The sequence below is a fragment of the Amphiura filiformis genome, chromosome 2 (genome assembly GCF_039555335.1).
Source record: "Amphiura filiformis chromosome 2, Afil_fr2py, whole genome shotgun sequence".
Classification (NCBI taxonomy): domain Eukaryota; kingdom Metazoa; phylum Echinodermata; class Ophiuroidea; order Amphilepidida; family Amphiuridae; genus Amphiura; species Amphiura filiformis.
Genome location: NC_092629.1, coordinates 62,782,109 through 62,926,287, shown reverse-complemented (window position 1 = coordinate 62,926,287; position 144,179 = coordinate 62,782,109). Strand labels below are relative to the sequence as shown.

Below are 144,179 nucleotides of genomic sequence, written 5' to 3'. Positions count from 1 at the left end.
CTTTGATTTACTGCATAAATGGGAACGCACCTGCAACCATGGTTGCCGAAGTCAGTATACAGAACAGCGTGTAATTCGCCATAATCCAACGTTGGGTGGAATGGGAGGGGTCTACACTCGCGACTCGGGCAATAATTAAACTTGTCAGTTGAACTGAGAATTTAATGTTAGTATTTGATATCGGGTTAAGAGTATAGTGTTTCTTACATACATCTTTTCTTTACGTTTGTCATTTGTTAGGTTCATTGTCATGTGGAGAAAGCTATTACCGGAAGGAAAACTAGAGATTTACTCCGATATCTGGAACAACCCAGGACCGCCCGATGAACTTGACTCGGAATAGAAATTCTTACGATACTCCCTCCATGCCCTCCTTCGGCTTCCTTCGTCTCTGTTGCTCTATTTGTCTCAGTCTTGCCTCACCCCCTTCTCTCTCTCTATCTATCTCTCTCCTCCTCCTCCCCTCTCTCTAAGTCCTCCTCTTCTCTCGCCCTCCTGAGTCACCCTTCCTCCCTGTACGTTCCACTTCTTGACTTTCTCCATCTCTATTTCTCTTAATAGCCCTATCTAAATGCACCACTCGTAAACCGTATCTGCGTATTTTAAAATATTATAGCATATCACATTATATAAATAATTATGAAGTTTTGTAGCATTTAGATGTCCAAAATAATGTAAACTCTTGGAAACATTAAAAAATACATAACATTGCTAATAACCAGTGATATTATAATATTATAGGGTAACTTTAGGGTAGTATTATTATACCTGCTGCGTGATCTGGAAGTAGATAAAATAAATAGAGGCCTTAATATTATGAAGCCGACGGTGAAATACAATGCGCGTTGGGTGAAATTTGACCCTTTTAATTCAATGTTTTATTCAAATCGCTTTTTGCTGAAAAGAGTAAAACTACTCGTCGCTAAATCTTTTCTCTTTCAATACAAAAACGAAATACAAAAAAAAGAGTCTAAGTTGTGTTACTACAACTTAACAACGAGTGTACATAAAGGGTACAAGTTGTGTTTAAAACTGGATTGAATATGTTAATAGCCTATACCCAACATTCATTGCGTTCTGAATAAGATTAATCGCTGTTACACTATTAATCGCCGCGCCGTTTATATGGGGCGCTTTCAAGACATGTGCGAACACCAGTTCGAAACTAGGCCAAAAAAATGACCAAAAAATCACCAGTGAGACTGGTGAAAAATTACCAAAAAAAAAAAATCTTTCGTGAGACTGGAAAAACAATTGGGTCCAAATGCAAGTTGGCTATTTTTGAAAAAAAAATAATGAAAATTTGAAATCCCGGTTTGAAATATTTTGACAAATAATGAAATTTTGTGAATAAAAAAAAAAAAAAAAAACGGGTTTTAAACTCACGAAAACCTGGTTTCTGTAACCTAGTTCCTCATTTGAAAGCCCTGTTTATAAACCTAGTTTCTAAATTTGTTAAGGGATGGGGTATGAACGTTTGGACAGTATTTTATTGTGTAATGTGGGAATACGAAGAATGTCCTTCCAATATCAAATAATTTTGATTTTTTGAAATTCGCAATGTAATACACAATTTATGGCAAATGATTAAAAATTTATATTTTTGATATTTAACAGTACTCGAAGTAAACTCCAAAAAAATTAGGTCTTTTGGGGAAAAAAATCCATATCTTCAATATAAAAGGTCAAAATTTTCAATTGATCGTCGGCTTTTCCTCCCAGCAACATACACTTTAAGAATATATCATTAGATGATAAAATTTACTTCGAGGACTGTTATATATCAAAAATGTGAAAAATATCAAATTTTTAATAATTTGTCATAAAATTTGTATTATATCGTGAATTTCAAAAAATTAAAATTATTTGATATCAGAAAGACATTATTCGTATTCAGAATGCAATTCGATATGTCTGATGTGCTCTCATGTCCCACAAAAAATACTGTCAAAACGCTCATTCCTGATCCCTTAAAGCTCGGGTCGTATTTATGACACGCGCTTTTGCCGCTTCATTTATTTCAAAACAGCAACTAAAAATCCCGCTAAAAGCCCACCTTCAAGTGAATTCCAACATCAGACTCACAATGCATTGTGGGATTAAGTTAAGTGGACGTTTTATCATGTTCATGCATGAAATACAATTATAACTTTTAAAATAGAAAAAAAAACCAGTTCAGAAGTAATTCGAATATTTTAAGGTCACCTTACAATATTTTAGACTTAAATACTTTACGGATTTTTTTTTCAATCAAGCCTTCTGTTTACCGTTTGATTAATATTTGACAAAATCATTGAGATCTGGTTATCGTTAGTAATACTATTTTGTATTGTGCACTGCTATCCATTACTTGTGTCAAAATGGATTAAGATTTAGTCAACCATGAAAAATGGCCTGGTAATTCAAAGTAGATTGAGTGTTGCCAACGTCTCCAAATGGCGCCGAATTGGACTTCTCTTTATTTACGATTTTTGAGTTGCGTTGGAAATTCTGTTTTTCGTCACACTGGAAATCAATGGCGATCCAGTTCGAACAGTTTTGATTAAAATCACATTTAGAAGAAATCCGTGTTGTTTTAGATCAACTTTTGGGCACCGGTGCCTGGACAGTACACGGCGAACTGCGCGCCTTGGTCTATGAAGTCGTAGTCTACTGTAGTAGACCAGTTTAATTTATCATTCCCTAAATTACTAATCTCTCTGACCTGACCATGGAAAACTCATCATTCCTGTTCTGATTCAACAGCTCAGATATCCACGAGAAGGCAGGGCAGTCACTGGAGATGTGATGTGTTTCGTCATAGATTTTAAATGGTTTCATGCATGGAAACGTATGAATTGTTTATCAAAAAAAAAGGAATGCAGCGCAGTCTAATGAAGTCGTTGCGGTTGCTAGTTGGCAACACTGCATATTAGTGATCAAAAGAATGAGAAGTCAAATTGAACAATTTCTTTACATTCCATCACGTCAGGACGCTGATTTTACCATAATGTGTTAAATGAGTCACCCAAGCGCACCTATATAGGCCGATATCACACTAAAATCAAAATGGCTACCAGTCTTGCTACCAATGGCGAAATCACCAGCGAAAACGGTTCCAAAAAAGCTCACGAAAATGGTGATAGTTGCACCGTTGATGTGACTCTATGTGGAATCTGCACCACTGCAAGCACGAACCCAAAAACTCTACCATGTCTGCACACCTACTGCTATAATTGCATTGTAGAATTGGTTGGGAGCAGTAAGCTTACCTGCCCGCAATGCAAGGAAGATTGCGAACTTCCACCAGACGGTGTGTCCGGACTAAAAGGCAACTATTTTGTTGATAGTTTAAGAGAAACTGCTGCTTTACACGAAGAACTAACTCAAGGTCAACCTGACTGTACGTTTTGTGAAGAAACTGATAATGCAGCAGTGTCTAGGTGCTTGGATTGCAAGGATTACCTGTGTCCTGAGTGTGTGGGCATTCACAGGAGAATCAAAAGGCTGAAAGGACATACAATATGTTCTTTTGACGATATCAAGTCCGGGAAGACTGATGTACAGAGAAGCTCTGGCAAGAAATATTGCAGCAAGCACGAAGGGCAGGTTTTGTGGTTTTACTGCGATACATGTGGTGTTCTCATTTGTCGTGATTGTACCATCGTGGATCATCCTGCAGCGAAACATTCGTTGGTAAATGTGGAGGAGATCACTGGAGTTCAAGGAAAGAAGATTGAAAAACTGACTTCAAAATGTCAAGAAGTTGTGGGATATGTGCTGGATGCTCTTAAATCTGCTGATGATATTAAGACACATCTGGACGCTGCTTTGGACAAAGTCCAAGTGGAAGCGGAAGCTGCTGCTACAAAGATCAAAGAACAGTTTTTAGCGAAGCTGGAGAAGAGACGGCACGAAATTTCTCATCAGATAGCGAAGATAAGACTCGAGCATGAATCGCAAATTAAAGTCAAGAAGAGTTTCTTGCAGATGCAAGAATCTCAACTGAAGAGGGCACTGGATATGACGTCAATGGTGACCGAGAGTGGATCACCTTATGACGTAGCAGGAATGTATTCAATCCTCAGTGAATCTTTACAAAGATTGAGCACTATTGAACCTACAAGCGTATCTCAAGAACTGTGTCAGGTGAACTTTGTGGCAACTAACAATATTGATATTGAGGTACCGAGTCTTGGCAGTATCACCATTGGACACGAAGAAGGGACAGAATGGGAGCTGGAACGGGAGTTTGGTGAAATTGCAGGACTTAAGGACAGTATGGGGATCGCGTTGTACCCTAATGGTGATATTGCGATCGCGGATTATTCCAATGCTCATGTCAAAGTCTTCAACCAAAAAGGCCATATCAAACACAACATTGACGTCAAACAGAAGTCCCTTACTTCTCTAGTGGCGTCCAAACCACGAAGTCTTGTCATTACATCGGATGGGACATTATTTGTGACTGATTTGTCTCCCTACGTAAAGGTATTTGACATCAATGCCAAGTTGGTCAACCAATTCCAAACTCTTCCTCCAGGAACAACACAGGAAATCAGGAAATCTTCGCTGTCTGGTCTCGCCAAAATCGATGCCAAGAATCAGATTGCGGTGGGTGATATCAGCAATTATTACATTAGCATTCATGATCAGAATGGGACACATAGTAATAGCTTCATCATAGGTATCAAACCACTATTTATAGAAGCTGCGCCTCATGATGACGTCGTCATCGTCAGTGACGTCAGCAACGATCCTCTGATGGTCGATTTTACCGGACAAACTTTGTGCACCATTAGCCATCCACCGAGTCCTGTTGGAATAACGTGGCGACCTACGGGAGCGTGCTTTCGAAGTGATGCAGAGTTTATCATTGCGAGCCAATCACATTCAGGAAGACCTGGTGGAGTGTACCATTATTCATCAAAGGGGGAGTATTTGGGGTGTGTTACGGAGGAAGTTGTTGAACCGACTAATGTCATGTTGACTGAGGATGGAAAATTGATTGTACTTGAATGGACTCATGTTAAAATGTTTAAAAAACATAAATATCACCGAGATCGTTAGTTTGAACTCTGGTTTTGAGTCGAAACGTGTGCACATTTGGTACAGCTCAACTGATCATATTTTTCCTACATTCGACCTTGGATGATTGTTGAGTTGACACAGTCATGAAACTAACTATATATACTTGCCAGACCATTAGTAGCCCAGTTCTGAACCTTTTCATTGATCATTCATAACAATAGGTATCTGATGGATCAGTGAAGATAAGAAGGGATTATAATATATCCGTAACCTTGATATTATAGTACATCTCGAGGAAAAAAGTGCAATGGACATGTTTTCATTTTATGTTTCAAATATCCCGCGCATGAAAATTGAGTATTTAACCCAAAATGGAAAATGGAACAATTTATTGGAAATCTGTTTTAACAACTTTTTTTGACATCTTTTCTGCACTGTATTATACCTAAATTAAGAAATTTGATAAATATTCAAAGAAAATATAGGTCATCCAAAAAATGTTGATTTTTACACATTTTGGGGCAAAAAAGGAAAAATAAGCAAAAATATCAAAATCTGTTTTAACAACTTTATTCATCAAGTCATAACAAACGGCCTACATGCTTAATTTCTAATAAAATATTGAAATTGTGAAAAATATAGGTATTTATTGATTTTCATGTTTTTTCTTGCAAATATGCTAATAATATGCAAATTATGAAATTGCAAAATAAAGTTTCTACATAGCATACATCTTTCAAGTGTGATGTTCAAAATGACAGACATCAAAAAGAGATTCGATGAAATGTAAAGGTGTACTAACAATTTTGGCATGGACTGTCTGGTTAGGCAAAGTACGGTAAGTTGAGCTGTAGGCCTACGCCCTCTGTTGGTCTGAGATTAAAAAAAATACTGCAGGCGAAAAGACTCTATAATCTATAGAACCTGCATGAAATTATCGATTGGCTCCAAACAAAGGATTTGAGCCGGTGTCCTTCACTGTAGTTATGGCGGAGTGCAGTCCATTCAATCAAATGTTGTCATCAACCTATTTGATCGTAGTCATGGTAGTGCAGGGTTATGTGTGTGAGACGAACTGTCACGGTAGATTGCAATCATGCTTTTGTTGAATGCATTTGAGTAGTCCGCCATATTTACGGGATGATACGTCACATGCAAGGCCTCTGTAAGGAGGATGTTTTCGTCCATGGACAGGAAAACCGCCGATGTGTCTTTGGCCCCAGAACATGCTTAAAACAAAACTCCTCGGCAGAGGCGGGGCTCGAACCAAGGAAGATTTATCTGGAAGCGTCAATAAATAATTTGCATGAGCCGCAGTGTTATTCAAATAGCGTATTGTTATTTAAATTTGCTCCCTGGTCTTATAGAGTGCGGTATTCATGGCATGCAGAGGGAGCATGGCTAGTGTGCAGGTATGGCAATGTTGTTGGATGGGTGGCATGCGTATATCACCTTTCTGCTGTACCGTATAAGCTGGTATATTTCGTATATCATTCCGTTATAAAAAAAATGAGTATTATATTAAATGTTTTAAGTGCATAAACTTTGAAATTTACCTGATTTTGAAGTGCAGAGCTCCGAAATTTAGCTAAGTAGGGTGATGTGAAATTCCAGTGCCGTGTGACCCCCTCTGCGTATTAGAATTTATATTCAAATAATACTGAATTCTAACAGATAAATGTGCACTAACCACAATTTATCAGCATTTAAAAGAGATGTTAATTAACGAAGATAAATACTCGAGAATACAAATGACAATTAACTATATGTAAAAGCTTGTAAACCAACATTGAATCTTAAATGTTGACCATGTGATTTCCCGAACACGTGATATGTCAACATGTGACTAGTCATCAGGCTTTTCAATATTTGAGTCATTGATCCATAACTGCCTCACAGCCGTGAGTCAATTGTGATTTCTTTACCTACTTATAAAATCAATAATTCACGCCGCGAGCCAAATAAGATTATGTCTGATTCACTGCTGAGATTGATTTTATTTTGCACGAGACATGAATTAGAAACACACGATGAATACGGCGCCATGTTGGAAGGTCAGATGTGGTGTCAAATGTTTTCTTGACTTGAAATACTACTTGTATTTCATACCTTACATCTGTCCTGCATTTCCATCGCATTACTGACTGCAAGTCCTAATTTCGACATTACTTTTGTAAAAAGTCATGCCCTTCTCAAACTAGCAGACTTTCTGTAAAAACTAAACACTGGTGCCTGATGGGAAATAGTAGTACGCCGCCGGCGAATTGCTCCTTGGTCTTATGAGGGCGCGCTCTACTCGCATTAAACAGGCAGAGTTCGCAAAACTAACGACGTCGTTACTTGCCAACCTTAATTAACATAATCAAGGGATCGAAATGAATTATTCACAACCGATCGATAACTGGCCTCATTTTCTAGCCAAACCAGCAAGCGAGATTGTCATTCAGCTTGCGTGTTTCATAGAACAACCGTGAATTTAGTGCCACCCCCCTGCTCGAACCCACGCTGCACTGCGCCGCTATCGTGTATACAAAACCGACATATCATATCACCAGCGCCTTAGACCATGTAGACCGCTCAGCCACGAGGACTTATTACAAACCGTTCAAACCCAAGGGAACGTCCTTTATTATTATAATACTAGTTCTTTGTTATTATTTACCTAATCCTCTTACGCCGTCTTGGCATGGATGCCTGGATGTTTATGATGGGTTTTGATCGATTGGCTGTCACTCAATTAATATTTAGTTATATGTTTAGTTATAACAGTTATTTTATAATTTTCAGTGGAGAAATAAGTTTGATAATATTATGAAAAATAACACGATATAAATGAATGGGATGAATGTTTTTGTTTTTGTTTTTTTGTAATCAATATTATTTTTAAACATATTACTGCACTATTTATTATTATTTATTATTAATTTATATTATCTATTATTGTTATTTTTATTTATTACTATTATAATTATTATTAAATTATTATTATAAATATTAATCATTATTTTATTATTATTATTATTTATTATTATTACTAGACTTAATATTATTATTACTATTTATTATTTAATATCATTATCTTGTTTTAAATTTGTAAAAATACAATTAAAAAGTAGGCCTTCACTGAATTCATTTCAGATTTTTTCTTTATCTTTATCTTTTTCTTTTTATAGGCCTTTTCGTTTTTTGTACAGCTAAGTATATATTATTTATATTATTATTTTTGTTAATTTTTTCAGGTAACTTTCATTCATTTATCATTCATGAATTAATTTAAATTTATTTAGATGGTACTGTAGGCTAGCATAGTAGCATAATTTTAATTTTATAAGTTTGTCATGATTTATTAAAATGACGACTTTATTTGTTTATTATTTTACATGATTAATCTCTAATACTAATAATTCCTGTATTTTTTTATTTATTTTTAAATCATATCACGATTCATTTTCATTTATAATAAATGTATTTTTATTTATTTTTAAATCTGCTAAAATAATGTCAGCTGACCGTGGGTGATGGTACTCAAGTACTTGTGGCTTTTGATACCAAGGAATCATCGAAGTCAAGTGGTGACTTCCATATAAGGCTCATATATAATGGACGTTCCCTTGGGTTTGAACGGTTTGTGACTTATTGGTGTCATCGTGAAAATTCAAACATATAATCGCAACTTCATTACTTCAACATACCACGTGACAAGCAAAGACAGAAAACGTACCATATTTTGGAATTTTATCTGCTTAAAACATTAATGTGTATTATAATAGAGCTACCATTATCATGCGCGTATTTTGGGGGGGCTTTGGCGCCAGCCCCGGGTAAAAGCAGGGGCGGCCAAAATGAAGGGCGGCGGAAGAAGAAGGGCGGCAAAAACAGGGGCGGCAAAAACGAAGGGGCGGCAAAAAGCAATAGTAAATAAAAAAGGGCGGTAATTTTGAAAAAAATGGTACTATACATCAAAATATGGTGCTTTTAGGGCGTTTGCGCCCATAACCGTTTTTTTTTTTTTTTTTTGCTCTTCACTTTTTCAAACGACCGAGAAAAAAATTGGGTCAACCTTTTCGGGCTGTTGAGGAAGGGGCGGCAAAATTGGATTTTCTTCAGCCCCCCGGGGTTGGGGCGGCCACGGTACGCCAATGATTATTTATATTGTTGAATTCTCAAGCGCATACAGACAATTAATACGAGGGTACTATGATACACATAAATCGATTTTGATTTCGGCCACGTGCTCTGTACATCGCGTCGGTTGCGATGTATGGAGCCCAGTCAGCCTACCATTTGTGAGTGGACGCGGCGAATCAGCCGTAAACTCGGCAAATTGTATTCTGAGTAAAAGTGTAAAATGTATGTGAAGGTCGTATTCATAGGTGTATCAATTCGTTGCGACAAGTATCTTATCAAACGCTGTTTAAATCAATCAATAATACTACTGCTGAAGTGGATAATAAGCTTCTACCTATTTCTATAGAATAGTTCTTGTCTTTGTTTGCTTTGGCTAAATCCTGTTCAAGTGGTAGATAACAAAGCATTGTATTTTGTCTAGGTATGTGTAATCACAATGAACAATGAGAGGATATTTCTGAACCTCGTTGACTTGGGGATGATTTGAAATGACCGCCAATTATGACTGTTGGATATTTATTACCAGAAATGTAGAAAAAGAGACACATGTATAACCGATAAAAAATACAATTTTGTCGAAGGAACAGAGTTCAACAAATCATAACCCCGCTTTTGGATATCGTTTGAAGTCAAATGATATACCATTTTAAAGCTTATGGTATATATTTTCTAAACACGAAATAAAACAAAATTGACCGGGGCCGACTTTACGGCTGATTCGCCGCGTCCAGTCACATTTTAAGCTTTTTGCTTGTATAAACGTTCGATGTTTTTATCATTTATTTAAAAAATCCACATTAGACCCCAAATTTTTTTTAAGGAAATAAAAGATTAGATTACCATAAAAAGGAAACAGTAATTTTGGTGGGGTCTAATGTAATTTTTACATAGAATTTTCAACGTTTTTTCTATCCTTATTCTTGCTCAATTAAAAAATATTTTGGCCTATATAAAATTGAAATAAAATTCTCTGCCTCTTAAGGGGGTACTACACCCCTTGATAAATTTGTGTCTATTTTTGCATTTTTCTCAAAAACTAATAACACAATGGTAACAAAAGTTATGTATATTATAGGGGCAAGGAATCCAATTACTACACTGGAATTTCAGTGACCTAAGACAAGCGGTTTGTTATTTATGATAAGAAATAAGGTACCGCTAGGATGTACCTCTCGTTTCCTATCATATATACTGAACCGCTTGGCTTGAGTCACTGAACTTTCAGGGTAGTAATTGGATTCCTTGCCCCAATAATATACACAACTTTTATTACCAGTGTGTTATTATTTTTTGAGAAAATGCAAAAATAGTCACAAATTTACCACAGGGTGTAGTACCCCTTAAAGGAAGGGGTATGAACGTTTGGACAGTATTTATTGTGGGACATTAGAGCACATCAGACATATCGAATTGCATTCTGAATACGAAGAATGTCCTTCTGATATCAAATAATTTTGATTTTTGAAATTCGCAATGTAATACACATTTTATGGCAAATCATTAAAATTGATATTTTGATATTTCACAGTACTTGAAGTAAACTTTATAAATCTGATGATTTATACTTAAAGTGTATGTAGGTGGGATGAAAAGCCGACGATCAATTGAAAATTTTGACCTTTCGTTTTGAAGATATGGATTTGTCTTTTTGGGAAAAAAGTCCATATCTTCAATATAAAAGGTCAAAATTTTCAATTGATCGTCGGCGTTACCTCCCAGCTACATACACTTTAAGAATATATCATTAGATTTATAAAATTTATTTCGAGGACTGTTATATATAAAAAATTTGAAAAATATCAAATTTTAATAATTTGTCTAAAATTTGTATTATATTGTGATTTTCAAAAAATGAAAATTATTTGATATCAAAAACACATGCTTCGTATTCAGAATGCAATTCGATACGTCTGAGGTGCTCTCATGTCCCACAAAAAATACTGTCGAAACGCCATCAAATGTGCCACAATTGGGTATCACGAATCGTTATGATATGCAGTAAATATTCATATATTCTTTTATACGTAGGATGCTTCAATTTTGACACAAAAAATATTTCATTGAAAACCCTCTCACTCGGCTATTTAAAAAAAGGTAACCACGCTTCCCTAGAATGTGCAATAAATTAGCATTAAAAGTTTTCTTATTTTAGCAGCATTCTAGAAACTCTTGCCGTTTGGCGAAAAGAGGAGTAGTCCTAAATGAAAATCGTTGCGAGAATGTCTGTATTCTTTCCGAATTTGAGGCCAAGTCAGATAGATCGAACGCTAAACATGTTTTTTTTTTTTAACATCGCCCTATTGTTGGTGCTTGGTGCGCCATCATTCTTGTAATTTCTCATACCTCGATAGGGGTCGCTCTATATAGAGATGAAACACAGGGATAAAACATGCTGGGTCTGAAACATGTCAAAAATCAAAATTTGGTGGTAGGCCTATACTAGGTCCCGGCAGTGGCGTAACTACTTGACCAATTCAGTACCGATTCTGCGTCCCTCCAAGCGACCAAAGTCAAAATTTTCGCGCGCATTTCAGCACAAAATCAATTAAAAGAACATTTTAAGACCGATATTCAACTTCTAGTAACCAACATTAATTAGTGGAAGGCCTTATTTGTCCAAATTTTCGCGCGCTCCGCACGCAATTGTTTCAGGAATAGGGGGGGGGGCAATTTTGTATCTTTAGCTGGGCGCCACAACCCATAGCTACGCCACTGCCCGCGTGTAAGATATTCTCGGGTGGGGGGGTAGGAGCGCCAATTTTGTTTCTTGCCCCGGGCGCTACCAAACCTAGTTACGCCACCGGGGCCCGGTTGGTAGGCGTATATATGCACCATATATCACGAGATAATAAGTAGCACTAGACGTCTTTTTTGTTATTTTGTTAATATCTTCATATAAAATTCTAATTTAGATTCTTGTCATGATTCTTGTATTAGGCCTACATTTTTCATCATCTCGTCAAATTATGATAAGAGCTTTTAATACAGCTGCAACCCAAGGTGTAAATCATGCATAATAGACCCTATGAGCGGCATGCAGGGCAGCAGCTGTCCTGTTTCCTTCTACAAACTCGTGAGCTTCGTGGGACTCTGCCCCTTCATCCACAATCAGTTACAACAATAATTGGCCGCAACACACCCGAGAACACATAGCTAACCTTTATAGGGTCACAGAGGTCGATTAGTAAACCTTTACCAAAAGATCTTAACGTATTATAAATAGCCTACGCGTCCCAGATGGACCCCACCCATGTGAGCTTCACGCTCACAGGTTTTGTGTAATAGAATAAAACCATCAAATTAAAGATTTTAAAAAATTGCCTTATTGTTAGTGCGCCATCATTTTTGTATTCTCCCATACCTCGGTAGGGGTCGCTATATAGATATGCTAATAAAACATGCAGGGTCTTGAAACATGTCCAAAACAAAATTTGGTGGTCATGATCAACGCACTGCAGGGTTTATTGTTCTATTGTGTCCGATTTGAGCACTGACATATTGGAAAATGTTGCCAATCAATGAGAGTGTACATTGTACACGTAAAACATGTGGTTGTGAAACAAGCTCTTCATAATGTATATTAACATAAGATTCAATCAAGGAAAATACATGTGTCATTTAAATAAAGCGTGCGGGGCATCAAAGGATCGTTCCAACCGACGGATTGACACGCATTGGCGACATCAAGAATTCCAATTTTCTTTGCTTTACCTCAGTTGTTCAGCTCAAAATTAAGAACATATCGGACAGTAGAATCTAACATTTTATCTATTTTTTTTATATATATATTTTAGGGCGCACCATTTGATTTCGAGGGGGGGGGGCATGGGAGTCTTTTGAAAAAAAACTGCCTGCTAGTAATAACTTTGCCCATTAGTGTCCTGTGTTGTGAGTCGGTAATTTACATGGTAAAATATGAAACAAAAGGATTGTTTTTATTAAAACTTCTAATAATATTGTTTTTGTTGTTTGTTTTATATTAGATGACAATTTTGTTTGTCATATTTGCACAACTTACTTGGAATAATAATTTTGCAGCTACCTATACATGTACAACTGCCCATACTTTACTATCTGCTATGTAGTGTACAAATTAACTTACGTCGCAAGCCTAGAAAGTTTCAGTGATTGTGCATTCAGCCGATCAGCATGTTCTTGTCACTTGCAAGTAAATTTAACACTCATTTAACTCAAGAAATAAATCAATAACACCTCAAAACTATCACTAATATATCATATCTTATATTAAACCAGGCTAATGAAATTATGAAAGCACTGAAACCAGCAACCTCCCCCTCCCCACAGCCAATTCAGTCCTGACTCCTTTGATCATGGCTGGACTATCTGAGCTTTCTAAACAAAACTAAACAAAACATTAAGGAACTGCGTGTAGCAAACTCAAGGTAAAATTTCCCACATTTTTTTAATGTGAGTGAACTACACACAATGCTATTTGTCTCTGTTTTACCAAAGTGTTCCCTGTGTATTTTGAGTACCGGTACTGAGCTGTAAAACATTGTCAGTTGATTCTCTTTAATGGCATAAAATCTCCCAGATTTTTAGATCCTAATATGAATGGTCGGGATCATTACTATCAATCATGAGATATGGCCTAAGTGTTTCTACCATGAAAATGAAAATAAGTATGTGATTGAATAAAAACTGAATGTAGTTTTCTCAAATGGTATATCTACTTCCTAGCTATCCCAGAAAAATACAGACTGTTTTGGAATTTAAAAAATATTATCTTGTTTTGCCAAATGAAACAGTTTAATCTTAATCCTTAATAGTTCTAACTGGCAATTTTAATATTTAGCCAATTTGAAGGGAAAATGGACAAAAACATGAAATTTTGCATATTTTCTTACAATTGTGGCACAAATTCCGAAGACTTGGCACAAGTCTAAGCATTTAAAATCTTGAGTTAAGGCTAAGAGTTAGCTCATATTTGAATATTTTATGTCATTAAGAAATTAGAAAAACATTAGAATGCATTAACTTGAATTATGCCTTTAGGCTTGGTTGTCACAGCATAAGAAACACCCAGGCCCTTATTTCAAAAATTGACCAAATAGTAAAATTTGACTTTTATTGCCAGTTAGAACTAATGTTTCATTCATTAAAACAAGATAATTAATATTTGTTTAATTCCAATCAATAATTTCACGCAAAACCTCTATACGACTTAAAGCCTTAAAGTACGATCTTTTTTCAGAATATACACGGTACCTTTATTTTTTTCAAAACCGCAAATAATACTTACATGTTCCAACTTGCATCTATGAGCAAACTGTCAAATTCGCCCTATTTGTAGTAAAACGGGATGATTTTCTCTTGGTCCGACATATTTATCATAATTTGTGACCCCTCGGCACAACTGAGCCCTGAAGTCGCCAATCATCATTTTTGAGATATTCAACCAAAATATTCTGCTTGAAATTTATATAGCTTTAAAATATCATGTCTATAGTACTTTACATTTAAGTCGTGAAAAATCAATAAAACAGTCAATAAATCCTTTGTTTCCTATTGTTTATTGTTAAGTTCGATGGAGCATATCTCAATAGTGGCACTGGCGACATCCGGGCTCAGTTGTGCTGAGGGGTCACATTTTTCAGATTATGATTATGTCGGAACGATCGCAAATCTTAGTCTCCTACGAAGCCAGTTTGGTTAAGCTCTCTCCACATGTGAGGGAGCGTAACCCAACTGGCTGCGAAGGACACTAACTCTGAGGCCGCACTCGGTGTCCTAATCCAAAAAGTGCGAGATATTTGGAGTGATAGAGATGAAGTTTATGATGTTGTTTCTTTGCAAATTTCCAATGTTTTTCGCGTCCAAATGCATTGAGAACTTTCATAATGATTGCATAGTAACTATTCTATCATTTTGGAAAATAAGACAAATCTAAAAAGATCGCATCTTCACGATTAAACAGTTCTATCTTTCACATTTCACTATAAGCCCTTGGCAGGTCAAGCCGTGGGCTGCCATAAAAAGAGCCTATTCCCGATCCGTGATAACGGATGAATAGGACATAATAAGGTCAATTAATAATGCAGCAAATGGCAAGATTAAAATGAAATAAGTTTATAAAATCCATGGTGTCACACTTTAAACGGGGGAATACAGTATACGGTTTGACCCTAAAAAATTGCAACAAAAGGTTTTTTAACTGATTTTGGTACTATGGGACGTCCTCAGGAATAACAGAAAAATGTTATAAAAAATCAGGTTACCGGAAAGTGGTTTTTCCAAGATGGCGTCCAAAATGGCCGCCAAAAAATCTTAAAATTACTAGGCCTACAAGTAATTTATTTTTCACCACAGAGTTTCAATTTTGGTGTCTAAACCCATGTTTTGGGGTCAAGAATTCTACTATGATCATCAAAAATATTGTAGAGTAATCAGATAACCTACAAATCCAAGATGGCGTCGAAAATGGCCGCCAAAAATCTTAAAATTACTATAATTAATTTATTTTTCACCACAGAGTTGCAATTTTGGTGTCTAAAACCATGTTTTGGGGTCAAGCATTCTACAATGACCAACAAAAATATTGCAGAGATATCAGATCCCGGGGTTCTTCCTGGTTGAAGGTATACGGGGATGTGCCATGGTTTTGGGGTACCTTTTCAGCGATTTTGGTATATCGATGGGTGGGTTGTCAGTGGAGACCAATGAGCCCAATTGGGCGCATTTTGGCAAAAGTGCCCTTAAAGCGCCCAATTATGGCAAATTTGGGTGCTTTTTCTTGAAAATTGGTATACTGATGGGTGGCAAAAACAGCAAAAAGTAGGTATAGAGAAAGTCAGCATCCGAAAGTCTGCGTGGCACACCCCGTACAAATTTTTTTCAAGAACCCCCCGGTATCAGATCCAAGATGGCGTCCAAAATGGCCCCCACAAACTCTTAAAATACCTATATTTACTCATTTATCACACATGAATTGCAATTTTGGTGTTTTTTGGGTCAAGGATTCCACTTTGACTAACAAAAATATTTCAGATTAATCACATAAGCTACAAATCCAAAACAGCTGCCTAAATCCTAGTATTCAGGTGATAGTTTTCAACTCAATAATGACCTATTGAGTTTAGGGGTCCAAAAGTTCAATATAGCGTTCAACATGGTCTCCAAAATTGTATTACACTGTATACATTACAGGTCGTTTTCAGGTTGGTAGTGATGTGTCTCACTATGATTGGTTGGTAAAATGAGTGAAACATGTGTGCCTGTATTGTTATATACATCATTGCCAACCTGAAAATGACCTGAAATGTATTTGTATTATTTTACATGTACTTCCGTGTTGCAAAAAATACAATGCGATGGATGGTTGGTTGGTTGATATCCCTCCTTTCCTTAGGAGCACTGAGACAAGTCTTGTAGTTAAGCTGAAATAGGTTGCCCAATTTAAGCAATTATAACAGAAAAGTTAATGTTGGCAAAACAAAATTGGCAAGACACAATAGGCAGGACAAATGTTGGCCGACATAAATAATAGGTAGAGGTGTAGTCCCATTGGCTTGTAAAGAGTAAAATTTGGAAAAGAGTTCATACAATGTAGACTTGGACATAACTAGTACAGAGAGTTCATACAATATATGTAGACTGAGACATAATTGGCATAAAGAGTTCATACAGTATTTTGTAGACTCGGACATAATTGGCATAAAGAGTTCATACAATATAATGTATGCTCAGACATAATAACAACAAGTTGAGGAAAGAACTCTCAGATGGCAGCCTCAGTAGCAAGAACTGGTGGAACACTGTTATTAAGTGTGTAAGGATGACCGCCAAGTCAACACTACATCAAAAGACAAAGCTGAAAAATTCTGCCAAACCTTTGCCGTTAAATGTCAGCTTGCCAGCGTAGAAGAATCTACTCCTAAAGTTCAGTATTCAACAATGTCCTCAATGGAAAAGATAGTCTTCAAGGTCAAAGATGTTAGGAAGCTTCTCAGGAATCTGCAACCAGATAAAGCTACTGGTCTTGACGAAATCCCTGCAAGAGTCCTGAAGGAGTGCAATGCAGAACTTGCAAGACCACTCAGCCTGCTGTTTGAGCTTTGCTTATCCAAGGGAGTTTTCCAATGGAAGACTGCATCTGTCATTCCTGGTTAATAAAGTTCTTTGTATCTGATCCAGAATGTTCACTTACTTGTGTACATTTCAACAACACCCGTTGTCTTTAAGTGAAAATTATGGATCCGCTACAAAGAACTTTGTTAACCAGTTTACTATACCGATCCTGATGAATCTGTTCAATCATCTGTCATTCCTGTTCACAAGAGATATTCGAAGTCTAATCCATCTATGTACCGCCCAATCTTTCTGCTCTGCATCATCAGCAAGGTCATGGAGGCTGTTGTACAGAACCAACTTCAGAAGCACCTCCTTTGAAACCAACTGATTTCAGATAAAAAAAATGTTTTAGGATTTATGTGGCAACACAGCACGGCTGACATCCTCACCATTCTGACTCGAGGGTGGTCCAACTCCATGGACAGAGGCAACAAAGTGCACCTGATTGCCCTGGATATCAAAGGAGCATTTGACAAGGTATGGCATAATGGCCTTTGCTCAAAACTCATGGCAAAAGGAGTATCCGGCAAGTTGCTCACCTGGATTAGAAGCTAGTCCAAGCTACCTGACAGATCGTTCCAACAAAGTTGTCCTATCTGGCCAGTCATCAAGTACTTCCTCCATCAATGCATCAGTTCCCCAGGGGTCAATATTGGGCCCACTTTTGTTCTCTGTTTTCATTGATGACCTGGGTGATGAGTGTGAAAACCAGCTATACCTCTATGCAGATGATTCCACCTTGTTTTGCGAGATTACATCTAGATACAACCCGGAAGCTGTTACTGCTAGCCTGAACAGAGACCTGGAGAAAATGAGGATCTGGGCAGACAGATAGAAGGTGACCTTCGAGCCATCAAAATGTAAGGCAATGACAAGAGGAAAAGAAAGGAATCCAAGAAAGAGGAATCCAACCAAGCTATATTTTCTGTTTGGTACCACCAAACTGGCTGAGAAGGAGTCCTGAGAGCCACAGTTGACAGCAAGCTGACCTGGACAAACTACATCCCCAACGACTCATCCAGAGCAGGACAGAAGCTGAGCGCTCTGAGGAGAGTTGCAAACAAACTTGATGTGAGAGGCAGAGCAACTGTTTACAAGGCCCAAGTTCGCAGTGTGACGGAATACGCCTCACTGTCTTGGATGAGTGCCAGCGCCACCAATCTAGGATTATTAGTCTCTATCCCAAGGAAGGCCCTTTGAATCATAGGTGTGAGCGAAGAGGAAGCGATTACAGAGCTGAACATCACATCTCTCCATCAATGACGTCAGTCAAGTTGCCGCAGCAACAGTCCTCTACAAAATACACACCAGTTTGTGCCCACCAGATCTGAAGGCACTGCTACCAAAGCCATTTGGAGCTACCCGCTCCAGCTTGTCCATGCCTTGCCATGCTCTCACAGTACCAGTTTCTAGAACTGGCAGGACCTTCATCCACACTGCAGTTCACGTTTGGAATAGCCTACCAGATGGAGTAGTCGGAAACGTAACTGATAACGGCGCACCATCCTTCAAGAGCAGAGTGCATATACATTTAATTCCATGTGTCTGATGCATAAGTTACTGTACTCCTTCACTCTTGTTGTACCTAAGCTGCTGTGAACCATTGATTGGCCCATGTGGTTGTCTTTTATAGTGCCAAGGTGCCTATTAAAGTTCTTGACTTGTGTCACTCCTCATGGGCTATTGTTTACTCTAGCATTTTATAAAAAAAATACATGTAGGCACATAATGAAGATGACATTTCGCTACAAGCCTTCATTTCTAATATCATAATGACACACCTAACTCAGGCAGGACTAAAAATCTGATCGTTTGAATTGAGGTAATTAGCTACAGTAGATCATTATTTTCATTCTCCCTCTCATCTTGCATCATTTGATTGCTGTATGGGTTGACACATGAGTCAGTTTGGCAGGATCCACATCCAGCATGACATGCAGACAGCAGCGAGGTGGCAAGTTTATGCAATTACAGTGGATCATTTTGAGTAGGTTATCTGGGGCAGCCCTTATGTCAGACAAGATCGGAACAATCTGGTCGCTGTCTATTTCCACCTCAGTCCATGACATCCATACCATTGTCAGTCCACTCCAGACCATAATCTGGCAGTAAACTCAGAGAATTTGGTGGAGGATGAAGTAGGCGGCAAATGTTCAGGAGTGACAAACCATTTTGCAGATGTTAACTTCTTGACAAATATGTTGTAGTGCAGGGTTGCAAGTGAACTCTACCCCATTGCTGCCAAAAATAACAGCCATAGCTTTGCTACCAAAATCCTCAATGATCAATGAGTGATTTGCATGGAGAATGAAGATATTTGCACCGGCACCCGGTGCGATCTGGCATGATCAGAGCTCTAGCCACCCTGAACATCTTCTTTTGTCAAGTTCCAGTTTTATCTTGCCCAATATATCAGATGTCTCAATATTCTCCAATATTGATTCACCTGCCATCAACGCAGAGTACACATCTTCAGATTCATCCATCAATGTCTCAAATTGAGCAAGTTTTTCAATATATGGATTACTAGTAGCCCCAGGTTCACCACAAGAAATGTTAACTTTAATTAGAAATTATGTCCCAATTGTTTACTACCTATTATTCTACTGTTAATTATGAGGCTGAAATATTTGTATCATATCAACTTCATGATATTCGAAGTGGCTCTTTCCGAGAGCCCGATTTTTTATAACTTTTTCTGTTGTTTTAGAGGTCCAGGACTAATATCCATTGAAAAACCTTTTGTTGCAATTTTTTTTGACGTAACCCCCATTATTTTCATAAATTCCCCGTCTACTTTCATTTAGGATTCGGAATAGACTCCAAAATCAATTTGGGCCTATTGTCAGGCCCGTAACCAGGGGGGTGGGGTGAGGCTGAGGACGGACGCAAAAAAAAATTCCCTTTTTTTGACCCAAAAAGTCCCATTTGCGAGCGTAGCGAGTGAAAAATAGGGTTTGTTATGCCTTTTTGGTTAAAAAAGGTCCATATTTTGAAAAAAAGGTCCACTTTTTCAAAATCAGCTCCCCACCCCTCCCCCCCCCAAATAAATCCTGGTTTATGGGCCTGCCTATGTTTGTCAATATCAGCTTAAACAAACCGGGCTCAAAAAGTTGTTAGTTTATGGAAAAAAATCTGCATTTTGACAAAACTTGAGGGGTCCTCCTTGGCAAATGTATTATGGCTTTAAGGTTATACAAAGAAACGTATAAAAAACGTATAAAAGACGTATAAAGTTGTTCTCTAAAACAGAGTTTTCTCAGTAATCAAATATCGCAGCAAGTGAAATGTTGGTGCATTGGATGTAACTTAACATTTTTCTTGTGTGTTTATACAAATTTTAGAATAAATTTGAAAATCCTTCGTTTAAAGCCGTTTCGCACCATGTTCACAAAAGATCAAAAAGCGCGTTCCATGACGCGTTTTTTCAAATGTGCGCCTCGTATAAAACCACGCCGAGTGATTGTTTTCTTCTTTTTTGCATTGTACTACAAATCGATTAAAGAAATAATGTTGCCATGGGGAAGAACCAAATACAGTACCGATTAAATTTTAAAAGCCCGTTTTGGGGGAACATTTTCGAGAATCTTGCCTGAGAAAAAAGTGTTTTGTGAAATTATCGATATCTTGATTACGGGGCGTTAATTTAGACATCTGAATACCTACATTATTTCTCAACATTCTGCCAATTGCTATCCCATTTGATTTTCACTCCAAATTGAAGCTAGTATGGCAAAAAACAAGGTTTTTCCTCCATCAGTTCGTTCAAAATTTCAGCGCCGACATGCGTGTTTATTCTAAGAGTCATTGTGCGGACGCGATTGTAATCAAGTAATTGCGTCATATTAAAGTTATATATCCGCTTCGAGAACAAGCAATTGCGTAAGCTGATGTATAGCCGAGTGGATAGAGCGTTAGACTGGGAATCTGTTGTGAACCTTTTTGTGGGTTCGAGTCCCGTGAGGCTGAATTTCCTTTTTTTTTTCTCTTTTCTCATTTTACTTCCTTTCTTTCCTCTTTTCTTTCTCCTTACCTTTTTTCATTTTTTTTCATTTCTTTCTTTCTTTCTTTTTAGTTCTTTTTCTTTCTCTCTCTCTTTCTTTCTCTTTTGCACTATTTCTTTTTTCTTTCTTTCTCCTTTCTTTGTAGTTTTATTTGATTGATTCGCTGACTGCAGTGAATCATGATTGATTGTTGTTCACTTTATATAATTCAGAAATTTGTAGGCCTGCTAAAGTCTGTCTCGTTGTTCTTCCCAAATTCGATTTGCAAATAATTGCTTTTTGATATTGTTGTTGATGTTATTGTTGTACCCTATTACATTGTAATCCGGGGAATAGCAGCATTGATTTATTTCATCAAAGATATCAAGGCTATAAATTCAAAATCAACACATTTTCCAGGGCGTAGCTTGACGAAGTGCCCCCAATCAATTTTAAATTTTTTAATATCCTTACGAAAATTGCGAAAGCGGCTTGTGCCCCCCCGCATCAGACCCGCATGCCGTCCCTCATGACCCCCCGCCTCAAGAGCTCCGGGCACGAGCTAAGTTTCATGTCTTGACCGTGGATCGATATTCTATTGTAAGTAGGCCTACATCCCAGTGTACACGCTTGTTCATTTTCTGCATGGCTGTTTCTGTTATGAACTTACACCCCTCTGATATCAAGTGCATGAAAAACTCTCGGCTAACCTTAAAACTATGCTTTTTCAAAGGAGAGCAATTTCCCTTTACTGAACCCAAGGCCGTGTAAAATTAATGTTTTGGTTCTCGTCCAGAGGATTTTCATGAACTGATGAGGGAGGGAGGTTTTTTTTTCAATGTAAAATGTGATGTGTCATGTCAAAAGGAGACACTTTTGGGCAGGTAATCAATTTTGAGGTTTTTACATATCTTAAATAAAGAGATATTTTGCTCCACAACGCTGTTTTCCCCAATGAAATCGGACATTCCTAACAGAAGATATTGAGTTTGTAAGTTATGGTATTATAAAAGTGGAAATTGAGATATGTTTAGGTTAGGAATTACCTTGAAAAATGTCTCAAAAAATAAAAGATGTCAGTTATATTCCGGTCTGAAACTATCAGACAATATTTTTAACATTAATAACATCACAAATTTGCAACAAATCCAAATTGTGAAAAAATCACCCCAGACAGATTTTTGGCTATTTCTCCCTTTATGATCCTGCCCAAAAGTGTCCTTTTGACATGACACATCACAAATGAGCATTGTCAGTAGTTTTCAGTCTTCTTTCCCCACAGTGCTCAAGGAAACATTGAGGCCTTTTTTCAAATGTGAGATTCTGAGGGATAAACCCTCTTAGAGTAACCACAAAAAGACTTGAAAAGTGATCATTGTTCTCTAATAAACTTATTTATATGTATAAAGTTTTCCTAAAATATTCCAAAATTGTGAAAATATCAAAAAAAATCTGACAAATCCCCAAAATTGAGGAGGGAGGGGATGAGAACCAAAACATTAATTTTATACGGCCTTATTGATTTCATTGCATCGCACCCCCACACCCCCCTGGCTACGGGCCTGCAACCATGCAACAAACATTGTTCAAATTTAAATACAAAAGCACAGTTTGTTTCCTACATGCCATGCGCATTTTGTTTTGGGGAACAATTTTTTATCATATTTCAGGGTTTTTTTTATTTAAAAAACAAAAAAAAATGACATTTTCCATCAAAAAATGAACGATTTTTTTTTCAACAGATTTTTTATCAATATAATTTTCCTAAAATATTATTTTCATATCACATTGTATAAGCTGCTCTGCACTGATCCTGACTCTAAAAATAAAGAAATAAACGAATGTATTTTACATTTTGGTTTTAGCACACCTATAGAAACCAATTCTTTTTTGGCCAAATTAAGCCAAGTATCCCATTTGGCTACTTATCTGAAAATTAGCTGAAGAAGTAGATTTCAGTTGAAATTCCATTGTTCCAACCTTTTATCATTCAAATAACTAAAAGTTTGCTCAAAATGATTGCAGCGCAACAAAAGAGGTGTCAAAATGCCCAGAACTACTGCATTAAATGAACATATTAATTTTCAATACATATTTGTTTTGTTTTTAATTGTGAAGTTTTCACAGCTTACAAAACATTGGAACATCTGTGTGGCTAGTCTGGTTGAAATTCATACACCCAGTATGGAAGACATGCCTTTAATCTCCTACACAGGGAGTGTAGATATCAAATGGAGTCACCCATTAAGGTAAGCCCATTTGAAATGCATAATCCTGTGTGGAAGATTAAAGTCCCATCTTCCATAGGGATATGTATTGCAACTGGAATAACACAATAATTACAAAGAGTACTGTGATTGCAGAATTGTGATGTCTGAAGCTGCTAAACTCTCATCTTGCAAGGTCCTTCCATCAGTACGAGTAGGCAAACAGATTCTTATGTTGAATTATAATCAGAATGATGATGTATCGGGTCAGTGAAGTGATTCTCAGGGAGATGCTGCCTGAACTTAGCTACTACTACCATCAAAACTCGCTAGTTAGCATATGTGCTTACTATCAAGCGCTTTTGAGAACATGAAATTGTATCAAAGTCCGGCGCTTTACCAACTGAGCAAATGGGGTTGACACACAACTTTGCAGGTTTACTTGTTCGTATATAACTATGTGTATCGATGATTTGCTCAAAACCCTTTACACTTTTGTGGATGGAGCTCTTCATGCTTGCATGTTTTAAAAGCGCTCGATAGTAAGCACATATGTGTACATCCATATCAAAAGGATGCACTTGTTGGCTGCTACATGTGTCTCATTTCACATAATAGCTAGGAATAAATACCAGACTCATTTCAAGTTCAAGTCACTTCAAATTATCCCCAAGTCACATTGTTTAGGAATATAGAGAACATTCCTTAACCATGTCACTTGGGGATGATTTGAAGTGACCTCCACTTGAGATGAGTCTGGTATTTATTCCTAGCTATAATGTGAAATGAGACACATGTAGCAGCCGACAAGTGCATCGTTTTGATATGGATATATACATATGCTAACCATCGAGTTTTTACGGTAGTACTAGACCGGGGTTCTCAATATTTATAGGCGGCATGCTGGCCAGATTCGGGCCACGGAAAGCTCTGAACTGTACAGTAGACATACGAATATCAAGGTGTATTTGGCCCTCAAACACAGATCTTTGGAAATAAGTTTGGCCTCTGTGGCCGTGTTGTGATTATTAGAATGTTGTCTGAAGCTAATAGACTCTTAGATCTTTATTCTGTAGGCAAACTGATTGTTATGTTGAATTATAATCAGAATGATGTTGTCTGACGCTGGTAGATTCTTGGTCCTTTCTTCAGTAGGTAAACAGATTGTTATGTTGAATTACAATCAGAATGATGTTGTCTGAAGCTGGTACACTCTTGGTCCTTTCTTCAGTAGGTAAACAGATTGTTATGTTGAATTATAATCAGAATGATGTTGTCTGAAGCTGGTACACTCTTGGTCCTTTCTTCAGTAGGTAAACAGATTGTTATGTTGAATTATAATCAGAATGATGTTGTCTGAAGCTGGTACACTCTTGGTCCTTTCTTCAGTAGGCAAACAGATTGTTATGTTGAATTATAATCAGAATGATGTTGTCTGAAGCTGGTACACTCTTGGTCCTTTCTTCAGTAGGTAACTCTGGTTGTTGAGTGAAGCCACAAAACCTTCAAAATCTGGAACTTGTATACCCCCATCCTGTAAAAGAATATGTCGCATAATAATTTCATGAAATTGAGATTAAAGAGACAACATTGGGAAGCATGGCTGGATCCAAGATATTAAAAAGGGAGGGCATCCAAATCACCACCTGTTGACTGTCACTGCTCTGGTAGAACTGCTGCTTTAACCCCATGACCACTACCTGCCGATCTAACATTGCCTGATTGGTCAGAGTTAGGGTTAGAAGTATCTTTGATGTTACGAAATAATTTACTTAAAGGTATGATAAAGCTTCATCATGTTTATTGCTGGACAACCTACACCGGTATAATGTATTTTCTGAGTTCAGTGAGATCTGGTTCTGGAATAGGCTAATTGCATGGGTTATTCATTTGAAATCCAATATATCAATCTGGCATATTTTAGAAAAGTCTTCCACTGAGGGAGTGTGTTTTCAAATGTAATAAGCTCAGAGTTAATTCTTTTGAAACCCATCCCCCTGTATTGGATATGGCTTTACCCATTTCCACAACTGGAGTGAGTAAGATATCCAATTGTCGATATTGTATTTAAATCCCATACTCCCTCTGCGGATGGAAGACTTGAGCTCAATCTTCCACAGGGGAGTGTGAATTTGAAATGGAATAACCCATTTGGTGAGCTACATACCCGTGCAATTTCTCTCATCTGCTGCACAGTGAATATTGAGTTATACGTCCTCTCTGCTACTTGATTGAGTAGAGCTACAAATTTCTTGGCCTGAAAAGAAACAAACAAAATAGATTATTGCAATTCCCTGATTATATTAATGTTCTGAGATAATAATCAAAGTTTGAACAAAACCCCACCTTGTTCCGCAGGCTGACGGACCTTTCATGCTGGGTCAGTTAGTCAGGCATTTTTTTTTGCGAATGACCCAAAATATCTGTAAATATTTTGTAATTTATTAAATTACCCCCAAAGATTTTTGTCTCTGAAATTTTTACAAAATTGTGTTGGTCGGGCCAGTAGGACAGGTTTTTTTTTCTCGTTGCCCAAGCTTAAGAAAAACATGACTACCCTGAACCAAACTTGGTCACAATTCGCCAGCGAAGTGTTACGTGTAATCCAATTATCACCATATCAACTGGATCACGCTTTTGAGTTCTATACCACGATCAAAAAGATCGAAACACAAAGTCTATGGCATGCACTATCAATTCCAAAAGGTGAGTGATCCAGTTACCAGGGAGTTACGTATAACCACTTCGCTGGCGAATAGAAGTTATGGACCGTTCTAATTTTCTATGATTACATCCAATCAAAATCTTATCCCTTTTTCAGATTTGTTACAATTAAAGAAACTACATGTAGTGTAGCTATAGCGGGTGATACGGTAATAAATGAATGCATGTGCCCCACGAACTTCACAATTTGAAAGGTGTTGTGCCCATAGACATAGATGGAGAAGTATCAGGTCTCTCTTTTCTGTGTATAGACAAATCCAACGAGCCAAGTCATGATCAGGATTTGGTCGGCCATTACTGGGTCCCCGCAGCACCAAACTGGTGTTGTGACTGCCCAATTGGGTGGATTCTTTTGTCTACGTGTAACACGGGTGATAGAAAGCAGTTTAAAATACCCTCCAAAGCCGCATCATTTCACATTTTAGGTGAGATGGAGACGACGGGGACCCAGCTATGGCTGCCATTGAGGTGTAGGAATGCGTGAAATTGGATTCGTCTATAGGCTATTCCAGCTGAACATTTTTGCCAGTTTTATGGAAATGTATTACAGTGTAAAATACAGTTGGATTTTACACAATCCCACCTTAAATCTTCAAAACCATTTCCACTTTTTTGGGATGAAAATGGTTCCTATATTGTTACAAATATACACAGAATAAAACACAGCTCATGCGTGGTGTACCAAGGGGCGTAGGCAAGGGAAAGTTGCCTACCCCATCGCCAAAATAGTCCACTTTGCAAGTGTAGCGATTGATAAAAACCTAGGTTTTTATGCTGTCAAAAAAGTCCAAAACTTTGGGGAAAGGTCCACTTTTTTTTTTTTTTTCCCCCTCCCCATCCTGGCTACATCTCTCAGCCTCGGTACACCTTATTGTAATAGGTGATGGATGCCATAACACCTACCTGAGACCGACTACTCATTCCAGAGCCGTGCTGTGATCTCTGGAAGTCAAGAATGCCAAACTCATCAGAATATGTATCGACCATGCTGAAATGGTGTACAAAATTGTCATGTTGTTAGTGTAAAGCCAGGGGGATGGGCAGAGTTTTGATAATGTATCATGATCAATCATGTGTCATGATCAATCACATGCAATTTGATTCAAAGTATACCGAATTCGGCAGGGCAGGGCAGGTCTGCATAACTCCAATATGTTTATCTCCATTTCATGCATAACTTTACAAGACATACCACTATTGCTTTAAAAAGAAAACAACAACATTTTAATTCATCTTACATGCACCTAAAACCCCTTGCAAGCTGCTAGCACATATTGTGTTAATGTAGATCTGTAAAACTAATTTAACTTGTCCCCTTGACCTTGTTGACTATATAGTTCCCCAATCCTACTTGTAGCAATCCAAGGGTTCATTGAATAAATAATTGCACAATACAATTTACTCTGGGTCATGCAGTCACAGGCCCTAGAAAGATGTACAAGGTATTTTAAATATTACAGTATTTTCATAGACCTATAATATTAATATTCATTATTAAAATCATGTGAATAGAAGAAATAAAGGTGAAAATAATTCAAGCTAAATTTTCTTTCCATACTTTACATCTCATTGGGGATATTTCTGCCCATCCATTAGATGGGTTGATGATTTTTCCACTATCTACTTCTGACATTGCCCCATGCAAAAGATGTATGAACGGCTCTCTGGCTAACACCTTGGGGAGGGGTACTCATGTTTGGTTTGGGTAGTTTTTACAACTTTTCCAAAAACAAAAAATTTTGGCACATTTTCGAAAAAAAAAAAAAGGTCCTTCCTTATTTTTAAAGGCATTTGAATATAGGGCCTGCCATATTTCTAGGCCTGATGCCAGAATTTTACAACATCCTCTGCATCTTGCTAAGTGACATTTTCCCTGACTTCTAATTTTGCCCTTGCCTCTAATGAGTGACTCAACCAGTGGCGTAACTAGGGTTAGTAGCGCCCGGGGCAAGAAACAAAATTGGCGCCCCTACACCCCACCCAAGAATATCTTAGACGCGGGCAGTGGCGCAGCTAGGGGTTGTGGCGACCAGGGCTAAGTAAGGATACATAATGCCCCCCCCCCCCAATTTTTGAAACAATTTTGGACAAATAAGGCCTACCACTAATTAATTTTGGTTACTAGAAGTTGAATATCAGTCTTAAAATGTTTTTTCAATTGATTGTGTACTGAAATGCGCGCAAAGCTTGCGAAAATTTTGACTGTCATCGCTTGGAGGGGCACAAAATTGATGCTGAATTGGTCAATCTGGCCCCCCTAAGGGTGGCCCTGGGGCACGTGCCCCCTGCCCCCCCCACTGAATTTTGCAGCCTGACTTACCTGAATTTCATGAGTTCAACAACATCTTCTGCATCTTGTTGAGTAACATTTTCCCTGAGTTCTAATCTTGCCCTTGCCTCACTGAGTCTTATGAGTGACTCAAGCTGGCGAGTTGTGATGGGTGTGCTGTCTAAGCCTTGGTGTTGTTTACGAAGCTCCAAGTAAAAGTTCTGATAAAAAAAGTTAGTTATATTTTATCAATTGAAAGCTTTCTGGTCAGGGCTGGACTTAAACATTTATGCAGTCAGGCTTGCAACTCCTAAAAGTGACAAGCCCGTCAGAAATTTTACATGCCTGACTTTGTACCAGAAATAAATTCTGAACAGAGCTCTCAAAACCAAGACTTTGATCAATTGTCATTCAAAATATTCATTCTCAAACACGTACTGCTATATAATAAATAATCTTAGCAATCTGATTGGCTTATCCAGTGTTAGATCTCGTAATATATAGATATGCGTGCAGTGCACTACGTATGATGACTACATGAAAGAACAAATCATGCAGCAGTGATCACACATGCCAGAGCAGTATTTTATTTTCACACAAGTGAATGAGAACTTGGTGTAATTAGCCAACTTCCTGCATGTGAATGGTCACAAAATTACATCCAAACATAATTTTTAGGCTGATCTGTTTAAGAATGAGAATAAAAGAGACCCCGCCATGTATAGATACCATTATTTTCACATGGAATAACTTCGGATAACAAGGAGGGGAGATTGTTAAGTTTTAAATGGAGAAAATTGGGAAAACAAGAGGGAACACAAAATTTTGAGCTTAACGCGAGGAGGGAACACAAAATTTTTGTCGATATTTTTCCAAATGTGAAGGAGTATCCCATCATGCATTGCATTGTATCTGCTTGCTCCATATCAAATGTATACAGAAAATAAGTCAGAGCTGCTTAAATAATGAGACATATGGATAGTTTCACAAATACTTTAGGGGTCATGATTGTTTCAAACATAAGTCTATTGCTGGGGGTTGATCAACAGCTGCATTAAAGTCTTGCATAGTGGCATCTGCTTTTAGCATATGTTTCTGCAGATAATTTTTTGTAGTCTTTTAGTCTAAACACGTCGCTGCTTTTTGGTAAAGATAAAGCTGTATCTCTAGCATAGCGAACTTCTAGGTAAACCTACCCACTTTTGTTTTGTCATCATTGTCACTCTTAAGGGATGGGGTATGAACGTTTGGACAGTATTTATTGTGGGACATTAGAGCACATTAGACATATCGTATTGCATTCTGAATACGAAGAATGTCCTTCTGATATCAAATAATTTTGATTTTTTGAAATTCGCAATGTAATACACATTTCATGGCAAATGATTAAAAATTGATTATTTTTGATATTTAACAGTGTATGTAGGTGGGATGAAAAGCGAGCGATCAATTGAAAATTTTGACCTTTATTATTGAAGATATGGATTTTTTCCCCAAAACACCAAAAAAATTAGGTCTTTTTGGGAAAAAAAATCCATATCTTCAATATGAAAGGTCAAAATTTTCAATTGATTGTCGGCTTTTCCTCCCAGCTACATACACTTTAAGAATATATCATTAGATTTATAAAATTTACTTCGAGGACTGTTATAATATCAAAAATGTGAAAAATATCAAATTTTAATAATTTGTCATAAAATTTGTATTATATCGTGAATTTCAAAAAATGAAAATTATTTGATATCAGAAAGACATTCTTCATATTCAGAATGCAATTCGATATGTCTGATGTGCTCTCATGTCCCACAAAAAATACTGTCGAAATGCTCAAAACACTCATTCCAGATCCCTTTTCGGCGATGGGAAGGGAAAGAAGGAAGGAATAAAGAGAGAAAAGAAAAGAAGTTGTGTGCTCTGGGTGGGATTCGAACCCGAGACCCCTCGCACACAGTCAGCGACACCTTGCCATGGGTCTTGGGCTTCGCTGGCCAGCGAAACCGTGCCTATATATCACTTAGGGCGATTGCGTCATCACACCACGTGGGATGCATGCACTGAACAGCGCATATATCAAGTAGTATTTTGTAGTACACGGTACGGTTAGGGTTAAGGAAGCATATATTGAGTTTCGATAGTGGTAACCTAACCCTAACGGCCTAAGGGCTTTTTGGCGACGGGAAGGGAAATAAGGAAGGAATAAAGAGAGAAAAGAAAGAAGTTGTTTGCTCTGGGTGGGATTCGAAGCTGAGACCCTTCTTAGGACTGCAAAAAAAGAAATCGCTAATATTGCTGTTGATAAAAGAAGGAACAAGGATTTGGATATACTGAAAGAAATGGTTGGACCATTTACAAGTGCTGTGGAAGTTGAACATACCTTAAGAGTGATGATAATATGACCAAACACTAAAGTTGGGAGGTATTACCATGAAGTTTGCTGTGCTAGATATACAGTTTTATCTTTTCCAAAAACCAGCAACGTGTTTAGACTTCTAAAAGGGGTACACCCCGTCCGTCTGAAACACCGTCAGTCCGAACCACCGTCAGTCCGAATTTTTAGGGTTAGGGTTCGGACTGACAGGGAGACCTAAAAATTATCTGCAGAAACATATAGCTAGATATCGTCAGCCTGCTACGCCGATTGCCTAAGTCATTCTAGGCATAACCTCGCATATTGCTCTGCATAGAATGAACATGGTTTATTGCATTCAATATGCAATCAGGGCACATTATATCAAATAGAGTTCTTTCATGTGATGCCCTATGACAAATCACAGTGCATGATTTCAATAATAGGCCGTGAGGGTAACAGAACTAAAACTAAAGTCAAAATATTTTCAGTGAGCAGCTCGACTATGATAATTAAGTCAACCAATTCTGGTCAAGTTTTTGACAGGGGTATGAGAAGCCACAGACCAAAAAAGAGGAAAATTACTAAAGAAAGCCGAAAAACAGTGTAAAATCAGGGTAAAAATGCCAAATATGGGCAGAAAATAAAATATGTGTACATTTTGGCAAAGAAAACAGAGGAAATCAGTTGTTGCGTAGTCTTGGTGACAATTTTCAAGTTATGCGTGACAACAGTTCAAGTCCTCAAATTGGGCTACAAAATCACAGGTTTGGCAACCCTCACTCACCTGTAATACAATAGCAGCATCTGGGGTCAGACTAGGGTGCACATATTTCCTTGCATAGGCAATGTATTTCCTCAAAAGCTGTGGTGGTATTGGATCAAAGGACTCCCCTCTGCCTATTTTAAGTCGTTCTGACAGTGGTCTGTCCGATTCCCACAGATTACGTGCTTCGTCGTTATTGTCAGCATCATTGTTGGTTCTATTTCTTGATATGCTGGCACTTGACATTCTGTACAAAATAGACATTAAAACTGGAGGGTTAGGTATAACTACAATCTTGGAAAAAATGTTGGCACACTTTGCCTGTCTTTTGGTATACCTGCCCAGCTCCAACAATTCAATGTTGGACCAAGCCGTGTTGTTGGCATGCAATGCCATTCCATGCTCAGATAACATGTGATCCATCTCTTCATCAGATACTTACCCATGCTTGTTGGCATGTAATGCCATTACATGCTCAGATAACATGTGATCCATCTCTTCATCAGGTACTTACCCACACTTGTTGGCATGTAATGCCATTACATGCTCAGATAACATGTGATCCATCTCTTCATCAGATACTTACCCACGCTTGTTGGCATGTAATGTCATTACATGCTCAGATAACATGTGATCCATCTCTTCATCAGATACTTACCCACGCTTTTTGGCATGTAATGACATTACATGTTCAGATAACATGTGATCCATCTCTTCATCAGGTACTTACCCATGCTTGTTGGCATGTAATGCCATTACATGTTCAGATAACATGTGATCCATCTCTTCATCAGATACTTACCCACACTTGTTGGCATGTAATGCCATTACATGCTCAGATAACATGTGATCCATCTCTTCATCAGATACTTACCCATGCTTGTTGGCATGTAATGCCATTACATGTTCAGATAACATGTGATCCATCTCTTCATCAGATACTTACCCACACTTGTTGGCATGTAATGCCATTATATGCTCAGATAACATGTGATCCATCTCTTCATCAGGTACTTACCCACGCTTGTTGGCATGTAATGCCATTATATGCTCAGATAACATGTGATCCATCTCTTCATCAGGTACTTACCCACGCTTGTTGGCATGTAATGCCATTATATGCTCAGATAACATGTGATCCATCTCTTCATCAAATACTTACCCCCGCTTGTTGGCATGTAATGCCATTATATGCTCAGATAACATGTGATCCATCTCTTCATCAGGTACTTACCCACGCTTGTTGGCATGTAATGTCATTACATGTTCAGATAACATGTGATCCATCTCTTCATCAGATACTTACCCACGCTTGTTGGCATGTAATGCCATTATATGCTCAGATAAATTGTGATCCATCTCTTCATCAGGTACTTACCCACGCTTGTTGGCATGTAATGCCATTACATGTTCAGATAACATGTGATCCATCTCTTCATCAGGTACTTACCCCCGCTTGTTGGCATGTAATGCCATTATATGCTCAGATAACATGTGATCCATCTCTTCATCAGAAACTTACCCCCGCTTGTTGGCATGTAATGCCATTACATGCTCAGATAACATGTGATCCATCTCTTCATCAGATACTTACCCACGCTTGTTGGCATGTAATGCCATTATATGCTCAGATAAATTGTGATCCATCTCTTCATCAGGTACTTACCCACGCTTGTTGGCATGTAATGCCATTACATGCGCAGATAACATGTGATCCATCTCTTCATCAGGTACTTACCCCCGCTTGTTGGCATGTAATGCCATTATATGCTCAGATAACATGTGATCCATCTCTTCATCAGATACTTACCCCCGCTTGTTGGCATGTAATGCCATTACATGCTCAGATAACATGTGATCCATCTCTTCATCAGGTACTTACCCATGCTTGTTGGCATGTAATGTCATTACATGTTCAGATAACATGTGATCCATCTCTTCATCAGATACTTACCCACGCTTGTTGGCATGTAATGCCATTACATGCTCAGATAACATGTGATCCATCTCTTCATCAGGTACTTACCCACGCTTGTTGGCGTGTAATGCCATTACATGCTCAGATAACATGTGATCCATCTCTTCATCAGGTACTTACCAACGCTTGTTGGCATGTAATGCCATTACATGTTCAGATAAGATGTGATCCATCTCTTCATCAGATACTTACCCATGCTTTTTGGCATGTAATGACATTACATGTTCAGATAACATGTGATCCATCTCTTCATCAGATACTTACCCCCGCTTGTTGGCATGTAATGCCATTACATGCTCAGATAACATGTGATCCATCTCTTCATCAGATACTTACCCCCGCTTGTTGGCATGTAATGCCATTACATGCTCAGATAACATGTGATCCATCTCTTCATCAGGTACTTACCCACGCTTGTTGGCATGTAATGCCATTACATGTTCAGATAACATGTGATCCATCTCTTCATCAGGTACTTACCCACGCTTGTTGGCATGTAATGCCATTACATGTTCAGATAACATGTGATCCATCTCTTCATCAGATACTTACCCACGCTTTTTGGCATGTAATGCCATTACATGTTCAGATAACATGTGATCCATCTCTTCATCAGATACTTACCCCGCTTGTTGGCATGTAATGCCATTACATGCTCAGATAACATGTGATCCATCTCTTCATCAGGTACTTACCCACGCTTGTTGGCATGTAATGCCATTACATGTTCAGATAACATGTGATCCATCTCTTCATCAGGTTTATCAAGTAGAATGAAAACAAGGTCAAATCTTGATAATAAGGCACTGCCCATCCTGTGAAAAAAAACCAAAAAACAAGCAACACTATTGATAAAGGAGCCAAAGAAACAAAATGGATTGGCACTTTTATATACCCCGATCCCCAGAATAATACCAATCAGACCTGACCCATCCCAAACAATTTGAAGACAATCCAAAAAAAATTCATTTTTTGGAACCAAAAAATTATTTATTTAAAAAAATTAGATACAGGGTGTCCCATAAAAAATTACCAGGCGAATGAATTTGGACGTAAGTCAAGAAATAGACATTAGCATCCAAAAATCTAAAAATCAGTGTGTAGCCCATCTTATTCTGCATCATATACGCTAATTTTACTGGAATCAGTTGACTGATTGAGTGATTACATAACGCATGCATCAATTCACTTCATTCCAAGTTTGAAAGAAAGATCATTCAAGACAAAGCGCACTAGTGGTTAACTGTCAATGGGCTTCATATTTTGTTAGGTGAAATCTTTTTCGTTCTTTTTAAACAATTTTGCAAAACATTTTATTAGGTTTTGTTCAAATTTGAAAACCTACACGATATTCAAAAGTGAAAATGAAAGCTTGCGTGTAAGATGATGATCGGTATTTGTGAATATCTTTTTTCGTTAATGTTGATAATAAATGTTTCATAAAGAATTCCATCTGGCTTTAAAAAATTCTCACATACTTAATGTTTTTAGAATATTTCCAAGAAGTTGTAATGCAAAAGTCAAAACTTCAACATTAATGTTGCATGGTATCAAAAAACACACGTAAAGCTGTAAGCGTTCATTGTCATTCTTGGCTCAAATGTTTTTTGGAAAATTAAAATATAACATGTTTGCACAACCTAAAGAATTGCGAAGCTTCAAATTGCAGAAATCAAAGTTTTCTCGGACAAACTGTTATTCATCTTCAGTGAAAGCATGAATAACATAACACCGTCGGATTATAAAATAGATAATGTGGACTAAATTTAATGAGATTCACAAACTTTAGGAACCGGTGAGCGAGTATGTTGAGCCTGTTGATCAAACTTTGAATGAACTGCATTGATGCACGCCTTATGTAATCGTTAATTTCTTCGCAACCAATCAACTGAATCAAATAAACTTTTCATATGTGATGCACAATAAAATAGGCTATGCGCTACATTTTAAATATTTTGATAATGATGTCTATTTCTAGACTTGCATTCAATTTTGTTCACTCAGTAATTTTTTCTGGGACACCCTGTAGATTTGGAGCGTCAAATTTCAGGATGGTAATTAGAACTAGAATTTCGCGGTTCTCGACTTGCGCGGTTCTCGACGCAAAGCATCGGCCGCGATGCCTCCACCTTGATGCGTATCATTTGAACCAGTGCCCATACAACAGTTTAGTAACTTGACCTTAGATGACCCCTGGGTGACCTTGGATGACCCTGGAATGACCTTCCAAAAATTTGACCCTAAATGTTGAATGTACCCACCAAGTTTCATGCCCATACGACAATTTTTAGTAATTTGACCTCAGATGACCCCTGGGTGACCTTGGCTGACCCTGAAATGACCTTCGAAAAATTGGCTCTAAATGTTGACTGTACTCACCCAGTTTCATGCCCATACGGCAGTTTTTGCTAATTTGACCTCAGATGACCCCTGGATGACCTCAGGTGACCTTGACCCACTGACCAATACAAACTTGTTCTGTCTAGGGTCAAGATGCACCCACCCACCAAGTTTGAGGAACGTGCGACCCCTAGTCTCCGAGAAAATGGTATTTTGCTTGTTACGCATAAATTATGCAAATTAGGTACTTAATTACCATATTTTGCGCTGAAAATCTAATCAGGTCAAGAACCTCTGGCCCCGCTACTCCCCACCAAGTTACGTCACTGTAACCCATACGGATCTGCAGATAATCTGTTCACAAGGTTTTTTTGCTTGATACGCATCAAATACGCATAAATTATGCAAATTAGGTACGTAATTAGCATATTTTGCACTGAAAATCTAATCAGGTCGAGAACATCTGGCCACTCTACTTCCTACCAAATTACGTCACTGTACCCCATACGGATCTCCAGATAATCTGTTCACAAGGTATTTTGCTTATTACGCATAAATTATGCAAATTAGGTACTTAATTACCATATTTTGCATTTAAAACCTCCTATAATTTGAAGTCCCTCAATGACCATCCCTCCACCAACTTGCTTCACTGTACGTCTTACTAGTTCTGAGAAATTGTACTCGCAAGCTCGGACGGACACCGACAGACACCCCTACTCACACACCTGTATACTTGTGTCTGTGAGACTTGTGTGTCTTTTTGACCCGACGGACACGTGACGGACGCCTGACGGACCTCTTGTGTTTTTTTTTTTTCCATCTTGTGTGTCTTTTTGTTGTACAGACTGGTTGTTGTGTGTGCCTTTTTCAATACGTTTAAAAATGACATCTACACCCCCTCTATACCCCCCTGCGAGATCTTTCTTGTGTGCCTAGACACACAAGAAAAAATCGACACACAAGCTAGTTTTGTACTCAAAAAAAGGCACACAAGCATAGCCTTGTGAGAACAGACGGACAGACAGACGGACAGACAGACAGACGGACAACCAGGAAACATAAGACCTCCGGTGGAGGCATAAAAATATGATCCATTATATGATACCAAAAACTCATCAACAATGAGAAAATCAGGGGGGAATGAGGCTGTCGATCGGGTTACGGACCTTTAAACTTCGATTATCATTTCAGCTTCAATTTTGGATGTCTTTATAGAATCAGAATTTTATTAGACATTTTGCGTAGTGATTTGGTATAATTAATTCACCCCTAATAATACCGCCTGACATGTGCATCATGCAATTGTAACTCAAATGTCGGTGAACAATATCATTAGACAGGCAACTTCGCCACTTCATGACAACTCAGTTATATTATGAACATGTATTAAATCGCTTACTATATTCTTCGTCTGATGATATGAATTAAATCGCTTATATTCTGTCTAAATCATTTTGTATTATGTGCTAGAATACAAAATGATTTTGCTTGATTACATCACAATTTTGAAAAAAGGACCCATCCATATATATGGCCTAGAAAGGGGGTCATTGATAAGGCCGAAAATGCTACCCATAGCATATTAGTGAATATTGTCCAGAATGTTTGAACAGAAATTATTTCGAAGTCATGAACATTTGTATATTTTGGGTCAGAATACCAGCTGCACATCCCACCCAACTAAAAATCAACAACCTGGGCATATTTGATTATATTTTTGTTGCACCCACACTGATTTCCTTCCGCCGAGTGAAACAACAAACCAAATTGGTGTGTATGAATAATGCATGAGCTTGCACCAAAGTCGGTGTGACAGAGCCTGCACTGATTGGCTCTTGTTAATATATGGATGTGATGAATTATTTTCATTGGTTAGAATAAAGTAAACGGTTAGTCTTTGATGCTTATCTTCTACTTGCATGCTCGTTTTCGGCTACATTTTGTAAGAGAAAATCTCTCTAACTTATACCTGGCACTGCTGACAGGCAGTGCCTGATTTTTGTAATCTTAGAAAATGCAAATATAAACCACAAACTTGTTCAAAACCGTAAAATATTCAAAAAAATCATTTTGCTGAAAAATACCACTACTATTTCTAGATTTCATTTTTATCAAGATTTTTTTACTGGAATTTAACAAAAAATACAAAAATTTCAATTAGTTTGACCATATAGTTAAACAGGAATTGAGATAGCAGTGGCCTGTGGATTTCAAATGGGAATTACCCTCAGAAACTTGAGATTACTGCCTAATGTACAATGTGTGATATGGTTTTCACTGAAAGGTATTACTATGGTACATTATCTTTTATTTGGTTTGTACTTGTGTTATAATTGTGACACGATCTGGTCCATGGGGGCCAAAGGCGGCAAATTTGAAACTGAGATAAAGGCAAACATATGGAGTAAAAAACAATAAAATACATAAGAAAATAGACATTAAAAAACTTTAGAACCAAGTATACTAGACCTTTGGTGTTTTCAGTAAATGATAGCCTATTATATGTATAATGTAATAATTACAGTAACTCAATTTTCAAAAATGCCTCCTTTTGCCCCCACGGACCAGATCGCGTCACATATGTATAGTGTAACATTGTTATGGAAATAAAATGAAAGTTCAAAGTTGTTTACACAAATTTAATCCATGAGCTACAAGGAAGTTCTGGAATGAATTTCATTTTTTGGGTCATACATCCCTGTTTACACCACTCATTGCTATGGTACCCTTGGGGTGGATCACCCCACATACCACAAGTATGACTCTGTATCATAACAATCAAAGCACCATATGTTTTGACTCAGGAAGGAAGGCAAACTTTATCTCTACTACATATCTACATATTGCAGGCCAATCATAGTAATGATAACTTGTCCACCTACACAAATCGAGCATTTTCTATTTGCTGCACAGTTCATCATAGATCGACTAATCTACTGTAGATTCATTTGCAGTGTCAATTTATATTTTGTGACAGTAAGTCCACATTGATCCGCATAAGAGAAGTCCACATTGATGTGAATCTCGTCTCCCCGTGTGGAGTCACCCCATATCATAAACTGTCCACCTGTACAATTCCATCACTTTCTATTTGCTACACACTTGTTCATCATACTTCCACGAATCCACCTGTCGTTTCATTCATCTGCTGCCAGTATGGACGCATTCATCATGTTTTCTCTGATTTGCCTGCTTGCTACTTTTCCTTTGTTCACCGTGGAATCATCTGGACGATACAAGTATCCAAAAGGGTTACCTTGCAAAATGTATGACACCACTAAGTTAGACTGCGCTGATAGACAACTTAAACTAATTCCACTGCTGAAAGACAGCAACACCACAAGTTTAGATTTAACTAACAATCAACTTGAAACTGTCAACGGAATGAGTTTCACTCATCTCCCTTCACTTCAGGATTTAGACTTGAGCCACAACTCTGTGAGGAATATTAGTTTTAACACAAGCTTGTCTCTGCTAGTGTTGGCCTTGAGCTACAACGACATACGCAATATCACCACCGATACATTCGCAGGATTGAACAAGCTGGAAACTCTTGATCTTAGCAGCAACAACATACGCAATATCACCACCGATACATTCACTGGACTGAAAAAGCTAGAAACTCTAGATCTAAGCCATCAAAACCAACTTACTTTGCATGGAGCCCCATTTCTCTGTATTGCATCATTGAAAATCTTGAATCTTACTGCCATACATACCAGATGGCTACCACCATCAGTATTTAGTGGGTTACACAGGTTGCAGAAGCTTGATATATCCAGCAATCATATTCATTCTTTACCTGATGCTCTGTTTAAAGACCTTAGCCTGGAGTATTTAGATATATCCCGCAACAGAATATCAAGTGTACCAGAGACATTGTTTGTGAATCTCACCAGTCTGGAGTATTTAGATCTATCTTCCAATCACATATCAAGCTTATCAGAGACATTGTTTGTGAATCTCAACAGTCTGAAGTATTTAGATCTTTCCAACAATTATTACATATCAAGCTTACCAGAGACTTTGTTTGTGAATCTTACCAGTCTCAAGGAGTTGCATGCATCTTTGTATTCATATACACTGTTGCATGATATAGACACATGGTTACCATGGCCATTTTTGCCAGCTTCACTATCTACTGTGAACCTTGAAGTTTACCTGCAGCCCTTGGATAATTTATACCACAAATCCTGGAGAGAGAGACATGCTAAAAATAGGACAGCTGGATTAGTACTGAAGCCATCTGTATCATCTTTGCACATTTCATATTGCACTTTAAATGATCACATTGAATTATCATTTGAAGATGCTGCATTTATTTTGTTTCCAAACCTGCACAGCTTGAGTATAAATGGCGGCTGTGGGAGTCAAAATATAATATATTTATCAAATTATTCCTTCCAAGGCTTATCCCACCTAGAGTCACTGGATCTCAGTAATAATGGTATTACAATGCCTGTTTTCTCACTGCCATTGCTACCAAACTCACTAAAAGACTTGGATTTTAGCAATAACGACATATCCACATATGGAAGTTTTTTCAAAAACTACCAATTGGAATCCCTTGATATCTCTCATAATCCTATAAACAGCCTGGACCTATCAAAACTTGTTAAACTAACCAATGTGCAATGCAATGATATTATCACTAAAGATTTTATGGTGAGTATCCGCTTCAATTCACCTCTCAAAAGCATTAACATTTCTCCAACAAATATTGCATCATTAACATTTTTTGATCCACACGGGTCCACTTCGTCATTGTGTGTTTTATCACCGGCGCTTGAGGAAGTTACTTTCATTAAACTTAGATTCAGCCCAGGATATGGATGGGGTAACTGTTCACATGTCAAGACCCTTGTCATATCTGACTGTAGAGGAAATATTTTTGGTGATAAAGAAACATCCCATTTTCCACAACTTGAAAACCTGGAATTAACAAACTGTAGATTGTCAACAATTGGCTATGTTTTTCTTCAGAGTTGTAGCTTGCAATATTTAAATCTGAGTAACAATAACATTGTGAGCATCAATGGAATTATGTTTTCCTCACTAACACACCTGAAACAGATGGATCTCAGTCATAATAAAATAGAAAGCTTACCAGATAATCTATTTCAGAACATGTTAAATCTTACCTACCTTAATTTGGCTGGAAACCAACTTGGTAACTTGAATGATTTGAAAGGTCTGACTGCCCTACAAACACTTATCGTATCTGATAACGTATTGACAAGACTACCAACCTTTATGATGAAATTGCCATACAATTTGCATTATGTGGATATTGGAGACAATGCACTGTCTTGTACCTGTGATATACAACCCTTGCAAGATTGGATACTCTCAGATCAGGGAACATATATTGGTCCACAGCTTTCTTACTTGTGTAAGACTCCTCTAAGCATGGAAAATGTTGGTATTACTGTATTTATTTTAGACTGTAGTCTGCATCTTGAACACTACATTGCTCCTTGCATGTCAGCTCTATTTCTCATCTGTATACTAAGTGTTATTGTGTACAAATATCGAAGGCGCATACATTACAAATTCTGGGTGTTGTTATATCAGAGAAGATATCAACGATATGTGGACAATGACGATGATGCTGATATCATGAATAGTGATGATGAGGATGATGTTGATGCCGATCACAGATATGAAGCACCCATCATGCGGCGTCAATATCACGCATATGTTGCCTACCACAGAGAGAGTGAAGCATGGGTAAATGATCAACTGGTTCGAATCATTGAGGATGGACCAGAACCATTTCGTCTCTGTTTGAAAGAGAGAGGCGACATTCCAGCTGGGCATTACATTCTCAATGCCATATGCCACGGTATCTATAAAAGCCGGAAAACTATCGCAGTTTTATCACAGAATTTCATGGATGATGGATGGTGTCATTATCAGCTACAGATTGCACAGATGCGACTGGTAAGGGACAATGAAGATGTACTTATTCTTGTACAGATTGAAGAAATTCCTGATGACAAAAAGACATTGTTGCTTCGTCAGATATTACTCAACAAAGAAGTCTTGAAGTGGTCTGAAGATCCAATACAACAAGAGTTGTTTTGGAATCAGTTAAAAATGAAACTACGTAAACCAGCACGAGTTGATCGTAGATATGAAATAGTTTAAAACAAAATTTACAAAAAGTTGTTTTGAAACATTTTCTGACTTTGGTTGACACTTTATACCGTTGTTGGTATAACAAAAGAGAGAATTGATCCCCGATGGACATGTATGTATCTCGCTTGGATAATTGCTCTAATTAAATAAGAAAATGCTAAATATTATGAAGTATGAGTATAATTATCAAGGCAAGATTATAGGTCAGTTAAGGGAAGGGGTATGAGCGTTTGGACAGTATTTATTGTGGGACATTAGAGCACATCAGACATATCGAATTGCATTCTGAATACGAAGAATGTCCTTCTGATATCAAATAATTTTGATTTTTGAAATTACGCAATGTAATACACATTTTATGGCAAATCATTAAAATTGATATTTTTGATATTTAACAGTACTTGAAGTAAACTTTATAAATCTGATGATTTATACTTAAAGTGTATGTAGGTGGGATGAAAAGCCGACGATCAATTGAAAATTTTGACCTTTTCGTATTGAAGATATGGATTTTTTTTCCCAAAACACCAAAAAAAAAAAAAAATAGGTCTTTTGGGAAAAAAATCCATATCTTCAATATAAAAGGTCAAAATTTTCAATTGATCGTCGGCTTTTCCTCCCAGCTACATACACTTTAAGAATATATCATTAGATTTATAAAATTTATTTCGAGGACTGTTATATATCAAAAATTTGAAAAATGTCAAATTTTAATAATTTGTCATAAAATTTGTATTATATTGTGAATTTCAAAAAACGAAAATTATTTGATATCAGAAAGACATGCTTCGTATTCAGAATGCAATTCGATACGTCTGAGGTGCCCTCATGTCCCACAAAAAATACTGTTGAAACGCCATAAAAGCCACACCAACATATACATCACCCTCTTTAAGCCTCAAGAAAGGGAGTCTGTAATTCATCCTCTTGAAGCCTGTAACAAGGACATTAAAGCATGGGCCATTAAGGGCAGAGTAATGGGAGACACATTCGTCCACACCCGAATTTGAGATTTCTTGATATTTATCAACATTAAGATGTATTCTTTCACTTGAAACTGATAAAAATACAACTTCCTAATATTTACTAGTATTTTTGCTTGATTTATTTCACTATTTTCAACTCTAAAAAGTCACATGGCTCAAGACAGCTTAGTAAATTGGCGGAAATAATGAGTCAGAAACGCGCTGAATCACGAAATATTGTGATTACGCGCGATTCGCGTCAGCGTGACGCGCGCAACTCTTCAAGTATGTCCAACGCAGTCAAGGCGCATTCGGTATGTTGTTAACGCCAGCAAATGTGATGTAAACAAAACAAAAATTTGCAGTGAAAAAAAGCCACTTAGATTTTTTAATTATTTTGGATTTAGGCGCACTAAAAGCAGACATTATAGATTCATTGGTGCAAAAAGATGCATATTTACACCATGCACCAGATACAGCTTTTACAAGCGTAAAAGTCTTGCCGTTTTAAAATATAAGGACGTTTTGTGCATAATTTTGACATTTTATTACTAAAACGTCGATTTCTCAGAGTTCATTTTTGACAATATTGTACGATTTTTGTGACAAGATAACTCGAAAAATATGCAAGCAAAAGGTAAACTTTTTGCACTATCGTTTAGAGCACATCAGAGTCTAGGGAAGGTTTTCTCATTTTTTAAAAATATTTGTTTTAAACAAAAATATACACCATTATGTGCAATTTTTAGCTTAATAGAGTGACAAAATTGCATTTTTCACATGTTTTTGGCAATATTTCGAAAAATAAGTCGAATTTCAAAAAAATAAAAAAACCTTCCCTAAATTCATGTCTCTTCTCCATGAAAAACTAACTAAATTTTTTTACTCGAGCGGATTTTTTTAAAGTTGTCACAAAAAATTGGGGTAAAAAGTGCATTTTTGTGATTTTTTCAAAAACTCGAAATTTTGGAACAAATCTGACGTCACCATGGGATTCCATGACTCATTTCCTTTCCAAAAATGTATAGTTTTATATACTTTGGACATACAATTCAAAAATAATGATGCTCGAAAAGGTCCGTGTACTCTCCCATTACTCTGCCCTTAAGCTCCAATTCAATGATGAGAAGACAGAGATATTACACTTCAGCTCCTGTTTTATCGGCACTGAAAAACTTTCTATTGAAATTGGTGACTCTCATATCACCTCAAGCCCCATGAAGCTCGCTATTTGGGAGTCATATTGGATACTCATCTTAAACTGAAATCTCACATCAGCGCCAGCTGGGCTTTAATATACAAACTTGGACAATAATACCACAGAACGCGTAATCCATGCCTTCATCACTTCGCGCTTGGACTCTTGCAAAAGTCTCCTTTTTGCTTTGCCGGAATGTGACCTTCAGAAACTCCAAAGACTACGAAACGCTGCTGCTCGCCTGGTCATCTGCATCAAAAACAATGAACATTTAGTTTCCATCCTTAAACAACTGCACTGACTCCCAATTTCCCATCACATTAAGTACAAAGTTCTGTTGCTGGTATACAAAACTCTCATTGGACATGCACCTACTTATTTAGCCGATCTTTTGCATGTTACAAGCCTTCTCCCACGCTCCGGTCTTCATCACTCAATCTTTTCAAATTCCTGTCTCTACCTCCACAAACCACCTTCTATATGGACATAGAGAATTTTCAATGTCCAGCTCAATGCTCTGGAACACTCTACCACTGGAGGTTAGGAGCGCTGCTTCAATTACAGAATTCAAATCTAGACTTAAAGACTTTTCTTTTCAACAATTATAACTACACTACAAGATTCTTGGCGACGGAGTACCTCTGCTGCAATGGTACTTCGCGGCTACTACCGCTGCTACTACCGCTGCTACTACCGAGTACCCAAGCCCTTTGTGGCCGACGTTGGTACTACACCAAAGTACCAGCGTCGGCCAACATACTGTAGATACCCTTGTAGCAATATACTTACATCGATACTCCACCATGCTTCACCTAAGAGTCAACTGCGAATCTGCGATGTACCGAGTAGGTGACTTATAGGCACACCATAGTCGGGGGTACTTCAATGGCTCTTCAGTGGAAGTACCTGCACAGTTACCGCATCCATGGTGTACCCATGTGTTAGCAGTGAAGTAGCGGTGAAGGTACTCACCCGCGAGGTACTCTGTCGCCAAAATCCTTTGATCGTAAAGTTCATTGACTTCAAGGCGCGCCCATGGTACAAATACGTGGCCGACTACGCGTTCAACAAGGCTTGCACACGAACGCGTTGAAGTGAAGTTGTTTTCGTTGAATTATTAATTTGTTATGATGGATGCAATGCAATTGCTTGTTGCACAATGCAGTTTTTCTGTACGCCGGCGACAGTGTTATAGGACTAATCCGGTTGTTTTTCTGTTGTTTTCCGTTTTGTTCTGTTAGGAAAATAACACTTTAATTTGTTAATACCAAATAACCATCATCATTGTTATAATAATAATGTTTTAGCAATAATTAAATGTTACTCAGACCGATATAATATGTGAAGATCTTTCCGTTATAAATTGTCTTGTTCCAAAACCTGAAGATATGTTATTTATTTTATTTTGCTTTGATTTTTTTATAGGCCTAATTGTTTTATGTTTGTTTGATTGTTTACTTGGTTGGTTAGTTAGCTGTTTGCTTGGATGGTTGCTCAGCTTGGTTGTTTTCGTTGTAATTTTTATCTTATTTAATTATTTAGTAAGTCTATTATTTTTCAGAAATGTTTAGAAAAGATTGCATCATGTATTTATTGACATGTTCATATGGTTTTGCTTTAGTTATTTACTGATTTATTTATGACATATTTATTTAGTTGTTTACTTATTTATTTACTTTAATATATGTACTTATAAATTTACTTAGTTATTTAATTATTTCACTATTTATATATTTATTTTATTATCTTCACTTATTTATTTACTTACTCATTTAGATATTTATTTAGTTGCTTATTTATTTACTTGGTTATTTTCTTATTTTCTTGAATATTTACTTACTCATTTAGTTATTATTTATTTATTTATTTATTTGGGTAATTATTTATTTAATAACTTATTTGCTTGTTTACCTATTTCCTTATTTATTTACTTACTCCTTTAGTTAGTTATTTACTTATTTATTTACTCAGTTGCTTACATATGTATTAGTTTATTTACTTATTTATTCACTCATTTACTAATAGGCCTACTTAACTTATCCGCTTAACAAATGCCCAAAGAATAAGTAAGAAACATAACTCAAGAACATATTAATCAATATAAATCAATATGGCAACAGAAACAAATAAGAAATGGCAACCTGCTTGGCTCATTTTTTTTGCCAGAGTACCCACGTCGGTACTCGGCTGCGGAGTACCTGACAGTACCAGTGTCGGTACTCGGAGTACCTTCAAAGTAGCTACGCCACGAGGTATTCGCGAGTTGTAGCCGGCTTGCTGGTGCACAAGGGTCTGGTGGCCGACGTAGGTACTCGAGAGTAGCACCGCTGCTACTCTCATGAGAATCCTGTAGTGTAATTTAATTATATTATTGTTCTGATGTTGTTTGCTATGCCATGTATTGTAGTTTTAAGGCTATATGAATTTGTAATTAAGGTTTGCTGTAAATATTTTACTGTATTATATTTTCTTGATTCTCTCTATCTATGTGCAGCGCTCAGAGGCTTTTGTAATGTGCGCTATATCCCTTATTATTAATAATAATAATAATAATAAAGAGAGATTTAATATAGCGCCCAACGCAAATAGCCTCTCGGCGCTTTACAAAACATAATAACCTAGAGAACAATAATTTAAAAACAATATTTAGCCTAACTTAAACATACTATTTATTACACATACACAATATTGCAAGAAATTGAACGGGTACATTGCACAAGATTGGAAGCATACAGCAACTCATAGGTGGGGAGCCGAGCCGGGAGAAAGAAAACAGAGCAAAAACAAGGAGCCGGCAAAATGCAGACCACAGTCCACCACCCTAAGTCACTATGCAAGTCCAATCAAGTAAAAATAATAATGGCAACAACAATGCATTAACAATATTAAACAAGTTAAAAACAAGAATCAAATCAAAAGCGAAATGATTCCCAAAGTCAGATCATGCAGTGCTCCGCAGCCGGACCTAAACCATGGAGGCACAGAAGAGAACACAAACAAAAGGAAACAGAGAACTGCATAACCCAACCATGAGAAAAATACAGAGCAGCTTAATGGCAAAACCATCAGATTTTATACGAGTTTGATCCAAGGCACAGTTAAAAATATAAACATTATATCAGCTAAGTACAATAAATATTATAATACAGATCTAAAAGCTACACTTGGCATACTAACTTAAACATACTACATCAAAACTATGGAAAATGTCAATGTCAAAATGTCACCCACATTAACCATTCCCCTCTATGGGACATGAAATGATCTACGGTCATAGGGAAAATCAGAACGGGCCAATTGCTCCAAATTCTGAGACAAAATTAAACAAAATTTGTGATGTCTTTATTCAGGTCTGTTTGTCTAGTATTAGCCTGTTTTAAGATTGAAATTGAAAATTTCCTCATGCTTCAAATGCAATTGTAATTCTGGGTGCAGGTTAACAGGACAACTTTGCAATTACCCCCTCCCCTTCCCCACTGGAAATTTTGCCTGGCATGCCCACTGCATAAGCATCTGTCCGCATAGCAACTAAGCAAGTGGGGCATTATGCACAGAGTATTAAGCTCAATTATCTATTTTACCCATTAAGTACTTGTAGAAAAGAATTTATTATGTCGACTGCATATTTGTAAAACATGTATATCCTCTATGCATATTTTGCATGTATATATATTGTGGCTTTGTATTTGAGATCATTTTTCCCTACACTACATTCTGATAATAGTATATTTTCAGAGAATTATTTAATCGTAAATATGGCATTTATTATTCATTGTATCAATGATCATCATTTAAAATTTGTTCTGCTTAAAATTCTTGAGCATGTATTATTATTATTATTATTATGTTGTTTTTGTAATCCAGCTATTGTCAAATTGAGTTGATTCAATTTATACAATACTATGAGCAGCTCATAATAGGCAAGAATTATTATGTTATTGCGCGGGTCAATAAAGTCCCAACTTACGTCTGCTTATATTCACAGAAGCGCACATCAGTCACGCAATACGCAGTTCGCGTAAGTGCTGTACCCAGCTATGTGTACACCATTCTATATCAATCCACGATGCTAGGAGTCCCGCCTATTACTTGAGTCTGCTGATATTGTTCATTGTAATATTATATCAATGATTCTAGATTGTATTTAATGCTCTTGTTTCTTAAATTTCTGATTATTTTGTTGTGCTCTATGTATCACAGGTAATTTGATGATTGATGAATGGGTGAATGTAAATAAATGCACAGTGCACCTAAGTGTTGTACCATGTGGAACAATAAACAAGGCTCTAATGTGACACCAAAGAAAACTAAATTTTCACATTACCATCATCAGTCTCATTCACTTGTCTTGGTAACAATGACTTATACCATTTGAAATCTGCCACACCCCTGTGGAAAATATACGGAAAGTCTCCCACCGAGAGAGCATATTTTGAATTGACTAGGGTTATTTATTTTGCGACCCATACTCCCTCTTCCACAACATGGAGTATTTCATATGAATTGTCCACAATATCTAATTGTCTATTCTATTTGAATCCCTTACTCCCTCTGTGGAACATCTTCTGCAGGAAGTATGAATTTCAAATGGAATAGCCTATTGAGGTAGATCCAAAGAGAACTGAATAGTAAACATCCTCAGAAGTGCGCAGCCATGTACATGTAGCTTAGAGATGCCACTGTTTTATAGTACAGGAAGTACCACTCAAAAAGCCTGAAATCAATTATCCTACTTACTTGAGATTTTCTGATACTGTCTTGGCCTTATTGTAGTGTCCTCCTATAGGGTTAGCTGCAGCCAGAATAGAGGTCCGTGCTGGGAGACTACATACAATTCCTGCCTTAGCAATGCTTATGCTCTGTTGCTCCTGTAGTCAAAAGTTAAAAAAAAAGTGCATATAGTCAGACATCTGGGGCAGATTTTGGGTTAGGTCAAAATGATTGTCCTCCATAACCAAAACTTTTCTGGATAAGGGCATGTAGATTTTTGATCCTCTTACATCCCGTGCAGTATGATTTTACGCCTCTCCCACTGCAATAGATATGCTTCACATTTCCTATTTTTTCTTTGATTACTATGCTAATATTATATTGTTTTAAAGATGCAAATGGGGCTATTTTACTGCCATGGTAAAGCATGATATTTTCACAGTATCAATCTTTTCCCAATTTGAACTGTTTGTAGCAGTTTTGCAGTTCCTTATATTCACAGTTACAAACAGTTACACATTAAATCCTAGGGTCCATGCACAAAGAGTTAGACCCGGTCTGAAGTTAGACATGGTCTAAGTGGAACTTAATACCAGGAGAAAGAACATTTTCCTTTACATTTTCTTTAGTTAATTTGTATTATTTTTTTACTTTGCATTTAAATCTTTAGAATTTGCTAGCTACTCTAGGAAGGAAATAAGAGTAAAGGACCATTCCTGATGGAACTAAATTCCACTTAGACCAGGTCTAACTTTAGACCCGGTCTAACTCTTTTGTGCATACAGACCTATGGGTTAAAAATATTTTTGCAGGCTTTTAAATTCACGGTTTTGAAATAAACTGTGAAAAGTGCCAAACTAAAAACCAGGGGAAATTTCTGCTGTACAGTATCCCTTCAGTTATGTTGTAACCAGTTTAGAAGTGTGACAAAACTAAAGTAGATTATAGGCTCCTCCACTGAAATTCACTACTGAGTTATAGTATTTCAATGTGCATGTCGTCGGTTATCTTCACAGCACCAGTGCACACTAAAAACCACAAAAATTGTCCTGTTATACAGTATTCCTTCAATTATGCTTTAACCAGTTTAGAAGTGTGAACAAACTAATAAGTAGATTGTAGGCTTCTTCATGGAAATTCTTAATAAATATTTCAATGTGTTTGTCGTCGGTTTTCACAGCACCAGTGAAGGTGGTCCTTGTGTGAGTGAGGGTCCTCATGAAGTCAGAGATACATCTGGCAAAAGCTCAACCACTCACACAGGGACAGGCTGCACTGGCACTGTGATAACTGATGGCGTACTCATAAAAAAACTATAATCAACTTTTTTAAATACATTTAAAAATGTGACAATTCTGAAAGAAAAACTAACTTCTTCCTGGAATTCAAAAATCATGTCAGTTTTTAAAATTTGGTGTGAGCAGAATAGTAAGTAGGTTTAGTTCACAGAATTCACAGCCTTTTTTGATGAAAAAATTCACAAAAGGTCCACATTTGAGCCTGCAGCAACCCTATAATAAATCCTGGCTACAGGTCTGTACATACCATGGACAAAAAAAGAACAGACTGTGTTCAAGCAGTCAAAAGTCTCAGCATCATCCAATAATGAGGTCCGATTGTTCCATTAAAAATGCGACAAGCAAAAATGCGACAAGCAAAACTGCTACACACTTACCGCATATTTTTGCTACGCACTTACCGCATATTTTTACGGTCTATCGCGTAATAATCGCGACGGCAAACAAAGCTCTAACGTGTATACATACGCAAAGACACACAACGCTGGCATGATTGTTAGACACGGCACAATCGAACAATCGGCCCTCATGAATATGCGAGAATTCACAGCATACAAACAGGGGGACTTTGAGTGTTGATACATGGTCTGTAGTAGTCTGTGGTACATACCATAGCTTCTAGCAAAGCATTGTGCTGATTCCCCATCTTGTCAAACTCATCAATACAACAACATCCTGTACAAATAGCAAAAATAAAATGCAAATTGATTTTTCCTTCTTTATATAAGCATGAATATGATTTTGGTATATTCTTGTTAAAATGTTATTGTTGTTAGTATTATTATGTAGTGTCAGGTGTTGCACTAGACAGCGAATCAGAAAATTGAAATTGAAATGGGAGAACTGCATTATGGGAAGTGCAAGCTATCTTCTCTGAACAACCACAATCTGCCGATACCTTGTAACCACCACCAGGATACATAGCCTTTGATGTCGCAGTGGCTGAATCCAGCCTGTTATCCTGCTGGTGATGCAGCTGTGTAAATGCACTGCCACTGTGACATCCAACATGGCATTACTTTCAACTTGAGACGAGACACACTTTTAGCACCTTTGTGTGCGGCATGATGTACATGGGGGCATCCATCATTTTTACTGGAATACAGAATAGACTGGCTAAACATGGGCTGATAGATCTGGATGTGTCACTATTGACCCATGTTACAATATAGGGAAATTAAGTCATTCTTGGCTCGAACGTACCTGTTGCGTCCATGTAGCATGTACATGTACGCAACTTAAGGCACATGCATGTTTTCTTCTGTCATGCGCTATGTGCGTATGTGTTTATCGTGGAGCCACTAGCATTCCGATTGTTCCGAGTTTGGCCAAGAATTATCTAATTTACCTGTAGATAGCAAATCGGTACAGAAAATTGAAATGGAAGAAATGCATTGTGGGAAGTATAAGATATCTTCTCTGATAATACTCCATTGGAGGGATACACCATAAAGCAGAATCATAAGCATCAATATGATAATACTCCATTGGAGGGATACACCATAAAGCAGAATCATAAGCATCAATATGATAATACTCCATTGGAGGATACACCATAAAGCAGAATCATAAGCATCAATATGATAATACTCCATTGGAGGGATACACCATAAAGCAGAATCATAAGCATCAATATGATAATACTCCATTGGAGGGATACACCATAAAGCAGAATCATAAGCATCAATATGATAATACTCCATTGGAGGGACACACCATAAAGCAGAATCATAAGCATCAATATGATAATACTCCATTGGAGGGATACACCATAAAGCAGAATCATAAGCATCAATATGATAATACTCCATTGGAGGGATACACCATAAAGCAGAATCATAAGCATCAATATGATAATACTCCATTGGAGGGATACACCATGAAGCAGAATCATAAGCATCAATATGATAATACTCAATTGGAAGGATACACCATAAAGCAGAATCATAAGCATCAATATGATAATACTCCATTGGAGGGATACACCATAAAGCAGAATCATAAGCATCAATATGATAATACTCCATTGGAGGGATACACCATAAAGCAGAATCATAAGCATCAATATGATAATACTCCATTGGAGGGACACACCATAAAGCAGAATCATAAGCATCAATGTGATAATACTCCATTGGAGGGATACACCATAAAGCAGAATCATAAGCATCAATATGATAATACTCCATTGGAGGGATACACCATAAAGCAGAATCATAAGCATCAATATGATAATACTCAATTGGAAGGATACACCATAAAGCAGAATCATAAGCATCAATATGATAATACTCCATTGGAGGGATACACCATAAAGCAGAATCATAAGCATCAATATGATAATACTCCATTGGAGGGATACACCATAAAGCAGAATCATAAGCATCAATATGATAATACTCCATTGGAAGGATACACCATGAAGCAGAATCATAAGCATCAATATGATAATACTCCATTGGAAGGATACACCATAAAGCAGAATCATAAGCATCAATATGATAATACTCCATTGGAAGGATACACCATAAAGCAGAATCATAAGCATCAATATGATAATACTCCATTGGAGGATACACCATCAAAGCAGAATCATAAGCATCAATATGATAATACTCCATTGGAGGGATACACCATAAAGCAGAATCATAAGCATCAATATGATAATACTCCATTGGAGGGATACACCATAAAGCAGAATCATAAGCATCAATATGATAATACTCCATTGGAGGATACACCATAAAGCAGAATCATAAGCATCAATATGATAATACTCCATTGGAGGGATACACCATAAAGCAGAATCATAAGCATCAATATGATAATACTCCATTGGAGGGACACACCATAAAGCAGAATCATAAGCATCAATATGATAATACTCCATCGGAGGGACACACCATAAAGCAGAATCATAAGCATCAATATGAGATAATACTCCATTGGAGGGATACACCATAAAGCAGAATCATAAGCATCAATATGATAATACTCCATTGGAGGGATACACCATGAAGCAGAATCATAAGCATCAATATGATAATACTCCATTGGAAGGATACACCATGAAGCAGAATCATAAGCATCAATATGATAATACTCCATTGGAGGGACACACCATGAAGCAGAATCATAAGCATCAATATGATAATACTCCATTGGAGGGACACACCATAAAGCAGAATCATAAGCATCAATATGATAATACTCCATTGGAGGGATACACCATAAAGCAGAATCATAAGCATCAATATGATAATACTCCATTGGAGGGACACACCATAAAGCAGAATCATAAGCATCAATATGATAATACTCCATTGGAGGGATACACCATGAAGCAGAATCATAAGCATCAATATGATAATACTCCATTGGAAGGATACACCATGAAGCAGAATCATAAGCATCAATATGATAATACTCCATTGGAGGGACACACCATGAAGCAGAATCATAAGCATCAATATGATAATACTCCATTGGAGGGATACACCATGAAGCAGAATCATAAGCATCAATGTGATAATACTCCATTGGAGGGATACACCATAAAGCAGAATCATAAGCATCAATGTGATAATACTCCATTGGAGGGATACACCATAAAGCAGAATCATAAGCATCAATATGATAATACTCCATTGGAGGGATACACCATAAAGCAGAATCATAAGCATCAATATGATAATACTCCATTGGAGGGATACACCATGAAGCAGAATCATAAGCATCAATATGATAATACTCCATTGGAGGGATACACCATAAAGCAGAATCATAAGCATCAATATGATAATACTCCATTGGAGGGACACACCATAAAGCAGAATCATAAGCATCAATATGATAATACTCCATTGGAGGACACACCATAAAGCAGAATCATAAGCATCAATATGATAATACTCCATTGGAGGGACACACCATAAAGCAGAATCATAAGCATCAATATGATAATACTCCATTGGAGGGATACACCATAAAGCAGAATCATAAGCATCAATATGATAATACTCCATTGGAAGGATACACCATAAAGCAGAATCATAAGCATCAATATGATAATACTCCATTGGAAGGATACACCATAAAGCAGAATCATAAGCATCAATATGATAATACTCCATTGGAGGGATACACCATAAAGCAGAATCATAAGCATCAATATGATAATACTCCATTGGAGGGACACACCATAAAGCAGAATCATAAGCATCAGTATGATAATACTCCATTGGAGGGACACACCATAAAGCAGAATCATAAGCATCAAAAGCAGAATCATAAGCATCAATATGATAATACTCCATTGGAGGGACACACCATAAAGCAGAATCATAAGCATCAATATGATAATACTCCATTGGAGGGACACACCATAAAGCAGAATCATAAGCATCAATATGATAATACTCCATTGGAGGGAGACACCATAAAGCAGAATCATAAGCATCAATATGATAATACTCCATTGGAGGGATACACCATAAAGCAGAATCATAAGCATCAATATGATAATACTCCATTGGAAGGATACACCATAAAGCAGAATCATAAGCATCAATATGATAATACTCCATTGGAAGGATACACCATAAAGCAGAATCATAAGCATCAATATGATAATACTCCATTGGAGGACACACCATAAAGCAGAATCATAAGCATCAATATGATAATACTCCATTGGAGGGACACACCATAAAGCAGAATCATAAGCATCAATATGATAATACTCCATTGGAGGGATACACCATAAAGCAGAATCATAAGCATCAATATGATAATACTCCATTGGAGGGACACACCATAAAGCAGAATCATAAGCATCAATATGATAATACTCCATTGGAGGGACACACCATAAAGCAGAATCATAAGCATCAATATGATAATACTCCATTGGAGGGACACACCATAAAGCAGAATCATAAGCATCAATATGATAATACTCCATTGGAGGACACACCATAAAGCAGAATCATAAGCATCAATATGATAATACCCCATTGGAGGACACACCATAAAGCAGAATCATAAGCATCAATATGATAATACTCCATTGGAGGGACACACCATAAAGCAGAATCATAAGCATCAATATGATAATACTCCATTGGAGGGACACACCATAAAGCAGAATCATAAGCATCAATATGATAATACTCCATTGGAGGGACACACCATAAAGCAGAATCATAAGCATCAATATGATAATACTCCATTGGAGGGACACACCATAAAGCAGAATCATAAGCATCAATATGATAATACTCCATTGGAGGATACACCATAAAGCAGAATCATAAGCATCAATATGATAATACTCCATTGGATGCATAATCAATATGATAATACTCCATTGGAAACACCATAAAGCAGAATCATAAGCATCAATATGATAATACTCCATTGGAGGGACACACCATAAAGCAGAATCATAAGCATCAATATGATAATACTCCATTGGAGGGACACACCATAAAGCAGAATCATAAGCATCAAAGCAGCAGAATCATAAGCATCAATATGATAATACTCCATTGGAGGGACACACCATAAAGCAGAATCATAAGCATCAATATGATAATACTCCATTGGAGGACACACCATAAAGCAGAATCATAAGCATCAATATGATAATACTCCATTGGAGGGACACACCATAAAGCAGAATCATAAGCATCAATATGATAATACTCCATTGGAGTATTATCACATTGATGCTTATGATTCTGCTTTAAAGCAGAATCATAAGCATCAATATGATAATACTCCATTGGAGGGACACACCATAAAGCAGAATCATAAGCATCAATATGATAATACTCCATTGGAGGGACACACCATAAAGCAGAATCATAAGCATCAATATGATAATACTCCATTGGAGGGACACACCATAAAGCAGAATCATAAGCATCAATATGATAATACTCCATTGGAGGGACACACCATAAAGCAGAATCATAAGCATCAATATGATAATACTCCATTGGAGGGACACACCATAAAGCAGAATCATAAGCATCAATATATGATAATACTCCATTGGAGGGACACACCATAAAGCAGAATCATAAGCATCAATATGATAATACTCCATTGGAGGGATACACCATAAAGCAGAATCATAAGCATCAATATGATACTACTCCATTGGAGCGACACACCATAAAGCAGAATCATAAGCATCAATATGATAATACTCCATTGGAGGACACACCATAAAGCAGAATCATAAGCATCAATATGATAATACTCCATTGGAGGGATACACCATAAAGCAGAATCATAAGCATCAATATGATAATACTCCATTGGAGGGACACACCATAAAGCAGAATCATAAGCATCAATATGATAATACTCCATTGGAGGGACACACCATAAAGCAGAATCATAAGCATCATGTGATAATACTCCATTGGAAGGATACACCATAAAGCAGAATCATAAGCATCAATATGATAATACTCCATTGGAGGGATACACCATAAAGCAGAATCATAAGCATCAATATGATAATACTCCATTGGAGGGACACACCATAAAGCAGAATCATAAGCATCAATATGATAATACTCCATTGGAGGGACACACCATAAAGCAGAATCATAAGCATCAATATGATAATACTCCATTGGAGGGATACACCATAAAGCAGAATCATAAGCATCAATATGATAATACTCCATTGGAGGGACACACCATAAAGCAGAATCATAAGCATCAATATGATAATACTCCATTGGAGGGACACACCATAAAGCAGAATCATAAGCATCAATATGATAATACTCCATTGGAGGACACACCATAAAGCAGAATCATAAGCATCAATATGATAATACTCCATTGGAGGGACACACCATAAAGCAGAATCATAAGCATCAATATGATAATACTCCATTGGAGGGACACACCATAAAGCAGAATCATAAGCATCAATATGATAATACTCCATTGGAGGGATACACCATAAAGCAGAATCATAAGCATCAATATGATAATACTCCATTGGAGGGACACACCATAAAGCAGAATCATAAGCATCAATATGATAATACTCCATTGGAGGACACACCATAAAGCAGAATCATAAGCATCAATATGATAATACTCCATTGGAGGGATACACCATAAAGCAGAATCATAAGCATCAATATGATAATACTCCATTGGAGGGACACACCATAAAGCAGAATCATAAGCATCAATATGATAATACTCCATTGGAGGGATACACCATAAAGCAGAATCATAAGCATCAATATGATAATACTCCATTGGAGGATACACCATAAAGCAGAATCATAAGCATCAATATGATAATACTCCATTGGAGGGATACACCATAAAGCAGAATCATAAGCATCAATATGATAATACTCCATTGGAGGGATACACCATAAAGCAGAATCATAAGCATCAATATGATAATACTCCATTGGAGGGATACACCATAAAGCAGAATCATAAGCATCAATATGATAATACTCCATTGGAGGGATACACCATAAAGCAGAATCATAAGCATCAATATGATAATACTCCATTGGAGGGATACACCATAAAGCAGAATCATAAGCATCAATATGATAATACTCCATTGGAGGATACACCATAAAGCAGAATCATAAGCATCAATATGATAATACTCCATTGGAGGGATACACCATAAAGCAGAATCATAAGCATCAATATGATAATACTCCATTGGAGGATACACCATAAAGCAGAATCATAAGCATCAATACGATAAGATACACCATAAAGCAGAATCATAAGCATCAATATGATAATACTCCATTGGAGGGATACACCATAAAGCAGAATCATAAGCATCAATATGATAATACTCCATTGAGGATACACCATAAAGCAGAATCATAAGCATCAATATGATAATACTCCATTGGAGGATACACCATAAAGCAGAATCATAAGCATCAATATGATAATACTCCATTGGAGGGACACACCATAAAGCAGAATCATAAGCATCAATATGATAATACTCCATTGGAGGATACACCATAAAGCAGAATCATAAGCATCAATATGATAATACTCCATTGGAGGATACACCATAAAGCAGAATCATAAGCATCAATATGATAATACTCCATTGGAGGGACACACCATAAAGCAGAATCATAAGCATCAATATGATAATACTCCATTGGAGGGATACACCATAAAGCAGAATCATAAGCATCAATATGATAATACTCCATTGGAGGGATACACCATAAAGCAGAATCATAAGCATCAATATGATAATACTCCATTGGAGGGAGACACCATGAAAGCAGAATCATAAGCATCAATATGATAATACTCCATTGGAGGGATACACCATAAAGCAGAATCATAAGCATCAATATGATAATACTCCATTGGAGGGATACACCATAAAGCAGAATCATAAGCATCAATATGATAATACTCCATTGGAGGATACACCATAAAGCAGAATCATAAGCATCAATATGATAATACTCCATTGGAGGGATACACCATAAAGCAGAATCATAAGCATCAATATGATAATACTCCATTGGAGGGATACACCATAAAGCAGAATCATAAGCATCAATATGATAATACTCCATTGGAGGGATACACCATAAAGCAGAATCATAAGCATCAATATGATAATACTCCATTGGAGGGATATACCATAAAGAAGAATCATAAGCATCAATATGATAATACTCCATTGGAGGGATACACCATAAAGCAGAATCATAAGCATCAATATGATAATACTCCATTGGAGGATACACCATAAAGCAGAATCATAAGCATCAATATGATAATACTCCATTGGAGGGACACACCATAAAGCAGAATCATAAGCATCAATATGATAATACTCCATGGAGGGATACACCATAAAGCAGAATCATAAGCATCAATATGATAATACTCCATTGGAGGATACACCATAAAGCAGAATCATAAGCATCAATATGATAATACTCCATTGGAGGGACACACCATAAAGCAGAATCATAAGCATCAATATGATAATACTCCATTGGAGGATACACCATAAAGCAGAATCATAAGCATCAATATGATAATACTCCATTGGAGGATACACCATAAAAGCAGAATCATAAGCATCAATATGATAATACTCCATTGGAGGATACACCATAAAGCAGAATCATAAGCATCAATATGATAATACTCCATAGAGGGAAACACCATAAAGCAGAATCATAAGCATCAATATGATAATACTCCATTGGAGGACACACCATAAAGCAGAATCATAAGCATCAATATGATAATACTCCATTGGAGGGACACACCATAAAGCAGAATCATAAGCATCAATATGATAATACTCCATTGGAGGAACACACCATAAAGCAGAATCATAAGCATCAATATGATAATACTCCATTGGAGGATACACCATAAAGCAGAATCATAAGCATCAATATGATAATACTCCATTGGAGGGATACACCATAAAGCAGAATCATAAGCATCAATATGATAATACTCCATTGGAGATACACACCATAAAGCAGAATCATAAGCATCAATATGATAATACTCCATTGGAGGGACACACCATAAAGCAGAATCATAAGCATCAATATGATAATACTCCATTGGAGGATACACCATAAAGCAGAATCATAAGCATCAATATGATAATACTCCATTGGAGGATACACCATAAAGCAGAATCATAAGCATCAATATGATAATACTCCATTGGAGGGATACACCATAAAGCAGAATCATAAGCATCAATATGATAATACTCCATTGGAGGGATACACCATAAAGCAGAATCATAAGCATCAATATGATAATACTCCATTGGAGGATACACCATAAAGCAGAATCATAAGCATCAATATGATAATACTCCATTGGAGGGATACACCATAAAGCAGAATCATAAGCATCAATATGATAATACTCCATTGGAGGGATACACCATAAAGCAGAATCATAAGCATCAATATGATAATACTCCATTGGAGGGACACACCATAAAGCAGAATCATAAGCATCAATGTGATAATACTCCATTGGAGGGATACACCATAAAGCAGAATCATAAGCATCAATATGATAATACTCCATTGGAGGGATACACCATAAAGCAGAATCATAAGCATCAATATGATAATACTCCATTGGAGGATACACCATAAAGCAGAATCATAAGCATCAATATGATAATACTCCATTGGAGGGATACACCATAAAGCAGAATCATAAGCATCAATATGATAATACTCCATTGGAGGGATACACCATAAAGCAGAATCATAAGCATCAATATGATAATACTCCATTGGAGGGATACACCATAAAGCAGAATCATAAGCATCAATATGATAATACTCCATTGGAGGGATACACCATAAAGCAGAATCATAAGCATCAATATGATAATACTCCATTGGAGGGGACACACACATAAAGCAGAATCATAAGCATCAATATGATAATACTCCATTGGAGGATACACCATAAAGCAGAATCATAAGCATCAATATGATAATACTCCATTGGAGGGATACACCATAAAGCAGAATCATAAGCATCAATATGATAATACTCCATTGGAGGGACACACCATAAAGCAGAATCATAAGCATCAATATGATAATACTCCATTGGAGGGACACACCATAAAGCAGAATCATAAGCATCAATATGATAATACTCCATTGGAGGGATACACCATAAAGCAGAATCATAAGCATCAATATGATAATACTCCATTGGAGGGATACACCATAAAAAGCAGAATCATAAGCATCAATATGATAATACACCATTGGAGGACACACCATAAAGCAGAATCATAAGCATCAATATGATAATACTCCATTGGAGGGACACACCATAATAAGCAGAATCATAAGCATCAATATGATAATACTCCATTGGAGGGACACACCATAAAGCAGAATCATAAGCATCAATATGATAATACTCCATTGGAGGGACACACCATAAAGCAGAATCATAAGCATCAATATGATAATACTCCATTGGAGGGATACACCATAAAGCAGAATCATAAGCATCAATATGATAATACTCCATTGGAGGATACACCATAAAGCAGAATCATATAAGCATCAATATGATAATACTCCATTGGAGGGACACACCATAAAGCAGAATCATAAGCATCAATATGATAATACTCCATTGGAGGGATACACCATAAAGCAGAATCATAAGCATCAATATGATAATACTCCATTGGAGGGATACACCATAAAGCAGAATCATAAGCATCAATATGATAATACTCCATTGGAAGGACACACCATAAAGCAGAATCATAAGCATCAATATGATAATACTCCATTGGAGGGATACACCATAAAGCAGAATCATAAGCATCAATATGATAATACTCCATTGGAGGGATACACCATAAAGCAGAATCATAAGCATCAATATGATAATACTCCATTGGAGGATACACCATAAAGCAGAATCATAAGCATCAATATGATAATACTCCATTGGAGGGATACACCATAAAGCAGAATCATAAGCATCAATATGATAATACTCCATTGGAGGACACACCATAAAGCAGAATCATAAGCATCAATATGATAATACTCCATTGGAGGGATACACCATAAAGCAGAATCATAAGCATCAATATGATAATACTCCATTGGAGGGACACACATAAAGAAGAATCATAAGCATCAATATGATAATACTCCATTGGAGGGATACACCATAAAGCAGAATCATAAGCATCAATATGATAATACTCCATTGGAGGGATACACCATAAAGCAGAATCATAAGCATCAATATGATAATACTCCATTGGAGGGATACACCATAAAGCAGAATCATAAGCATCAATATGATAATACTCCATTGGAGGGATACACCATAAAGCAGAATCATAAGCATCAATATGATAATACTCCATTGGAGGATACACCATAAAGCAGAATCATAAGCATCAATATGATAATACTCCATTGGAGGGATACACCATAAAGCAGAATCATAAGCATCAATATGATAATACTCCATTGGAGGGACACACCATAAAGCAGAATCATAAGCATCAATATGATAATACTCCATTGGAGGGATACACTATAAAGCAGAATCATAAGCATCAAGAGGATAATACTCCATTGGAGGGAGACACCAGAAAGCAGAATCATAAGAATCAATATGATAATACTCCATTGGAGGGATACACCATAAAGCAGAATCATAAGCATCAATATGATAATACTCCATTGGAGGGACACACCATAAAGCAGAATCATAAGCATCAATATGATAATACTCCATTGGAGGGATACACCATAAAGCACTCTGTACACCATAAAGCAGAATCATAAGCATCAATATGATAATACTCCATTGGAGGATACACCATAAAGCAGAATCATAAGCATCAATATGATAATACTCCATTGGAGGGACACACCATAAAGCAGAATCATAAGCATCAATATGATAATACTCCATTGGAGGATACACCATAAAGCAGAATCATAAGCATCAATATGATAATACTCCATTGGAGGGACACACCATAAAGCAGAATCATAAGCATCAATATGATAATACACCCTTGCATAGATACACCATAAAGCAGAATCATAAGCATCAATATGATAATACTCCATTGGAGGGATACACCATAAAGCAGAATCATAAGCATCAATATGATAATACTCCATTGGAGGGATACACCATAAAGCAGAATCATAAGCATCAATATGATAATACTCCATTGGAGGATACACCATAAAGCAGAATCATAAGCATCAATATGATAATACTCCATTGGAGGGATACACCATAAAGCAGAATCATAAGCATCAATATGATAATACTCCATTGGAGGATACACCATAAAGCAGAATCATAAGCATCAATATGATAATACTCCATTGGAGGATACACCATAAAGCAGAATCATAAGCATCAATATGATAATACTCCATTGGAGGATACACCATAAAGCAGAATCATAAGCATCAATATGATAATACTCCATTGGAGGGATACACCATAAAGCAGAATCATAAGCATCAATATGATAATACTCCATTGGAGGGATACACCATAAAGCAGAATCATAAGCATCAATATGATAATACTCCATTGGAGGGATACACCATAAAGCAGAATCATAAGCATCAATATGATAATACTCCATTGGAGGATACACCATAAAGCAGAATCATAAGCATCAATATGATAATACTCCATTGGAGGGATACACCATAAAGCAGAATCATAAGCATCAATATGATAATACTCCATTGGAGGGACACACCATAAAGCAGAATCATAAGCATCAATATGATAATACTCCATTGGAGGGATACACCATAAAGCAGAATCATAAGCATCAATATGATAATACTCCATTGGAGGGATACACCATAAAGCAGAATCATAAGCATCAATATGATAATACTCCATTGGAGGGATACACCATAAAGCAGAATCATAAGCATCAATATGATAATACTCCATTGGAGGGATACACCATAAAGCAGAATCATAAGCATCAATATGATAATACTCCATTGGAGGATACACCATAAAGCAGAATCATAAGCATCAATATGATAATACTCCATTGGAGGGATACACCATAAAGCAGAATCATAAGCATCAATATGATAATACTCCATTGGAGGGATACACCATAAAGCAGAATCATAAGCATCAATATGATAATACTCCATTGGAGGATACATAAAGCAGAATCATAAGCATCAATATGATAATACTCCATTGGAGGGATACACCATAAAGCAGAATCATAAGCATCAATATGATAATACTCCATTGGAGGATACACCATAAAGCAGAATCATAAGCATCAATATGATAATACTCCATTGGAGGGATACACCATAAAGCAGAATCATAAGCATCAATATGATAATACTCCATTGGAGGATACACCATAAAGCAGAATCATAAGCATCAATATGATAATACTCCATTGGAGGGATACACCATAAAGCAGAATCATAAGCATCAATATGATAATACTCCATTGGAGGGATACACCATAAAGCAGAATCATAAGCATCAATATGATAATACTCCATTGGAGGGATACACCATAAAGCAGAATCATAAGCATCAATATGATAATACTCCATTGGAGGACACCCATAAAGCAGAATCATAAGCATCAATATGATAATACTCCATTGGAGGGATACACCATAAAGCAGAATCATAAGCATCAATATGATAATACTCCATTGGAGGGATACACCATAAAAAGCAGAATCATAAGCATCAATATGATAATACTCCATTGGAGGATACACCATAAAGCAGAATCATAAGCATCAATATGATAATACTCCATTGGAGGATACACCATAAAAGCAGAATCATAAGCATCAATATGATAATACTCCATTGGAGGGATACACCATAAAGCAGAATCATAAGCATCAATATGATAATACTCCATTGGAGGGATACACCATAAAGCAGAATCATAAGCATCAATATGATAATACTCCATTGGAGGATACACCATAAAGCAGAATCATAAGCATCAATATGATAATACTCCATTGGAGGGATACACCATAAAGCAGAATCATAAGCATCAATATGATAATACTCCATTGGAGGGATACACCATAAAGCAGAATCATAAGCATCAATATGATAATACTCCATTGGAGGATACACCATAAAGCAGAATCATAAGCATCAATATGATAATACTCCATTGGAGGGATACACCATAAAGCAGAATCATAAGCATCAATATGATAATACTCCATTGGAGGGATACACCATAAAGCAGAATCATAAGCATCAATATGATAATACTCCATTGGAGGATACACCATAAAGCAGAATCATAAGCATCAATATGATAATACTCCATTGGAGGGATACACCATAAAGCAGAATCATAAGCATCAATATGATAATACTCCATTGGAGGGATACACCATAAAGCAGAATCATAAGCATCAATATGATAATACTCCATTGGAGGGATACACCATAAAGCAGAATCATAAGCATCAATATGATAATACTCCATTGGAGGGATACACCATAAAGCAGAATCATAAGCATCAATATGATAATACTCCATTGGAGGGACAAACGAGAAAGCAGAATCATAAGCATCAATATGATAATACTCCATTGGAGGGATACACCATAAAGCAGAATCATAAGCATCAATATGATAATACTCCATTGGAGGGATACACCATAAAGCAGAATCATAAGCATCAATATGATAATACTCCATTGGAGGGATACACCATAAAGCAGAATCATAAGCATCAATATGATAATACTCCATTGGAGGGATACACCATAAAGCAGAATCATAAGCATCAATATGATAATACTCCATTGGAGGGATACACCATAAAGCAGAATCATAAGCATCAATATGATAATACTCCATTGGAGGATACACCATAAAGCAGAATCATAAGCATCAATATGATAATACTCCATTGGAGGATACACCATAAAGCAGAATCATAAGCATCAATATGATAATACTCCATTGGAGGGATACACCATAAAGCAGAATCATAAGCATCAATATGATAATACTCCATTGGAGGGATACACCATAAAGCAGAATCATAAGCATCAATATGATAATACTCCATTGGAGGATACACCATAAAGCAGAATCATAAGCATCAATATGATAATACTCCATTGGAGGGATACACCATAAAGCAGAATCATAAGCATCAATATGATAATACTCCATTGGAGGATACACCATAAAGCAGAATCATAAGCATCAATATGATAATACTCCATTGGAGGATACACCATAAAAGCAGAATCATAAGCATCAATATGATAATACTCCATTGGAGGGATACACCATAAAGCAGAATCATAAGCATCAATATGATAATACTCCATTGGAGGATACACCATAAAAGCAGAATCATAAGCATCAATATGATAATACTCCATTGGAGGGATACACCATAAAGCAGAATCATAAGCATCAATATGATAATACTCCATTGGAGGGATACACCATAAAGCAGAATCATAAGCATCAATATGATAATACTCCATTGGAGGATACACCATAAAAGCAGAATCATAAGCATCAATATGATAATACTACATTGGAGGATACACCATAAAGCAGAATCATAAGCATCAATATGATAATACTCCATTGGAGGGATACACCATAAAGCAGAATCATAAGCATCAATATGATAATACTCCATTGGAGGGATACACCATAAAGCAGAATCATAAGCATCAATATGATAATACTCCATTGGAGGGATACACCATAAAGCAGAATCATAAGCATCAATATGATAATACTCCATTGGAGGATACACCATAAAGCAGAATCATAAGCATCAATATGATAATACTCCATTGGAGGGACACACCATAAGGCAGAATCATAAGCATCAATATGATAATACTCCATTGGAGGGACAAACCATAAGCAGAATCATAAGCATCAATATGATAATACTCCATTGGAGGATACACCATAAAAGCAGAATCATAAGCATCAATATGATAATACTCCATTGGAGGATACACCATAAAGCAGAATCATAAGCATCAATATGATAATACTCCATTGGAGGGATACACCATAAAGCAGAATCATAAGCATCAATATGATAATACTCCATTGGAGGGATACACCATAAAGCAGAATCATAAGCATCAATATGATAATACTCCATTGGAGGGATACACCATAAAGCAGAATCATAAGCATCAATATGATAATACTCCATTGGAGGGGTACACGATAAAGCAGAATCATAAGCATCAATATGATAATACTCCATTGGAATCTCATAAGCATCAATATGATAATACTCCATTGGAGGGATACACCATAAAGCAGAATCATAAGCATCAATATGATAATACTCCATTGGAGGGATACACCATAAAGCAGAATCATAAGCATCAATATGATAATACTCCATTGGAGGGATACACCATAAAGCAGAATCATAAGCATCAATATGATAATACTCCATTGGAGGGATACACGATAAAGCAGAATCATAAGCATCAATATGATAATACTCCATTGGAGGGATACACCATAAAGCAGAATCATAAGCATCAATATGATAATACTCCATTGGAGGGATACACCATAAAGCAGAATCATAAGCATCAATATGATAATACTCCATTGGAGGATACACCATAAAGCAGAATCATAAGCATCAATATGATAATACTCCATTGGAGGGATACACCATAAAGCAGAATCATAAGCATCAATATGATAATACTCCATTGGAGGGATACACCATAAAGCAGAATCATAAGCATCAATATGATAATACTCCATTGGAGGGATACACCATAAAGCAGAATCATAAGCATCAATATGATAATACTCCATTGGAGGGATACACCATAAAGCAGAATCATAAGCATCAATATGATAATACTCCTTGGAGGACACACCATAAAAGCAGAATCATAAGCATCAATATGATAATACTCCATTGGAGGGACACACCATAAAGCAGAATCATAAGCATCAATATGATAATACTCCATTGGAGGGATACACCATAAAGCAGAATCATAAGCATCAATATGATAATACTCCATTGGAGGATACACCATAAAGCAGAATCATAAGCATCAATATGATAATACTCCATTGGAGGGATACACCATAAAGCAGAATCATAAGCATCAATATGATAATACTCCATTGGAGGGATACACCATAAAGCAGAATCATAAGCATCAATATGATAATACTCCATTGGAGGGATACACCATAAAGCAGAATCATAAGCATCAATATGATAATACTCCATTGGAGGATACACCATAAAGCAGAATCATAAGCATCAATATGATAATACTCCATTGGAGGGATACACCATAAAGCAGAATCATAAGCATCAATATGATAATACTCCATTGGAGGGACACAAGCATCAATATGATAATACTCCATTGGAGCAGAATCATAAGCATCAATATGATAATACTCCATTGGAGGGATACACCATAAAGCAGAATCATAAGCATCAATATGATAATACTCCATTGGAGGGATACACCATAAAGCAGAATCATAAGCATCAATATGATAATACTCCATTGGAGGATACACCATAAAGCAGAATCATAAGCATCAATATGATAATACTCCATTGGAGGGATACACCATAAAGCAGAATCATAAGCATCAATATGATAATACTCCATTGGAGGGAGACACCATAAAGCAGAATCATAAGCATCAATATGATAATACTCCATTGGAGGGAGCAGAATCATAAGCATCAATATGATAATACTCCATTGGAGGGATACACCATAAAGCAGAATCATAAGCATCAATATGATAATACTCCATTGGAGGGATACACCATAAAGCAGAATCATAAGCATCAATATGATAATACTCCATTGGAGGGATACACCATAAAGCAGAATCATAAGCATCAATATGATAATACTCCATTGGAGGGATACACCATAAAGCAGAATCATAAGCATCAATATGATAATACTCCATTGGAGGGATACACCATAAAGCAGAATCATAAGCATCAATATGATAATACTCCATTGGAGGATACACCATAAAGCAGAATCATAAGCATCAATATGATAATACTCCATTGGAGGATACACCATAAAGCAGAATCATAAGCATCAATATGATAATACTCCATTGGAGGGATACACCATAAAGCAGAATCATAAGCATCAATATGATAATACTCCATTGGAGGATACACCATAAAAGCAGAATCATAAGCATCAATATGATAATACTCCATTGGAGGATACACCATAAAGCAGAATCATAAGCATCAATATGATAATACTCCATTGGAGGGATACACCATAAAGCAGAATCATAAGCATCAATATGATAATACTCCATTGGAGGGATACACCATAAAGCAGAATCATAAGCATCAATATGATAATACTCCATTGGAGGGATACACCATAAAGCAGAATCATAAGCATCAATATGATAATACTCCATTGGAGGATACACCATAAAGCAGAATCATAAGCATCAATATGATAATACTCCATTGGAGGGATACACCATAAAGCAGAATCATAAGCATCAATATGATAATACTCCATTGGAGGGATACACCATAAAGCAGAATCATAAGCATCAATATGATAATACTCCATTGGAGGGACACACCATAAAGCAGAATCATAAGCATCAATATGATAATACTCCATTGGAGGATACACCATAAAGCAGAATCATAAGCATCAATATGATAATACTCCATTGGAGGGATACACCATAAAGCAGAATCATAAGCATCAATATGATAATACTCCATTGGAGGATACACCATAAAGCAGAATCATAAGCATCAATATGATAATACTCCATTGGAGGGATATACCATAAAGCAGAATCATAAGCATCAATATGATAATACTCCATTGGAGGATACACCATAAAGCAGAATCATAAGCATCAATATGATAATACTCCATTGGAGGGATACACCATAAAGCAGAATCATAAGCATCAATATGATAATACTCCATTGGAGGATACACCATAAAGCAGAATCATAAGCATCAATATGATAATACTCCATTGGAAGGATACACCATAAAGCAGAATCATAAGCATCAATATGATAATACTCCATTGGAGGGATACACCATAAAGCAGAATCATAAGCATCAATATGATAATACTCCATTGGAGGGATACACCATAAAGCAGAATCATAAGCATCAATATGATAATACTCCATTGGAGGATACACCATAAAGCAGAATCATAAGCATCAATATGATAATACTCCATTGAGGATACACCATAAGCAGAATCAAAGCATCAATGATAATACTCCATTGGAGGATACACCATAAAGCAGAATCATAAGCATCAATATGATAATACTCCATTGGAGGGACACACCATAAAGCAGAATCATAAGCATCAATATGATAATACTCCATTGGAGGGACACACCAGAAAGCAGAATCATAAGCATCAATATGATAATACTCCATTGGAGGGATACACCATAAAGCAGAATCATAAGCATCAATATGATAATACTCCATTGGAGGATACACCATAAAGCAGAATCATAAGCATCAATATGATAATACTCCATTGGAGGGATACACCATAAAGCAGAATCATAAGCATCAATATGATAATACTCCATTGGAGGATACACCATAAAGCAGAATCATAAGCATCAATATGATAATACTCCATTGGAGGATACACCATAAAGCAGAATCATAAGCATCAATATGATAATACTCCATTGGAGGGATACACCATAAAGCAGAATCATAAGCATCAATATGATAATACTCCATTGGAGGGATACACCATAAAGCAGAATCATAAGCATCAATATGATAATACTCCATTGGAGGATACACCATAAAGCAGAATCATAAGCATCAATATGATAATACTCCATTGGAGGGATACACCATAAAGCAGAATCATAAGCATCAATATGATAATACTCCATTGGAGGGATACACCATAAAGCAGAATCATAAGCATCAATATGATAATACTCCATTGGAGGGATACACCATAAAGCAGAATCATAAGCATCAATATGATAATACTCCATTGGAGGATACACCATAAAGCAGAATCATAAGCATCAATATGATAATACTCCATTGGAGGGATACACCATAAAGCAGAATCATAAGCATCAATATGATAATACTCCATTGGAGGATACACCATAAAGCAGAATCATAAGCATCAATATGATAATACTCCATTGGAGGGATACACCATAAAGCAGAATCATAAGCATCAATGGATAATACTCCATTGGAGGATACACCATAAAGCAGAATCATAAGCATCAATATGATAATACTCCATTGGAGGGATACACCATAAAGCAGAATCATAAGCATCAATATGATAATACTCCATTGGAGGATACACCATAAAGCAGAATCATAAGCATCAATATGATAATACTCCATTGGAGGATACACCATAAAGCAGAATCATAAGCATCAATATGATAATACTCCATTGGAGGGATACACCATAAAGCAGAATCATAAGCATCAATATGATAATACTCCATTGGAGGATACACCATAAAGCAGAATCATAAGCATCAATATGATAATACTCCATTGGAGGATACACCATAAAGCAGAATCATAAGCATCAATATGATAATACTCCATTGGAGGGATACACCATAAAGCAGAATCATAAGCATCAATATGATAATACTAGATCTGGTGGATACACCATAAAGCAGAATCATAAGCATCAATATGATAATACTCCATTGGAGGGATACACCATAAAGCAGAATCATAAGCATCAATATGATAATACTCCATTGGAGGATACACCATAAAGCAGAATCATAAGCATCAATATGATAATACTCCATTGGAGGATACACCATAAAGCAGAATCATAAGCATCAATATGATAATACTCCATTGGAGGGATACACCATAAAGCAGAATCATAAGCATCAATATGATAATACTCCATTGGAGGGACACACCGTAAAGCAGCATCATAAGCATCAATATGATAATACTCCATTGGAGGGGTACACCATAAAGCAGAATCATAAGCATCAATATGATAATACTCCATTGGAGGATACACCATAAAGCAGAATCATAAGCATCAATATGATAATACTCCATTGGAGGGATACACCATAAAGCAGAATCATAAGCATCAATATGATAATACTCCATTGGAGGGATACACCATAAAGCAGAATCATAAGCATCAATATGATAATACTCCATTGGAGGGATACACCATAAAGCAGAATCATAAGCATCAATATGATAATACTCCATTGGAACCATAAAGCAGAATCATAAGCATCAATATGATAATACTCCATTGGAGGGATACACCATAAAAGCAGAATCATAAGCATCAATATGATAATACCCCAGTGGCGGATACACCATAAAGCAGAATCATAAGCATCAATATGATAATACTCCATTGGAGGGATACACCATAAAGCAGAATCATAAGCATCAATATGATAATACTCCATTGGAGGGATACACCATAAAGCAGAATCATAAGCATCAATATGATAATACTCCATTGGAGGGATACACCATAAAGCAGAATCATAAGCATCAATATGATAATACTCCATTGGAGGATACACCATAAAGCAGAATCATAAGCATCAATATGATAATACTCCATTGGAGGGATACACCATAAAGCAGAATCATAAGCATCAATATGATAATACTCCATTGGAGGGATACACCATAAAGCAGAATCATAAGCATCAATATGATAATACTCCATTGGAGGGATACACCATAAAGCAGAATCATAAGCATCAATATGATAATACTCCATTGGAGGGATACACCATAAAGCAGAATCATAAGCATCAATATGATAATACTCCATTGGAGGGATACACCATAAGCAGAATCATAAGCATCAATATGATAATACTCCATTGGAGGGATACACCATAAAGCAGAATCATAAGCATCAATATGATAATACTCCATTGGAGGGATACACCATAAAGCAGAATCATAAGCATCAATATGATAATACTCCATTGGAGGGATACACCATAAAGCAGAATCATAAGCATCAATATGATAATACTCCATTGGAGGGATACACCATAAAGCAGAATCATAAGCATCAATATGATAATACTCCATTGGAGGGATACACCATAAAGCAGAATCATAAGCATCAATATGATAATACTCCATTGGAGGGATACACCATAAAGCAGAATCATAAGCATCAATATGATAATACTCCATTGGAGGATACACCATAAAGCAGAATCATAAGCATCAATATGATAATACTCCATTGGAGGATACACCATAAAGCAGAATCATAAGCATCAATATGATAATACTCCATTGGAGGGATACACCATAAAGCAGAATCATAAGCATCAATATGATAATACTCCATTGGAGGGACACACCAGAAAAGCAGAATCATAAGCATCAATATGATAATACTCCATTGGAGGGATACACCATAAAGCAGAATCATAAGCATCAATATGATAATACTCCATTGGAGGATACACCATAAAGCAGAATCATAAGCATCAATATGATAATACTCCATTGGAGGTATACACCATAAAGCAGAATCATAAGCATCAATATGATAATACTCCATTGGAGGATACACCATAAAGCAGAATCATAAGCATCAATATGATAATACTCCATTGGAGGATACACCATAAAGCAGAATCATAAGCATCAATATGATAATACTCCATTGGAGGGATACACCATAAAGCAGAATCATAAGCATCAATATGATAATACTCCATTGGAGGATACACCATAAAGCAGAATCATAAGCATCAATATGATAATACTCCATTGGAGGATACACCATAAAGCAGAATCATAAGCATCAATATGATAATACTCCATTGGAGGGATACACCATAAAGCAGAATCATAAGCATCAATATGATAATACTCCATTGGAGGGATACACCATAAAGCAGAATCATAAGCATCAATATGATAATACTCCATTGGAGGATACACCATAAAGCAGAATCATAAGCATCAATATGATAATACTCCATTGGAGGGATACACCATAAAGCAGAATCATAAGCATCAATATGATAATACTCCATTGGAGGGATACACCATAAAGCAGAATCATAAGCATCAATATGATAATACTCCATTGGAGGGATACACCATAAAGCAGAATCATAAGCATCAATATGATAATACTCCATTGGAGGGATACACCATAAAGCAGAATCATAAGCATCAATATGATAATACTCCATTGGAGGGATACACCATAAAGCAGAATCATAAGCATCAATATGATAATACTCCATTGGAGGGATACACCATAAAGCAGAATCATAAGCATCAATATGATAATACTCCATTGGAGGATACACCATAAAGCAGAATCATAAGCATCAATATGATAATACTCCATTGGAGGGATACACCATAAAGCAGAATCATAAGCATCAATATGATAATACTCCATTGGAGGATACACCATAAAGCAGAATCATAAGCATCAATATGATAATACTCCATTGGAGGGATACACCATAAAAGCAGAATCATAAGCATCAATATGATAATACTCCATTGGAGGGACACACCATAAAGCAGAATCATAAGCATCAATATGATAATACTCCATTGGAGGGATACACCATAAAGCAGAATCATAAGCATCAATATGATAATACTCCATTGGAGGATACACCATAAAGCAGAATCATAAGCATCAATATGATAATACTCCATTGGAGGGATACACCATAAAGCAGAATCATAAGCATCAATATGATAATACTCCATTGGAGGGATACACCATAAAGCAGAATCATAAGCATCAATATGATAATACTCCATTGGAGGGATACACCATAAAGCAGAATCATAAGCATCAATATGATAATACTCCATTGGAGGATACACCATAAAGCAGAATCATAAGCATCAATATGATAATACTCCATTGAGGATACACCATAAGCAGAATCATAAGCATCATATGATAATACTCCATTGGAGGGATACACCATAAAGCAGAATCATAAGCATCAATATGATAATACTCCATTGGAGGACACACCATAAAGCAGAATCATAAGCATCAATATGATAATACTCCATTGGAGGGATACACCATAAAGCAGAATCATAAGCATCAATATGATAATACTCCATTGGAGGGATACACCATAAAGCAGAATCATAAGCATCAATATGATAATACTCCATTGGAGGGATACACCATAAAGCAGAATCATAAGCATCAATATGATAATACTCCATTGGAGGGATACACCATAAAGCAGAATCATAAGCATCAATATGATAATACTCCATTGGAGGGATACACCATAAAGCAGAATCATAAGCATCAATATGATAATACTCCATTGGAGGACACACCATAAAGCAGAATCATAAGCATCAATATGATAATACTCCATTGGAGGATACACCATAAAGCAGAATCATAAGCATCAATATGATAATACTCCATTGGAGGGACACACCATAAAGCAGAATCATAAGCATCAATATGATAATACTCCATTGGAGGATACACCATAAAGCAGAATCATAAGCATCAATATGATAATACTCCATTGGAGGGACACACCATAAAGCAGAATCATAAGCATCAATATGATAATACTCCATTGGAGGATACACCATAAAGCAGAATCATAAGCATCAATATGATAATACTCCATTGGAGGGATACACCATAAAGCAGAATCATAAGCATCAATATGATAATACTCCATTGGAGGGATACACCATAAAGCAGAATCATAAGCATCAATATGATAATACTAATCCGAGGGAGAGATACACCATAAAGCAGATACATAAGCATCAATATGATAATACTCCATTGGAGGGATACACCATAAAAGCAGAATCATAAGCATCAATATGATAATACTCCATTGGAGGGATACACCATAAAGCAGAATCATAAGCATCAATATGATAATACTCCATTGGAAGGATACACCATAAAGCAGAATCATAAGCATCAATATGATAATACTCCATTGGAGGGATACACCATAAAGCAGAATCATAAGCATCAATATGATAATACTCCATTGGAGGGATACACCATAAAGCAGAATCATAAGCATCAATATGATAATACTCCATTGGAGGATACACCATAAAGCAGAATCATAAGCATCAATATGATAATACTCCATTGGAGGGATACACCATAAAGCAGAATCATAAGCATCAATATGATAATACTCCATTGGAGGGATACACCATAAAGCAGAATCATAAGCATCAATATGATAATACTCCATTGGAGGGATACACCATAAAGCAGAATCATAAGCATCAATATGATAATACTCCATTGGAGGGATACACCATAAAGCAGAATCATAAGCATCAATATGATAATACTCCATTGGAGGATACACCATAAAGCAGAATCATAAGCATCAATATGATAATACTCCATTGGAGGGATACACCATAAAGCAGAATCATAAGCATCAATATGATAATACTCCATTGGAGGGATACACCATAAAGCAGAATCATAAGCATCAATATGATAATACTCCATTGGAGGATACACCATAAAGCAGAATCATAAGCATCAATATGATAATACTCCATTGGAGGGACACACCATAAAGCAGAATCATAAGCATCAATATGATAATACTCCATTGGAGGGATACACCATAAAGCAGAATCATAAGCATCAATATGATAATACTCCATTGGAGGGATACACCATAAAGCAGAATCATAAGCATCAATATGATAATACTCCATTGGAGGGATACACCATAAAGCAGAATCATAAGCATCAATATGATAATACTCCATTGGAAGGATACACCATAAAGCAGAATCATAAGCATCAATATGATAATACTCCATTGGAAGGATACACCATAAAGCAGAATCATAAGCATCAATATGATAATACTCCATTGGAGGGACACACCATAAAGCAGAATCATAAGCATCAATATGATAATACTCCATTGGAGGGACACACCATAAAGCAGAATCATAAGCATCAATATGATAATACTCCATTGGAGGATACACCATAAAGCAGAATCATAAGCATCAATATGATAATACTCCATTGGAGGGACACACCATAAAGCAGAATCATAAGCATCAATATGATAATACTCCATTGGAAGGACACACCATAAAGCAGAATCATAAGCATCAATATGATAATACTCCATTGGAAGGATACACCATAAAGCAGAATCATAAGCATCAATATGATAATACTCCATTGGAGGACACACCATAAAGCAGAATCATAAGCATCAATATGATAATACTCCATTGGAGGGACACACCATAAAGCAGAATCATAAGCATCAATATGATAATACTCCATTGGAGGGACACACCATAAAGCAGAATCATAAGCATCAATATGATAATACTCCATTGGAGGACACACCATAAAGCAGAATCATAAGCATCAATATGATAATACTCCATTGGAGGGATACACCATAAAGCAGAATCATAAGCATCAATATGATAATACTCCATTGGAGGATACACCATAAAGCAGAATCATAAGCATCAATATGATAATACTCCATTGGAGGGATACACCATAAAGCAGAATCATAAGCATCAATATGATAATACTCCATTGGAGGATACACCATAAAGCAGAATCATAAGCATCAATATGATAATACTCCATTGGAGGGATACACCATAAAGCAGAATCATAAGCATCAATATGATAATACTCCATTGGAGGGATACACCATAAAGCAGAATCATAAGCATCAATATGATAATACTCCATTGGAGGGAAACACCATAAAGCAGAATCATAAGCATCAATATGATAATACTCCATTGGAAGGATACACCATAAAGCAGAATCATAAGCATCAATATGATAATACTCCATTGGAGGGACACACCATAAAGCAGAATCATAAGCATCAATATGATAATACTCCATTGGAGGACACACCATAAAGCAGAATCATAAGCATCAATATGATAATACTCCATTGGAGGGACACACCATAAAGCAGAATCATAAGCATCAATATGATAATACTCCATTGGAGGGATACACCATAAAGCAGAATCATAAGCATCAATATGATAATACTCCATTGGAGGGACACACCATAAAGCAGAATCATAAGCATCAATATGATAATACTCCATTGGAGGATACACCATAAAGCAGAATCATAAGCATCAATATGATAATACTCCATTGGAGGGATACACCATAAAGCAGAATCATAAGCATCAATATGATAATACTCCATTGGAGGGATACACCATAAAGCAGAACCATAAGCATCAATATGATAATACTCCATTGGAGGGATACACCATAAAGCAGAACCATAAGCATCAATATGATAATACTCCATTGGAGGGACACACCATAAAGCAGAATCATAAGCATCAATATGATAATACTCCATTGGAAGGATACACCATAAAGCAGAATCATAAGCATCAATATGATAATACTCCATTGGAAGGATACACCATAAAGCAGAATCATAAGCATCAATATGATAATACTCCATTGGAGGGACACACCATAAAGCAGAATCATAAGCATCAATATGATAATACTCCATTGGAGGGACACACCAAAAAGCAGAATCATAAGCATCAATATGATAATACTCCATTGGAGGGACACACCATAAAGCAGAATCATAAGCATCAATATGATAATACTCCATTGGAGGGACACACCATAAAGCAGAATCATAAGCATCAATATGATAATACTCCATTGGAGGGATACACCATAAAGCAGAACCATAAGCATCAATATGATAATACTCCATTGGAGGGACACACCATAAAGCAGAATCATAAGCATCAATATGATAATACTCCATTGGAGGGACACACCATAAAGCAGAATCATAAGCATCAATATGATAATACTCCATTGGAAGGATACACCATAAAGCAGAATCATAAGCATCAATAGGGTCAGTCCATGTCAAAACAGACTGAGTGTACACCCACCCTCTTGGATTATGCTCTCCTTTGGCTCAGGGGTACCTTTCATGGACCCCTAGGTGAGGTCACAAGAAAAAAATTCAAATTCAATTTCGTTTCGAATGGCGGGCCATCTAAGTTTGGCGACCTTGACCAAAATTGGGAATTTAAGGTGTCCAAATGACAAAGCGCTCTCTTTGAGAGGCATTTTCTTCTTAATTAAATCAGTTGTGACCCTCTTTTTGAATGTGGTCACTCACTGGCTGTGTCTGAAAATGCCTAATGCCAAAAAAGATTGATTTTGGAATTTCGTTGGGATTTCAGAGGGGTCAAAATCAGCACTTCATACTGTTCAATCAAATTATCTTTGATTTTGAAGGACCCATGATAATGCCACAGTGCACTTATAGGTCCTAATTATGTTCAGAATGGATTAACCATGTGCAATGTCTAGGAGCAATGAAAAAAAAAGAGAAATTTCTAGACCCCTACAGAATTTTAGGCCCCCTAAAGTGGTTCAGCCACAAATGGCGCTTAAAAATCAAAGCAAATTTTGACACCTAATAACTTTTAGGTGTACACCAGATATGAATTTCTAGTCTTTTGCATCTGAAAAAGAATGTAGTCTAATGTTACTAGGAACATAAGATTTGTTTTGTATTTTTGTGTTTTGATACTTTCAAAAGGTCGTTGACCTATGAACATTTTTTTCGTCATAGCGCCCTCCGGAAAGGTCTGACACATAACAAACTATACATTTTGGAATCCTCATGACCATACGAGTAATTTGATATATATCTTGACATAATTGGGAGCATTCTGAAAATTTGACCCCCATACCTGTACTTTGCATGTGCATCGTTGCCAGGAAGTGCATTTTGACCCCTTAAAAATCCATACAGAGGATTAGAAAGTAGTTTTTCTTATTACTTGACTCAAGAGCAACTTGAAATATCAGGATAAATAATACAAATGGCTATAAAGTGATCAAAAATATAAAAAATATCATACTAAAATTGGCATTTTGTACCGTATCCTGTATGCATGGTATGTTAGGCAAAAATGACTATTTTTGAAAGCGTCAACTTAATACTAAAACACAAAAAATACAAAACAAATCTTATGTTCCTAGTAACATTAAACTACATTCTTTCAGATGCAAAAGACTAGAAATTCATATCTGGTGTACACCTAAAGTTATTAGGGGTCAAAATTTGCCGACTTTAAGTGCCATTTGTGGCTGAACCACTTTAGGGGTGGCCTAAAATTCTGTAGGGGGTCTAGAAATTTCTCTTTTTTTTTTAATTGCTCATAGACATTGGCATATGGTTAATCCATTCTGAACATAATTAGGACCTATAAGTGCACTGTGACATTATCATGGGTCCTTCAAAATCAAGATAATTTGATTGAACAGTCGAATGTTGATTTTGACCCCTCTGAAATCCCAACGAAATTCAAATCTATCTTTTTGGCATTAGGTATTTCAGACACAGCCAGTGAGTGACCACATTCAAAAAGAGGATCACAACTGATTCATTAAGAAGAAAGTGCCCCTCAAAGAGAGCACTTTGTCATTTGGACCCTAAATTCACAATTTTGGTCGAGGTCACCATAAAGCCAAACTTTGATTGCCCGCCATTCAAAAACTAAAATGGAATTTGAATTTTTTCTTGTGACCTCACCTAGGGGATCCATGAAAGCAGTACCCCTGAGCCAAAGGAGAGCAAAATCCAAGAGGGTGGGTGTACACTCAATCTGTTTCGACATGGACTGACCCAATATGATAATACTCCATTGGAGGGACACACCATAAAGCAGAATCATAAGCATCAATATGATAATACTCCATTGGAGGGACACACCATAAAGCAGAATCATAAGCATCAATATGATAATACTCCATTGGAGGATACACCATAAAGCAGAATCATAAGCATCAATATGATAATACTCCATTGGAGGGATACACCATAAAAAGCAGAATCCATAAGCATCAATATGATAATACTCCATTGGAGGGATACACCATAAAGCAGAATCATAAGCATCAATATGATAATACTCCATTGGAGGGACACACCATAAAGCAGAATCATAAGCATCAATATGATAATACTCCATTGGAGGGACACACCATAAAGCAGAATCATAAGCATCAATATGATAATACTCCATTGGAGGGATACACCATAAAGCAGAATCATAAGCATCAATATGATAATACTCCATTGGAGGGATACACCATAAAGCAGAATCATAAGCATCAATATGATAATACTCCATTGGAGGGACACACCATAAAGCAGAATCATAAGCATCAATATGATAATACTCCATTGGAGGGACACACCATAAAACAGAATCATAAGCATCAATATGATAATACTCCATTGGAGGGATACACCATAAAGCAGAATCATAAGCATCAATATGATAATACTCCATTGGAGGGACACACCATAAAGCAGAATCATAAGCATCAATATGATAATACTCCATTGGAGGGACACACCATAAAGCAGAATCATAAGCATCAATATGATAATACTCCATTGGAGGGACACACCATAAAGCAGAATCATAAGCATCAATATGATAATACTCCATTGGAGGGATACACCATAAAGCAGAATCATAAGCATCAATATGATAATACTCCATTGGAGGGACACCATAAAGCAGAATCATAAGCATCAATATGATAATACTCCATTGGAGGATACACCATAAAGCAAAGCAGAATCATAAGCATCAATATGATAATACTCCATTGGAGGGATACACCATAAAGCAGAATCATAAGCATCAATATGATAATACTCCATTGGAGGGACACACCATAAAGCAGAATCATAAGCATCAATATGATAATACTCCATTGGAGGGACACACCATAAAGCAGAATCATAAGCATCAATATGATAATACTCCATTGGAGGGACACACCATAAAGCAGAATCATAAGCATCAATATGATAATACTCCATTGGAGGGATACACCATAAAGCAGAATCATAAGCATCAATATGATAATACTCCATTGGAGGGATAAAGCAGAATCATAAGCATCAAATGATAATACTCCATTGCACACCATAAAGCAGAATCATAAGCATCAATATGATAATACTCCATTGGAGGGACACACCATAAAGCAGAATCATAAGCATCAATATGATAATACTCCATTGGAGGGATACACCATAAAGCAGAATCATAAGCATCAATATGATAATACTCCATTGGAGGGATACACCATAAAGCAGGAATCATAAGCATCAATATGATAATACTCCATTGGAGGGACACACCATAAAGCAGAATCATAAGCATCAATATGATAATACTCCATTGGAGGGACACACCATAAAGCAGAATCATAAGCATCAATATATGATAATACTCCATTGGAGGGATACACCATAAAGCAGAATCATAAGCATCAATATGATAATACTCCATTGGAGGGACACACCATAAAGCAGAATCATAAGCATCAATATGATAATACTCCATTGGAGGATACACCATAAAGCAGAATCATAAGCATCAATATGATAATACTCCATTGGAGGGACACACCATAAAGCAGAATCATAAGCATCAATATGATAATACTCCATTGGATGGACACACCATAAAGCAGAATCATAAGCATCAATATGATAATACTCCATTGGAGGGACACACCATAAAGCAGAATCATAAGCATCAATATGATAATACTCCATTGGAGGGATACACCATAAAGCAGAATCATAAGCATCAATATGATAATACTCCATTGGAGGGATACACCATAAAGCAGAATCATAAGCATCAATATGATAATACTCCATTGGAGGGATACACCATAAAGCAGCAGAATCATAAGCATCAATATGATAATACTCCATTGGAGGGATACACCATAAAGCAGAATCATAAGCATCAATATGATAATACTCCATTGGAGGGATACACCATAAAGCAGAATCATAAGCATCAATATGATAATACTCCATTGGAGGGATACACCATAAAGCAGAATCATAAGCATCAATATGATAATACTCCATTGGAAGGATACACCATAAAGCAGAATCATAAGCATCAATATGATAATACTCCATTGGAGGGACACACCATAAAGCAGAATCATAAGCATCAATATGATAATACTCCATTGGAGGACACACCATAAAGCAGAATCATAAGCATCAATATGATAATACTCCATTGGAGGACACACCATAAAGCAGAATCATAAGCATCAATATGATAATACTCCATTGGAGGGACACACCATAAAGCAGAATCATAAGCATCAATATGATAATACTCCATTGGAGGGACACACCATAAAGCAGAATCATAAGCATCAATATGATAATACTCCATTGGAGGGACACACCATAACAATATGATAATACTCCATTGGAAAGGACACATAAAGCAGAATCATAAGCATCAATATGATAATACTCCATTGGAGGGATACTCAGAATCATAAGCATCAATATGATAATACTCCATTGGAGGGACACACCATAAAGCAGAATCATAAGCATCAATATGATAATACTCCATTGGAGGGATACACCATAAAGCAGAATCATAAGCATCAATATGATAATACTCCATAGGGATAGCAGAATCATAAGCATCAATATGATAATACTCCATTGGAGGGATACACCATAAAGCAGAATCATAAGCATCAATATGATAATACTCCATTGGAGGGATACACCATATAATGCAGAATCATAAGCATCAATATGATAATACTCCATTGGAGGACACACCATAAAGCAGAATCATAAGCATCAATATGATAATACTCCATTGGAGGGATACACCATAAAGCAGAATCATAAGCATCAATATGATAATACTCCATTGGAGGGACACACCATAAAGCAGAATCATAAGCATCAATATGATAATACTCCATTGGAAGGATACACCATAAAGCAGAATCATAAGCATCAATATGATAATACTCCATTGGAAGGATACACCATAAAGCAGAATCATAAGCATCAATATGATAATACTCCATTGGAGGGACACACCATAAAGCAGAATCATAAGCATCAATATGATAATACTCCATTGGAGGGACACACCATAAAGCAGAATCATAAGCATCAATATGATAATACTCCATTGGAGGGACACACCAGAAAAGCAGAATCATAAGCATCAATATGATAATACTCCATTGGAGGGACACACCATAAAGCAGAATCATAAGCATCAATATGATAATACTCCATTGGAACGGATACACCATAAAGCAGAATCATAAGCATCAATATGATAATACTCCATTGGAGGGACACACCATAAAGCAGAATCATAAGCATCAATATGATAATACTCCATTGGAGGGATACACCATAAAGCAGAATCATAAGCATCAATATGATAATACTCCATTGGAGGGATACACCATAAAGCAGAATCATAAGCATCAATATGATAATACTCCATTGGAGGGATACACCATAAAGCAGAATCATAAGCATCAATATGATAATACTTCATTGGAGGGACACACCATAAAGCAGAATCATAAGCATCAATATGATAATACTCCATTGGAGGGACAGACCATAAAGCAGAATCATAAGCATCAATATGATAATACTCCATTGGAGGGATACACCATAAAGCAGAATCATAAGCATCAATGATAATACTCCATTGGAGGGATACACCATAAAGCAGAATCATAAGCATCAATATGATAATACTCCATTGGAGGGATACACCATAAAGCAGAATCATAAGCATCAATATGATAATACTCCATTGGAGGGATACACCATAAAGCAGAATCATAAGCATCAATGTGATAATACTCCATTGGAAGGACACACCATAAAGCAGAATCATAAGCATCAATATGATAATACTCCATTGGAGGGATACACCATAAAGCAGAATCATAAGCATCAATATGATAATACTCCATTGGAGGGATACACCATAAAGCAGAATCATAAGCATCAATATGATAATACTCCATTGGAGGGATACACCATAAAGCAGAATCATAAGCATCAATGTGATAATACTCCATTGGAAGGACACACCATAAAGCAGAATCATAAGCATCAATATGATAATACTCCATTGGAGGGATACACCATAAAGCAGAATCATAAGCATCAATATGATAATACTCCATTGGAGGGATACACCATAAAACAGAATCATAAGCATCAATATGATAATACTCCATTGGAGGGACACACCATAAAGCAGAATCATAAGCATCAATATGATAATACTCCATTGGAGGGATACACCATAAAGCAGAATCATAAGCATCAATATGATAATACTCCATTGGAGGGATACACCATAAAGCAGAATCATAAGCATCAATATGATAATACTCCATTGGAAGGATACACCATAAAGCAGAATCATAAGCATCAATATGATAATACTCCATTGGAGGGATACACCATAAAGCAGAATCATAAGCATCAATATGATAATACTCCATTGGAGGGATACACCATGAAGCAGAATCATAAGCATCAATATGACCAAGGCAAGAGCTCTCACAACTAGGCCAAAATTTAATAATACACATGCGAACATGCACAATTCCAGAAATTCTTAAGAACAAAACTCCCTTTCCCTTGCAATGGGAATGGCTAAATCGCTAGTTGTAGATGGACGAGTTGTGCTTTGGCGAGTTGTGAGGCAAGTTGTAGAGCGAGTTGTTGATCAGTTTGTGGTTGCTCAGATTAATTATTGCTTTATTTTATCTTCAATTCAATTTATGGGGGACACATTCCACCATGGAAACATTTACAGGGGTCTCAAATCTGTCTTCACAGGAAGGTCTTTCTGTACGACAAAAATTTTTACAGTGAAAAGAGTGAAAGAGTGAGTGGAAGGGGATAGAAGGAGAGAAAAAGAGGGAAAATATTAGGGATAAATATTACAAAGACTAACCTTGGTCTCCAAGAACTAATGCTCCAGCTTCTAAGGAATAATCGCCTGAGTTTCCATCTTTTGAAAGCGTAACGGTTAGACCGGATGTCGTTGTTGTATTTCCGCAAACATAAACACCACGTGGAGCTATATTGGATGCTGCCTGTAGCATCTGTAAATGTAAAGAAAAAATGTCAGTCTCAAGGACAGCCCAAAGCCAGGATTGGTTTGCAGGGGGTCATAAAAATAATCTTTCAGACGTTCACATTAAACTAGAATCACACAGTTCATAATTAATGTGACAAACACAAAGAATATGCAAATAAGGTCATCAATATTCATAAATATATAAATAATCAAACCTAAAACAAAACTATTCAGTATTTGTGTATATTTAGTTTACATATCTATTATATTTATTTATTTAGTTGGTTAGTTATTCATCGGTTTATTTATATCAATTGATCGATTGATTACTTGAATACTTAATAGATTGATAATTGATTGATTAGTTGCTGTGGGACTTTTATATGATTTGGCATCGTACATTCGATACATCATTGACTCATTCCATCAATCAATATCAAAGATTAATATTGCACTTAAAAGCTTATTGGTTCTACACCGTAAAAACTTACGTTAGCATATGTGCTTGCTATCGAGCGCTTTTAAAACATGCAAACATGAAGAGCCTCATCCACAAATGTGTAAAGGGTTTAGAGAAAATCATCTATACACATACTTATATACGAACAAGTAAACCTGCAAATGTGTGTCTCAACCCCATTAGCTCAGTTGGTAAAGCGTCGCACTTTGGTACAATTTCATGTTTTCAAAAGCGCTCGATAGTAAGCACATATGCTAACTATTGAGTTTTTACGGTATGTATTTAACACTCGAGCAGTCCAGGTTTGGTTCCCAGTTCTGCATTTTTCTCCACTAAAGAAGGATATTACATACTTTTCGTTACCTACTTATAAAATTCATGCCGGGAGCCAAGCACCAGTATGTCTGATTAGTGTAGATTGATATTTGTTTATCACACAAGGACACCCACATCCACATGCAAGGGGTTGTCAAAGGGGTGGGAACAGAAGACATGCCCCCCACACACTTTTCAAAACAGAGGGACAAAATAATGTTAACCCCATAAATGGCTTCAATTGGGGCTTTATTTTGAAAAAAATACCTTATGCAAGTCTATTATTAGACTCATTTTGAGTTGTTCTATTGTAAGTAGTAAATAGTAGAAGGAAGAAAGGGCTGTGGTGCACCCTTGCAAATCAAATTCTAATTGACATCTGTAGATCAGAAAAAAAATGCATAGAAAATAATAAGCTATATTAAAAAATTCAAAGTGTCCCTAGGGGTCAACAGGGGTCAAATTTCATACAACAGGGTTAAAATTTCAAAATTGCTCAGATTTTATCCAAAACCACACCAAGGTATTATACTGTTCTTGAGTAAAAAACAGAAAGGTCAAAATTGGGTGGGGGGGTCATATTTTGGCCAAATAGGGGTCAAAAACTAAATCTGATTTCAATGAAAATGGTCTCAAAATTTTTCCTGTTTTTTTGACAAAATCAGAGCAATTTTGAAATTTTAACCCTGCAGTATGAAATTTGACCCCTGTTGACCCTAGGGACATTTTTTGAATTTGTAAACACAGCTTGTTGTTTTCTCCCCATTTCATCTGATCTAGACACATAGATTGGAAGTTGATTTCCAAGCCGGCACGCGATAGGCCCTTCATCCAACTAAACTATTTCTAATGATAATATCTTGGCAAAATTTGATGCTTAATATGGCAATCCTATCAAATATGAGGGTACATATATTATTGACAAAAGGTCACTCCCCTTAAAACCTTTATTGAAACAGGAGTTATTCTAGATTTGATGGAAGTACCTACACTTTGAATCAATCAGTCCTGTTGCCAGTATTCAAATGTTATCGGTATAGAAAAACAGTGCAAAAACAAACAGAAACAATCTTACCTGGCTTTTACCCAAGCCTGGATCTCCTACCACTAAGATATGAGGATCTCCACGAACTGGTATCCGATTCTATAAATAGATGAAATAGTTAGAAAAGCAAAAGATAAATAACAAATACAGCAGGTAACATGGTTTGTGGTTTGTGGTTTAAACAAATGCAAATGCGTTTTTTTTTTTTTTTTTATGCCCGACTTTTTTCATGGTATTTGGAGAAAAAAATCTGATTTTCACGAATTTTTCCGAAAAACTAACAAAAAAAAAAATTTGAAAAAAAAAAAATCTGCATTTCTTTTTTCCAAATCCCACGAATTTACAATGCTTGCGCACGAGCTTTGAGACAAACCTTGTTTTTTTTTTTGGCCTTAAAATATTTATACATAGCACATACCTACATGTACCTACAGATCATTAGTCTCCACAGCGACGCCCCAATGTTGCTTAAACCAAAAATTGAGTGATTTAAATCGCGATTTATATCAGTGATTTAAATCTGCATGATTTAAATCAAACAACCCTGACCCTTCCTGTTAGTTATTACTCGTATTATTTCAACATTTTGTATGAAGAAAAACAAAATTAAAATTTGACGGAAATCGTAAGGCTTTAAAGGAAGGGAGAAAGTTTGCTTTCACTCACGACCCTGCCTGGGTTTTGAACAGGCTCCCCTCCGGTGCCAACAGAACCAGGGGCGTAGCCAGCTTTCTTGGTTGCGGGTGTGGGGGCAAAATAAATATTTTGTGGGCAAAGATGAAAAAATGATCCGGTAACACTATTTTGACCCGATATTATCAGCGAGATATATACATATTTTTACCATTTTAGAGAGAGATAGTGTACAAGTGAAGGATTCAAACTTCCAAAATGCTTCATTGGGACAATGTACATGTGTAGCGTGCAACAATTTTGTATTTTGAACAATTTTGGTCCATGATCGAGGTGAAAAGGGCTTGGGACACAATTTGAATTTTACACTATTTTGGTCCATAATCGGGGTGAATTTCGGCTGGAAAACAGGCTCCTTGCCCCTTTTCCTTTATTCTGCCTTCCCAATTTTCTCTTCCATTTTTGTCAGAGGGATACATTTCTCTTAAATTCAATTCATCCTCTTGGACCAGAACCAAAGTTCTGCAAGCTAAGCTGAAAACTATGTTTTATGAACACACTATAGAAAAAAGGGAAAATTTGGCTTTATCATGTTTATGTCATATTTATATAACATTTTCTCTGATATAACTATGTGGGGCTACTTTCATTCCAGATATCCAAGCACATTTTTCATTGGTTGGATACTGGCCCTGGAACAAGGGTATTTGTTATTAGGGGAAAAACACCATAGAATATGTATATGCATTTATTAACAAGTTATTTTCATTGCCCTGACATAACCCTTCATCAACTAGACACTGTTGAAAATAATTAATTTTTAATGACTCCTCAGGACACAGTTATGTGAGAGGAGCTGCAATTCCCAAAGTAGATTCAAAGGCCTGAGTGACACCCCCTCATATGCATGGCTTATTGCCCGTCTATTTGTTCTCCTTCGCAGCCAGTTTGGTCTCAGAGTGCTACAATAAGAGAAACGCTACATGTACTTCAATCTTAAAAGTGAGGACAGGACCTTGTTTAAGAGCTTTCTCTTTCTTAGAATCTGTTTGTTTGCTATTTTGTCTTTGACTTTCTTAAATGACCAGCCAGGATAGCCAAAGCGCCTGCTTGATCTTTTCTTCTAGTTTTTTGTCCTCGTCTTCCGTTACTACACAGTCCATTCTGTCTAATAGAGTGCGAAAATACACCCAGTTTGTGGTGTATGGGATGGTGGGAGGCAAAAATTAGGTATTGGTCAGTATGGGTGACCTTTCTATAGACTAACAACTTGACTGAGCCATCTGCTTTTTGGACAATTAGAGTGTCCAAAAAAACGGAATAGTGCCTTCATGTTCTTTCTCATAAGTAAATTTAATGCTCTGGTGCTCTAATGCTCTATGGATCGCTCTGGTTTAGGTGACTGGTGAGATTATTGACCTGATCTTCCTTAACTATTTCCAATATGTCATCGACATATCTTTTCCAGAAACTTCAAATATAAATTGGCCACCACCGGGGAAACTGGGCTACCCATAGCAGCACTGAACTGTTGTTTGTAAATTTTCCTGCGAAACAAAAAATACGTAGTGGTGAGGATAAATCGTAGCAATACCATCACATCAGTAATCGAGAGCAGGGTTCTTTCTTTCAAGGTATTATCATTCTCTAACCAAGCTTTGATCACGACAAGGGATTTGTCAATGGGAGTGTTTGTAAACAAAGACACAACATCATGCGAGTTACAACGGAGTGTGAATACTATATGGTTTTATGTCGGGCAATTTTCTTGCCAAATCCTTCCTTGATCCTCTCCTGGCTGTAAATACACCCTCTACAGTCCAGATACGTCCAACCGGAAGTAAGCATCATCCATCAACATTCTGATGATGCCTATCAACCATGATAGGCGAAACCATTAATAGTGAGTAAATTATTCGGTTTTGTTTCAATGAAAATTTTATCTCCATTATGTTTGTTCCATGGACAAAAGAGATAACAGACCTTACGTGTCCCAGCAGTCAACGTCTCAGCATCACACGATAATGGGCCCATTGGTCCATGAAATGTGACAGGCGAAACTGCTACTCACGTATCGTGTATACGCGAAAGGCATGCAACACTGGCGTAATTGTAAGACACGCATGATCGAACAATCGGCCCTCATGAATATGCGGAAATTCACAGCATGCAAAACACAGGGACTTTGAGGTTGCGAATGGTCTGTAGTTATCTGTGGTTTGTTGCATTTGTGTATGGAGAGCCATTGTACTAGAAATACCTTTTAAAAGCATTAAATTTGTATCACCCTGGCTGCCCTGTGCACTGGAAAACCAGAATTTGTTATTTAAAAAGAAACAAAAATCACTCCAGTTGTGGAAGATATAGGTAAAGCCATAATACAGGGGAGTACGGGTTTCAAAGTGATTAACTCTGACCACTTACCTTTGAAAAACATACTCTCCCCATGGAAGATATTTCCGAAATCTTCCACAGGTGTAGTGTGGATTTCAACTGGAATAGCCCATTCTTGCCAAATTTGTAGCCGGGGGTTGGGCAATGTGAAATCTGGGAGGTGACAAAAAGCTGGATATTTTGCAAAATAAGTGGTATTTTTAGTTCTGACTGATTAGACTCAAGTTAGAGGGAGGGAACAGAGAACTGTAAAAGTGGTAATTTTTGTGGGTGTAATTTTTTGTGCTTTGCCTATTTTGACCAACATTGCTTGGTTTTCATTTTAGCAACTGAGTTTTCTTACATAAGGCCTATGAATAAAAAGAACATATTCGCATGTTTTTATTTTCGTGGTAGCTGTGTTGCGTGTTAAAATTAATGTACCACAAAAATGTCCACTTTTACAGTATATCAAATTATCAATACATACCTTGTCATTGACAAACTTGTGGCTGCCTCCAAACAAACCCAGGATAAGTCCAGTTTTGACTAATTCATGCCCATATATGGCAGGACAAAGAGACCTGAATGAAAGAAATCATTGGAAATAGTAAATGGCTAATTAAATTTCTGCAAAAAAGGAAACTTTTGTGCAACATTTAATTTCACACTAACTGGGAGCAGCTGCAGAGACATGCATTATTCCTTTAGTGCATAGTTCAGTGTAAGTAAACTTGGAATCACAAAATTTGTAAAAAGTGACTTCAACACTACTTGTTTATTTTGCTTACCGTGAGCGCTTTGGAGGAACAGCTGATGTTGCTAGCTCTGATATTTTCTTGGAAACGGCTAGAGATGGCTAGTGTTGAAGTCTACTTTTAAATTCTCTTCATTTTATTACCACTATGTATGAACCTGCTATTCTCGCTGTTTCACTTATTTGACCTCTGGTGGCCCCTGATGAGCACACACAAACTAACGCCCTGCAGGACAAAATTCAGACCGATTCAGTTTTTTTGCACACCGGACCGGCAGATCTGAATTACGATCCATTCTAGCTTTTCCAAATCGGATCCGAAGTTTCCAATCGGATCCGATCAATGTTATATGAAAACTAAGAATGACCTACATGTATGCAATCACCCATATTCATAATAATTATGGATTTACTGTGAATGAAGAAATTAGTGAACACAATGATGCTAATTTTTTCCTGATCCTGACTTGAACGGAAAGAAAGAACCCTGGTCCGTTACAACTCGATGAGAACTCACCCCGATTCAGCATAACCTAATATGCCCCAATCCGCTCTGATCCGTAAATTCTGAAAAATTTTCAATCTGATCCGCTTTCGTTCCGGGTATTTCAGATTTTCGGGTTGCCTTGCAGGGCGTTAATACAAACAAACCTTACCCTACAATGAGCTGAAAAAGTTGTTTCTGGGCCTGTATTTCCTGAATGGCGTACAGTTCCTTGATGGTGAAATCCATTGCTACCTCTGATGAAGCGCCTTCCTCATCACGAGATGATTTCTTGCCACGTTTTAGATTTTGAACAGAGTTGGCATGTAGGTATAGAAGAAACATGCACTTGTCCTTGTTGTTGCGTCCTCTTCCTGCAATGAAATATATTAGTATGAATAAAATTTTCGTCATCTTTTCTAAACAAGAGCAGCAATGCGGCAGAATTCTGACCATTTTTAAATACCAATATTTTTAAATTCAATGAATGATCTTGAAAAAGCAGCAGAAAATTATAAAATGATCGAAATTATATAACAGACACACCCTAACCCCCACGATGTTTCACGGATTCACATTGATCTCGGGGTCAGATTTAGGCCCAAATCCATGGATTTTCGCGGATCCACAGAGAAATCTCATGCCTGGGAAAAAAGGAACTTTTAAAGAGATGTATTTCATTCACCTATGTTAGGACATTAAAATTAGAATTCCTGGTATTTCCCAGAATCTCTGTAATTCCCACTGAAGCCAAAATTAATGGCTGTGGTGGTATTTATCGGTAAATACCAGGACTTCCCACCTGGCACCTTTTGCTCTGGTATTTACAGCCCAGCCCAAGCAATCAGGCTTGGAAATAAGCCATATGATAATAGAATATAAAAAAGTCTGGATGCCACACAAATGTTAATTTCTTTTGTTTAGCTGTGTGGATTTTTAAAATAGCCCCTGGCTCAGTGAAAAAAAAAACATGGTGGCAAGGAAAAGCTAGGGAACCAGGGGCCTTCTTGCAAATAAGTAGCCCTGGCTCTCAAAATCCTTATTTCCAAGCCAATGGGTGGATAGACTTACCTTCGTCAATATTTGAGACTTTGACAATGCCACTGATTGTTACAACATCCCCAGGGACACAGCTGTCAACTGGTATAAAAAAAAAAAAGAATTAGGGTCATTTGTACACATGAAAATGTAAGCAAAAAGAAAAAAAATGTGACAGCTCCCCGAATGGTCAGCAGAGCCCATCAGAGCAAGGCTTTAAGCGGCCTTATATCTCCTATTTTACAAAATGTCCTATAATTCCTGTTTTTTTTTCATTTTCAGCAAAGTTGACCACAAATTAACATTGATCTATTATATGAAAAGTTCCTATAGTGTAGAAGCCTTACATAATTGTTGATGGACATTGACACACCCCTACCCACACACACAACAGTGACAGACACAAAACACCCTGACACACACAACTCGTTATGCCATAAAGGTATTTTCTTTTAGACAACCCAACAAGAAAAACTGATGGTGAGACCTCAGGTATGTGGTGATATTTAACAAAATCATCATCCATTGAGAACATTCTTGATGCTGACTACCTTGCCATCACAAGTGTCAGGAACATTGACACTTTAAGAGGCCAATTTGAGTGGTCAGTACATTCAATTACATGCACCACCTGAGTGCACTAAACATGGTCAGAGTACTGACTTGGAAATAGTGGAGTACAGCATAGACTTAGGGATTCAAACATGTTTCACCGTTGTTCATCACCGATTAACAACGATGCGTCCGCGAGGGCAGCGAAGTAAACCACGCAGATGCGCTGGACGCGAAGTTGTTAATCGGTGATGAACAACGGTGAAACATGATTGAATCCTTTTCAACAACGAAAACAAGCTAAAGATCATATAATTCACATGATTATTTCCCCGATTATTTCATGAGGAATGTCAGTTAGTCATTGACAGTCAGCCTTACAAAAAGATCTGTGATTTCTGTTGATATCAGCAATAAAACTGAATAAAACGGCAATCTTTATCCGATACTTTCAAAATACTGAAGCTTACTGAATTCAACTTGTAAGCGTGATACGCACGCAGATTCCAGACATGACGAATTTTACGCGCACACGCGTAACACGGATGTGCGCTGGCGTTCACGTATACGCTTACTGCAAAAGTGTGGATTCATCACGGATTAACAACGGCTGGCTCCTGTACAAAAGTATAGGAAGAGTTGTTGAAAGAGGTATAATGCTCTGCCATGGCCCTGCTAGGTGCTAACACAGGCATGGAATCCTACGTAATATGTATCATGTTCGCTTCCATCTAGCGATCAATAACCTGAATAACCATTGTGTAATTCAATTCAATGTACATGCTCATACACATGTGGTTCTTTGATGTCAATCGCATACAATATAACCTGTGATCAATAATGAACGTTGGTCAAAAGACAAGCTTACTGAAGTGACAAATTATATACATGTAGGTTCATCATTTATGCATATTGCCTTGAAAATCATAGAAAGCAACTGCTTGATCAACCCAAATGATTTTATTAGCGTTATTTCTAAACCAAATTTCAAAACTACAAAGTGTTTTACCTGACTTTTGACCCAGAAATGTATGAATTTGATGAGAAATTGTGCTGAAAAATAATATTTTACAAGTCAGATTCAGAAAGAAAATCTCATTACACACGTTAATTACATCACAGTCCAAACATAGATGGTTATTAAGTTCATGGAGAATGTTACAAACTGTTGTATCTTTTGCCATATTGTTTTTCTATAGGGAATAATGTTTTATCGTTAAAAAAGGACATGAAAACCTATCAAAAATACAACAAAAACATGCATCGCTATTTGTATGCATAAAGCAAATGATAAGAATTGTACAGAAGTGACCTAACACTTATGAAGGCTGTATCTTGAGAAAGCGCATGGTCTGATGCTAGAATCTTGGCAAGGACACTCTGGTGAAATAAAGAAAAATATATGTGATTGATTTTGTGTGACTTTTGAGCGTTAAATGTTTCAAAATTTAAAAATGAACAAAATGTGAGTAACTATGATGTCATCAACATGACAATAATATTCATGATAAATAATTATTGCTCCCTAAAAAAGAAATGGTTAACAAATGGTTTGAATACATCGCATCGACCTTATAGTAACTGTATCTAGAAATTTGTGCAAGTTACTTGTCAATTTTCGCCAGAAACAAGCTTTTTCTACGGTTACTGCCCAGCTCATTAGCGCGATATGGGATATTCTTTACCTCGAGTTTACTGCCCTCTGTTGACGACAGGGCTTCGAACTCTTATCAAGGCGATCTAAGAAGTGCAGGGCCGTGCTGCCTGCTAGCAATAGGCTTCAACATAAAAAGGTTTTGAGATATTTTCTCAAAATATCAAGAGCTATCTCAAGAACTACTGAACCAATTATACTAGGCTTGTTTGTATTCATTTTAATGCATTTTTCATGCTGATTCCAAATATGGTCATACAAATTTACAATTCTGAAATTTTTGAAATTAAAAAATAAATCTTCTGCAGTCGACAGCCACCTGGCGTGTCTACGAAGAGATGTTGTTTGGTTTGAGGAAAGCACAGCAATACATTCAATTCATACAGGTGTTATCCTATTGTGCACATATGATAGGATAGCTAATAGTACAGCAGCGTGCACAAAGGGGGCTATAGCCCCCCACACTTTTGTCAGTCACTTGGGTGAAAAAGCAATCAGTCGGGGGACATGCATCTAGCCAGGGACATTCATGGCTACTACATTTTTGTCATATGTGCATTGCTGATTGGATGAGATGTTGTAATGCAATAGTAATATGGTTAAGAGTATTTGCTTTAAAAAGTTACCTTTTCAGAGTCTTGGTTAGCAGCGACGTAGCTTGTGACACCATCACTTCATTCAGCGTAGTGATGTTTACAATCCTCCGACTTCCCTGACCTTTCAGCCATAGAGATACAGACACTAAAACCTACACTCAACAGGGACATCAGATATGACCTGCCCACCATTTATGATCTGCTGACACTTGAAGACCCATCGGGTGGTCAGGTGACCGGAGGATTATAAACATCACTACGCCGAGTCGAGATGGTTGTCACAAGCTCCGTCACTGCTAACCAAGACTCTGAAAAAGGTAACTTTTTAAGCAAATGTCAAAAATGACAGAGTCCAATATCAGTATCCACACTGCTACTGTTAAAAGTAGTCAATAACAAGAAAAACTTGGAATATTTAGCCTCCCCACTATTTATATTAACTATCAAGTGCCCTGGCATAAAAATTGGGGTCAACAATTCACAATTTTAGTCAGCAAATTGGCAAGAAATATTTCTGTTGGCAAAAAAGCAAGATGAAAATACTTTAACAGTCAGAGGAATCAAGTCCCTCCATTTTGAAAACCTGCACACACCACTGAAATGATGCAAATAGCCCTGGCAGCTGAAAGCACCAACAAACCAATACAACACCACCACCCACCTAAATCAAGGGTCAGTTCACATTCCACTGTCCTAGGTATACGTCCTGCTTCCCTCCGACCATCCGTCATTATCTCCTGTAGTTTAATGGTTTGCCAGTCCACCGTCTCTGTCAGTGGGGAACTCTGTTTGGGAGCAAAAGATCTGCCGCGACACTCTGGGGCTAGACACTGCAAAGAACATGGGGTTCAAATTTACAACTTTGATATAAGTTGAACAGATTGAGCCCATTTATTGGTCGAGCTATGAGTTTTAAAATATTGGACGAGACATAGTTGGACCCACTTGGAACCTTACAAACCAACCGAAATCTTCTGTTCCTATGTTTAATACTCGGACACAACACTGTACATTTGAAAGTAATGAATGTATCTATCAAGTGTGTGATGCTGTCAACACTATTACATGACTGAAAAATTATACCATCAAGCTATGCAATGTTACTATAGGGTCCACAACTTATAAGTTCCCCCCTAAATACTTTTTTAAATAAATCGAAAAATATTTGACGAAATTTGTTTTACACATATGGAGCAAATTAAAGCGTCACACATCACTGCGTTCAGTCACAATGGAAAAGAAATTACCGTTTTAAACAATGTTAGAAGTCAATAGGATTCAACTCTCAAACAATACAGTAGACCAGGCCTATTTAGAGGATGTTTAAAGGCATTCCCATAACCCAATGGGGTTTCTGACCTTGGTATGTCTGGCTTTTGTACACATGTGGCCAGTTGACCATACTTTGCATTGGGATTGTGTGCAAATATCTGGTGTTTTCATCCTTTTATTTAACATTCAAAACATTGAGACTTATGGATAAAATTAATGCAGTGGGACAATATGAATGTTTCCTGTAAGAAATTCAAATATAAGTTGTAAGTCTCGACTATTAGCTTGTTGGCTGCAGTTTTAAAATTACCATTTTGTGTGTGTGTGGCAATGGGGACTTTGCCTTTAAAATTAGGTTATATTGATCAAATTTCCCAATCATAGTGCATTGTAGGAATGCCTTTAAGCCTCCTCTGAGGCCTAAAATCTGACTGCTATGGACTCAGGTTCAACTTTTAAAACAGCCTCTTTTCTTACACAATTAACCATTGTGACTGAATGAATGATGTGTGACGCCATAAACTGGTCCACATGTGTAATACAAATAGGGCTGTACATACCTTTTACATTTCGTAAAATATTTTCCGACTTATTTTAAAAAGTATTAGGGGGACTGTGGATCCTATATAAGTAGCTGGTCGAAAAGATCAGAATTTGTACACCTGTGTTGACTGTAAAAACAATTAATATTGCATCTGACCGGATTTGAACCAGAACCTTCTTATTACTAGCACTATCCTCTAACCAAATGATACACAGGCAGTGCCCGTCGGGCATGTTGGAGAAAAGCAGTTTGGTTAAAACCTATAGGTATTATATTTGAATGTTTATGTGCTCTAGTCACTCTTTAATTTTGTTTGGTACTCACTTTTGTTGGTAATATGAATCTTCCATCAGGCAAAGTCACAACCTGAAAGAGGTCAGAAATGTCAAGTTGAATCTCAAAAAATTAGTGCTGTATTTTTCTGGAATGGGAAGCAGTATTAATGTATTCTGTAGTATAATGCTTCAACATTGGGCATTCTTGTTGTTTCCACATTTACTATTGGTTTATTCTATATTAGTTCGCCTCCAAACAAGGACACATTTAGGACTATGTGTGTATGTATACGAGATGCAATTTTCCCTAGCAACCGCGGACAGTAAATTTAATGCACAATAGAGGATGTATCTCGCAAATGCATTATACATGTAATTGTGGTCGGTTGCAGATCTCCAAAACCGAGGATGGTCCCCCTTTGCAGAGTGGTCCACAGTTTAAATGTGAAATGTTATGTGCATGTCCTCGTTTGTCAGTAAACACATACGCACCCTGTAGCTCAAGTATCGCTAAAATGCATTTAGCATGCATTTGAGGTCTAATGCAGCAGTTTGAAAACAAGGATTGTCCTCGGTTGCAGGTAAGCTTACAGTTTAGAGTGAAAAGCTTGCGTGTGTCCTCATTTGCAGACAAACACCAACGTACCCCACACCCCACCATGTACAACCAACAGCAATAGAGGCTGTCAGCGTGACGTCATATGCTGCCATCTTGTGGGTACACGCTGTGATGGTTGTTCGATCTCCATGCGTGACCAGCAAAATCAATGCGTTAATGCTTGATAACAGGTGCGTGCGAAGCTGCACCCTGCGCGTAGTGTCCAACGCGTGAACACGCAGATCATCTGTACCCACAAAATGGCGAAAGGCTGACGGCCTCTATAGACAACTTTAATCACTATATGCAAGCAGCGCAAATTTGAGTTTTATTGCCTTACTGCAAACAGACACTATTCATTTTTTATCATTTTGCTGCGAATTGTTTTTAACCATCGGTTGAAGACTAACCCGACACCTCTAACAGCACCCTTTACAATGTGTTTTTATATTAGGCCAAAAAAAAAAAGGTTCGTCTCAAAGCTTGCGCACGCGTTTGTAAAATCCCACGATTTGACAAAAAACAAATGGAAAAAAATTGGCGAAAATCAGACTTTTTTCTCAAAATACCATGAAAAAAAGTCGGGAAAAAAAAAAAAAAAAAAATAATCGCATTTCGCATTTGTTTTTAAATTTCTCGTGAGCTTTGAGACAAACCCTTTTTTTTTTTTGGCCTTAGGAGCACCAAGTACAGATGAATGCAGTACCGGTGTCCACGGTTGCACAGCTATTTCTCATGTGTGTCCGCAATTGGCAAAGTTTACAAAAGCACCCCTACACACATGCCCACCCCCATGCATTACAAATACTTCCGAGGACCTGAAAAAAAGTGAAATTTTATAAGCCCAAACGTCTGCATGTCCTTGGTATGTTGTCATGTCAAGTGCTCAAGAAGTCGGTAAAACCGAACAAATTTGATTCCAGTTAACACTGCGAGGACATTAAGCTATAGAGGGGGGTAGTAGGATATAAGACCTAATTTTTCGCAGTTTAAAAAGGTTTCCGTAGCAAGGACGCATGTTTAGGTCCTTGTTAAGCACAAAGTCCTCAGTGTGTCGGTGTGATATGTCTGAGTCCTTTGAAGTAATTGTAATGCACACGCACACAACCCCTCCCCCCCCAACTTGTAATGTGTGCCGACTGGGGACTTTTTTTGACAACTGGGGACTTTTTTATGAGTTGTGTGTCGACTGGGGACTTTTATGTGCCAAACTCCTACCAATCGGGTTGTGTTCTCAAGTTGAGTACAACCGGGGACCTCACCCTGCCCCTAAAAAGTACCCAGTTGGAGTAATGCTCTAGCCCAAGTATGACAACTGGGGATGTCCCCGCTTGGAGCAAAGTCCCCAGTTAGTGGGAAACACACAAAAAAGTCCTTATTCGTAGGGTTTTACAAGCGCCAACAGACACACAACCAAACTTATCACATCTGCTATTACCTGTATATCTCCACAAGTATTGCACTGAAAAGCCATTTTTGTACACATCGGTTTAATGTTGCTAACTCGCACTACAGTCCCTTTAACAGACACAAACTTCCCTGTGGAGAAAAAATAATCACATTAAAAGTGCAAAAACTTAGCAAATAAAAATTGAAATAGAAATACAGTCTCTTTATCCGGACATTGGCTGGATATAGAGCATATCATACTTGGCAATCGCTAGGAGCGTATCATGTATTTTTTGTTTTTTTTTGCAACATAACTTCTGTTGTTTATGAGAAAAGTGATTGCCAATATCTGATTGATAATTAGCATGCCCTAGCATCATGTCACAAGCTTACTGGTTTCACCTGCACCCAGAATACATTGTTACAATGTAACTGTGTTGTTTCAGTTATATTCTAGCTTCTTCCTGTTTGTGTGTGTCCTTAAAAAAAATTATGTCAAAACATATCAACGGCTTTTATCATTGGCACCTACAATGATATTGTTTGGACACAATAAGAAGAAGACATTGCAGTACAAAAGAAAAAGATGCTCTTCCAAAAAACATGGAAATATGTTGTCATGGCATTGAAACACATGGTTTCCTTTGAAGATCATTCAATCGGATAACAGAGAGGTTTGTACAAAAGAGATCAGGATAAGGGAAGAGGTTGTTCTTATAAGACTTTCATTTCATACATGTACACCAGCTTTATTCTTTTCAAATCAATTTTGAAACACTGTCTCTGGCCTCAGTGTGTGCACTACTAGATTACTGCTGCCCGCAGATGTACACTGCTGCTCAGCTACTTCATTGGTACCTATGTGTGTACTCTATAGAGTACACGCACCAGAATCATACGTCAAGTACATGTACATACACCAATACTGGATTGGTACTGCACTGGTACTCTCTAGAGTAGCCACAAAGTAGTTGGGCAGCAGTGTACCTCTGGGGTTGCCAGCAATAGGAATCTGGTCGTGTAGAGGTATGTTCATCATGGATAAGCATAGGCTTATGTCAAGGAAGATGCCAACATCTGCCAAATTACCATAAGGACTTAAAAAAGAAATTGGTTGTTTGGCCTAACCCTGTTGTTGTCCCAAATTATAATTTGAAAGTGTGAGAATGGATTGTGATTTTTGGCCTGAAACAAAAATAGTGATTAGTAAAGGTATTAAACTTACCATAATAATTAGCCTTCAAATTCTTCAGTGGTGTAACAGGTTCAAAGTTGGTGATTCTGTTAAAAGAAAATAAACCAGTGATGGATATGATCAGCAAATGGTCCTTGCAGTATTATGATATCTGCTCTGCATCTACATTGACCTTAACCTTTGCCCTCAATATGACCTTGGTCAAAAAAACAATGCAAGATGGTATTTAAGTGTTGTATGCATCATACATGCCCTCTTCTTCAGAACATGCATTAAGATGTCAAGACATTGTGTTTTCCTATAGAGATAACATATGGAATATATGTTTGATGTGAACTACTGATGCATCTCATCAGCTAAACTACACCAATGGTGGTGCGTCTGAATGAAAAGGCGGAATAATCCTCAACTGAACTGAACTGAACATGGCCTAATATTTTGATAACAAAGAGATCCATATAGAAGTGGTCCGGATAATGAAGGATGGACTGTAATTGTTTATCACATACCGGAGTAGATATCTTACCCTTCCCAGAATCCCTTGCAACATGATACTGTACATCACCTATCAAATGACACTCCAATTTCTTTGCACATTCCACTTGTTTTCATGTTGAGAATAGACTTCCTAATCATGGGTTGATATTCATCAAAAAACACATTTTGCAAGCTCTGGATGTTACTATTGACCCATGTTGCACTAGATTGGTGCAGATTATTAAAATGGAAGAAATGCATTGTGGGAAGTGTAAGATATCATCTGTGATCACATACCTTGCATTTATGAGAGGCAAATTAACACCAAATGAAGGAACTCCCTGTGGCCCCTCAACTGACTGCTGCTGTAAAAGTACAGCTTCTTGCTCCATACATTGGGTCAAAACCTGGAAAAAACATTTACAATCATTTTGAGAGCTTAGAACCACGCCAGGCAAGGTCAGTCTGTCTAAACTCAGTTAAAAAGATTGAATCTTTCCGACTTGTTACTTCTATATTGTTGAGAGGACTTTGTCATTAAAGTGGGCAGGGTGTCATGATATTTAAAGTTGTTCACATTAATCACAAAATGAACTAAATTTACCCCTGTTCATATTTTATCAACTTAAACTAGCAACAAAAAACAGGGATAAATACATGCAGCCACTGACTATTCATATTTGTTAAAACTGGAATTTTAAACTTCAAAAGAACTAGCACTCTGATGAAGGAGTTTTACCTGATGCTGTGCCAATCCCAGGCATTTAACCATGTGTTGAGGCATATCACGTAGGTCTGTTGTGAGAGATGGAACTGCTTGCGTGACACCTTCATCCACTACTAATTCTTTATAGTCAACAACGATGCATCCCTTCCTCTCAATCTCATCCTGCCATCACAAACAAATTGGTTGGCCTATTCCATTGAAAATCCACACTCCCCCTGTGCAAGATTTTGGAAATATCTTCCACAAAGGGACTATGTTTTTCAAATGTAATTGGTCAGGGTTAATTTTGAAACCCATACTCCCCCTGTATTATGTCTTTACCTGTATCTTCCACAACTGGAGTGCGTATTTCAAATGGAAGTTACCCAATTGTCTATTGTGTTCAAAACTTATTCTCCTTCTGTGGAAGACTTTAGCTAAATCTTCCACAGAGGTAGTGTGGATTTTAAATGGAATAGCCCATTAACCACACTTGTCATTTTGTTTTAAAGCATTTACAGCATTACAAACATCTCAGTTGACTGTTGTTTAGTCGGGAACACGGCGTTGGTCTGACATGCCGCTAGTCCGAAATGCCAGTAGTCCGAATCTAAATACACCCTGCCAGTCCGACACGCCGTTAGTCCAAATCTGAACACTTTGTTAATCCAAAACTGAAAACCACTGAACTAGTCTGGAAAGCACTTCTTCAGTCCGACACTGCGCTAGTCCGAATCTAAAAAAACACTGCGCTAGTCTGAAACTGAAAACTACTGCGATAGTCCGAATTTGGGAAACACTGCGCGGTATTTTCTAGATTCGCACTAACGCAGTGTTTTCCTATTCCAGACTAGCGCTGTGGGCTTCAGTTTTGGACTAGCACTATGGTTTTCAGTTTCGGACTAGCGACATCTTTTCAGATTCGGACTAGCGCGGTGTTGGACTGAAGAAGTGTTTTCCAGATTGGCACAGTGTATTTCGGATTCGGACGACGGGACGAGCGGAGTGTCGGACTGAATAAGTGCTTTTCAGATTCGGACTAGCAGCTTGGCGGACTGTTGCAGTGTTATTCATTTTTGGACTGACGCACCAGTAAGTATAGGGAATTTGTGTAGGCGGACTAGCAGCGTATTAAGACTGAGCAGTGCACCCTGTTACTTAGTAGATATCAGAATGGGTTCACTTCCTCTAGAAGTGGTGCTATCCCTCACATCAGGAGGGTGACTAAGGGCAAAGTCAGGCGAGTGGTTACAAACAATGCTTGATTTAAGATTTTTAACACATGCGTGTTCGTCAAATATAGACTAAGGTCCGTTCATACTACACCGCAATTGCATTGTGGTGCGGTGCATTGCCGATATATCAATTATTGTGTGCCTCAAGTCAACTCAACTTGTCGCATTTCCAAGTTTAAAAGTATTTAACTTTATTGCGATACAAGAATGTAATATTTTGCAGTACGATGCAGTGCAGCAACGCACAGCATGACAAAGCAATTGCGGCGTAGTATGAATTCGGAGTATGAATGGACCTTGAGTCTCCTTTGCCTTCGCTGCACGCCAGTTTCATTCCACTCATCATTCCACTTACTCATGTACTGTTACTTCTTGAAAGTGGATTCAAGTAAATGAGCTGGGATACATATTTTTGAATATGTAATTCCACTAACCCTTCCCATATTGCATTAGATTGCCCTGGCTCAACCCAAGGCTATTTTAAGCTAGTGCTCCATGTCATTACCCCTTCGGTTTTCAGACACTGCCAAACCACAGAATCAGAAAAAAAAACAGGGGAACCTCCATAAAAATATATAAATTCAAGGGATGCCCGTCTTCTAGTTATTTATATTATGTTGTCTGTGAGCTCAACCAATCTTTTGAGCTGGGACCCCTTACAAACACATGCATCCACATGCCTGCCCGAGTGTGCTTTGCTATCTTGTTTTGGATGCATTATAGCATATTTTGGGCGCAGTTTATTGCGGAAGTGACATGTTTTCAGAAAAGCATGGAATAGGCCCCCTCTTTTGAAGTCGACTATATCTGATGACCCCCCCCCCCCCTTTTTTTTAAAGTCATACCTGATGACTCCCTTTTTTATTGCGGCTACCCAATGACCCCTTGTTTGGTTGCGGCTACCCAACCACCCTCTTTTTTTCTAGAATAGCATCATCAAAATGCCACAAAATAATGCAGAAACTTTCAAATTCTCATATTTCAACAAATTTGTATTGGAAATGTGGAAAATTTGGAACAAGAACAAGAATTTTGCTCAATATTTTCAAAATTTTCTACCCGATGACCCCTTTTTTGAAATCTTATACCCAATGACCCCCTTTTTTCAAAATATTATACCCAATGACCCCCTTTTTTATTTTGCTTGTACCCAATGACCCCCCCCCCCTTTTCAAAAATAATGTTTTATACCCGATAGGCCTCTATCTGGCTGCAAATGCAATTTCAAAATATTGCATGAGGCAGCCATTGCACTCACGCCATGGGCTAGCCCTACTATAGGGCCTTTTAAACACATACGGTAGTCTACATCCGAGTACCGCTAATACTCAGTGACCCCTCCACATGAAAGTGGGCAAGCAGCACAGGGTTTAGGAGTTCTCTGGATATAGCCAGGTTTTATGATATAGCATGGTTTAGGGTCTAAAGGCCCTAGTAGGACCCCAGGGTATGGGTAGGGCTACCATGGGCTCACCTTATCACATTCTGGAAGCTTTGCAAGAAAGAATTCCTCAAATGCTTTGACTTTGATAACCGTGGGTGACTCATCGTTGTATGCTGTAGATTAATAAGAAGAAATACACAAAGTATTCATTCAGTGAAAGGTGATTTTCCTGTAATTCTTGTTTTTTTATCTTCATGTATTTTTATTGTCAAAACAAAGACATCACAAAAAAAATCACAATAAATCACATGGAAAAAACAAAAAAAGCAGCATAAAAAAATAGATTACATTGGTACAACTAAAACATTATACAAATGAAAAACAAGATCCACAATGTGCGTGGGAAAAGAGAGAGTTACAATTCAAATCTCCATTTTTTTAAATGCACAGATAATTTACCTTTCCTCTTAGCAATATAATATTCGGTAACTTTAAGAACATTCAGAAAAGTTTTAAATGAAACGAAAGAAGGTTTTTTTGTCCTGAAATTTACACAGATATATATGATATTTCAAAGATAAGCAAATGTAAGTGATATATTTATCTAAGGCCACTCCAAATAATTTATCAAATGTTGACAAATCAAAATCAATGTCATGTTTAACTTTGATAACTTGAACAAGCGCCTCCCAAATAGGTTCAACAATATCACAATTGCAAAAAATGTGAGAAGAAGTTTCCGAACTTTATCACAAAAGCACAGTTGGGAGAATTTTTTTTTTGATTTTAAATAAAAAATCATTAAAAGCAATGGCATCATGAAAAAATTTGAAATAAAATGAACGTAATTTGGAACTAATGGAACATTTGAAATTCCTAAGATGAATTTCTTCCCAATCCTCAGAATCCACAGTGAAGCCCGCAAAGGTTTCCCAGGAGGAAATTTGTTTATCTGGAAGGCACTTGTCCAACATCAACGAATAAGCATATTTATTTTTCTTGTAATTCTGACAAACAATGGCGCATCTAACAGGTATGAACTAGGCAACAAATTTAATTGCATAAAGGGCATATTTAATTGCTCCGACAACATCATATCAATGAAAATTACTGCTTTTTTGAGAAAATTAGTTATTTAAAATTGATATTCTGCAAAAACAACTGTAACCGAGTGAGTTTCTTCGAACGAGACAGAGTTGTCCTTGAAACTCCTGTGATGTCATGATATGAACACGTACAGCCAACGTTGTGAGAGTGTACGCAGTAGTAGATGGTTAGTTTGTGGCTAAAATTTTGTGTTCCGTTTGCAACGTTGCAAAATTAATTCTTGCTGCACTTGAAGTCTAATTAATATGATTTATGCCGCATTTTTCATTGCCATTTTTTTAGCGTGTTTGACCTTTTTTTTAAAAAAACCTTAGTGCGAGAATCAATCTTGATTATTGCAGAATAAATTTGCGGGAATCATTTGATTCTCGCAAATCAACTTCTGTGTAAACTACAAACGTTCGCGGGAATCAACTTTGATTCACACACATCTGTTTACGAGAATCTCTGCGAGAATCATTTCTCTGATTCACGCCAAAATTCTGACCCTGATTTGTTTTAAAACTATATAGCATGTAGTTTTTCGTTGTTTGCTTTTATATTTTGTTGTCTGTCCCTGAAGAAGAGTGGTTTATCTGCTCGAAACATCGCTTGTTTTTTTTTTGTATATTTTGTATATTTGTTGCAATTGGTCTGTAAGTTTTGTATAATAATTTGAGCTCAACATTGCTGCATTTTGTTTTGTATCATGTTTGGTTCTTTCATTCTGTATAATATATATTTCTATCTTGTTATTATCATGTTCATGTATATAGAATTATAATCAGGTCTTCCAGGGAGACCAGTACATTTGTATTGATGGAATTTCCTGAATAAATAACGAATAAATAAATATCTGCTCCAGTGTACTTTTGTACTGTTTTGCTAACACTTCTGTGGGCTCTGAAATTGGCAATTTTTGGCCATCAAACTTTGCCTGTTTTTGTGCCTACATCGGTTGTTTGGTTTACCGAGTCTGTTTACGACATGGTCTCAGATTTGAAGCAGGTTTCACTGCCAAAGTGTGTAAAAATTCACTCCAGAGTGAAAATAGCTATGTTTAATTTCTAAGGTGTCTTTTCTAGGGTAAAGTGTTTGTAGAACATGATTTTTTTGTCAAAACGCTGCACATCGTACATCGCTTTGCTACAAAATGTTGATTTGTGGCCGATTTTGCTCGAAAAATGCACTTTTTGGGTGACAACAATTTTCACATGCCAACTTTGTATACTCATAGGGTCTACAATATACATAGATATGGCCCTTTAAAATGTTAACATATCAGCTGAGGGTACTATTTGATGGATTCAGGTATTTGTTTTGTGATTGACTTAATCATTTATGCGTGCCAGAATCATTCAAATATGACATGCCTCGTGACAATTGACATGCCAAAATAAGCTTCATTTATTTGAAAAATCATAACTCTTGATAGGAAGGTGCTACAGTGATGGTTGACCTACCAGTCTATGCAGTATTGAATGGGCTTTCATTTGATACCTAACTTTGTTCATTTTAACTAAGGGAAAAACTTGCAAAATGTAAAAATGTTTCCCTACCCCTTAAAATTTTGATGTGTGTAAAAATTCCCGCCATTTATAAAAATCGGGATTACAAGAAAACTACAAGAGCTATAGGCTTGAAAAACTAATCAGTTATGCACAGTATAAGTTCCTACTTGGGTATAACATTAATATCTTTCCATTCCTTCTCAATTTTCTTTTCTAATTTTTTAACAATTTGTGACATCTGTAAATTACGTAAAATTTGGCATTTCAAAAATCGCCAAAAACAAAATATGAGGGCTTACATGTTTAAAAAACTAATCAGTTATTCCCATGATACAGTACTACAGGGATATAGTACCAAACTTGTGCTAAAATGCATATTTTTTGAGTTCTAATTTTTTAACAAATTGACTTCGCCACCCCATTTTTGAGCAAAATCGGGAACAATTAGTACCTGTAATATTAGCGCAATCATGTGACCTATATTCAATATGTGTGCACCAATCAGATGTCAGACTTGCACTACAACATGATGTGAGCCTTGCAGAGCCTTTATAAGTGTGCCAATAGAGTTCAAATATGTTGTGATGATGTTGTCACTTATGGATCTCATATTTTTATTTCCGTCAAAAGCATATGCCTCTACTGTAATGCTCATATCAGGAAAACAATGACAGATTTTGCATTTCTGACTTCAGAAAAACTAATCAGTCATTCCCATGATACAGTACTACAGGGATATTAGTATCAAACTTGTGCTAAAATGCATATTTTTTAAGTTCTAATTTTTTTATCAAATTGACTCACTCACCACCCCATTTTTGAGCAAAATCAGGAACAATTAGTACCTGTAATATTGCGCAATCATGTGACCTATATTCAATGTGTGTGCACCAATCAGATGTCAGACTTGCACTACAACATGATGTGAGCCTTGCAGAGCCTTTATAAGTGTGCCAATAGAGTTCAAATATGATGTGATGATGTTGTCACTTATGGATCTCATATTTTTATTTCCGTCAAAAGCATATGCCTCTACTGTAATGCTCATATCAGGAAAACAATGACAGATTGTGCATTTCTGACTTCAGAAATGAATTCTGCACAAAATTTCAGTCTAGAAAACATATTTAAAACAATATTTTTGAAACTTTATATTTTGCCATTTTTGGCAGTCAAACCTGCTTCAAATCTGAAACCGTGTCTTATGTGCACAGTGATTTTCATCACTTGTTCTCGTGCACCATTGTATTCCCATTGATCCTTGTTGTTTTTGCAGGTTTAGCACTTTTGTGAGCCTTGGAACTAGTAACTTTTGGCTATCGAACTTTACCTACTTCTAATGCCTACATTTGCTGTTTTTGTCCCCCTGCATTGTCTAGTCTGTTTTTACTTGTTTCCCCACATCAAGTTGTTGTACCTTGCTTGTTTTCTTTCCTTAAATTCAGTACACAATAATAATGACAAAATGGTCCACCAAATGGCTTCAATTGGGTTTTCTTTTTCCCAAAGTTGCTAACTTCTGAGGGGCACATCCTCCCTCAGACCCCCTGTATTTTCTCCAAAAATTTGCCCCCCGACTGCTCTAGATCCGCCACTGATTGATGGCTATTGTTATCAGATTATCTTTTATGACCTTTGATTACTTATATTGCATGACGTTTGATTTATTATACTCATGTTGCCTTTCACAATTTTAACCAAAACATTATCGAAATATTTCAATATTTTCTAAAATTATGTCATACATTATACATTATGTCACACACCAACATCGCCTGGTTAATAATTACTTAGTAGAGCAGAGACACTAAAATCAACACCCGGGAACGATACATGTGAATGTGCTATGCACAAATTGATATTTGTGTATGTGTTGAAAGGATATGATAGTTGTTAGCTTGCGAAAGAACTGTGCGTATTGAGCTCAAAAACTGACAAAAATTCTGATTTTATATGTGCAGCGTAGGCCACTCGTGGAGGCAGTCTAAAAGCAGATGACCTCATGGTGCATACCATGCTCACTCACACACACAGAGGTCAGTCACTGGGCTATTGTCAGTAGCCTTGGATGTTCCTCGCCCGGGGGGAGGGGGGCACTCAGCCCATTATGCATCTCAAAACTATTAAATAGGTCGGAATGGCCATGCGTGGCTGTAGATTCAACTTACCATGGCGATTTCTGCCATGAAGATATCGGGGCGATGAACTGTGTGTCATGTCATGTGTACAATTTTAATGATTTTTCTAACATTATCATCTTGTGTAGCGTTGAGAATCATTTGTACAGAAATACCTGGGCCAATCCATGTGAAAATTTAGAAAATCCCATATGAAACTTGCCAAAAAAGATCTTGTTTCCCCACCCATCCCCATCATGGTCAATGAAAAGTGTGAAGTATCCTTTAGGCGAAAAAAACACCATAGAATTTATATATCTAATTTTATGAAACCACACATTCCATAGATATCCAGCATGAATCTTATGGATTCGATGATTAAGCTTAAATTCAGTTTTTAGAGTTCTTTCTGCATAGGTATCCTATGCAACGCATAGAAAGAGCAATAATACCAAACATAGAAGAACTCCTGGAAGCGGCAGCTTTACTTAGCATGAGGATGCATTGATATGTAAATAGCGTATTTAAATTCGTGCCCAGACGTATTGAGGGCGACAGTCATGTTATCCAGACGGAGAATGGTTGCATATGCCGGGCAATTTTGTATCAAGACTATCTACAAGTACCGTAACCACCCGGGTATAAGCCCACTCTCGGTTATAAGCCCACCCCCTATTTTTCGAAATATTTGAGAAACTAGGGTGCACTCGGGTATAAGCCCAGTACTAATTTTGACCAAATACTACCATCAAATCAATGGTGAATGAATAAATATGACATCTCTTGTACAAATCTTGTTGAATAATTTCATTTTGAGTTTGCTTTTCCTCTTTATTTTGAGGATTTATTTGAGCCAATTTATGCTTAAATTTATAAACAACAGTGAGCTACAGCGAACGCAGTTTACGATAATGATATGTGAGCAGCTAGGGTATTTCCCATCACCCAAACTGGTTTCAGCTTGCTAGACAACACGCACGATGCTCCAGGTATGCCCTTAAGCCCCGCCCAGTAGACACGTCTTTGGACAGTTTATAACATTCTTTAAGCCTCGCCCACTTGGCTCATGTTATGCTTCATTACCATAAATTTTTTTCAAAAGATAATCAGTTCAAAAACAAAACACCAACAAGAACATGTTTGATAAATTGCGCCGATTGCATCACAATAAATTGATAGCATTGTAAGTTGTCCTGTACCGCCTGATAAATTTTTTAATTTTAGTCATTTTTCCATTTTTTGTTTGACCCAAAAAAGCAAAAAGTACACCAAAAAATTTAAGACGGTAGCAGGTCTATTCTTTTTTTTTTACTGAAAAAGAATGTTAGCAAGAAAACAAGAAACAGCCTGTCCGTGTGTTTGTTTACTCTATAAATTAGGGTAGTGGCACTTCCCTGCTCTAATAGCATCCCAATTGAATTTGTTTTAACCAGAGAAGATTACATCTTCTCTGGTTTTAACACCCCCATTCATGCATTTCATAATAAAATATCGTAACATGCCAAAACAAGACCATGAAAGGTCATGCACCTGTATTTGCTTTTATCAATTGGCAATGTTTTGTTATTGCTCCAATGTCACTTCCTGGTTCAATCAAATGTTTTGCATATCAATGACCTATGCTCTAATTGGCTACTGATTTTCCGGACCTGTTTTACAGCTTCATGCTTCTATGCTCCGCCCAGTGACCCTCCCGAGTATTGATTGGCTGAATAGCCGGGCTGCTTGGTATGAGCACGTGAATATCTGTTTACACATGTGCTTCTTGTCAATCACTATGCTGCACTCACTAAAATGTGAGTGTTGATTGGCTGGGCTGCATAAGGCTCTTGGGCTGCATGTGGACATAAGGCCAAATAAAAAAATAAACATGTTTCACGTCCCCTCCCGCTTCCTTTTTGAGGTTTCTTAAATTTTATTTTTATTTTTTGTTATTCAGTTATAACTTTAACAAAAATATGTCTATGAAGTACAGATGCTTTCAACAGCCTTGCAAATATACAAATGTACAAGAAACACTTTTATAAGGTTTTGTGATAGTTAGAGGGATATATCTCTCAGAACAACAAATAAGAAGAGGCCTCCTTTTTCCACGCATTATTGTATACGCTAAAACACCTCTAATTATGGGTATTTACACCGATTTTGCAATAAAAATTAAAAGGCCCCTCTTCCTCCTTTTTTTCAAAAACCTGGATGTGAAACATGTTTTTATTTTACTTGGCCTTGGCTAAACCCTGGGCATTTTACACGGCCTCGTGGTCTGTCTACAGGGGCTTTCTCAGGTCTGGGAAAAAGTTGTCTGGGACATGCATAGCACAAACTTGAGCCGGGTTTTATCTTTGGATACTGGCGTGGTGGTGGTGGTGGGGGGGGGGGGTTGGTTGTGGTCTGTGTATGACTGCTGATACAATGACACTGTGCATGTTTTGCTTGACTTGATAACTTTATTATCACCTTTTTGTATTTTAAAAAAAATCAGGCATAAATTTTATACAAATTTGAAAAAAAATTAAATATTTTCATATACTAGCCCCTCCCGGGTATAAGCCCACCCCATTTTTTGAGTGAAATCGCCCATCTAGGGGGTGGGCTTATACCCGGTGGTTACGTAATATAATTGAATATGGAGTTATTGATCAAACAAGGATCTAATATATAGCTCAATCTTGGTGTTGGTTTGGTAGTCCTTATAGCACTCCAGATACTCTGTAGTCTCTGCACAGCTCCTAGGGCTTTGTCTATTCAAAATTAATGGTTATTAAAATATCTTCTGTACAGGATCCTTTTTGGGTAATCTTTCCTCCCAGGTAGGTAAACTCTCCACCTGTAGAAGCTCGGTATTATCAATTGTGATGTTCAGATGAGTGTCCTCTTTGCTTATAATTATGGCCTGGACTTCTGTTTTAGCGAAATTTATTTTGAGTCCAAAAGCAGAGCTGCTTTTTTGTATGCTGTGACAATTAAGCCGAAAGATACTAGTAGTTATTTTCAATCTTTTTTCATATCTTTTTTATCTTTTTTCAATCTTTTTCATATAAACCAATTATCAAAAAATAACATAAAATATTAAAAATCTGCACTCTTAGCCTATACTCAAGATTTTGAATGCTTAGACAGACTTGTGCCAAGTCTTAAAATTTTACAATTGAATACAATTATAAGAAAACATGCACAATTGCATGTTTTGGGCTCATATTCCCTCAAATTGGGCTTGGCCAAATATTAATATTTGACATTCATTGCCAGTTAGAACTAAATCAGGGACTGCCTTTTGAGAAGAGCAAGAGCAATCACTCTCTGCTGCTCTCCTTAAATCTGATAGGAGAGTGATTTTTAGCTTTCCTTACATTCTATTGTAAATGCTCTAAACAGCTTTCCTTGAAGGCTCCACAAGAGCTATTTTATGCTCTCCTGCAAATTTCAAAAGACAGTCCCTGCTAAATAAAGGATTCCATTTAAGGATTTAGCAATGTTACCTTTGGCAAAACAGGATAATATTTTTTAATTAGTGCTATAATTTTCTGGAATTTAGGGAGTACTTTCAGACCCTATTTCTTCAATATCCAGAGAGGCAAGGCTAACCTTGCACTCCACATTCACCAAGACTCGACTGAAGGTCAGACTCAAGGCTCCCGCTAGCCTTGCTAAACTCTGCGTCCGATCGGACGCACAACTGTAAAACCTGGTCGGGAAATGTGCGCCCCACAAAATTTTTGTGCGTCCGTACATGTTAATGTGTTAGGCAACAGGGAGTACAATTTTACAAAGCCCCTGATTGCCGGTATTGCATCGCATTACATCGCAGTTTGATGCAAATATTTGACTATTTCCTTTCAGATTCCTGATGAGATTTTAAGGATTTATGTAAATGGCTCAAAATATGCTAAGGTGTCATATTATAGCCATATATTTTGACATCTTTTTTTATAAATAATAATTATAGAAATGGAATATTTGCTAGTTTAGTGGCAAGTTTAGGTAGTAAAGACATAGCATACACAATTTAAGTAAAATCCTTTCACTCTAAATAATAAAAATAAAAAAAAATAGCTGTAAAAATGCCTATATACACTTTTATTTGTAACATGCCAAGAGACGCCTTTTTTCAACAGCTTTTAATTTTTTTTATGGATCCTTATAGAAATTCATGTGACCTGTTTCCCAAAATGGTGCAGTAAACCAATCAAAAAACAGAAAGAGGCATTATTGAAATATAAGTTAACAGATCAAAAAAGGATTTAAGTTTGCCTTGCGATGTTACTATTGTCTGTCAAACTTTTGATTGATTTTGAAGTCCATCAGTTTTTTATAAACAAAGACTTGAAGCATAAACTAAAGGGTAAATCTATTGTAAATAACTTCATTTCTCCATATTATAATCAATTTGTAAGTGGCTGCCATCTTTTTTGAACATATAACAATTTTAAAATTTTTCTTGAAATGTCTGTCAAATAGTAACATACGCAAGACGGTGCTGTAATTCCTGCTAAACTAGGGTGATACAGCTAATTATGCTACATGACATAGCATTTAGCTCCACCTAGCTTTGTGGCACTATCACTTTGTGAGGAGAAGCTTTTTTTTGACACAATCCATTGTTAAGTGTTGTCTGTCAAACATTTGTACGCAAGTTTGTACGCTAGATTTGTATGTGTCTGTCAAAAGTAACATACGCAATACGTTTAAAAAAATTAAAAATCACTTGATGTTCACATTATGATGATAGTTTATTTATAAAAGTGTTTTAAAACATGTGATTTATAAACTGCATGTGATCTTTATTCAATTTCCCATCTTGAACTACTGTTTTTGCCAAATTATTATTCTGTATGTTACATTTGACAGACATCTTATGTATGTTATGGCTTGACAGACACACATATTTTATTTATAACAATTTATCCTCCTTATTGTAATATTTGGACACATTTTTTTCCACAATCAGTTGCTGTAGGTCCTACACCTAAATAACCACAAAATACCTTATGTAATACTTTTTTAATATTTATTTGATTGCAGAAAATCATCAAAATTGTGTCTGTCAAATATAACGTTCTTATCTTTCTTTTAGTGTATTATGAACGATATATGTGCATACTATAATTTAAACCTGGTTGGAGACCAAAAGAAAAGAGCTGGAAAAATAATTGTGTGTTACACTTTTATGACACCTTAGCTTATTTTGAGCCAAATATTATTGTCAATAACAAATTATGTGAATGGGTCATTATTTCTCAAATCACCCAAAAAAAATATAATTTTACACCTCACCCCCTTCAAATTTGTTCAAAATTGGTATACAGGGTGATTTTGGCTGGCAAAGCTCAAATTTCAAATTTTAGCTTAATCGGACGTACGGTTTTCACGCTATGCCCCGCCCATTTTTTGCGATTTCGGCGGAAAATGGCGCGCCCGTCAATATTGTCATACTGAGCTGAAATTGGTGTCATTTTTTAGCTAATCTCTCAAAGAATCCAAATCTACTATCATTTAGTGTGTAGGTTGAATTTGACCTTGTTGCCCACGTGACCGCGAGGCGAATTTGCGTTGGAATTACACCTCCATATGTTGTCTACATAATATAAAAAAATTGGAGGGGTAATATGTTTTCTTTTCTTGCTAGGCTTTCATAAAGCAAGCATGTGGTTGAAAAACTGTAAACACCAATTTAGTAAGCTTATAATCACTCATTTTTGGGCTGAATCAACTTGCGTCCGACTGGACCCAACGGGTTGATGAAATTTGTTGAACATTGCGTCCAGCAATACAAAAATGGGTCTGGACGCAAGAATTCGCATCCAGCGGGAGCCTTGGCCAGACTGTTGCTATGGTTGCACAGGAATACCTGGGCACAGTGGTGTGTTTGTTGTACTTGTAATTTGTTGTATAATTTTGTAATTAGGGCATGCTTTGTAAAGCGCTTAGCAACTTATGTTTTGTTGTGCCACTACCCCCACCCCCATCAGGCCTTGCGCCCCCCCATCATGGTCGCCAGTGGCGTAGCATGGGTAATCATATATTTTTGCAATTTTCCTATGGGATTTTCTAAATTTTGCAATCGATTGGGGGCACATACCCCCCCCCTCCCCGTGCCCCTATGCCAGCCACTGATGGTTGCTGTAAAGTGTGAAGTATCCTTTAGGCCAAAAAAACACCATAGAATTTATATCTAATTTTATGATATTGCACAATCTTTCCTTAACAAAGTCTAACTTATTTAATATTATTCACATTTTTTTTGAAGTTCTTTCTGCGTAGGTATCCTACGCAACGTATAGAAAGAGCAATAAAACAAAAGCAGCTGTAGATGCATTTTAAATACGCATAAAACTAACCTTCTCCCATGAAGTACATCCTCCAGCCTCGGTACGGACTCATCATATCCAGTACTCTGTTAGCTTCTACATGTCGACTTGTGCTAGCATTCATTCCACCTGTATAAGGAAGGAAACACAGCACAACTCTGTTTAAGAGTGTAAGTGGAAACTTTCGTGAGATAAATTTTTCATGCATGAAAAGGATGAAAATTTCCACTTTTACAGAACGTGCAGAGAGAAGATAGCTTACGCTTCCCATAATGCATTTCTCCCATTACAATTTTCTGTACTGATTTGCTATCTAGTGCAACATACCATAAAGATTCGCTTAATGGAAATTCCCACCAGCAAATAAGAGCACGGAACCTTAGTTCTTGTTGCTATTTCCGAGGAGGGAGTTCTTCATTTACACATGAAATTGACCCCAAGGCAAAGAAGCCCAAGTGTGCCATTGACTTTCGACCCATGCTTAGCTGGTCTATTCTCAAAATGAAACAAAGAGAACCTATACAAAGAATAAATGGGAGTGGACTGAGGGAATGTATCATGTTGCAAAGGATTCTGGGAAGGGTATGATATCTTCTCTGGTGATTGTTTTTTAATGTTCTTTTCAGGCGATATTTTCTAAACATGGACCCAAGTCTAAGGATTTTCTGTCAAAAACGATCCCACTTTTGCCATTTTTGGAAAAAATTTCAAAATCCATTTTTAAGTATTTTCTGTGAAAACCTACCCTCCCATGTCTAAGGGATTTGTTCGACAGACCCATTTGGGCAGTCCGTCTCCTTGAAATCTACCCCCTGGAGTTTCTTTTTCTATCAGCAAAAAGCTGTTTGTTCCTTCTGCAAAAACATTTTTAAAACGTTTGAATCGGACAATCCGTTGTGAAGAAACAGCGCTCTAAAGATTTACAAAAATTGGCCATTTTTAGGAAAAATCCTGATTTTGTCATAAATTTGCATATTAATGAAGCAATAATCATGTCATCATTGCACTGAAATAATTATTCTCATACCTCCAGTTTCCGTGGTCTATTTACTTTGCACTTCTGAGTTGACAGACTATGTACATGTAGGTTAAGGGTACATTATTGTATACACAGTAGCAAAGCAATGTGGCCGCCCTACTGTTACATGTAATCTCTGTCACCAGCAAGGTCGGATTTGTGTTGGGCTAGTACATGTACATATTCAAGCTAATGCTGGTCTGGCAGTTTCTGGTAGGCCCTATCTCTTGCGTATTTTAATTTTTTGTTGATCTATTGTTAATATTTGTGCATATGCGTCGCAAGTGAATTGTATATGGTGACTGTAATTACTTTTGTGCACTCTCTGGACGGTCACATGAATACCCCATAGACTAATAGTAAAGACATACAGGATTTGCAAACACGCCACAATGGGCAATTTCATGGCAAATTCTTGATGGTCTTGATAAATGCTGCACCCGACACAAATAATATGGAAAATTTATTTATGTGAGCACCAAATCTTAATTTTTCCTATTGGCTAAAAAGAAGACTGAAGACCATTTAAGAAACATGTGACCACATGCAGCATCTTGATTAAAATGGTACAGATATCTCCCGAAACAGGTGATGGAATTTACTTCGATATCAATTTCTTGATTTTCAAGTAGAAAATAATATCATGCAAACTTACCAGGAGTTTTCTCAAGTTCAAAAGCCATAATGTACGATTTCGGTCAAATTTAAATTATTTTATTTGTTGTAAAAATTATGAAAAATATTTGTAACAACTGTCAGGAAGGTTTTCTGATCATTTTAAGCCGAAAAGGTAAAATGAAAGAAAACATACTTGCTGCTGTTCCATTGTGCAAATTTGGCCAATTCAAATTAGACGTAAGCTTGATACTTACAAAATTAATACATTAATATGCCGAAAATTCAAGTTTGAAAAAAAATAACTGTAAAAGTGTATCAAAAAGTCTCGCAAAAAAGATGCTACTAACCTCTTCCCCTTCCACCTCCTCTTCCACTGTTGTAGTTTCCACGTCCCCTCCAGCCACCACCACCTCCACGTCCCCTCCACCCTCCACCTCTCCATCCTTGTCCACCTCCCCCTCTCCATCCTCCTCTACCTCTGTTGCTTCCCCCTCGTCGCTGCCATCCTCCTCCTTGCCTCCCTCCGCCTGATGAGCTGCTGTTCTGACTGGCTCCGTCATCCATGGCTTACTTTGGCTTCATTATCTGACATCTGAAAACAAAATAAGCAATAACGTGTGGTTTGTACATGTATTTAAAAAAGCTCCCCCTCTAATAAATGCCCCCCTCCAATTTAAAATGAAAAAGAGACAAAAATGCTAAAATTTCCAAAACATATCCTGTGAGTAAGCTTAAAACTTGCATATCAGTGACAGCAGCTGCCAATAAGTTTCCATGTATTATACAATGAACCACTTGTCTTGATTCACTGATATTTCAGTGAAGTAATTGGCTTCCTTGCCCCTATAATATATCTTCTGTTAAGGGCTGGGGTATGAACGTTTGGACAGTATTTATTTTGGGACATTAGAGCACATCAGACATATCGAATTGCATTCTGAATACAAAGAATGTCATTCTGATATCAAATAATTTTGAATTTTGAAATTAGCAATTTAATACACATTTTATGGCAAATCATTAAAATTGATATTTTTGATATTTAACAGTACTTGAAGTAAACTTTATAAATCTGATGATTTATACTTAAAGTGTATGTAGGTGGGTTGAAAAGCCGACGATCAATTGAAAATTTTGACCTTTAGTATTGAAGATATGGATTTTTACCCACAAAAAATGTATAGCTTCAATATGAAAGGTCAAAATTTTCAATTGACCGTCGGCTTTTCCTCCCTGCTACATACACTTTAAGAATATATCATTAGATTTATATAATTTACTTCGAGGACTGTTATATATCAAAATTTGAAAAATATCAAATTTTTATAATTTGTCATAAAATTTGTACTATATTGTGATTTTCAAAAAATGAAAATTATTTGATATCAGAAAGACATGCTTCGTATTCAGAATACAATTCGATAGGTCTGATGTGCTCTCATGTGCCACAAAAAATACTGTCGAAACGCAATAAACGCTCATTTTAGATCCCTTAACGTACCAGTGTATAGTTATTTTTTGAGAAAAATGCAAAATTAGTCACAAAATTTATCAGGGGAGGTAGTACCACCTTAAAAAGAAGCAGTATTACCAACCACTACCTCCACTAAAACATTCTTCGCAAGCACACCCACCATCCTACTCGTGTGGCTCTAACTTGGATTTATTCAAAGCCAGAGCATTGGATAGTAAACTACAAGACAAGACAAGATAAACATTGTGCCGCCTAACGTTTATGCCGGCTCTCGCGTTGACCAATCATGCATGCTGTTACATAATGTGTAGTCATTCTGTCGGTCGGCATGACATCACTTCGACAGATCGCTTTCTTCCCATTGCTTGGTTGCTTTTGCCGAGATTTGGCTGTTCCATCTTGCCCCCTCGGACACAGAGGTGACACAACCGGTGCACTCAATAGGGAAATCACAATCATGCCATAAATTATGCCATTAAATAATAGTGTTGATGAAACATGATTCCAGAAGTTACGTGTTCAATTTCTTATCAGGCAGCGCAGGGAAATCAACTAGTCTAAATAATAACATGGCAAATTTAGTCCCAAACAGAAATGTTTGGTAGACTCATAACCGGTGCGATCTTACCTTTCCGATGTTGATTAAGATACTTCTTGCATCGATCCCGAGATGCGGAAAAACCAATAGTCATTTTGTCCCACATAAATGAATAAATAACAAAAAACCCCGATCCCCGGTGGACTCACCCAAAAGGTGACGTCACACCATATGATCGCCCCTTATCCGACTTGGGATCCCCTACTCGGACCAAACTTGTAGGGGTGGCGGGGTCGGATAATCAACATCGGAAAGGTAAGATCGCGACCGTTATGAGTCTACCAAACATTTCTGTTTGGGACTAGACTCAGTACACCGGTCGATCTTACCGCTTCCGATGTTGATTAAGATACTTCTTGCATCAACATCTGAAAGATCGATCTAGCAAGTAACCGACGGATGGAGGTACAAGATTGGTCAGCATCTGATCAGGGATCGGGAGCGGTAACGATGGTTTTCGCGAGGTCAGAAAATATTTTCCCCAACGGTCGGGAAACAAAAAGACCACGCGATCACAGACATAAACCTCCTTACTTAATAAGTTTGGTGGTTAAGAATAGCGACACTGGTTCTTACCATGCTGAGTATTCTGTATAGTCTGAAAACCTGGTACCCGTACACCACCGTATTATGATCGCCCGAACAATGTCCCGGTAAACCTCCCACCCCGTCTCTGATTACTAACGTAAACGGAAGTATCGTAGAGAAGGGCGAAGGTGGCTTCCGGGACACCGCCTGCTAGATCTCCTCAAGGGACAACCGAACGGTATACCCAAGATGATGAGATAGCTCGTTAGTCGAGTGGGTCGTGGGACGCGAAACCTTCGCGATCCCCGGACCCCACCAACACCTGGACCAGCCATTGCGACAGCGGCTGGACCGAAAGGCTCTGTAAGGGTGATGAATGCGGTCGTGAGTCCTCGCAAGGCTTGTGTTCGGAAGAAATAGTGCTGCAGCGCCTTATCGGACACCCCAGCCTATCTTTGGCTTCAGCCGAACCTTGCCCAACCCTGGGGATTGGAGAGGGACGAATGTCGGTATGCACCGCGCCCGTGCGTAGTCACGAGCACAGAGCGCCGGAACAGTGTCGCTCCAGTGTTTGTGAACACGGAAGCTAACCTCGAGACCGTGTGCAACTCAGCACCGCCGTCCCGAAGCCAACGCCAAACCGGAAAGCCATCTTGAGAGCTACGTCTTTAAGCGTCGCTTTTGCCGGAAGGTCAAAAGGGTGACCCTTAAAGTAATCTAAGACTGTGTTGGGATCCCTTAGGAGGATCACTTTCCTTTTTGGTAGACACTGCTGAACATACCGTCGAGGCGTAGACTAATAAAGGTAACCATCGGCTATGATAGTCGACCCGCCTCGAAACCTCGGTGAATGGAGAGGACAGCTGACTTATAGCTGGCCCCAGTGGCCCGCTGAAGTCTTGCTTGGAACTTTACTGTCAGAAACTCCGAACTAGCAGCACAGAGGTTCTAGCGGGAGAGCTATTTGTCTCATTGCACCAAGCGTAGTATGGAGCCAGACTCTGGCTATACGTGCGGAGGGTAGACTTCCGTCTAGCCCCGGCGATGAGAAAAACAGCTTCTGATGAAAAGCATCCCTCCGCTGCGTGTTCCCTGGTAAGGTCCATGCAGCTAACTGCAGGTGCTCTAGTGATAGACTGGGTACCTCCGCTCCGGGCATCCGGAGTAGATCTGGTACTGGGAGTGCCAGCGGCCTTGCCGCTAGCAGAATGACAATGCAGTCTTCCCACCCGATCTTGGCCACCACCCTCATGAGTAGTGAGATCGGAGGGACTGCATAAGCTGTCATCCTCCCCAGTCTATGGACAGAGCGTCCACGGTGAATGCTTGGGGTCCGCGACCCTTGAGCAGTACACCGGCAGTGGATGATTGCGATGAGATGTGAACAGATCTTTCGAGGGGTGGTACATCCCTTGAAGATCGTCTGAGCGACCTCCGCGGAGCAAGGGACCATTCTGCTGGTCCCGACACCCTTCCTCGTGACTGATTTTGCGCGAGGATGCTGGTGACGCCCGCGATGTGTGTCGCTCTCATCGTAATCTGCCTGAACTTGCACCACCCTATCAGGTGTCGTGCATGCAGGCTCAATCGTGGTGGCCCGGAGTCCCCTTGTCTGTTGGGGTAGGCTACCACGGTTGTGTTATCCGTCAGGACAACGGTATGTGATTCCACGATCACCTCCTCGTAAGCGAGGGAGGTTGATGTGAAGCTCTGTCTCTCTGGCCCCCATAGGCCCGAGACGGAGTCTCCGTGGATGTGGACCCCCAGCCCCGCTTTTGACGCTATGGTCGTCACTACGTGACATACCGGGGTGCAGGAAACCTGACACCCTGGGTCAAATTGGGCTGATGGGTCCACCACCAGAGTTCCTCTCGCGCGATCTCCGAAAACGGACCCGCGAGGGATATTGGGTGACGGCTGGGCCTGCAAGCAGGCTAGAAGGTGTAGTTGGGTAAGCCTAACGTAGAAACGGCAGTACAGTACGAGGTCTACCATACTGGCCATTAGGCCTACCACCTTCATTCATGCCACAGCGGGTTTTGCCCGAGACTCGCCAAGAGTCAGGCACACCGCACCATGTTCGCCACCCGCTCGGGTGAGAGCACCGCGAACCCCTCCGTGAGGGTGATCTGGGCCCCTACAAATAGTGGTGTCTGCGTCGGGACCACGCTGGACTTTTTTGAGCTGATCAAAACATCCAGGGTCCCGCACCCTACGGACTATCAACCCCATGAGACCCGTAGTCTTCAGTGGAGTGCGTCCGTGATATGAGCCAAACGTCCAGGTAGCAACTGATGTTGACACCCCTGTGCTTCAGGCACGCCACCGCTCTGACCAAGAGTGTTAAACACCCTGGGAGAGATGGACAGGCGGATGGCCGTATCAAACTGGTAATTTTGATCCTGTACCTAGAAGCGCAGATGCCTCCGATCTTGAGAGGCGATTGGCATATGCAGATAGGCGTCCGAGAGATCTAGCGATGCTGTTCCCATGCCCCTGATGGGGCAGGCTAGCACCGAGGCGAGAGTCCCCATTCTGAACCTCTTGGGCCTGAAGAACGTGTTCAACAGCCTGCGGGTCCGGATGGGGCTCCCGTCGCCGGTCTTCCTTGGAGCCAATGGCTCCAAGATCACCCGTAGAACGGGGTAGACCGGGACAATCGCCCGCTTCGGAGAAGCTGTGTGATCCCTGTCAGTAGTGCCCGACGCTGGGGGCCGTCTGACGGCACTACTGTGGACCTCTGAAATGTGCAGACGAATGTGGGGAGACTGGGTTGCCAGTCTGTAACCCCCACTCACCACTGACCATACCCAGGCGCTCAAAGAGATGGTTTCCCACCTCTGGGTGAAAGCCATAAGCGGTCGTCCACTGGGAGATCCCCTGTGGAAAAACCGCTGAGCCCCCAGGAATGCTCTGCCTAGCTTCCCTTGGAAGAGCGCTTGCTCTTCTTCTTCGGGCTTGCCAGCTGTTCCTGTGCTACCCTTGCGCCTCCCAGAAATGGGTGCTGCAGAGGTCGTGGGCTCGGGTACTGTTGCTGGTGCACGGCCTGCTGAAGTCGGAGCTCCTACCCATGGTAAGGGCAGTTTCCGACCTCTTCAGAGTGCTCCTGTTGATAGCTTCTTTGCACGGTCCTCCACCGTGGCGCAGAAGCATCCAAAGAGAAAAAGGACCCTGCCTTTCCATCGCGTTGAGCGATTGGAGTGGCAGGCCCCTCCCCGGCTGAGTGGACACCCTATGGGCTAGGCCCATGGAGCTCTCGTTGAGGCTAGCTGTTAGCACCGCTAATAGGCTCACCTCGCGGAAGAGCTCAGATGTTGTCTGAGCGTGATACGCTTGACGACATCTGGGTCCCTCTCGGATCCCCTCAGGTAGGTCCCGTGGTCCTCCCGCGTTACACGCAGAGGAAGCGTGCAATCACGCGGCGTCATAGCTCTACTGAGCTCGACAGCCCTCACGATATCTACCCGTGAGGTTTGCCGGAATGAGAGTGCAGGCGTCCCCTGTGAGGAAGCAGCAGCTGAGCATCCTACTGCAAGGATCCCTTGGTCCTCCTCCATGGACTCCCCTTAGGGGGTGTCCGGAGGAAGATCAGTGCTGTTGCTCCCCTCGCGGGGGCAGCGGGGGCAGGCGATTGTCGTGGTGTCGTCAGCCTCACTACCGGACGCAGCTTCCGACTCCTTTCCCTCGCCCACAGTATCCGTATCATGCTCCGATGATGACGGTAACTGAGGACGGGCATCTGAAAGCGGGTAAGAAGGCATAACCACTGTGTGGCTCGCCGACTACCTGCCAGCAGAAGAGGGAGTACTCCCGCAAGACCCTGAGGTATCCGCCATGGCACCACTGGGTCCGCATGCTCTCAGCCGCCGTCCCTAGCGCTTAGCAGCACGGGCCTACCCTGATCAAGATCTGGGTTAGCCCCATGCCGGCTGGCCTGGTCAACAGCTGATGTTGGTACTGCGTGGCCATCGCTAGGCGACACTTGCCACGGTGCTAGGCCGTGGAAGAAACACCCTGCGGCGGGTACCACGGGCATACCCAGCCGGCAGCTGACCCTGAAAGGATCCGCCACCAGGGTAACCCCATGGTACTGCAGTACCAGCACCGCCTCCCCTTGTTGCCACAGAGACTGTGGCGACTAAGGCGGTGCTGCGGTACCGGTGCGCGGTATCAGCGTGGGTACCCGTGAGGGCTCCCAACTGTGGACCGCGGTACGCTCGCCACACTGCGTTCCCTGTTTGGGGGATCAAGCTGTGTGCTGGCGTGGCACCGGCGCGGGACTAGCATGGGTACCCGTGAGGGTTCCCGGTTGTGTACCGCTGTATCGTGGTTCCAGCGTAGGTGCCCGTGAGGGCTCCCGGCTTGTGTACCACTGTACCCATGCCTCACTGCGCCCCCCGCAAGAGATCAAGCCGCAGTGTATGGGTACCCGCTATACCGCTGTCCCTTGGCTAGAGGGAGCTTGCCTAGTACCACGGGTAGCTGAGCGGGCATACCCGCGATCAATCACCTCGCCAGCTGATTATGCAGCGTCAATCAAGGGAGCTATGCCCTGTTGCTTTGACAGTGATCGATCAAGAGAGGGTAATTGACCCATTGACGGTAATGGATCACCCACGCGCCGCTGGCTCTCGAGGACATAAGTGGGTTGTTGATCAGCTAGGCTGTTCAAGCTACTTACTGTACCCTCTAGAGCTTCGCCCAAGGTCGCTGTGTGTGGCGGACCACTCACGGCAGCTATGGGCGGGTGCATAGCGGCTACCACTGAAGTCAAGCCGTAGCTCGCCTTTGTAGCTGCCACCGAATGCACCTGGGTCGCTGTCCCGTGAGAGACTGCATGAGCCCAACCCCTGAATAATCGCCAGCCAGTCCCTGTGGACAGCCAGCAGCTATTCTAGGGCCCAGGGTATCACTCGGCGGTCCCGCCATGGAACGCTGCCGCAGTGACAACCCCAGTTGGTTCTGCTAAGACTACACCCACAGCGTTAGCCGCGTATCGTCTCTGCTGAACCCATGCATGCTAGGGTTCAACCCAGGCAAGCCCGGGGTCCCCTTGCATACTGCCCGTCGCTGGCTACTACTGTGGCTGTTTGAGCCCGTAGATATGCCTGCAACAGACGGGTGTCCTCCTGCTAAAACCCCGTGAGGATTTTCGCTAGAGGACTGGTATCCTCCTGCTACAAAACCCGCTTAGGGTTTTCGCTGGTGGTTACCGCTCTGCTGCCTGCTACTTTGCTCCGACGTATAGTCAGTGCTTTCGCTGGCTGCTGAGCCTTTGGACGCGCTTAGCAGTCCCGAAGGAACCGCCTGCTTGTCCGGGGACCGGAGCCCCTTAAGCAGACCTGCCATGACCCATAGGGGCTGTCACAGCAGAATCTACCGTGATCGACTGGTATCCTCCTGCTGCAAAACCCGCTAGGGTTTTCGCTGGTGGTTACCGCTCTGCTGCCTGCTACTTTGCTCCGACGTATAGTCAGTGCTTTCGCTGGCTGCTGAGCCTTTGGACGCTTAGCAGTCCCGAAGGAACCGCTGCTTGTCCGGGGACCGGAGCCCCTTAAGCAGACCTGCCATGACCCATAGGGGCTGTCACAGCAGAATTCACCGTATCGACCTTACCAGTGCCCTTGGTAGATTTCTTCTTCGTCTTATGGCGATGACGGAGCCTATCCCAATCGTCAAGCTGGAACTCGGAGAGTCCTAAGCAAAAGAAAGACATCTAGAAGATCGTGAGCACTCCCTGTGGGTGAAACAGAGCGGTGTGGGTCCCGCTCCGTCACCAGGGAAGGGCAAGCCCGACAGGGCCGAGGCGAAGCGAGGAGAAAGGGAGGGGCACTACCCCCCCAACACGCGACTCAAGCCCAGTAAGCAAACCTGAGCACGGAGGCTGGTCGCTAACGTTAGTGGTAAAGTAAGGACTGGCTAACTTTATTACTAAAATGTCAGACGGGTCCCTACCAATCCCCACCGTATGAATATCTGATTAACTCGTCTTTATTGGACGGTAATGAAGACATAACGATAGAGTAATCACCCTAACATAGCAACAATAACCTACCGTACATGAAATACAATGTGTATGTACAAACATCTATTGTAACTTACAGGCTGCAATGGTTGTTTTACGTGGAAACAAAATGAATGGCGTCAACGAGCGGCCATTTTGAATTGCTCGTGTGTCCCGTGATACAAACGGAGGCACGATATGTAGCTAAGTTTTGGATCGTTTTTGTCACTTTTTCGCCAGAAAATGCCGTCAAAACTATCCTCAGCCGAACAATACCGGTTTGGTTTTACCTAAGGTGTGAAACTACAACCGTATATCTCGCCTTGGTCGAGAAATTGATACACAGTGCTATGAACAATCGATAGGCACGTCTGTGTCAGTCGGAGACCAAGGAGGATAAGGGACGATCATATGGTGTGACGTCACCTTTTGGGTGAGTCCACCGGGGGATCGGGGGGTTTTTGTTATTTATTCATTTATGTGGGACAAAATGACTATTGGTTTTTTCCGCATCTCGGGATCGATGCAAGAAGTATCTTAATCAACATCGGAAGCGGTAAGATCGACCGGTGTACTGAGTCTTATACTTTCTGTACTGAGAAAATTGAATTTGAACTGTCTGAAAGGCCCTGTACAATATGGAACATCAACAACCCAGACCGAGTGTATGCAGGCAGCGGATGACATGATAGAGAGAGACGGCAAAACTGCTCAGGCGTATGGCACTTTCCATTCAATCGGAACACGGAAGTAAATCGTGTCTGAATTTCGCAGCTGCCGTGATCACTGGTACAGACTACGCGCCGTTCAATTTACACACTGAGTGATCGGAGCCTAACCAACACGGCGAATTACGGCGACTCTCACACAGTAATAAAATAAATCAATTTTACTGTATTTAATTAATTTGAAGGTTAGTTTTGTGGGGTTCATTATCGAAACCCCAACAGTTTTACTTAGCTAGGTATGATCACAATTTTAACATGTGAGGTCGGGCTTCATTAAGCCTTTTGTGCACCAAGATCCTGTCTTAACTGTGTAATCCAATAGGAAAATGAAGACAATTTGAATTTTGACCCTCAAAACTCCAACCTGCATGAATTTTAGTATGTGGAATACTATTTACTATCAAGTAGTGAAAGCCACCTTTCATGAAACATTAGCGCATTTTTGTAAAATAGTCCTTCGTGCTCAAAAAATTTGCCATAAAATACATACACAGTGACACACATGTTTAAGACATACAATTCCACACCAAAGTGGACATGAGAAAAAAAATTGAAAAATGCTTAGAACTTTGAAACTACAAATGCTACAATGACACATGGGTATCAGATGAAAGAGTTCAATGTGCTCTGTCATTTGAGTTATCTTACAGATTTAATTTAAAAAATGTTTACAATGAAATTTCTTCAAAAAACAGGCAATCTTTTCCTTTAGACCACCCTCGCTATATAGGGACTAAATTATTACTTTTACATCAAGGTTTATTTTTGCATCAAGCTTAAACAGTTGCCAAACACTTTGAAGTCAAGGTTTAATGTAGTGGAAGGAGGGCAGGGCTTCTATAAATGAGGGAAATTATGGGGTAAAAAACAAGGTTAAAACAACTTTTTGAAAACAAGTGAAAACGGCTATTCTGCTAGGAAAGTTTTGCCTCAAAAAACAATTTTAAAATTATCGGGAAAGCAAGAAACATACCTTCATAAAATCAGCATCACTTCCGTCACATAAAAAGATGATCAGATCAGTGGATAGTGGCAAAGAATTTGTGAAATGAAGTAATTTTGTAAATAAAAATACATCGTGTTTTTCGATAAATTCGCCATCTTGAATAAATGCAGAATTGCGTCACACAGTAAAAAAACTGTCAAACGCGCTTGAAAACGCTTGATACGCGAGCGTAAATCACCGTCAAAACGAGCGTACATCAAGCGCCTGTGCTACGCGAAAGTTTTGGAGTTTGCATCACCGGTTTTGCATTCAGCTCTTTTACGTCAAAAATTGCGATAAAAACATGGATTTTGGAACAAAATAAAGCTTGTTTGACAAAATAAAAGGTATGTTTGTACAGCTAAGAACATGTTTAACCTTGATGCGAAAGTTTAATTTGATAAATTTGTAATGTTAACCTTTAATATAGCTCGGGTGGTCTAAAAGAAAAGATCGCCAAAAAACATGTATCACTTTGTTCGAAATGTTCTAACTTTCGTATGAACAACCGATAGCTTGTGATACGATTTTTTGATCAAGTATCACTGGATTCACGTTTGTTTACTTTACTATTGCACTCTTTATGGCAACTGCGCACACGTACATGTAAACAAGTACGTGACATATGAAAACATCCTTACACCTTCTAACTTTCGTATCACAAGCTATCGGTTGTTCATACGAAAGTTAGAACATTTCGAACGAAGTTGTAAATTTATGTAAGCTTATCACTATATCAGAAAAAACATTTCACATTCACAGCCAGGGGAACTACTTACATGAAATGAATCAGCATGATCAGTGTCACCTGGGAGTGGTATGTATGCAAAGAATTGTCTTCAATTCTTCCTTCTTACTCACTATCTGTCACAACCGTGTACAAGATATCTTGGTGTCTCAAGCTTAAATTTGCAGAACTTCCTTTCGAAATCAGCGCCATTGATGATTGTTGCGTTGCCAAAGTTTGTACCGGAAGTTATTGCACCCCACGGAAAATCGGTCCACTGCAACTTCGTCCGTCCTCACTTTGCGCCCTACTCAATCCGCCAAAAAACGATTCAAAACGTAAGAGCTCGTAAGGGGCTGTGCAATAATTTAGAGCCCCCGTGGGAGTATAAAAGGGGGGGTGGGGGAGGGGCAAGAAATTTTTTAAGAGAGGGGGGAAGCGATTTTTGGCAGGCCGAGAAGGGGGGAGCCCGGGGAGCAATTTTTGGCACATAAATTGTTGCACAGCCCCTATAGGCGCCAAAGTTTTAAAATTCTTTACCTTTTCACCCTTTTATTGGTCCTATTTAGGAAAGTCCCCGGAGGGGGTTCTCACTGGTTGAAGGTATGTGCCACGATTTTGGTATATCGATGGGTGATGGGTTTCCGGGGTGGGGGGGCACTCGAACATGAAAGTGACGTAGGGGGCCTACGTACGGTACCCCGGTAGGCCTACCTGTGCCCACCAGGTGTGCCCACCAGCGTACGAAACTATCGGTGTTGGCAATGTCAAAAATGGGGTGATTTTGTATGGGAACATGAAAGTTGATGTAACTTGTTACTGGTACTTAGGGGTGGTGCAATAATTATGTGTACCCCCGGGGTGGTGAATTATAGGGGGGCAAAGGTTTTTTTGGCAGGCCAAAAGGAGGGGGGGCAAGCATTTTTTGGCAGGTCGAAAGGGGGGGTCAAGCGATTTTTGGCAGGTCGAAAGGGGGGGGGGGGGCAAGCAATTTTTGGCACAGATATTTTGGACACCGTTTCTAGGCCTATATTACGCCCTAAAAAGGCGTAGGAAAACGTTAGGAACATGTTCAAATATGCAAAATTTCCTGCTTGCTGTGCTCGCATTATATGGTAAGGTATAGACAATTTAATGTTTTAAATTCGGGTTCCCCAAAATCTTGCATGTGTATAGGGGGGATGCGGGGCAAAGATTTTTTGGCACGCCAAAAGGGGGGGGGCAAAGGTTTTTGGCACGTCAAAAGGAGGGCAAAGATTTTTGGCACGGCCAAAGGGGGGGAAAGCGATTTTGGCAGACCATTTTGAGAATTCACCACCCTGGGGGTAAACATAATTATTGCACCACCCCTTATTGTTTTGAGTTAGGCCTATTCCAATTTGGTACTTTGTTACTTAGGCCTAATTCACGTAATTGGATCATTTTCTGCACAATTAGCAGTATTCAAATATTTATTTTTGTAATCAGTGCAAAATTTTGTATACTATATAGCACACCTCTAGAAAATTATGCTAACCTAGGCTAGTTCATTTTCTGAGTTGTAACAACTCAATAAAGTAAGTGCAAATGAGTGCAACCAACATAATGATATCGAGTCAACGTTATTCATAATTGTACACGTTGGCATTACTCGGAAAGTTGACGCAACGACTTAGGGAAGGTGGGGCATAACGGACCCCCGGGGCAAAACGGAACCACCTGGAAAAATAGGCCTTGGCAATACTGCCGCCTATGCAAATTATATTGAGGAACACAAGTATGGCTACGAGGATTTACAACAAAAATTTTATCTGAAACAATCCACTGACATTCGAGCAAGATCGAGTCAAAAATTACTACCCGTCTGGTGTAAGATATGTAGATGTTTAATGCGCTGAAATTTTACTTCATTAATATCAGATTCCCAAATAATTGTGTATATTGTAAACACGAAGGTACTAGCCATGAGCTGTATTAAGTGCATGGCCTATATGCTACGATGTATTATGCATGCAACCTATTTCTAAAAAATCGGGTATGGGGCAAAACGGAACCCTAGGTGTGGGGCATAACGGAACAGGGTTCCGTTTTGCCCAGGCGTTTTGTCCCACAGATGGGTTCCGTTTTGCCCCAATTGGACATAAGTTGTCTTCACTCAAGGAAATGTAGGCGTTATCTAGGGGCCTACTCGAACATGTTAAACACTTCGCTGAAACATAGACATATAACTAGACCTACAGATAGAATTAATGATTAAAAGTTAACTTACTCCACAGAGATGGTAGGCCTACTGAGTATTTCTTTCTAATCAAATATTGGTCATACATATTATAGGCCTACTAGGCCTATAAGAAGTTAACCACTCACTCCACAGAGATGGTAGGCCCACTTAATATTGTAACTGAATATAGGCCTACATATAACTAGGCCTAGGGCCTACCGATGGAACAACTGATATAAGTTTGCACCCAGGGTGCCGTTTTGCCCCATAGGGGGTTCCGTTTTGCCCCGATAGTGGGGCAAAACGGATTTTTTTTGTTGAAAATATTTCTTCATTTTTATAAAAAATTGTAAGATTCAGGTTATATTGGTTACTGGTATATTCAAGGTAAATACAAACTTCAACTGAACATATACTTTTTACAGTCATATTACTTATGGTGACGTCACAGAGCATCCTCAAAGTTAAGTGTTCCGTTATGCCCCACCTTCCCCTACATCAACTTACTGAGTAATGCCAACGAACAATTTCTATGAGTGTAGGCCTACATACAAACAACTGTAAATCGGTAGGAGATGCAAGATGCCTTATCACCAAAGTAAACAAATTACACAGCTATAGTCTTGTTCTTGCTGGCTTTTTGTCAGGGATATTTGTCTCATACTTAGCCCTGCTTTTATGAACACCAATTATTATTTTGTAACAGAAAAATATTTATTGGTCTCGCTATGAGTTTTAAAATATATTTGACTCGACTACCGTACGTCTCGTCCAATATTTTAAAACTCATAGCTCGACCAATAAATATGGGCTCAATCGATCCAATTTTATATCACACATTGCTGGGTTATTACAAGAGTCAATAAACATTCAATTAACTATAGATAATGGACTTAGTTTTGTGTAATGTAGTTTTCTGAAGTAAATCGCCCATTGCATAGATTTCTATACAGGTATAGACCAAATCACAAAGTAAACATTCAGTAAACTGACCATGACCTGCCTACCTAGCTTTGATTAACCAATCAGTTATGTGTATATTGTCAGCATGTGATGGCTATAAGCCAATTGCAAACATGTTTATAAAGAAAGTCTACAAAATTCCTACACTGAAGAGACTCACTACCAAATTTAAGGCCAGAGTAATGGAAGACACATTCGTCCACGACCGAATTTGAGATTTTTTGATATTTATCAACACTAAGATGTATTCTTTCACTTGAAACTGATAAAATACAAGTTGCTAATATTTATTCGTATTTTTGCTTGATTTATTTCACTCGTTTCAACTCTAAAAAGTCACATGGCTCAAGACAGCTTAGTAAATTGGCGGGAAATAATGAGTCAGAAATGCGCGAATGCGAAATATTGTGATTACGCGCGAGTTTCGCGTCGCGTGACGCGGCGCAACTCTGCGCGTATGTCCAACGCAGTCAAGGCGCATTGTTCAAATTGTTCACATTGACCTACAAACACTGCCCACAACAAATTTGGCTGATTCAATTAAGGTGTAAGTTGGGACATGTAAAATGTTACAAATAATGCCAAAATATATGGTTTCAAAAACATGGCTTTTTTACAAATTAGTTTTTATAAATTTATGGATGTGTTAGAGCATGGAGCAATTTGTAACTCCTCTTTAGAGATTTTCATCCACCATGTTTTTCTGTTGGCAAAGGTCCACAGCTATCATAATGTGTTTGTTTGCCATTAATCTGGTGATTGGTATAGTGTAGAGGTCGCTCAAAGGTCAACGCAGGGGTCAAATTTCAAAATTTTGTTAAAAACCGTACTAGTATTCCTCTCATGTGAAGGATTCAGAAATAAGATTGACCTGTCTGCAACATACCATTCTAGAGTTACAAACAGAAAGGTCAAACCCAGTATAATTATGGTCAGTTATTTTGGCCACAAACTATACAAAATGTAAAAGTGCTCTGATTTCAACAAAAATTATCCCAAATTGGTTTGTAGTTCTTACCATTTAGGATGTTTTGATACATACATGTAGCAAACATTACAAAATAGGTCATGTTCAATAGGCCCTATACAGGGTTGATCAAATCATAAATTTAGGCAGTAAAAATAAAGCATTCTAGACAAAGCGAACTATTCCTTATTTGACTTTATTTTACATGACAACTAATTTGAGACCATGCATTTTTGTTGAAATCTGGACACTTGATCACCATGTTGACTTTTGACTGACCTACATGTATGCCTATACCCATCACCCGATTAATGGCAAACAAGCACAAGCAGATCAGGGGTAGCGTTAACCCCCGATCGGGGGTAATTGACCCCCTAAATTTAAAAAATATAAATTTTTCACCCTCTATATTGGGAATATGTGCAAGCTCGGGGGTGAACTCTGACCCTCTACTTTTGGACCTTACTCCTACCCCTGACTACACTGCAAAACATTTTTCACCCCCGAGACTTAATTTTCACCCCATGTATTTGGATTTTCTGCAAGCTCGGGAGTGAAAAACACAGGAAAACAACCCCCGACTTTCGGGCCTTAATGCTACCCCTGATTATGATAGCTGAGATGACTGAAAAACATGGTGAAGGAAAATCCAAAAGCAGGAAGGGGTGTTTGGTGGCCCACAGTCATTCACATGATTGTTGCCAAAAGATCGAAAGGACCTCATTATTTCAGTCAATTTCAAGAACAATTTGCTCAATTTTAGCCCCATAATGATGACAAAATGGCTTAAAGAGACATTTGTAATGCACATCCTCCCAACTTACTCCAAAAGAGAAATCTGGGACTCCCATCATTATTTGTGTGCATAAGTTTTCTTGCAGATTGGATTGTTTGATGACATCGCCCAATTTGTATATCCGGACAGCCCCAAATTACAACACATAGTCTATGGTGCACTGTATTACATGTAATTATGCATAACGTGTCAAATTCTCAGTCTGCATCAACTGAAATTTGCTTTTTGTGGATATCTGTTGAACTATACCCTAAAAACAGGATGCCAAAATCACAAAATACCCCTTTAAATGACTACTCCCATTTTGGGGCAATCAAGGATGTTTTAAGGGGGTACTACACCCTTGGCCACTTTTGTGCCTATTTTTGCATTTTTCTCAAAAATTATAGAGCATTGGTGACAACTAAGATATGTATATTATAGGGGCAAGGACTACAACTACACCTGCACTGGCATTTTTATTTCAGCACAGACAACAGTTGTGGAGTTACAGTCAAAAATGAAGGAAAACCAATATTTGATCAATAAATCAATAACTACTTGCCTTGAGTTGCTGAAAATTCTGTGCAGTAGTTGTAGACCTTGCCCCTATACATATCTTACTTGTCACCAATGCGCTATAAATTTTGAGAAAAATGCAAAAATAGGCACAAAATTGGCCAGGGGTGTAGTACCCCCTTAATGAAATTAAATGCCCATTAAGTGATTTGCTCATCAGGACAATCTTAAAAATCATCAAAATTCTGATCTTGGTACCATTGTCATTGTCATAGATGTGCTAACATACATGCTAGTAGTTCAGCCAAAAGCTGTGTATTTGAAACAAAATAAGACATTTACATGAATCTGTAATTTTTATACTGACAGTATATAAATTAGCTATCATGTATTTGAATGGAACTTAGTCAACACTGCTGTTTGCACAGCCGCCATCGGCGCTGTGCATTGTTTTTACCGCGTTCTTCTGCTTCTTCTTCTTCTCTTCTTCTTCTTTCTGTCAACATCATTAAATCAACCATCGTAGCCACATGCTTTCAGCCATGTTGATCATAGTTGGTCACTAGGACTATTGGGTGGTGCCACAGATGTCACATGATCAACTTCCGATCAAATGTCATCCACTTCCGGTCAGTGGCCAAAAACGTGTTTTTCACTAAAAATGCTACTCCTCCCACATATAACATAGCATCGTGACGTCACTTGCACACCTACATCACCTATAGCCAGTGTCTAAAAGTCCTTCACAGAATTGGGATCAAAGGTCATTAAGGGGTCACTTCCGGTAAAAGTCTGAAAAATTTGTAAAAAATATTCAAAAAATCACTGTCTTTACATATTACATAGCAGAGAGTCGCCATTAGTACACATGCATCGCTACTAGCTAGGGTCTTTAGGATGCCTACAGTTTTGGGGTCAAAGGTCATTAAGGGGTTACTTCCTGTCAAAAATCAAAATTATCAAAAAAGTTTAAAATATTTTTATCTCAAAATATAAACAGACCAGAGTAATATAATCATCATACATAAATTAGTGTTACCTGATGTATGCATGGTATTTTTATTTTGGGGATCAAAGGTCATTAAGGGGTCACTTCCTGTTTTTAGCTAAATACCTTTAAGAAATTTTATCTCAACAACTAAACAAAGTAGAATTTTTTAATTAGAATTGTAACAATGCATTTTGTCGGTGTACATGAGGTTTTTTTTTCATTGAGGTCAAAGGTCATTAAAGGGGTCAAAAGGTCAATCATAAATTTAAAAAAAATCAAAATCCATGTATAAGTTCCGATTAAGCTGAAATTCACCAGGAATATTCCTTATGACATCCTAAGCACTATGTAATATTTTTGCGGGGTCAAAGGTAATTAAGGGATCACTTCCGGTTCTCACAGATTCGGGGTCATAACTCATTTGTCACTGCTGGCTGTGCATGCTCGCGGTCGCAGGCGAACGCAATCAGATCTCGTTTTGTTTTGTTTTTGCCAAATTTTTCATTTCAAAAATACCAAATGACAATTTTATCGACTTATCCTTCTTTTTTAAATGATTTATTAACAATTTTAGGTTTTTTTTACACTTTTGCTGGGATTAGTGTTAAAGTCAAAACATTTCAAGACAACAGAGGGATAACACAAACCAATTACTTGACTTTAAAAAAAGAAGCACCCTATTTTAAAGGGGTTATATTTTGGGTTTTGGTCAAAATGTTTTAAATAACATGTCACGTTTTATAAAGGACATGAAAACGTTTTAAAATGTGTGTATGAAAAAACACTACAATATCATAAATGTCAAAATGTTTGCAACATTTAAGTAACATTATGTTAGAATGTTTTGCAGTAAGTTTTCGAAACGTTTGTGAATGTTAATATGAAAACGCTTTATAGCCTTTATATAACCCGGCAACAACATTTGAACATTGTCGCAACCTTTTCTAACCATATAACCTTAAGCGAATATGTAGAAACATTGTGTTTACTTGGATTGTATATTTTTTTTAAAAGCGCAGAGATTTATAGGGCGCTACGCACAGGCACAAGGCCTAGACGTTGATGCCCAAACTTTGGCACACTTTACATTAAGAAATAAAGTTACATGTTTATACAGTGGTAATGTGTATTTCAATATTTAGCACAAATATAAAAAGAGTGATTGTTTTGATTTGATGTGATTTGTGACAAGCCTTTGTATGTTGCATTATCCTATTTTGTTTTATAAAGGTAATAAAGGCTAAATCAATCCTTTGCTCATAACCTTTGACATTGAAATCACAGGTACAAAATGAAAACAGTTCTAAAAAGAGATCTATATTTCCATGTTTTTTGTGTACAAAACACAAAATGTTGCCATGTGAAGGGTTTTCAAAGATCACATCACATAATATTATCATGATACTCTGTAGTTCTATATCATTCCCTTTTTAACTGGTTATAAATTACATGTTTATAAAATGTAGTGTCAGGTATTGGTACATAAACAGAATATGATGGTAAATTAGTCTGAACATTTTAAACGTAAAACTAAATTAATTTTTTTAAAGGTCCGACCCTGATTTTGGCCAATTTTGGGTCGGTTGGTGGATGGAGGACAAGTAAATGAAACAATTTTTTTTTGCTTAAGGTGGTACTATACCCCTTGATAAATATGTGACTATTTTTTGCATTTTTCTCAAAAAATAATAACACACAAAAGTTATATATATTTTAGGGGCAAGGAATCCAGTTACTACACTGGAATTTCAGTGACTCGAGACAAGCGGTACGTTATTTATGATAAGAAAAGAGGTACCGCTAGAATAACATATATAATGAACCACTTGTATTGAATCACTGAAATTTCAGTGAAGTAATTGGATTCCTTTCCCCTATAATATACATAATTTTGTTACCAGTGTAAAGTTATTTTTGAGAAAAATGCAAAATTAGTCACAAAAGTTTTTAGGGGGTGTAGTACCACCTTAAGGTAATGTGTTTGCCCATACTTTATAGTGTTCGTAATCATACCTCATTTAAAGTTTCATTTAAATAAAACATGCTTATTTGGCATAAGTTGTTAGTACAAACTTTATGTAGAACCTGTACTTATTATAAGTTTGGTTCAAACATTTTGAAATTAGAGGTGGGTAACCTGATTGAAAATCTCATCCCCCCCCCCCCCACTTTACCTCATCAAAATGCTGATTTTGGTATCAGAAGAAAGCTCATATTTGTCTCATAAACATATTGAAATTTGGCGTTCTAAATCGGTGTATTTCCGAAGAAATCATCAAAAAACTGCCGAATTAGTCAAAACTATGGTATACCATTGTTTTGACTAATTAGGCAGTTTTTTGAAGATATCTTGGGAAATACACTGACTTGGAACTTCTAATTTCAATATGTTTATGAGAAAAATAGGACCTTTCACTTGAAATCAATATATTACATGATCATGATGATTATCATTAATTAAAACACTGTAGACTACCAATATCACACTGTACAGGGTGTCTCAATAAAAATAGGCCCGTGGATTTGGGGACATAGCATCAATTACCAGCAGTAAAATTAAAAGTTTCTTAAAGATTCAAAAACCATGAAATGTCTGCTATAAAATGGTGCAACAATTATCAAAATCCGTTCACGCGTCACTGAGATAATTGGAAAACTGCAAATAGACCCATTTTTTTACCTTTCCAATGGGCAATATACACGTTAACAATAATATGCTGCTTTGTAGTTTAGTATGGAGGAAATACACGTAAAACTCCCGGTGTTGTTGGGTAGGTGATAGCTTGTCTGATCAGAAACTATGCCTCCACGGTTATTGATATTATTTTTCAAATTTTGTTTATTTCACAATCAATACTTTCACCTGAACCATTTAATTTTTGTAACCATTTTTAGAACAATTTATTTCAGCCACTGCAATATTAAGGCCAGCCCTACTGTTGCTTGAGAAATGAGTGAACAATATTTTTAGAAGATTCACTTTTACATATTGTTAACCCAAAGAGAAATGTGTGAACAACATTCTTTGAGAGATTGCTTGATTGATTGATTGATTTATGTTGAATCCAGCAACATTGGGAGTATTCATCATTTTATTTTTTCATTTTAAACTACAATGCATATTGTTAATGTGTATTGCCCCATTGGAACGGTCCAAAAATGAGTCTATTTGTACAATCTCAATTATCTCAGTGAGGCGAGAACGGATTGTGACGCTTTTTGCATAATTTTAAAGCAGGCACTTTGTGGTTTTTGAATCTTTAAGAACATTTTAATTTTACTGTTGATACTTAAAGTTATGGACCCCATTCCACAGGGCCTATTTTTATTTAGACACCCTGTCGGTAATTCCATTAGAATTAGTCACATTTACAAAAAACATTTACATTTTCTTTTTGCATGAGTGCTTGAAATGGATGACATGTTATGTTATACGTAAGTTTTAAAGAATTTGATTTTCCAAATATATCAGGTCACCTTCCTTTAAGCCTAAGAAGTATTATACTCAACATATTTGTATTCATGCCCCTTGTGGGTTTGTAAGAACAAAATAAAGAAGCGAATATAATGCAAACTTGTATCTGCTTTCATTCTACTATTTGTAGTGTCACTTCTAAACAGGTCTTTCATTTTCAGCACCCGGGTCCCGTTGCCAGTATCTGTGTGAACGTTTCCTTAATCACCCCATCTGTGTTTTACAATTTCTCTTTATAAAATCCACAGCAGTCCACATTTTCAATGAAATGGTCCAAAATTGAAAAAAAAAAGGTTTGATAATTTTAGTGGGGTTTAAGTCCCAATTTTTACAAGCGCACTTTTAATTCAAAGATCCCCTCTTTGGAAGTACCACATCCACACCCAAACTAAATCCTGCGTATGGGCCTGAAGCTATACATAATTACATACTTATATGTGAATGACCCAATTGACTTTCTTCCTCTTGACACCCACTATCAAAGTTGAGATTCTGGTATCAGAAAAATTTCGGCTATGTCACTGAGTCTTGTCAATAATAGAAAAAAAATCACATACAATAGTAACATTACAAATCACAGACAAAATAAGAAATCATTGATATTATGTTTAGGGGCTGTGCAATAATGATGGGTATTTTCAAAAGATGTGCCAAAAATTGCTGCCCCTTTGGCCTGCCAAAAATACTTTCTCCCTCTCGACCTGCCAAAACATCTTTGCCCCCCCTTTATAATTGCACAAATCTTTAATGGTCAAAAAAGGAATAATGAGAGGATGACATTTTGCATCTAAATCAAGGTTTTTGTACTGTCCCCCCCCCCATTAAAAAGGTGATCCGTTAATGAATGTGTGCCCAAAAAATGCCCCCAACAAAAAATTAACCCTCCCCAGGGTTCATAATAATTAGCATTCCCGTTATCTCACCCGTGCATGTTCAAAATCAATTTTGCGAATGCAAAAAAAATCGTAGCTGGAGTGTTTGACAAGACCATCACTTAAGGGGGTACTACACCCCTGGCCAATTTTGTGCCTATTTTTGCATTTTTCTCAAAAACTATAGCGCATTGGTGACTAGTAATCTTATAGGGGCAAGGACTACAACTACTGCACTAAAAATTCAGCAACTCAAGGCAAGTATTTATTGATTTATTGATCAAATATTGGTTTTCCCTCATTTTTGACTGTAACTCCACAACTGGTGTCTGTGTTGAAATAAAATTTCCAGTGCAGTAGTTGTAGTCCTTGCCCCTATAATATACATATCTTACTTGTCACCAATGCGCTATAATATTGAGAAAAATGCAAAAATAGGCACAAAATTGAGCAGGGGTGTAGTACCCCCTTAAAAAACCTTTTTCTTTAATTATTAAACATGTAAAAGGGGACATTATAATTTATGGGAAGCAACATGTGATTTATAAGAGCAGGCACTCAAACATTTACATGGTCATAAGGGGTTGTAGGTTACAAATTGCATTTTTGTGTATCATCACTGAACCAGATGGATTGAGAGCAATTGTGTGTGTGTGTGTGGGGGAGGGTCCCCAGTCATAAGTCATTTTCCCTAATGCCCCTCGAAATAAAAAGTGAACACTGTTATTTATGGGAAGCGAGGTGTCCAAATAAGAAAAGGTGCTAAAACTTTAACATGGTTATAGCGTGCTTTTGGCTCAAAATGCAGTTTTTTCTATCATCACCGAACGGGGTGTGGGGGGGGCTGAGACGAATTCGTCTCAGGTGGGGGGTCCCCTTCAGAAGTAATTTCCCTAATGCCCTTCTAAATAAATTAAACATGTAAAAGCGGACAATATAATTTATGGGAAGCAAGATGTGATTATCATGATTATAAGAGCAAGCGCTATAAGATTTACATGGTCATAATGGGTTTTAGGCTACAAATTGCATTTTTGTGTATCATCACTGAACCAGATGGATTGAAAGCAATTGGGGGGTGGGGGTGTGTGTGTGTGTGTGTGTGTGGTGGGGGTTTCCCGCAGTCATTAGTCATTGTCCCTAATGCCCCTCAAAATAAAAGTGAACAGTATAATTTATGGGAAGCGAGATGTTATTATAGGAGAAGACGCTAAAACTTTAACATGGTTATAGCGTGCTTTAGGCTCAAAATGCAGTTTTTTGTATCATCACCGAACAACTGGGGTGTGTTGGGGGAGGGTTGTGGGGAGGGGCCCGGGAGGGTCCCCATTTAGAAGTCATTTCCCTTAATGCCCCTTCTAAATAAATTAAGCCAAAAAAGCAGACATTATAATTTATGGGAAGCAACATATGTCCAAATAAGAGCAAGCGCTAAAAGATTTACATGGTCATAAGGGGTTTTAGGCTATATACAAATTGCATTTTTTGTATCATCACTGATCGAGATGGATTGAGAGCAATTGTGTGTGTGGGGGTGGGGGTGTGTGTGGGGGGTCCCCAATCAGAAGCCAAAAAAATGTTTTCCCCCAACAAAAATTAACCATCCCCAGGGCTTATAATAATTGCACAGCATTCCCATTATCACACCCGTGCATGTTCAAAAATCAATTTTGCGAATGCAAAAAATTTCCTAACTGGAGTGTTTAACAAGACCATCCCTTAAAAAAACTTTTTTTCTGCAATCTCTTCTATAGAGAACCGTCACGTCTATCAGTGACTTGCTTACATGCAATAGAACTGCGTATTTGGCGATGAAAATATAGGAGGCCTAACGAGGGCGCTCTTATCTTTTATAGCCCGGTCGCCCTACGTACTAAAGCTGTGTTCAAACAGGGATGAACTAAAAAGTTTCATAAAAGCAAACATACATCATCACTGAACCAGATGGATTGAGAGCAATTGTGTGGGTGGGGGTGTGTGTGTGTGTGGGGGGGTGGTCCCAGTCAGAGTCATTGTCCCTAATGCCCCTTCGAAATAAAAGTGAATACTATAATTTATGGGAAGTGAGATGTCCAAATAAGAAAAGGCGCTAAAACTTTAACATGGTTATAGCGTGCTTTAGGCTCAAAATGCAGTTTTTTGTATCATCATCGAACTAGATTGAGAGCAATTTGTGGGTTGGGTTGGTGGTGTGTGTGTGCAGGGGGGTCCCTAGTTAGAAGTCACTTCCCTAATGTCCCTTCTAAATGAATTAAACATGTAAAATGGTACATTATAATATATAATTTATGGGAAGCAACATGTCCAAATAAGAGCAAGCGCTAAAACATTTACATGGTCATAAGGGCTTTAGGCTACAAATTGCATTTTTTGGTGTCATCACTGATCTAGATGAATTGAGAGCAATTGTGTGTGTGTGTGTGGGGGGGGGGCATTCCCCCTCGGGTCATTGACCATAAGGCCCCCTCGAAAAAAAAAGTAAACACTATAATCTATGGGAAGCGAGATGTCCAAATAAGAGAAGGCGCTAAAACTTTAACATGGTTATCATGGTTATGGCGTACTTGACTTTAGGCTCAAAAATCAAAATGCAGTGTTTTGTATCACCATGGATTGAGAGCAATTGTGTGTGTGTGGGGGTGGGGGTGTGTGTGTGAGGTGCAGGGGGGGGTCCCAGTCAGAATTCTTTTCCCTAATGCCCCTTACAAATAAATTAAACATGTAAAAGTGGACATTAGGCCTATGGGAAGCAACATGTGATTATAAGAGTAGGCACTAAAACATTTACATGGTCATCAACGGGTTTTAGGCTACAACTTCCATTTTTTTGTTTCATCACTGAACCAGATGGATTGACTCGAGCAATTGTGTGTAGATCTGATGGGTGCCCCGTCAGAAGTCATTGTCCCTAATGCCCCATCGAAATAAAAGTGAACACTATAATTTATGGGAAGCGAGATGTTCAAATAGGAGAAGACGCTAAAACTTTAACATGGTTATAGCGTGCTTTAGGCTCAAAATGCAGTTTTAGTATCATTTTTTGTATCATCACTGAACCAGATGGATTGACTCGAGCAATTTTGTGTGGGGGAGGGGGTCCCCCAGTCAAAATTGAATAGTATAATTTATGGGAAGCGAGATGTCCAAATAGGAGAAGGCGCTATAAGTTTAACATGGTTTATATAGCGGGTGGCGGGGTACCGACCATGATTTTTTAGGCTACAAATTGCATTTTGTTGGTATCATCACTGATCTAGATGAATTGAGAGCAATTGTGTGTGTGGGGGCATCCCCCCTCTGAGTCATTGTCCCTAAAGCCCCTCGAAAAAAAAAAGTAAACACTATAATCTATGGGAAGCGAGATGTCCAAATAAGAGAAGGCTCTAAAACTTTAACATGGTTATCATGGTTATAGCGTATACTGTAGGCTCAAAATGCAGTGTTTTGTATCACCATAGATGGATTGAGCAATTGTGTGTGTGGGGGTGTGTGTGTGGGGTGAGGTGCGGGGGGGGGTCCCAGTCAGAAGTCTTTTCCCCTAATGCCCTTTACAAATAAATTAAACATGTAAAAGTGGACATTAGGCCTAAAATTTATGGGAAGCAACATGTGATTACAGAGGATGATTTAAGGAAGCCCCATCATGCACCGTAAAAGTGTTATCACTAGAGTTTCAACTGCCACTTTACTTTTCAAATCCCATTAAACTCTGTGCAAAAGATGTTGTTTTAGAATTGCCCGTGTGTCGTTATTACTTGGTCGATTTCAGATCTAAAGTGATGTATGCATGAAGGATAATTCACACCTTCTGTAGATAACATAAAATGTGAAATCGACCAACTTTTTGAAGGTGTTTTTATTGTAAATATATCTGTCCAAATTCAAATTTAACCATGCACGTGTGTACGCAGTGGGCGGGCAGTGGTGTCATGTTCACTCACACAGCTGTGCTAACCGCAAGACTTGCTGGGAAGTGCTCAAATCATCCTCTGATGTGATTATAACAGCAGGCACTAAAACATTTACATGGTCATAACGGGTTTTAGGCTACAGCTTCCATTTTTTTGTTTCATCACTGAACCAGATGGATTGACTCGAGCAATTGTGTGTGGGGGAGGGTTCCCCCAGTCAGAAGTCATTGTCCCTAATGCCCCATCGAAATAAAAGTGAACACTATAATTTATGGGAAGCGAGATGTTCAAATAGAAGAAGACGCTAAAACTTTAACATGGATATAGCGTGCTTTAGGCTCATTATCGAACAAGATGGATTGAGAGCAGGGGTGTGTGGGGGTGTGTGTGTGGAGGTGTGTGTTCTTTATCGAACAAGATGGATTGAGAGCAATTGTATGGGGGGGGGGGGTGGTGGGGGTCCCCAGTCAGAAAGCTTTCGCCTAAAGCGGATATCATATATAATTTATGGGAAGCAAGGTGTGATTATAAGAGTAAGCACTAACACATTTACATGATCGTACCGGGTTTTAGGCTACAACTAGCTTCCATTTTTTTATAGATGGATTGACTCGAGCAATTTTGTGTGGGGGAGGGATCCCCCAGTCAAAAGTGAATAGGCCTAGTATAATTTATGGGAAGCGAGGCGCTAAAACTTTAACATGGTTGTAGGGGGGGGGGTACCGACCACGATTTTTTTTTTGGGTGGGGGCAAAGGGTCTAATGGGGGGTCAGCAAATTCGCCATGGGATTTTTAAAATTCCAGATCGATTGGGGGGGGGGACCCGTGCCCCCGTGTCCCTATGACACTATTTATGGGAAGCAACGTGCCTAAATTATCACTGCTGAGCTGCAGCAGCTGGGTCGAGAGCAAGGAAGGTGGGGTCATAAGTCATCCCAGCGGCCCCTTCAAAAGAAAAAC

General features: G+C 37.9%; 3 protein-coding genes across 4 annotated transcripts in view; 2 read left to right on the top strand and 1 right to left on the bottom strand.

Annotated features, from left to right (window-relative positions):
- The window catches only part of LOC140146517 (uncharacterized), an 11,467-nt gene extending 8,845 nt beyond the window's left edge, over positions 1 to 2,622 (top strand). The window contains exon 4 of the mRNA XM_072168392.1: positions 241 to 2,622. Coding sequence (XP_072024493.1) covers positions 241 to 284 — 44 coding nt within the window. The 3' untranslated portion in view covers positions 285 to 2,622. The remainder of the gene's footprint in view (positions 1 to 240) is intronic.
- Positions 2,623 to 2,886: 264 nt separating this feature from the next.
- On the top strand, positions 2,887 to 6,482 carry LOC140146516 (uncharacterized). Its single transcript, XM_072168391.1, has one exon. The coding sequence runs from the start codon at positions 3,049 to 3,051 to the stop codon at positions 5,047 to 5,049; it is 2,001 nt and encodes a 666-aa protein (XP_072024492.1). The 5' UTR covers positions 2,887 to 3,048; the 3' UTR covers positions 5,050 to 6,482.
- Positions 6,483 to 23,304: 16,822 nt separating this feature from the next.
- LOC140146515 (DNA helicase MCM8-like) lies at positions 23,305 to 128,807 on the bottom strand. Of its 2 annotated transcripts, none has more exons than XM_072168389.1 (23): positions 128,598 to 128,807; positions 117,849 to 118,093; positions 115,896 to 115,994; positions 104,934 to 105,016; positions 102,258 to 102,407; positions 101,816 to 101,925; positions 101,072 to 101,127; positions 99,896 to 99,996; positions 97,909 to 97,950; positions 96,430 to 96,598; positions 93,000 to 93,068; positions 92,101 to 92,302; positions 91,178 to 91,271; positions 87,712 to 87,780; positions 85,736 to 85,886; positions 50,769 to 50,833; positions 48,888 to 49,018; positions 34,199 to 34,318; positions 31,547 to 31,772; positions 28,464 to 28,633; positions 27,047 to 27,131; positions 25,587 to 25,676; positions 23,305 to 24,953 (listed from the first exon to the last, which is right to left on the bottom strand). In XM_072168389.1, the coding sequence occupies exons 2-23, from the start codon at positions 118,063 to 118,065 to the stop codon at positions 24,840 to 24,842; spliced, it is 2,613 nt and encodes an 870-aa protein (XP_072024490.1). In that variant the 5' UTR covers positions 118,066 to 118,093; positions 128,598 to 128,807; the 3' UTR covers positions 23,305 to 24,839. The 2 variants fall into 2 exon arrangements, with proteins under 2 accessions (XP_072024490.1, XP_072024491.1); XM_072168390.1 differs by having other exon boundaries at positions 128,680 to 128,807.
- Positions 128,808 to 144,179: the final 15,372 nt, after the last annotated feature.

Excerpts from the sequence above, each read along its gene's own strand:
- LOC140146516 (XM_072168391.1), top strand. The coding sequence starts at position 3,049 with ATGGCTACCAGTCTTGCTACCAATGGCGAAATCACCAGCGAAAACGGT.
- LOC140146515 (XM_072168389.1), bottom strand. The coding sequence starts at position 118,065 with ATGGATGACGGAGCCAGTCAGAACAGCAGCTCATCAGGCGGAGGGAGG. Across the intron at positions 49,019-50,768 it reads ATGCTTTGCTAGAAGCTATG|GAGCAACAGAGCATAAGCAT; the intron begins GTATGTACCACA and ends TTTTGACTACAG. Across the intron at positions 34,319-48,887 it reads ACAGTATCAGAAAATCTCAA|GATGGGCAGTGCCTTATTAT; the intron begins GTAAGTAGGATA and ends TTTTTTTCACAG.